The sequence below is a fragment of the Hesperophylax consimilis genome, chromosome 22 (assembly GCF_061612785.1).
Source record: "Hesperophylax consimilis isolate HC1 chromosome 22, BYU_Hcon_1.0, whole genome shotgun sequence".
Classification (NCBI taxonomy): Eukaryota; Metazoa; Arthropoda; class Insecta; order Trichoptera; family Limnephilidae; genus Hesperophylax; species Hesperophylax consimilis.
Genome location: NC_142857.1, coordinates 16,338,285 through 16,482,463, shown reverse-complemented (window position 1 = coordinate 16,482,463; position 144,179 = coordinate 16,338,285). Strand labels below are relative to the sequence as shown.

Sequence of the window (144,179 nt, the reverse complement as noted above, 5' to 3'; positions counted from 1 at the left end):
ATTTTGGCTTCCCTGCGTAGAACCAAAAGTAGTACCTACCTAACTTCGATTAAAAAAAAATTAAGTCATCAGTATTAGATTACTTACACTATTTAAAACGTTGACGATCCACCCTAGTGTGCCTAAATTAAACAAATTCTAATATGGCGAACAAAATACTATAATCGAATGTTTATCTTATGATTATAATTACTATTGTTTGTTCTAGGTGAATTAACTAAACCGATTTCACCAACCATTCATTAAGTTAATCGTTCCTCTCAAAGTAAGCAACGTTATTAGTTATTATTTAAAGTCGTCATGGTTTGTGACTTTGGATTTATAAGATTTTATTGACGGTCATGGATGTAATTTAAATCAACAATATAAATATTACTGTAAGCCCAAAGAAAATTATTTTTTTCAATTTGTAGCCCACCGCACAAATTGGAGTCAATTTGTAGCCCACCGCAAAAACTGGAGTCAATTTGTAGCCCACCGCAAAAACTGGAGTCAATTTGTAGCCCACCGCAAAAACTGGAGTCAATTTGTAACCCAACGAACAAACTGGAGTCAATTTGTAGCCCAGCGCAAAAACTGGAGTCAATTTGTAACCCATCGCACAAACTGGAGTCAATTTGTAGCCCACCGCACAAACTGGAGTCAAATCAAATAGAAATATTTCTGCTGAATATTGAATGAAGAGGTATTTCTCTGATTGTTCGTTCCGATTAACTAGATCTGACATAAGTGGGGCAAGGGGTAAAGCGTAAGGCGAAGAGGAAGTTTGGGAAATATGTGGCCACTCAGATCTGTTCACTAAACTTAGCTAAAGCCATTAAGTCGTCTCACGCCAAAATGAAGCCTACTGAGAATTTCTTCCATTCTGCGACAGAGTGGTATGCAATCTAACACCGGTCAGTAGCTGACATCATGACAGCTTGACAGTAGGTGACATCGCGTTTGGGTCCCACCCAGGTGTATTGTGTTCAATTCCTCAGCTGGCTAAGTACTCCATCACAACAAAAGTAACATTTTGCCGCTTACCGTGGTGGTAGTACGAGATTTTCAAATATTGTCAGCTTATTCGTAACCCAGGAATATTTGTATTTCTTTAAAAAAAATAATAATTAATTAATTTCAAGTATACATCATATTATTTTGTATGCAATATTGTAATATCCTAGATATTAGTATATTAACTCACTCATAGTGTTGCTGTAATTTCTTTTTATTTTATGTTACTCTTAAGTTTTATTAATATTGCTTCCTATTTAGTTTTTTTATTATTTTTTCTTGATATTTTCTCATCATACTTGTAATCACAATTGTGTATTTTGTACCTACTTTACAATGGATTACATCTATTTACTGTCAGTATCTCCTGTATAATACAGATATTCTTCTATGTACACTGCATCATGTATCACTATTATGTAAAAGCCTTTTAGGCGTATATATAAAAATATAAATAAATAGATGACAGTAGTGCTAGACTAATCTAGATTACTCTATTAGGTTACCCATAGACGGAGTTAGCTGTCGAGTAATATAGATACCTAGGGGATAATAAATAAGGAAGTAACCTCAAGGTCGGGATCCTGATTATTCCACCCGCCTGCTAATTAACATCCGAGTGTTTTATTGAATAAGAAAGTTGTGATTTAACTTCGGAGACACAACAATTAATAAAGAATGTTGTTTTTCAGGCTAGTATTTCACCTATGTTGTATGGGACATTTTTCAAGAGGTCAATTAAAGATTGATTACTGTGGAAAAATTACAATTTTAAAAAGTTATTTTAGGATATTTTAGGAAAGATAATAGTGGACTAATGGTTAGATTACACGTAGCCAGTAGCGACGATGTTCGTTACGTTTTATGATGTCAGGGATTCCTGAGATCATACGGTAAGGTTTGTCTAGGTCTGTGCGTCGGAGAGACTGGCTGACTCCTGGACACACTGACCCCCTAAATTCCTACCCACCCCTCATTCCTTTCAGAATTTCCTCTCCTTCATTTCCTGAAAATACTCTCCGGGGAAAAGTAATTCCTCCGTAACTTCAGTAATTACAGAGCCTCCTGTGTGGAGCCAATGTAAAAATAGTACAGTGATAAGTGATCAACTAAATCACTGTCCCGAGAAAAGTGATAAGTGTAAATGCCGTCCACACAGCCAATTATTTAAGTGATTTGTATATAAACACTTATTTTTTTAACATTAAACCCACACAGTAGTTAATAATTTCCCTCGGGGCCTATGTCATCTTCTGGGATGCTGTGTGGAGGGTATTTTTCAAGGAAATGGAGGAGAGGAAGTTCTGAGAAAGTAAATGGTATGTAGCTTGGTTAGGAATCTAGTGTGTCCAGAAGTGACGGAAATATGAATATTTTTGAAGTGAAACTTCTTTACGCGCGTCATGCAATTTCGAGGACCGGAGTAAAACCGACTCATGACCGAAACGAAAATGCGGGTACCCCCACCACCGATTAAAGTTCATTTGATCTAGTCAAAGTTTTGAAGTAACATATAAATGCTTCTTAGCTCATCCCGACAACTGGCGTTGGTGGTGTAATGGTCAGCATAGTTGCCTTCCAAGCAGTTGATCCGAGTTCGATTCTCGGCCATCGCACATTATTTTTTTGTTTTTAACGCCTTTTTCATTCAATATCTTATTTTTTAGTAGGTCAGAACATTTTTTAAAAGAAAATAATATTGCAAAATAATAAAAACACTTATCTCACTGTGATAAAACATTACTCCGCTAGAGCGCGCTTTGCGTTATTGTGTTGGATTAAAATTATTATCTAATCCGTATATTATGATAATTGTATTACATTTATTTAATTAATTTATTTATTTTGATAATATGTAATAATTTACAGAAAAAAAAATTAAAACTATCTCCCTCTGATAAAATATCCGTTCGCTAGAGCGCACTACGCGATCTTGTGTGGGATTCTATTTCTGTACATTGTACATTATTTTTAAAAATATATTATATTTTGGGTGTGATGTAGGTAACATTATAAAACATAACAAGCTCTCATATTTTCAGAACCTACATAATATAATCAATTTATGCGGCTTTGCTTACAGTTGGTGCTCAGCGTGGTTGGCTTTCAATCAGTTAAGCGAGGTTCGATTCTCGGCTGTGGCATTTTTGAAGTGAAACCTTGTTGAGGTGGGGGAGCCGCTCACGAACGTTCTCTCTCTCTTCTCTTCTTTCCTCTCTCTCAGACACCAGCGAACTGCGCCACGCCAAGCATCAGCTGAAACTAGAAGTTTCACTTCTGTCTTGCGTAGGCTTGACACACCCACTTTTTTTATTTATTTAACGCCCAGAGGGCTTTTACATGTAAGTGGTACAATTTTAATGACAGTTTTGAAACATAAGAAAGAAATAATAAAAATAAAATTACTTTAAAAAATAATATATTCAAGAAACAAAATTAAAAATAACAAGAACAGATTATTGACTGGTTTACAAAAATATAACTTCCATTTAGGAATAGTGTAGTGAAGTATTGGTTTCCCATAGTGTGAAACCGTTGTATTGGGTATATTTTATTGAATATATCCCTCCCATAGCGGTTTAAGGCGATTGGTCGAGAGATTTATTTATTTATTTATTATTTATTAATTAATTAACGGACTTAATTAATGTACAATGCAAGAGTAAAGGATGGTATATAAAAGCAGAGACAAACAGGGAAAACATAATAAAATAGAAATGAAATAGAAGTGTCAATCCAAGTCAAGACCTTGCTAAAACTAAAGTGATACAAAATATGCTCAATTGCATAGAGAGCGACAAAAAACATTCTGACTTATACCAAAAAAAAACGAAGGTCTTGACGTAAGTTAACCATTCTACATATTCTGGACAATGATGAATTATAAGCATAATTAGTGGAGTGTTGATTGAGGAAGAGCAGTTTTTTTTATTTCTGAGTTTACGCGTAGGTATATTGAATGTGATGAGTTCTAGTAATGTAGGTGAGTCAATCAAATTGTTGATAATTTTAAAGAAACAAATGAGATCAGATTTTTCCGTCGGTCTTCTAAAGGAGAAAGGTTTAGAATTTATTCAATTTCATAATACGAGTAATTGCCTCTTTCTTTAATCTCTCTTTAATCCTAGCCTCCTAGCAATCCCTTTTAGGAACCGATGTTTAACGGACTGAATATGACGAATATGGATAGCATAAAAAGGAGACCAGATAACACAAGCATATTCAAGATGGGGGCGAACCAAGGAGCAGTAAAGAGTTCTAAGGGTTTTTATATTTTTGAAGTCGAGAGATCAGTTGGATCTGGCACAACTTGCAGCTGATGGGTAGGCGCATCCTGAACACATCTCACCCGATGAACGCGGGCACCCCTGCTAAATCACCAAACGAACCACTTGGGGTGTCCTATGGCAGAGGCGTTAGTTATCCAATAAATCGTTCCCTAAACCGGCCTCCCAAATTGTAAATTCAATTGTTATTCTTATATTTGTAGTTAAACATGATTCTATACTACATACTATAAAGCTAACTTCTTAATTAACAAAACAAAAAATACCACTTACCTCACTTATCACTATCCTTGCTATTGGTTACGCGTAGCCGACCCCTAAAAAGAAAAATATAAAAATGAATTTCAACAAAATTACAACGAAATTTTTCAATAGATCGATACATCATTTTTACATAACAAACGTCAGTTATCATAGGTCATGTCTTAAACTTGAACCAGAAATACGAGCAGATTATAAGATAATTATGTCATTTCCAGTTAAACTTGATTTAGAACCTTTATATTACGTTTTAATCAGATGAACACATGAAACAAATGGAATACCGTAGGCAGAAGGTTCCAACTTGTAACTTTATTCAAGAGATGAGACCCTCTCAAGCGTTAAGTTCCGTAATTAGCATAATTGAAAGTTGATGGGAGATAAGCTTTGTTTTGGTTTTAAATAAGAAGAGATTTAACTAGATTTACTTTCAGTAACATTTTAAGACCAAGGTTTGATTGAGATAACTGTACGACAAACTTATAGTCAAAAAAGTTGTTCTTGAATATTTATCTAGACTTTTAAAGAATTCAGTAAGTATCCCATACAAATAAAGATCGGATGTGTTTATCTGAGACACTATCTAGGTTACAAACCAATTCATTAGAACGTTGTGATAATTTCAAAACATAATGCCAAAAAATGAGAAAAATTAGATACAAGATTATATTGTTATTTCTGAATTTGAAACATGAGATCGACAAATGTGACTATTTTTTGAAGTGAAACTTCTTTACGCGCGTCATGCATTTTCGAGGACCGGAGTAAAACCGACTCATGACCGTCACGAAAAACCGTGATCATTTCGCTATAGGAGCCTAGCGAATATTATATACCTAGTTTAGGTCACTCTCCAAACTCAGCTTCGCGGTCTAGAGGCAGAGCGCCCGACTGTCGTCGTGAAGAACCGAGGTTCGATCCCCGCTTTAACTTTTTTTTTCTTTTTGTGATTTTTTTAATACGAGGAAAAGTGATAAAATGCTCTCGTGCTGCGACTTTTAGATATTTTGACTATATGATATTTTGGTCGAAATATAGCTAATAAATCGAGCCGGTAGAGTCGCTCGGTATTTTGATTAATTATTTTTATTTTGAATCATTAAAATTACTAATCAAGGCCGATAACGCGACTAATTACCCTCGCAGACGTGCGTGACAAGTTTTTTTAGTAAAAAACACAGCCGTAAGTGAGTTTTTCAAAATTTAGAAATGTTTTTCAAATTCAGACCCCATACGGGTATGAGACTGTTAAAACACGATAGATCTTTTCCAAAACGGACAAATATACGGAAATATTTTGAAAAACGACAGATATGACTTCACACTGCCGATATATCTTCGATTCGACCCTATATAAAGCGTTAACGAGACGTTACGTGATATTATTCATTTGCCGTGTTTGAAAACGAAAATTTGCGCGTGACATGTCAATTGAGGAGTACACGTTGTATACGCGGTTCTCGTCGCGCGAGATACCTCTCCTCGCGGTCTAGAGGCAGAGCGTTCGACACTCGTTATGCATATCACATGCTATTTATAAATATGTCAATAGACAGAAAAAAAGAGAGAATGAAATGAAAAGAGAGAGAGAAGAATACTAAAAGTTTCACTTTCGTCGTGCGTAGGCTTGCCACACACTGTATTTTTTTAAATAAACTAATGTTTATAAGACAAGGTTTTACGCATAGCATAAAGGATAACAAATAATTATATTGTTGGCGGCATTTATTTTTACTCGGGAGATATTTTCAATATGTATTGATATTTCAGGCGACAAATTATTGCTTATAATTATTTGTTGACAAATGTGACGTTTAATAACTAGGTCCCAATGGTCGCGTGGTTAAGACGCTGTCCCGATAAGACAATAGATCCTGGGTTCAATTCCTTTTTCTTTTTTATAAATTATATCTTATTCTGTTTCATGTTTTGTTTAGATTCATTGGTATTATCGTCTTTTTTCAATTACAAAAAATTTATTATTTTAACTTAATTTATAAAAATCACGTGTCACGGTGTTCGTACACGCTAATTTCCGAAACCGCCCATACGATTTTAATGAAATTTTGTGAATGTGTATGGTTGGTTCGAGTTTAAATATTTATGATATTTTTGGACCCGATTCTATTATTGTTCTTTTTTTGATTCTTACTAATCTTTCTCTGTGATAGTAATTTTTAATTATATTATAATATTTATTAAATTTGTTTCTTTACAGTTATCCGCGCGGGTGAGAGGATAATAATAATAATTGATGTCTTGTGTTACACAACGCAGTTATTAGTCTAAACTAATCTACTATCTATAATAATTATAACATATTGTGGGCATTACGGAACAAGGAAGTTGGCAACTTCCTGCAGGGTGGTTCTAGCAAAACCACATCAAGCCAGGCCAGGACACTGCATCAAGGTCTGGCCTGCTGATTATTTTTTTACGCAGCATCACGCTCATTTGCGAAATTTAAAAAGGCACTTTTATCTTATTAGCTAACGAATGAAATTTGTTTTCTTTTATATGTTGTTATTAAAGAATATCTATAGTTGGGAAAAAAATGTACAACGCCCTTGAGGGGATTTTTGACTTAATAGCGGTATGCAAATCATTTAAATATTGATATTATATTAAATAACGTCCTCCTACAAAAAGTATCTCGAAACTAAAAAAGTACAAACTGGAAACTGGTGAAATTACATCACATAAGGAAATCAAAAAGCATTTAAAAAAATCCATTCTTTTCGGCAACCATAGGGTTAAAAAAGCTTTAGGAATATTCTCTGTGAATTTTAAAATACAGCTGGTATTAACCCCTTAGCAATCATTTTTTTTTCAAACTTGCCTTAAAGATTCAAACTTTCGACTCGATTTACTCGATAAAGAAAGCACAATTAAAAAAAGTTACAACACAAAATCGACACCAAATATGTCGTAGATTTACCAGTATCCGGTTCTCCGGTGGATATAGATACTTTTTTCAATCAAAATTTCTCTTCAGCAGTTCATCGTTAATTAATTAATTAAATTGAATAGTATAAAACAAAGTAGATATTAGCGTCTGTCTGTTTGGGCTCTTAGTTCTTCTAAACTACGCAACAGATTTTGATAGGGTTTTCACTATCAATTAGAGAATTTCTCCCGAAAGATTTGTAGATATAATAAACGCATATTATATTTATAGAAAGTAGAGAAAAGTCGTTGTTTTGTAAACAAGTATAAAATTATTGTTCGTGCGCTTGCATTGCTAACGCTGGCTAAACCTTAAGAGATACATCAAAATAATGTACTACAGAATTGTACATCTAAAAAAGGCCTACAGAAAAATCCTGAATGGTATATGTCTATCTCATAAGGATAACGCCCAGCAACGCTAGTAAGTTTATAGAAAAATTAAATTAACGAGACTCGTGTCTGATGTTTCAGTTGCTCTATGAAATAAACGTTCGTCAAGTTGCAATGAGGTAGGATTCCTGATAAACTAATCCTACTAATAATATTCCTAGGTATATGAGAAACCTGCCCTATCCCCTCAGTGAGAGATCTGACCATATTGAATAAATTAAATAACACTCAATTAATACAAACGTATGATGGTATAAAAGTGTGGCCCATTTACTCTCCAAAGCGAATCGAGAGATCATACCTTCAAGTCGGTGCTATGGACCGGTTGGTAAATATAATATCCCCACACGAGATGAAATAATGACTTTATGATTAATTAAAGAAACACTTGTTGCGAATTAATTGTATTACCACAAGTTTTTTATGAAATAATTTGCACGTTACAAAACATTCTTGGAACTGTAGCAAAGGTATTTGATCAATTTTTTTATTACATACCTACACATTTTATACATTCTGATATTCATTCATAGGTAAACTAGTAATTTCTTTGGCTTCGGAGCCAGAGGTTACAGGTTTAAAACCAGGCGTGAGAAAAATATTAAATTTGTGCAATATTTATAAATAAATAATTTAAATTATATTAAAGCATTTTCGTTCGTACATTGCGTTTTTTATCTTGTCCCAGGATTTTTTTCATAGTAATTAGAGACTGTTGGAACATTATGTATTTTTGGGAAGCAACTGAATCTTCTCAACATCTGATTACCAAACATGTCTAAAGCAACTTCAATTATAAATGGTGGTCTTTCACGATAAAGAAGCACCTGGATCTTCTCAACATCTGGTCACCAAAAATGTCTAAAGCAACTTCAATTATGAATAGTGGTCTTTCATGACAAAAACTAATATTTCAAAGAATTTAATCTAAATCATATATACGTAATCATCAGAACTTCTGTTTAAATAATTTAAAGTCAGAAAATTAAATTCATTATTTATCTATTTATTTCACGCCTATTAAGGCTTTTACATAAATATATATAAAAAATATTAACGATTTTATACATGAAAATAGTGCAGGCGACTATTTAAAACAATTGCAGAAAAATAACTTATAAAGTCAAAATATCTCTGAACTTGATCTACACAGCATGCAGGCACAAAACATAAAAAATCCAAAATATTTTTTTCTGTTTTAGTTTACAAAATTATTATGTGTTAGTCAAATCAAATTAAATACCTTTATTAAAATATTCCACTACTTGATGAAAAAAACTTCAATAGGGTATGCTTATATATTGAAATTGAAATACTAAATATATCAACAACATCGTAGTATTTGTTTCCTAGCTGTTGAATCCGTCGCATAGGATATACGTGTGATATTGGGACGTTGAAATAGAATTGCTACAATAATATGGTAGGTACTGTCTTGTAACCGACCTGCTTGGAATATAAAAAGAGATTACATATAATAAATCAGGGGTATCAAACATTGAATTAATAATTTTATACAAACAGGTTAAATCGGAAATAATTCTGCGATCAGATAATTTTATTAAATTTAATGAACAAAGTACGTTATCGTAATTTAGGTTTTCTCTAGGAATGCCCATTTTAAAATTTACATATCTTAAAAATTAATTTTGGATTCTTTCAATCGCATGTGAATGAACTTCATAATTTGGGGACCAAACCGTGGAATTGTATTCTAAATGACTCCTTACTAGTGACATATATAATGTTTTGACAGTATTTATTATACTTATTATACTATTATTATACTTATATCATGCAACATTTCAAATTTACAAAGGTAATATTCTAAATAAAATTGCGTCATTTAAAAAAAATTAAAAATCTTAGACAAACGTAATTTCTCCCAACTTCAAAATTGGAGCAAAATTTTGCGAAACTTCAAAAAAAACAATGGAGCAATTTAACTGTATATTTCTTGGAGTAGAAATTTTAAATTCATTAACAGAGGGTTATCAGAAATATAAATAGCAATTAACATTTCACCTTAAAAAACACACTGAAAATATAATTCTTCGACTTATAAAAAAATATAAAAAATTAGGAACAAAGTAACACATCCCCTTACGCACAAGCATAGTGTGATCTTAAAACTTATTATGGTGGTACATCTAATGTATAAAATTATGTAACGAGACTAATACTTTGATAGCTTGAGACATCCCCAGTGAATTTTTACCAGTGCTCTTTCACTTAACAGAAAACAAATGACCCCAAAATCACGGTTTGGTAACGTGGTCACCTATTCTATCCCTGACTTATATTGCTTATCTTCGTGATAGCTTCGCGAGTGCTATTCCGTTGCAATAGTGCAAAATGTTTATTAACCAAGTTTATTCACCGAGGAAACCGCAATCAGTCCAATTTGATTAGAATCGCTATACCATCGAAGTTCCAGAAGCGCAGAAAACAGTAGGATACGTTGAATTCAGGCTAATAATGTATAACAGATGAATGAAGATTGGTATGCCACGTTATAGTTAACCCGTTGTACAAGCAATTAGCCCGTCACGATTATCTGTCAGTTAACAAAGAACCAGGAAAATTACACTAGCGGAAAAGAGATTATCTTGCAATTAAGTTTGGGCTTTGTTACCTGCCGATTGGAAACGATTGTTAGATTTGTTAAATTCTGGATTGGGTGAAATTGATTCTTAATGGCTTTAAACGATACAATTTTCAATTGTATAAAAAATACAAGACTTCTTATCCGTTAGATTATACATTACATGAAATCGATTATTTCTGCTTAAGAGCAATTAAAACTTTTTTAAGAATTTTTCTATTTTCATAAACAAAATCTGCTAGCCGTTGAGAAGGTTCAGTGGTTAAGTGATTACCATCCTTGGCCACGAATCCGCAGTTGGCGGGTTCGTTTCCGGGTGTGCTCTATTATATTTTATTTGATTAATTTGTGTTATTTCATAATTTATTCATTAAAAATAATATGTAGTTTATTTGCGGCACGTTTTAAAGTGAATATACTCTCATTCAGAATAGAAACTTGCTTGAAATGGCTTTAGACGTGTTTTATCACCAGATCTGAATAGTCAAGTACTTTTCCACATTCCTCTTTTACATCTCCTTCCTTCCAACTTATAATGTTGCTTAAATCATGGATTCCATCAAAACTCATAGAGATATAAAAAAACCTTGTTTAGAGGAACGGCTGCGAGGCCTTTTTCATACAATACTTAAATTTAGACAGCCAAACTTTATAATCAATTTTAAAATAATATCAAGTATGGATATATGCTAATTTATATATTTAATTTATAATATATTGTTTATTAAAGAATTCATTTTAAAGGCAATTTTGGTAATTATTTTTGAGTTAATATTAATTGTTTCAAAAAATTGATAGGCGTTAATTCGAATTAGTTTATTGGTAAACAAACAGTTGTACATATTTTATAAAAAAAATGCATTTTAAGCAAATAAATCTTTGAATTATTTAAGTGGTTTTGCATTATTTTTAGAGGTAGCAGAAGTCGGGGACGCCCAAGCAAGACATGGCGCGATCAAGTGAATCAGATACATGAGTCGGGCCATGTCAAGAGTCAGAGTAATAGAAGAGGATGTATGAATGTGAATGAGGCAAGAAGTGTGTGCCAAGACTGAGTTGTTTGACGGTCCATCCTCTCTGCCTTGCGGGGAATTGGCGTGATGGTTAGTTAGATTAATACTATGTAAATAAAATAAAATAAATACTATTAAGAATAGCGCTTCCTAGCAGTTTTTGAACGTGCAAGTTATTTCCTTCTACTATATACCCAGTTTATTGGTCGGTTCATCAAACAAGTTACATACTACTAGACTTGTTCAGTTATTGCCACCGCAGAGTTCCAAGATTGCAGGCATTAGCTTCGCTGCATTGCCTACTGAACCACAAACCATTGCATTTTTTACAAATTAAATACCTGCCACATTGTGGAATTTTTAGCGGTTTTCTGCAATCTTATAACAGAAAAAGGTTAACTTAGGACTCAACACGGAGAAAACTTACTGATATAAAATATTACTTATTTATTAAGAATATCTTCAAATTATTAGTAATCCGGTTAAGAACGAGCCTGCAGGCACATAACGAATGAATTGACAGATTTCCTGTTAAACTTTTAGTAAAAGAGGAATGTGTTATCGCGTTGTCGAAACACGTGTTCATAAAAATATCTTTTTTATATATTATCAAGGCATGGTGCAAGTGCATGAACTCGTGTTCCGATATATTGGGATTACCAATAATTTGAAGAGATTCTCAAAAAATTAGCAATACTCATTTTTTGGGATATAATGCCAAACAAATGGGTCTTGGCATAAATTCATTGCTTCAATCATATTCATACATCTCATTAATTATCTCGTATTATACCGAATTTTGATATAACCCCACACAAGTTTTGGATTCACTCGTTCGTGCCGTGTCTCTCTGGGACGTCCACGACTTCGCTTTTCGTGAACTTAAGTGTCACCTATCTATCACTCCATTTTCCTTCCATCGGCTTTACGTGTTACAATGCTGAAACAACAGTCCGGAAATTGGTCAAATAAGCAGTAACAATAACTCCGCGTTCTTGAGATGTGTATCGAATCTCAACTAATTCTCCATCTGTCTACAACATAAATGTCAAAGCACAATTAACTTTGATGCGATTTGCAAAAATTATGGCACATTCACATTATGACATTACTTTTGCCCTGTCTTGTATTATTGGTAACATTATAAACGTCTTGTATACGTCAAATTCTCAGCTAGGAAATCTTAATAGTAAGTAGGTTTGAGCTATCGCTTAATCAATCGCGTATTCAAATGAGACACCTACCAAACGGTAATAAGCTTCTATCTTAACATTACTGAGAAAATTAATTAGCAAACGTACACCCATCATACCTCTTATATTTATCAAGATAAAGCAGGTATTTGATATGCTTAGAGATGTAAAAGAATTAACGGATTTACATCGCCAAACATTTTTTTACTCAAGCCGCGAAAGATAATGCTAGTAAACAAACTGTTTTTTCGGTAGAAATACATAACATACTTTATTAATACGATCGAAAAACTTAGCTATGCAACTAGGGGGCTCGTAAATATGTTGAAAATACCACTCCGAAAGCCTTTCATCACTGATTGTACAGTCAGTACCTACATAATATATATTTTATTATTATTTTTTATTCATGTTCTCTATAAAACGGTTATACACCAACATACAAGTGTATATAATATACTAGCGCAGACCGTAATAAATTACTGGAAAGAAGAAGAAAATTGTTGTAATCTCCGGGGTTTCTCACAAACTCTCTTATTAAATAAAACTCCGGCTTCAACAAAGCACTTGGACTTTTAGTGTGATTTTCCCTTTCATATGGTCTCACAGAAATAATTCTGTCTCCCTTTGTGTCATGGTAAGTAATATGATCTCAACAGTGTTAGAAAGAGAAAACACCACGCTTTATATATAAATTAACCACATAATAATTCAAATGCACACCTCTATGAAACTCAAAATTATGAATTTGTGTGATTTTTTTGATCATATTTTTTATACGATATGACAAAAAAGTCAGATTAAAATAACGTTTGAAATACATTTGTCTAATAAAATGTACCTATGTGTTTTTTTTTCGCTATCAGTAATTTAAGTGACGTAAGGTGAGCCATTTTTAAAACTTTGTACTTTTTGCGTTAAAAAATATTATTTTTGATAATAAAATTTGAAATCGAATTTATCACCCTTTAAAAACAATTGATGAAATTTTGTAAATATTCCGTATATTTGAATTTTACTTCAATTTTACTTATGTTCGAATATGCCAGAGGCTTGAGGGGTAAACAACTGCTATCACTGATCAATAAACGTTTATGACATACAATATCTCAGTTATTTTCATTAAGGTGTTTTTATGTTTTTTTCTGTAAGTGACATGAATTTTATGTGTAAACTTCACTGGTTAATGCAACAAATAAAATGTAATTATTTAGATAAAATTTTAAACCTGTTTGTTTCCACAATAAACTAAAAAATAAAACAAAATATAGAATAACGCAAGAAGTACCTTTTGGGCGTGTTTCTTAGTCAAAGTATTTGACTAATCTTATGAAATTCAAATGGGAAAGAGATCAAGTGTAAGTGAGACGGAGCGCTGGGCTATTGGGCTAAATGAAATATTTTTTTCCATTCAAATTTGTATGTAAGGCACTTCAAGTGTTATTCTTTATTCTATGGTTTATAATAATAACCAAAACCCCAATCATATTTCTGTGCTCCTGGGATTGTCTTCACGTTTGGACATTTACTTTTTTACATTAAGACCTGTGAAAAATCACGGATAGTTTGAACTGTCGAAAAATCAGTTTCAATTTTGAAAATGGCAAATAGAATAATTTTCTGTTAAAAATACTATTTTACAGGAAGGTACTTTATCGCTTGGCTGAATTCTCCAAATAACCACTTCCATTTTTGAAAATGACGACAATTAAATTCATGAATATATAAGCTTTCTAAAGTTCATTGAACCTGAGTTACGGACAGACAGACGGAGTCACAAACAAAATTAGTATTTAATACTATTACGAGTATAAACGTGGTCTCGAAGCCAGAGCCGTGGATTGGTGTGATAAATAACTTTCTACTTTACACACTGGTGGTCACAGCGAAGTCACTAGTCACTAGCCACTATCCACTATAACTATCTACATTCTGACTCTGACCATCTCTGTACAGTCAACTTGATAATAGGAACACTCTTTCGCAACGTCATCGACTCAACAATAGAATGATACGTTTGGAGTGGTGAACATTGGACAATGAGATTCAAATAATGGAATGAATTCTTCTTCCAGCAAGGGTTTGGTATCCCGCAATCCCGCATCCCGCAATTCCGCGAGATTAAAGAAATATTTAATCCCGCTGATGGAAACAGATAGAGCATGAGATGACTCTCTGTAATCCGTTTTTACGATTTTATGTTCTTATCAAAGTCTTCAATACTTATTACGTTACGTTTTCAATGTATTTTTTTAAATAAAATTACTAGTGCTCAAGATATATTGATCTCAAATGACTTTGGAGAGACCTGTTAGACATGTTTTTTTTATTATATTTTAATCAAAGTTTTCTTAAAATACTTATCATGTTAACTTTTCAATAACTTTTTACAATATTACTAGCATCAAAGATGATTAATACGAAAAGTCCTCTTAAATGGCCTACTGTGTTACCTTTTTTATGTGTTTTCAATAATATACTAGTATGAAAGATAGTTGATGCCAAATAATAAAAAAAATGTTGGCTAATTAAATACCTCTTAGTGCAAATTCCGCGGGATTTCTAAATTCTATCCCGCAATCCCGCGGGATTTAAAAAAGGTGCGGGATTTGCAAACCCTACTTCCAGCGAATGACATAATATGTCAAGAAATTGAATTTTTAATACATTTTTGTGGTTCGCTTATTATTAGGTAATGTTGTTGAAGATCCGACTATTAAACGATCAGCGGTCTCTCTCAGGGGACGTGGACCCAGAACCGGTCCTGTGCAGCTGTAATTGGAGCAGTTCGCCCCGAGAAGACAATAAGGCAAGGCGCTGATAATACCTAACACACTAAAAGATTATATATACCTACTTGAGGTTTGCTGCATGGACCTCATTGAAAAACCGAATCCTGTGCAATCGCAGCCATAGTTCGTCGTGCATAAATAATTCTGAACTGTTTGAATGTGGACATAATCATAGAATAATGTCTCTTTCATCAGTTTTCCGGGGGTTCATCTGTGCTGAACCAAGTGACTCCCGATGCCGTCTACTGGCTGTATAACCTCCATCCACTTTAGCCTCAACTAACTATCCTCCAGCATACGAAGAAGAAGTAGGGAATGTTGGGGGAAACAAATCGTTTTGCCCGTATTCATAATACGCCATCTATGTTCAATCTTTTATCAGATGATTTGAAAAAAAATCCAAATGTTACGAAAATGTTGAAGATATTTCATTTGGAAAATTACTTATTTTGTATTGATTACCGAAAAACCTATACGAAACCTATCGAAGATTAGCTACCATTCTGAAAATCATTTAACTTTCATCTACTAATTTTGTTTTTCTATCTAATTTTTTGAAATTATGTTAATTCTATTTTCATTTAGTTATTACACCTAAGTACTACTCTGATGAAAGCATTTTTGTACGTGACTAGTTGGTTAACTCTCAAATGAAGTTGTGGTGCATAAGGATTGTAAAAATTGTGATATATAAGGATTGCAATAATTGTGGTGTATAATAATTGTAAAAATTGTGGTGTATAATTACAATAAAAAATATGGTGAATAAGAATCGAAAAAGTGTGGTGTATAAATACAGTAAAAATTTTGGTGTATAAGGATTGTAAATATTGTGGTGTATAAAGATTGTAAAAATTGTGGTGTATAATAATTGTAAAAATTGTGGTGTATAAGGATTGTAAAAATTGTGGTGTATAATAATTGTCAAAATTGTGGTGTATACCTAATAATTGTAAAAAAAAAATGTATAAGATTGTAAAAATTGGGATTAAATCATATTTCATATGAATAAATGTTTGAAATAATAGTGAATTACTATTACCATTAGTAACTCTTATGCTATGTTAGCTGATATTTTTAATATGCCTCTTATGAAGTATGAAGTATAAAGCTGTTTTAATTAAATATTTTGGCAGTGCATATTTTAACGAGGTCACTGCATAACAGGTTTTTGTTTTTGTTTCGTCTTCATTTCTTTAACAAACTTAGTGCTAATTACTGTGTATTCTATTTATTATTTTGTCTTGTTTACTTAGGTATATAATTTTTCTTTTATTTTTTCTTCAATATTGTACTATGACTGTCCATAACTATCATGTATGTAAATGGCACTTGTGGCGTAAATTCTAAATAAATAAATGTGTCAAACTATTATTGATCCTCTGCAAAAAGCATAAAAAATGGTAATACGTGTTATCAACAAGCTACCGACAAGATATTCCTGAATTCAACTTTTATCGACTATAATGTATAACACTTTTCTTGTTCAAATAAAATTTTAAAAAATAACTTACTAACTATTATGTTTATATTGTATAATTTACTAACTATTATGTATGTAATGAAATTCTTCAAATTGTAAACTTCACCCGCCATAACACAGGGGCATCCCTTGCATGGCGGTTGAAATAACATTCAAAATGAATAATCCAATGTAAATTTTCTTTGAATAAAACAACAACAAAAAAACTGCCGTTGGTAAAAGTATTCTGCAGACTTTTGGCTTATTGTCTATAGAATAAGTTCCTGAGGTTATATCAAGTTCTAGCACTGTCATGCAACTACAACAATAGGAATATTAAACGGGGGCAGCTCGATGGAAAAAGTGGGTTGTACTGTTCTACTATTGTGCCACTTTAGTTCTAATAGGTTACAATAGGTCAGGAAGAGTAATTTTACACGAAATAAAGCTTTCTCGATTTCAACAAGGTTGAAAAGTGTTCAATCTGTTATTAGTGGGCCACAGAGGTTAATCAGTTTCATTGTAATTTGTCAGCAAAGACTGGTGATTTATTAGTAGAGATCATAAAGTCAATTTTTACATTTTTTTTGTTTGTTATGTTAATGTAATTCTTTCTAATCCACTGTTTTGAACCAATTCCAAACTGTATTCGCATAACTGAGAACATATATTGTAATTTAACGACAACTTCTGTTCTAAATTGGATTCTTTAAGCACCTTGCTTTCGATATGAATCGACAACTAAGCAGAATCGATTTGACAAACTAAGCTGACGATAATTTTATCAACATCGCTAGCACACCCAGCGCTATTTAATATGATACATCAATATTTTTATCAATCTCCCTACGATGGCAACACTGATATATTTCTTAACTTGCTTGTTATTTATTCGCGATAATGTTTGGCAAAATCGCATTATTTTTGTGGAATTTATGGAAAAAACGGTGTTATTGTTCAGCAAATGCGATGGTTTACAAAAAAATTATTTTATGTTAACTTTTCTTTGCAGCAAAAAAAGCTGAACGCTGATTTTTTAAATGTCATAATTGAAAAATGTTACCTCTGACCGCTAGGTGCTAGGCAGGAGTCTGAAAAGTAACTGGTGGTGAACTTTGCTAATGGTTCGTACATTTTTAACAAATACTCAAATATGCGTTATTTGCCCGAAAATTTCAATTTTCGATTTATTCTCGTGAAAATGGCAAAATTCACTTTTTTTAAGTGTCTGGGAATCTTTTTAAACTGGGAATCTTTATATCGAGGATAAAACGCTCTTTATTTCAACTCAAAAACATCAACAAACGTTTTGAGGTCACGTTACAAAGCAGTATCAAAAATTCTCAACATATTGTTGTCTTCCGTCGGATAACTTTTAACCTAGAAGTTTAAACGGTTTGTTTTTACGGTAATCACGCAGCGATATTATTTGGCATTGACATCACAGGTCCATCGACCACATCTCCGTTATAACCAAAATACGTGTTTTGCATAAGAATAATCATCGTTTTACTTCATCTGTGTCATCATTTACTCCCAACTGAGGTCACACATTCTGATGTCGGTCCTCATAACGGTAAAACGGTTATATCATCAAACATAATACTGAATACGCGTAATCTTGTAAATATTATTTTTTCAATTTGAATAGTCATTTTTGAAGGTCAGTGTGGAACGAGGTCAGAAATTTTAACCCGATGGACTCGGTTGTATCATGAACACATGATATTGCATATTTTCATTATTGTCATGAATTATTTACGTAATAGTATGTGTTTTTGAATTCATCATTACACAACCTTTTCTGCTTACAATAATGGTAGCAGGGTGATTTTAAACAATGTCAGATTATTCATAACAAGAGAATATTGTGACCGATTTATATTTTGGAACAATGGGTGAAGTAGGAATTCCTTGGTCAAAATTAGTTAAACTATCGCGTAAGTATTTTAAAATTTGTCATACTTGAAATATTATGTTTAAGTTTATTCAATTTTTTGTTTGCTTTCAAAGCATTGTGCGGAATAACAAAAAAAATACTGTCTAAAACACACATACATACAAGACAGAAATAAAATATTAGACAAAAATAAATCAAAAACCCAAAATTGTTTAATGTGTAAGCATATACATGTATAGCTTACTTCCAAGTGAAATGAACAATGTATATAGATGAAGCATATTTAAAGAAAGATGTAAAAAATATGTACCCATGTAATAAATATTAGATATAAGCAATACGCAAATAAAAATGACTACAGAAAGTGGAACTTTTTTATATTAGACTACAAAAAGTGGATATATTTATCTTAGACTACATAAAGTGGAACTATTTATATTAGACTACATAAAGTGGAACTATTTATATTAGACTACATAAAGTGGAACTATTTATATTAGACTACATAAAGTGGAACTATTTATATTAGACTACATAAAGTGGAACTATTTATATCAGACTACATAAAGTGGAACTATTTATATTAGACTACATAAAGTGGAACTATTTTATGTTAAACTACATAAAGTGGAACCATTTTAAGCTTGCACAGCTGATAAAAAATATTGCTGTTTTATTAAGAATCTCTTCAAATTATACGTATTATATTCCTGTTAAAAACGGGATTGTTTTATTAAAACTTGAAGTAAAATACTAATGTTTTGTCTCGATTTCCGAAGGGTTCATAAAAATCTCAACATTTTTGCATTTCATAATAATAATATTTTTATAGCGCCCTTTTTGTGCAAGATCACCTCAAGGGCACTGTACAAATGTTTAATACATTTTTACAATGATCTATGTTATTAATGTTATTATTAACTAGTCAAACTATTATCAATTTATGGCTATAAGATTGTATCCACCGGTTAGTCGATCACTAACACACAGCTATTGTACAATGCATTTGATTGATAAACTTGATGCCAGAATGTACATGTGTGTTGTTATTGTTATTTATTTATATTTTGTACAGGAAGATAATATACAGTACCATACTTGATATGTTATTAACACGTGTTCCGATATTATTGTAATTATATGATTTTACTCAGCGGCTTGCAGTCCCGTTTTAAACAGGATTACTAATATTTTTTAGAGATTTTTAATAAATCAGAATTACTAATTTTTCTCCGTGTAACAATAAAAATATAATAAAGCATAATTTTTATCCTGTTACAAAAATCTTCATCCGGATAAATTTATATCTACCTATAATTTGAAAAATGTCACGTAAATTTAATGCTTACAAGAAAACTTCCCGCGTTGAAAAGATTAAGATATTTTTAGAAGTAAGATAATAATCTAAATTATATTTTTATTTGCACACCGATCTGGAAGCATATTTTTTGTCATTGGATTTTCTGGGTCAAGAAAAATAATAATGTTAAATGGTTATATTATACAGAACAGATCTGAATCGCAAAGATTTATCACATTTAGGAGAGAAAAAAAATGAATATTATTATCAATATTATCGATTCGTGCGCCCATCCCCGTTATTTGTAATATGCTAAAACCACAAATATATTTTATTGGCACATATGAAAACCAGAGAGTTGTGTACTCGCAGTTGATGGACTATTTACAGCTGTGTAAAACTGTGCTTAAAGAAAAGAAGATGACTATGAAATTCGATAGACTTAACATTTATTGAAATTCGGGATATTGGGTTGTGGAAAGATTTATATCTTCTACTAACTGCAACACTCACATAACAATCTATCTAACATTTTTTCTGGCACCTGTATATTGAGAGATCTGGTTATTTCTGTTACGACTATGGTGCTTTAAATGTCATCTACTAATTGTCAAAAACTGTTTTAACCTGCTTTTAAGGATCACTTGAATTGTTGTTAATATTTATAATAAGTGTTCAATATTTATACACAGAATTTTAAACAATAACATCGACCGAACGGAACTTCTGTCCCTTATTATTAATTTTAACATACCTTTGAGACGTACACGACATACAGTGCTATTCAACACGTTTAATTATAAAACAAATGCAGAATCTAATTCGCAAATTAACCGAGCTCTTCATACTCTAAATAATATTTGTCTAAACTCTAACATTGACATTTTTTCGGATTCACTGCCCAAATTCAAACGTGGCATCATGTCAATAATTTAAACTGTTCAATGCGCACACATACAGATACACACACACACATACATACATTACACATGTCACACACACCTATATACTACACACGTCACCTTTAGCAGACATTACAAGGAAACATATCATAGGTACCCAACATGAAGTATCTTATTCCTGTATATTGTTTCATCTCTGTAAATCATGTACTGTTTGTTTCTATAATATAAAATAAAATAAGAAATAATAAAAAAACTTTATTTCAGATTTACGTCCAAAAGTATTATGGTGATTTATGTTTGGGGTATTATGCCGTGTTGCGCTACTTCCTTCTTTAACCACCGTTACACTTTACACCACCGACAGCATTACAGTGTTCATCATCATGCCAAACATCTTCCCTGATGACGGACACTGTAATGACATGTAAAACATTGGCTAAAGAAGGAGGTAGCGCAGCAAGGCATAATACCCCAAAAATAAATATCTTTAATAAAAAAAACTTGCTTTTAAATCTAACTTTAACTGTCAAAGAGTAACATAAAACGCCATTATTTTTGTTCCATTTTTGTTCTGCGTTTCCGGGCAGTAAAATCTGATAAAAAGGGGCAATTTAATATGTTAAATAAGGTTAAATTAGAATAGTTTCTAATAGTTTCTAAGTAAGCTAATTATTTTAGAGGAATGGTTCTTGATTTGCTTAATAACCAACCAGAAAAACATCTAATTTCAAAGTTCATAGGTAGCTATCCAAATAACGGTTTATTTGCGGCCCCATGATCATAATTAAGGAATATATCACCTTAATGATTCTGTACCATCAACTCGTGTTCCTTCCATACATGTAAATTTATTACAAGAAACATTTATTTAAAAATGGCAAATCATTCGCATTAATTCTGAAATAAAAAAAACTTGACCACAGAATTATTTTCTAACCTGTTTAGCGGTAGAGTTCGAGTTCAAGCCAAAAAAAATGAGAAATTTCTCAAAACGTTCCAATACCACAATTAAACACATCAATTTGCTACTAGAAAAATTTTACTGTTATTATGGCTAGTGACTTTTGGCGTATTCAATGTTAGCATTTACTCATCGGTTTCGCTCACGTTTCGACTCGTTGAACGTTAAAGTTCCCGGCGTTGACCGGGCTTTATTCTGCTTTAAGACTAGAAAATACCCTAAAATATAGCCAGAATCTTAACGACCTAAGTGAATCAGCCGTGCACAAAAATATGTGACGCGCGGCTCTGGTGTATTGGACAAACCTGCGGTTGAATTTTCCCTATCAAATCTATAAAACAAAGTGGGAATCGTAACGACGTAAGTAGTGAAGGGGCGTAAAAACAATATCGGTGCGTGGCTATGTGTAATGGACGCACCTACGGCCGACTTTGCCCTAGCAGGCCTAGAAAATGGGGTTTATTTTAATTATTTTTGATGAACGTATTACTAAAATCTCAAATGTTTCTATGGAGATCCCTCGGGAAGTTATTAATTAATATTATTTTTTAATGATAAACTAATGTTTATAAGACAAGGTTTTATGCATAGCATAAAGGATAACAAATAATTATAAGCAATAGTCGCCTGAAATATCACTACAAAATAAAAATATCTCCAGAATAAAAATAAATGCCACCAACGGCAATCCCGTTGGCGGCCGACCTACATCTTATTTTAAAGTTAAAGTGTGCAAAATTTCATCAATCTCAGAATAAAACTGTAGATTTGTTTTAACAAAACAAACCCACCCACGGATAATTCGTAAGTTAAAGTGTGCAAAATTTCATTAATCTCAGAATAAAACTGTAGATTTGTTTTAACAAAACAAACCCACCCACGGATAATCCTCTTTATGTAAAAGTAGGCCCAGTAGGATTTGAACCTGCGACTTTCGGATTCGTATGCGAGATCCCTACCCCTCGACCGCGGAAGCCGTTGCTTAGTCGTTCGTTATAATATCACAAAAGATAATTCTTATGAGTACCAACCTGCTTTAGATTGTTACAAAAAATGCATAGGTACTCCTTCGTAACATTACTATCGTTGGTAAACCTCCGGAAAATATGTATTATATTTTTTAATCTTTAATTATTGTGATTTCTTGAATATAAGTCGTGACTTTAGGCAACACTATTGCTTTACCCGGCATTAAGGCGTGTAAAGATTTTAATCTGATTATTGCTCATAGAAAATTGGCTTATTATTGCATCAAACGATTTTATCAGAGAGAAAGGATCTGAAAATTACACGATTTTTTCAAATCCAAACGATTTTTTCAATTCAAAAGAGTTGAAAAAAAAATTGATAAACCTTAGTACCTAACTGAAAATAAATAATATTGAGCATTTCAAAATTAAATCTATGACTTTTATATTTACAGCAAATACGAGTTTTTTACAAAGTACAGTACAACCACGCATACAGAGCCTTATTTGGCTCCCCTGGCGATGCAGCGCCTCACAGATGTTCACCGAAGGAAGGGTGCATGGGTTCGCTGCTTTGATGCGCCACAGAATAGCCGGGACGAGTCAGCGCTACCAGAGATTGGACAACACTCTTGTCCAGGCCGTTGCCCAGTGGCAGGGAGCGCCTCTACACCAGAGAAGGAGAATTTCACTCAAGCCTCCATAAAGTAATAATGTGTTCATCAATTTATTCATTTTTTATTTATGTCTATATTGATGTTTTATGTATTAACTTAAATGTAAACTTTTATGGCAGGCAGAGCATTGCACATATTTTATATATTATTTCAAAGGAATTAATCGTAAAATTAAACGAGTTAATCAAATTGTAATTCATGTACTGCGAATGGCGGGATTAGAACCCGCGACCTCCAGCTTGCTAGTCGGAAGATTTACCCCTAGACCACGGAGGCCGTCGAACTCTGGAACTCGTATTTACTGTAAATATATAAGTCATTTTCAAAAAAATTCTGATTTTGTGTAATAAAATAAATAAAATGTGTAAATTGTGAATGTCAAGAATTCAGACTCTCTTGTAAATTTTCACGGGCTTGCGCTAGATGTTTAATAATAATATAACTTGACACGTTTATTTTAAAAATAATTACGATTGTTTAAATATATAAAACATGCTAGAATGAAAATATGATATGAAAAAATGTAATTTAATAAAATACGCACATTTTCTTTATTTTTTAATTTTTTTTTAAATTATTCTTAAATGTATTAGTATTACAAAGATATAGTATATTGTCCTCCACGCTAGGAGTTCACCTGTGTTGAGGAGGACTTTTTCAATTGTATAAATAGTAAACAATAAACAATACAGTGGAGTTGGTTACACAGAGAAACAATAAAAATTAAAATATAAAATCGATTTTTACCTAGTTTTAACAACAACAAATGTGAAATATAACAAAATTAAATATGAAAAGGATTGTAGCCAGTTCCATATCTGTTTTTTGTATTCTGTAAGATAAGATGTGTGGAATCTGAAGTGTTTTTGTCCAAAGGATGTGTTGGTATTAGTTGGTGTGCATATCTTGTTCACATATAACCTCACTAAATGGCCCAACACTGATTTAAACTTCAGTTTTGAGGGGTAGTGTTACAAAAGAAATTTATAAATAATTTTATAATTGGGGTGTGGATGTGTACTATGTAAAAAAATAAAAATTCAAAGATATAGCTGTGTAAAACAAAATACATTTTCTGGAATGGAACACACTTTCGCCCGTAGGAAGTGAGCTTGGATGAGAACGCTTTGATTTCTATACTGATATTTCAACAGAATACGCTTTGAAGATTGTCCTTTTCATTTCTTAGGTAATTAAAAATGGTTAAAGCAAAGCTTAATGCTAAATCACTATTTTCGATTAATCTTTATATCGAATGGGTTTACTTTACGATACCAAAAAATATTCTCTATATAAAATGAAGCTATTCCTATCCTTGAGCAGAATAAAAAAAATATTTACTACTCAATATAAAATATAAAAGTAAACTTCTAAAAAATGTATTTATTCAATAGACGTGTATGAACACATTAATGAAGCAACTTAAATAATACATTATTATGGCTAAGATTATCTGTGACAGTTTAGTTTGACTGTTTTCCTTGATTAAATTTTTGCTTTCTTAAAAAATTGCTTACAAAATAAATGAAAACCCTTTTTGCGCTTGAAACCGAACGTTTCTTGACTCCGTTTGCCAAGCGATTTTAATGCCCATTACCTATATTCGTGACGATATAAGGCATACCAAGAATATACTATACGACCACCATAACACGGGTATGTGCCTAGCATGGTGGTCGAAAAATCCTCAATGCATGTAACAAACAATTTCAATGAATAAAGAAACTTTAAAAATAAAAAAAACACACACATTTTCGGCTTGTAGCTTCCTCTTAAAGTACGAGAACGGTGCGTTTTGAAAAGACGTTAAAATGCTCTACCTGCAGTTTGTACTTGTACTATTGTTTTTAATATTATTTATCTGAAGTCAGTGTACTCTTGCAGTACACTGACTTGCACTTCTTTGCGATACATCTTCTTTGCAATTTGCAATCCTTTGATTTTCGCAACCACTTCATAAAATAAAAAACAACGTACTGCTTTTCACTATCGCCGTCGTGATTATCATAATTGTTACATATCGTTAAAAAAGTGAACGTGTTTCTCGTACGAATAACGCCACCGACCACAGAGTTAAATATCAATAGTTATCCAAGTCGGGATTTACGGTAAAGTAGATAATAAACCATAGATGCTGAAAGTACTAGATACGTGTACGTTAATCAAATTGGCATATAGAAAAAATCTTTTTACACGACTTAACAGTAAAAAAGGTTTACACTAAGCCTCCTTATACTCCTGTAATTGCAACAAATTAAAATTTCCCAAAAATGAACTAGTAAGTAGTAGTAACACGCCAATGAAAGCAACGCAAACAAAAATCTTTGGATATTTTCACTTCCAAAATTATTTTCCTGAATTTTTAGGTTGGTATGCCGTCTTTGGCCAAAAGGCTAAATAAAAAAAACTTTGGATATTTTCACTGCCAAAATTATTTTTTGATTTTTTAGGTTTTTATACCGTGTTTTGCCAACGTTTTAAATAATTACAGAAAAATTCACATAACACATGGCAAATATATGTCTAATGTTAGGATGGGTTGTTTCATAGAATTTGAACAATTCATCAAACTTCAACGTTGTTTTTCGGTTTCCGTGAAAGTTCTATCCAAGTTATGTTATCATTATAGGTCAGTTACTTGACAGAACTGAAATAATTACAGAAAATAACTTTCACAGAACTTGAAAATTAACTTTCAAATTTGAAAAATTCTCTGAAACAACTCGTCCTTAGTGTGTCTTATATGACCATGAAGGTAGAAAAAAACATAAAAATCGCTTGCATGGAGTATAGAAATGGTCGATTTAGCGAAAAAACTTTAGCCATAGTATTTTTAATGGCTTTTTAAAAACGTTATCACAGACAGACTGGGTTACAACAACGTGTGGCGGGGTACAGGTAGTAAATTAATATTCACAAATATGAATATCTTTAATGTCATCGATGTATGACATAATCTAATATCATATTCCTATACGTTCGGCCAAATCTCATTTGTATTTCATTACCTATTTCATATGGTAATTGGTAACAGTGATGGCGAATAAATTCATTAATAAACACGTTTAATGTTTAGAAAACGATTTGTTCAATATATGAAATCAATAATAATCAAGAGATACTTAATCGATGTCCAAGACCGACTCCCGATTTCATTAACGGATATTAAAATTACACAGTGGTAGAATTATAATCCAAATCATAGCACTCTAACAGTTTTAATCAGGGGTTAATCATGTTAAAGAAATTTGTTACGCTCCATTTGGTCATGATTTTTTGTTAATTATGTGTAATTTCATAAAGAATCGTAATGTAACAACAAAGTGCTTTTCGATTATGCAAATGATTTTTAAAATACCTATATCTAATGCTGCTATTTTATAGTAAGTATGCAAAAAAAACATAATTTATCAATTTCTAATTTTAATTTAATAAGTATCTTTTTTACAATATATGTTAGAATTATTTTCACATTTTCCATTAAATAATTTAATAATTTCCGACTTTATGTCCGGGTTAAATCTTTCCCATAGGAAAAACTAAACCCTTCCACACACTTTTGCACAAATGATCATCTAGTCTATCAACATTATGCAAGTGCATTATATAAGCAAAATAAATACAAAACAATACAATAACAACACGTCAACTCACCAGAGATCAAATGGGAAAATAATTCACCGACTCCAGATATTTTCATTTCAGAGGGTTCGGCTCGGTAGAACTTCTAACAGGGCCTATAAATCCTACTGATCCCTCAACATAAATATTTAAAAAATCTTTCGTAATCCTACATGTATTTAAAATGACTGATTTTTGCATTTTATATATAAATTTTGTGATAGATCTAATACGCCTAAATTTTGAATGAGAGAGCTAGGTATAATGCCAGTAGCCGAAATAACAAATAGTAATATTTTTATAATAAGTGTATTATTATCTTATATATTTTTAGTAACAAATAGATATAATGATATCCTCATTGGGATCTCCCGTGCTGAGGATTAACATTTTGTAGTACGGATGATATAAAGTAATTGAAAATATATTCAGTGGTGTTTTTTTCTGAAATAATTTTAAATATATTACATGGTGGTTTTTTTTTGTTCAGTTGAGTGGTTTCAGTTTCAGTCTGTATTTGGTGTTAGTATATTATCTATTTCTGTTCTCCCTAAATTTTGTATCCAACTTATTATTTGAAATTTAAATGTTAAAATATTGTTGTGAGTTTTGAATGAGAGTGGGATTTGGTTGTCGAGTTTAGTACCATAATATGGGAAGTTTTTATGTTCAAATGTAGTATGTTGTACAGGGTTTTCCAATAAGACGTGTTATTTTGATGTTCAATCGAAAAAAATCAATAGTTTCGTTGCTTGTGTGGCACGTAGCGCCGTCTTGTTGAAAGTAAACGTTGTCTAGATTAATACCATCCAATTCCGGAAATAAAAAATCATTAATCATCTCTGGATAACGCAATCCATTCACCGTAACTCTTGCTCCAGCCTCATTTTCGAAAAAGTAAGGTCCAATGACTCCGCCGGACCAACCGCACCAAACAGTCACACGTTGAGAATAGAGAGGCTTTTCAACAATAACTCTTGGGTTTTCCGAGCCCCAGATGCGACAATTTTGCATGTTGACGAAGCCACCGAGGTGGAAATGGGCCTCATCACTCAAGATGATTTGCATTTGATTCACTCAAGTGAATTTTAATAATTTTAATGCGTTGTAGAAGCGTGTATTGTTCTATTTTTATTAATGGCGTAGTTTTTACTTGTCAAATGTCAAAAATGACAGCTTCAAAAGTACCATCTATCTAAATAGCGGGCTATTCAAAATAACACCTCTTATTGGAAAACCCTGTTTGTTGTAGTTGCTTGTTGGATATGTTTTTGACCTTGAGATCTAGTGTTTCTAACAAAGATATTAGAAGAACGAGATGTGCTATGCGCAGTTCGTACTGAGTGGAATTGTTTTGCCCAGTGTCGCCGGTTTTCTTCACCAATACTACTGCACACCTTCGCTTGCACTAAGGTATCCGCACTAATACATAGAACAGATTTCTGTGCGTACACGTCCCGATACCGTTCAAAGTACCCTAATTAGGTAGTACTCCGGCTACGGTCCGGCGGCCAACATAGCATATCTCGTTCTTCTAATATCTTTGGTTTCTAATATATAAGTGTTAGTTGTTATTTCTTTTGTATTTATGAATATTGTTATTAATAATAACAAGCAAATTAATAAGAAAAACGCACGATTAAAAATAAAAGATTTTTAAAGAAATAATAAAAATGAAAAACATTTATTTTATTTATTTTTTGGTAATTTTTCAATTTAAGCTGAATAATTGAATTTTCGATAATTTTTAGATATAGAAAGGTTATTAAAATAATGTTATTCCTGAATAACGGTAGATATTTTGAATATGTCTAGCGTTCAGTTTTGGGATTTTAATGTTATTTTGAATCTTGCTGATATATATTGTAAAGTTAGTAACGGTTTTTCTTTAATAATTTTTCTGAATATTTGTAACGCTCATACTTATTATTATTTTACTTTGAAGTAAAGTATTGGATCGCAATACCGCTGCAAACCTTGTGGAATAAATAATGATATTGATTATTACTATTGGTCCTATGGAAAGTTCTAAGCCCGAGAGAAGTAATTCCTAATTGCAGTAGTAACTTGGAGACATTGGAGCAACTATTACGTAGGTGATGTATATGACCTATCATCATTTCGTAAACAGCAATAGTAGATACTCTCAGTATTGCCCTAGCAAAGTTTGGCCATTTTAGTCAACGCGTAACTTTTGTGGTTTGCTGTTATGACATCAGCCGCGATTAACGACCAGATCTCAGAAATTTTTCAACATTGATCCACCACGTCTTCTTCCTCTTTTCCCCCCAGTCTCACAGCGGGATGATTTATTCCCACTGTATTCGGGAATTTGGGACTATGTTGTAGTATTCGCATCAAATGGGGATACAAATGACCAGATCTGAATAGGCCAGTACGTCTCTATCTCTTTTCCATCCGATTATCCATCCATCTCACAACATCGAGGAATAATCTCAGTGACTTTGTAAATTTCGGACACTCTTGCGAAAATCTTATAAAAAACACCTGATTAGTGGGTACTTACTTACTTTACCGATGTAAGACACGCGTGTTTTTATCAATTAACCGTTGTGTAATTAATGTTATCCATCCATCTCACAACATCGAGGATTCCATAATCTAGTGGCTTTGCAAATTTCGGACACTCGTGCTAATATTTCTTTAAAAAAATACCTTATTAGTGGGTACTTTCTTACTTTACCGATGTAATAAGACACGCGTGTTTTTATCGATTAACCGTTGTGTAATTAATGTTATGCATCCATCTCACAACATCGAGGATTCCATAATCTAGTGGCTTTGCAAATTTCGGACACTCGTGCGAATATTTCTTAAAAAAATACCTTATTAGTGGGTACTTTCTTACTTTACCGATGTAAGACACACGTGTTTTAACCAAGTAATTAATGTTGTTCATCCATCTCACAACATCAAGGATTCCATAATCTCAGTGGCTTTGTAAATTTTGGACACTCATGCGAAAATCTCATAAAAACACCTGATTAGTGGGTACTTACGTACTTTACCGATGTAATACACACGTGTTTTTATCAAGTAACCATTTTGTAATCTATAAAGGTATACATTTTGAAACCATTGTTATGGTTTAAAACTTTACATAACGTAAAGGCACCTACCTAAATGCTTAAATTTTATTTTTAAAACAATTATTTCCGGATTATTGCCTCCGATTCGGGCTGTATCCGTTTCAACGCATTTCCGGAAAATGCTTCCGATTTCAAAATTCAAATTAGCGCTCGAAATTCTCAATTCAAAACATTACAAACATACTCTATCCATCGGTGTTTATTTGTTCACTTTTAAATATTAATTTATTATTCTGTGAACACACAACTTTGTTAAGAAATTAAGAGTGTATTTAAAACATTTAAAAGCGTTTTTTTGAATTAATTAAATTGTTATTTCAGTACAGTTCACGCATGTTGCTATTTAGGGCATTTTTAAAGTTGAGAATAATTGGAACAGTTGTGTATTAGTAATTCTAATTCAGAAAATAATTGTCGAAAACGAAAGGAGAGTAGTTTGTTTTAAGTTTAGATGTGGCTTGATATATGTGAACAATTGTTAAAGTTTAAAGGTTTTTTACACTGTCGTTTGTTTTTTGTATCTATTTGAATTTCAGTTTTGATTTCGGTAACGAATTAATGCAAATCTTGGAAGCGGAAATCAACCCACTTCCCGACATACGATCGAGCTGTAACTCGGCAGGTAAGCTTGTCGTCGATAATAATGCATTTTACGACGGTATTTTAGTCGGGTATTAATCACGTACACACACGTGGACTTTTACGCATGTCTCTGAATTCAGATGACTTTACAGCTGTTCAATCCTCAGCCAAGCAAAATTATTATTTTTTTAAACTATCAAAGACAGCTGACGTAGTGAGAAGAAATGATAATAGTAAAGGTGTATATGTATGAATAATTTGTAAGTGGGAAGAAATGATAATAATAAATGTGTATATGTATAAATACTTTGTGAGTGGGAAGACATGATAATATTAAAGGTGTATATGTATGAATACGTTGTGAGTGGGAAGAGATGATAATAATAAAGGTGTATATGTATGAATAATTTGTGAGTGGGAGGAAATGATAACAATAAAGGTGTATATGTATAAATACTTTGTGAGTGGGAAGACATGATAATAATAAAGGTGTATATGTAAGAATACGTTGTGAGTGGGAAGACATGATAATAATAAAGGTGTATCTGTATGAATACTTTGTAAATGGGAAGAAATGATAATAATAAAGGTGTATATGTATGAATACTTTGTGAGTGGGAAGACATGATAATAATAATGGTGTATATGCATGAATACTTTGTAAGTGGGAAGAAATGATAATAATAAAGGTGTATATTTATGAATAATTTGTGAGTGGGAAGACATGATCGTAATAATGGTGTATATGTATGAATACTTTGTAAGTGGGAAGAAGTGATAATAATATATTTATTTATTTATTTATTTATTGGATAATTTGTATAGCGCCGCTTTTGTGAGATATCACCTCAGGGGCGCTTTACAGTTGATGCAGGTATTACAAAAAATATAAATATTACAAAAATAGAGTGAAGTTAAGTTAAGTAAAATGAAGTATAGTAACAGGTGACACGAAGATAGAAGATGGAGACTCTGCAGCAAGAATCCTAGGTTGTGAAGAAACTGGTCCAGCTGCTGCAGCAAAAGAGTCCACCGCGTCCACCAACAGTGCCAGCATGAGGTTCGTCATCCGTTCAGGCATGTGTCTGATGCTAATAAAGCGCTGACACACTATCCTCTCACAGATACCAGACCTTGGCAGCACCGCTGTGACGTTCTACGAAGATAAAAGATGGAGACTGCAGCAAGAATCCCAGGTGGTGAAGGAACTGGACCAGCTGCTGCAGCAAGAGAGTCCACCGCGTTCAACAACAGCGTCCAGGTATGTATCTGCTGCTAATAATAAAGCGCTGACACCTCACATGGATAAGAGACCCTGGCAGCACTGCTGTGACGTTCGGCGAGTCCATCATTTATCTCCATGTAATCCTGTTCCTGGTAATTGTTGAAGTGGTGCATTCTGCCCGCAATAAAAATCGACAGTTAATAAATTACCCTGGGCTTAGAAAAAAAACTTGCCACGGTCCAAACTTCCCCAGTTTCCGAGAATTACGTTGAAAAATCTGGAGTGCATTTACCGATAGCCGTTCGTTTCGAATGTCCAATATTTTTGAGCAAATGTCCGATTATTCACTTTTAAAACACTGCACTCAAATCACATATTATAAAGTTCTAATAATTATAAAGTTTATTTTTATTTAAGTTCAAATGTTGATTGATTGATTTTACAAATAATTTCAAAGGGATGTTGCCTCATTTCCCTTGAAAATACTAAAAAAATACAAAGCGGTTGTAGGACGCGTTAGGACGCGTCCTGCTGCCACGAAGGGCGCTATAAAGGTAAAATATGTATGAATACTTTGTAAGTGGGAAGAAATGATAATAGTAAAGGTGTATATGTATGAATACTTTGTAAGCCGAACAAAAAAAAAGAAATATATCAAAACTTTTTATTTGTTCACCAATGAAAAATAAACGTTTAAATATTTTAAGTTTTTCAACCAAGTTTCTCGGTATGTACTTATTAAAAAAAGATTCTGTAAGTGAATTTATTTTAATACAAATCTATAGTTTTAGATTGATGAAATTTTGCACACTTGATCTTCGAAACAGAGGAAGGTCACTGTCTAATAAGATGTAGAAAAACCACCCCCATCCCTCTTTCCCACCCCTTAAGCATTATTTTAATACTTCTTGATGAAATATTGCACACCTGACATTCATAATAAGAAGAAAAATCTATATTTGACTTTAAAAAAAACTCATGTAGATCGCTAGCCAATTAGCTAGAGTAAAATAAAACGGCATACGTGGATAGAAAAACGAAAGTATATATTTATTTTTCGGAATAACTTTATTGAGTAAAACCTCAAATTGTAATATTTAAATAGTGAAGACAATATTAGTGATTTCTAAACGAAAATCTGAAACAGAAAAATCAGAAAAGGAAACGGTCACATCTGGGACTCGTTAAAAAAGTTATAAGTTAAAAAAGTCACCGAGGGGAATAGGGTCCCATTAGCTCAGTCGGTAGAGCACTGTCCCGGAAAGACAAGGGTCCTGGGTTCGAGTCCCAGATGTGACCGTTTCCTTTTCTGATTTTTCTGTTTCAGATTTTCGTTTAGAAATCACTAATATTGTCTTCAATATTTGAAAGTATATATATTTAGTATATCCAACTAGTGGACCCCGCTATGCTTTGCTATTGGTAATGTCTTTCTCGGGCGTTTCCGACTTCCACCATTCACTACTAAACACTCCTGTTACTTTTTTTTTTTTTTTTTTAATAAGACATCTGCCCTGATGATGGACACTGCAATGCTGTCCGAAACGTTGGCTAAAGAAGGAGTTAGCGCAACACGGCATAATACCCCAAAAACAAATAACAAAAATACTTTTGGCCGTGAAAATCTTAAATCATACTCCTGTTACTTATAAAAACAATCTTAGAACTTTTCAGCGATATCGGTCAACTACTTTTCGAGATTTGCGAGCGCAAACATACGCCAGCTGAATTTGTATGTCTTAAAATTGATAGGAACAAGTAACTCACATACAAGTTAATCAATATAATCAGAAAATAATCATTTACATCGACCACTTTCCACGCACGTCTAACTCGTTCTCATTGATATCTCAGATACACCAAATAGCACCCGAATTTATCCATTTGGCAGGCGAGAAAGTGACGATAGCAGGTTTTTTCAGCCAGGTGAAAATATTGTAAAGAATGATTCCGATGTGAAAGGTTAAAACATAGTAATTGAGCGCCGTGCGATATAAAAAAGGATTTAAATATATCTTGTATGGTTAATTGATCAGCGTCAGGTATAATTATGGTCTGGACTGATAAAAAGTGATGCACGATTCATGCTCAATTTTTTTTTAATAAAAGATTTCTCGTAAAATCAATGTAAAAGGAATCAGTTTTATGTACAGTCAAATTGCAATTGGAGCATGTTGAATATTTGTGAATTTAAGAAAAAAAAAAATAAAACGTTATTTTAATTTTAATGCTCCAAACAGCAGGCCCTGAGAGACTTTTTTTCCCTAAGCCCTATGTCATCTTCGTGGAAGATGTTTACAGATGAAATCTATGCATTCGCTGTCATTGGCACAGTTTTTTCTCCATCTAGATTTGTGCTTTTTTCTGCGTTGCATTTTACGAGAAGCGCTGGCCCCAAAAATACAGTTAGTCCCGTACGTGAATTTGATTGATTAAAAAATTGATCTGTAAAAATGAATGTCGTTTTTTATATTTCTGCATAATTTCCTCAAATTAAGGTTCATATATTACGACATGTATAGGTATTATATTATATGATTTTTCAAAAGAAAAATCAGTTAACATATTATTTTGTAGGTAGATACTTTATCGCTTGACTGAATTTATCCAAATAAACAGTTCCAATTTTGAAAATGACTCTTAAATTCAAAGCAAATCTAGAGTTCATTCGAAGTTACAGATACACAACCGATATTAGTATAAAAATACTAATATCGGTCAGAGAATAAAATATTGACAGAAGTTGAAGACACAGAAAATAAGATATTGTCAGAAGTTGAGGACACAGAGAGGTTGATATAGCCAGAAGTCAAGGACACAGAAAATAAAATATTGTCAGAAGTTGAGGACACAGAGAATAAAATATTGCCAGAAGTTGAGGACACAGAAATAAAATATTGTCAGAAGTTAAGGACACATATAATAAAATATTGTCCGAAGTTGAGGACATATAGAGTAAAATATTGCCAAAAGTTGAGGACACACAGAGTAAAATATTGTCAGAAGTTGAGGACACAGAAAATAAAATATTGTCAGAAGTTGAGGACACAGTGAATAAAATATTCCAAGAAGGTTAGGACACGGAAAATAAAATATTGTCAGAAGTTGAGGACACATAGAGTAAAATATTGCCAAAAGTTGAGGACACACATAGTAAAATATTGTCAGAAGTTGAGGAAACGGAGAATAAAATATTGGCAGAAGTTAAGGACACGGAGAATAAAATGACTTTAGTAATATAATGATTTAAATTAGCATTTTGTCTCTCCGGATTTTAGGCAGCGGTTGGGTTGGCAAAACACAATTATGTATATTTTTTAAACTATACGGCTTTGCCCGTATTTGAACAGTCTTTTTTGGATTTAATTATTGCACAATTGTGTTGGTTTTGATACCTTTGACAGCCAAATGGTTAAATAGCTCTGCAGCCTAAGAAATAAATAAAGTTATGAGTTGAGCATATTATACAAATTTTGTGACACCAGAGCTCACAAGCATGATCTGATATGCATGCCATGTTAGATAATTCACAAATTAGAAGTCTCAAAATCAATAGAAGAATTGATTAGTGAAGTAGAATTTGATGTGACTGGGTCGAGTAACCGACCTTCTCAAAGGGCAATAACGAATTTATTGTTCGTGCTTCATACAATTCTCGCTTGGATAATAATGTACGCATAGCTGTAATTCCTTTCAATGTAGATTTGTCCATTAATATGTAATCAACTAGTGTAGGCAATAATCAAAAATTAAATACACCAAACGAAAAATACCAGGGTTTAGAAAAATTTATGCGGAACTCAAAACTATAATTAAGATTTATCTTATTTTTAAATTTATTTTTATGTTAGGAATAATTGTGGAATGAATTCTGAGATTTGGCGAAGGTAATTTCAGTATAAGGTAACACGGTCTCCGTGGCCGAGAGGTAAGGCTCACGACTAGCAATCCTAAGTCCATATCCCGGCGTGCGCAAGTAAATTTTATTTCCTGAATTCGTGTTTTGTCACGATTCATTAGAAGATACTCTCAGTATCGCCCTGGTGTAAGACCACCATTCAGAAATGAAACGTTGCTTGAAATGGCTTTAGCCATGTTTGGTGACCAGATCTGAATAGTCAGGTACTTCCCCACCTTTTTCTTCCCCATCTCCTTCTCCTCCCCACTACTTCCACAGCCTCACAACTTACAGAAAATAAGATATTGTCAGAAGTTGAAGACACAGAGAGTGTGATATAGCCAGGAGTTGAGGACACAGATAATAAAGTATTGCCAGAAGTTGAGGACATTGGAGATGGCTCTACACGGTTGGGAGCAGTTGGGACTCTTGTGCGGAATTCACATTAAAAGTAAATAAATATTAAAAATCTACATTTGCAATTAAGCTGGTAAGGGCTAAGATTGATATATGTTATATTATAGATTGATTTAAAGTCAGAGATCCATGTAAAACTTGCTCAAAGTAGTGTGTAGGTATTTCCATCTCCTTCCACTACCTCCAACCTCAGAACATACCTTGGATGGGGATGCCATAGTCTCACTGGCTCCAGACGGTTGGGAGAAATTGGGACTCTTGACTCTGAGCGAAATTATTTTTCTTAGGCCGATGTCATCTTTGGGGATGCTGTGTGGAAGGTTTTTTCGATGAGTGGAAACAGTGAACACGAGACTTGAAGAGACCCATGTTGTAGGAGGGAGGAAACACAGAGGCCGGCAAATTGTTCCACAGCTGAGCTGTACTCAAGAACGAATCGTATTAATGGTTAAAAAATACACACAATGTTTACACACCCGTGTGTAATGGTTAAAAAAAATTGGAATTAACCTAACGAAAAATATTTTCAAAAGTTCAGGACAAAGATAACAAAATATTGTCAGAATTTGAGGACACAGAGAACAAAATATTGTCAGAATTTGAGAACACAGAGAACAAAATATTGTCAGAAGTTTAGGACACAGAAAATAAAATACTGTCAAGTGTTGAGGACACAGAGAGAAAAATATTTCCAGAAGTTGACGACTCAGAGAATAAAGTAACTAAAAACAATATTGTCAGAATTTGCGTACACAGAATAAAATAACCAAAAACAATATTGTCAGAAGTTAAGGACACAGTGAATAAAATAACCAAATACAATACTGACAGCAAATTTTGTATGCTTGGACCCCCTTTCTCTACTCCAATAATATACTTGCATTGAAAGTGCATTCAATATTTGTTGATGAAATACATTCAGTAATTAATTATAATGCAAGCGTTATTATGTAAACGTAGAAATAATATCTTATTGCACCAATCCTCCTGCAACGGTCTCGTTAAAGTCACATTAGGTCATAAACATACAGTTTGTTTATAAAAACTGAGTTTGTTTATAACAATAACGGTTGTTGTTAAATCCACTACGGCCAATACGGTTCACAACAATGTCAGTAATTGAATTAATAATCATTTGCGCAGGAAATTTGCACTCGAAATCATTTGGAGTCGAAAGATGACCGTTCGTATTACACTTTTTGCCACCTTCGGGTACCGTAGGTTGGTAATACAGAAAACCTGTTGTAATCTTCAAATAAAGTTTACGTAACGGTCATTTTTGTAACACCGCTTTTTACGTTCAGTGTGATTTATGAGAAGTCAGAACGAAACTGACCCACATAATTAAGTCGGTATTTTTGTAAATAATTAACATTCAAATGTTTTATTGTTATTTTTTGTATGAATACCGGAGAAAAGATCTAACTTCCTGGAGTCATTGGGGTTTACTTTTTAATTTGGGGTAAATTAAGGCTAAAGGGAGTGGGATGGGGAAGGAAATGAGGAAGAGGGAGGTTGGTTGAGGTTGAATTAACTTGCGATCATACATAAAGATAGTTGCCAATAAAAAATGTGCGGTGAAAAAATTAAGACAATGTTGGTAGTTCTTATTCGAAGTATGATACAGTTAAATGTGACCGAAGGGGATAGGGTCCCATTAGCTCAGTGGTAGAGCGGTGCTCCGGCAAAGCAACGGTCCTTGGTTCGAGTCCTAGATTTGACCGTATCCTTTTCTGATTTTTCTGTTTCAGTTTCGTTTAGAAATAACTAATATTATCTTCAATAATTGAATTAACTTGTTATTCAAATCTGATTACCAAAGCCATTTCAATTGAGATTTCTATTCTAAATGGTGGTGGTAATTTGGAGTGGGAGATATTCTTGTTTCTGGATATCGAGCATATCAAATTTCTAGCCAACATCCAATATGTTTTCTTCTGTATATTTCCCATTTTTTAGCGTCATAAAAATCCCCTTCAATGGTGTCAGACAAAAAAATCATTGAGCCAAAAAGTTTCCCAAATAATTGTTCATTTAAATTTTTTTAAATCAGGTCACGTCACGAAAGCTTACCAGTATATTATTATAACTAACAACTTCATCACCTTTCCAGTAGCACCCTTTATATTCCTTATAAAGTGCCAATTTGGATTGGAGCAATATAATTTAACGAGAAATACAAGATAAAAGAAACGAACGAAAAATAATTAATGCCTCTGGCAAAGCAATTCGCCTAATTTTTTTACAGGTAAATTCGGCTTCGTCGGCAAGTTCTCGCAGGTGAGTAGTTTACGTTGTTACGTTTCCCTTGTTATATTGAACTGTCCATTAACCTAGATGGTACAAGTTTTACTAGAAATCAATCTATAATATAACATATGTAAGATAGAGCGAATGAGCGAAAAAAGGAGAATATATGATGCGAATGCGAATGGTAGCAGAAGTCGGGGACGCCCGAGGATGACATGGCACTATCAAGATCAGATACTCGAGTCGGGCCATGCCAAGAGTCAGAGTAATAGAAGAGCATGAGACAATGTATGAATGTGAATGAGGCAAGAAGTGTCTGACAAGACCGAGTTATTTGGCGGTCCGTCCTCTCTGCCTACCCCTGCAAAACGGCGTGATGATTAGTTAGTTAGTTAGTTAAGCCGTCACCAGTTTAATTGCAAATACAATAGATTTTTTTTAAATTTTTTGTTGTTCTGAATTCTGCACAAGAGTCTCAACTGACTCCAACCGTGTATACATATATTAATGAAAATTAAAACTGAGGTTTAAACTTGCTGAAGACCCCGGCGTTGCCCGGGTTTTACGCAGGTTTTTTATAAATCAGATGTAAACAGTAATTTTATTTTAAACGGTGACCGGGTATGTCATACTTTTAAGGCGATGCCATACGTCGTGTAATATTTTGAATCGAGCCGCCATCAATAACACTCCTTACGTAGATGGCGATAAGGCTTAAATTCCCGCTTAACACCATCCAGCTGTTTTGATTTAGGCAAGAAAAAAACATGGCCAAAAAGTACCTTTTATTTTATTTTGTGGATGTTCAGGCATAAATATTTAAATGTTTTCCGATCATTTTATAAAAAACTTAATTTGCCACATTATACAATAAAACCATAACCGAAAATGGGTTCGTAAGTAGGATATTTTGAACTTTAAAACAGTTTTCATAGGCCTTATAAATTATTTTTTCTGGGCTTATAAAAAGACTTACATAAAAAAATACTCGATTTTTTCAAAGGCCAAGATGTATTCTACTCGCAGTATTTATTTAAAGCATCTGAAACATTTCTAGGCGAACAAATTTTCAAACCAAAAACACATTATTTTGCATTACTACGTATGGCATCGCCTTAATGACTCTGTATCACTTTTTAAAGGTGTGTTGAATTTTCATTTTGATAAAATATCACGGAACCATTTTACACATTTACCTATATCATCAAAAAGTAGATATTTATTATAATAATGATTGCACAATTTGTACAGCGCCGTTTTTGTGAAAAATCACTGGAGCCAGAGAGACTGTGGTTTCCCCAATTGGGATTCCACACTGCAGGGAAATGGAAAGAGCAGAAGATGGCTATTCAGATCTGGTCACCAAAGATAGCTAAAGCCATTTCAAGCAACATTTCGATTCCGAATGATGCTCTTCCACCAAAATCACATTAATGATTATACTTATACCTACTAATATTTACTAATTAGACTTGTTACGAATAAGGAAAAATTAGTTCGAAATACCGTAATAATTTTTCAACATATTTTTAATAATTTTAATATTAACCTTTAACTGTGTCAATATACATACGTCTCATTAGTGAGCATTGTGCCCCGTCATGTCTTCTAACCATTGAGCTTATTAAAAAAAAATTCAGCACAGACGCAAAAGGTTAAATCATTATTTATAATCAAATCAATTTCATTGAAAAAACTAACCTTAATTGACTTGAAATAGATCATGAGTTGCAGATATAAAGATTCGTTTTTCATTTGTTTTCTCTGTATATTGGTTATTATTTTAAAATCTCTTTAAAATATTGACTTTTAAGCAGGTTGTACAAATTTCGCCCATTTTAAATACGTCGTTTCGATTTTGTTTTCTTAATTGAATGTGTGAATGAATAATGAATTCTTGGAAGTGAAGACATCTGATGAAGATATCTGATTGAGATATATAGATTGAAGACATCTGATTGAGCTTATACTCAAAAATACAGTCGTTAAAAAAATCAACCAGTAAAAAATAAAGTTTTTTTACTATAATATATCTATTTTTATTGACTGCGCAAAATTCCGATTGGGTGTGATTGACTGCTGTAATGTCATCCAATTTCAGAGAAATCCGTGTATGTCCAAGTGTGTATCTGTGATTGCAACACAACGAGTCTATCTGCTGAGTTTCGGCTCGATCTGATGTTGGGGGGTGGGATGATTTCCTCTTCCAAGATTTGGATTGATTAATTCACAAAAAACAAAATTAAAATTTGAATAGATATATATTTAAAAAGGTAACCTAACAATGATCCCGCAAACATTAAAACCATTTCTCCTTACTTATAAGAGCAGTGTTAATATTACGCAGCGCGTAAATTCAGAATAGTCATGGTATGCTAAAAACTTTATGCATAACTACGGATTAGGTGTAGTTACAACGATCGTAAAGCAGGATAGCTAGAAACCAAAAAGCAGTGGATCGTCGGCAATCGGATTTATTTTTATTTTGCCATGCTCGAGCAATTCCTCGAACCTCCATTTCTTCATGATGGTGATCTTGACACTGTAACCTCTAAACAGGATGGAGCACCGTGCCATCATTAATAGCGATTATCTCAACATCCGATTTTCCGGCCATGGTTTGACCTTGGTTTGAAAGGCTGTAAAAGATATAACATCGTAAGATTTTTTTGCTTATTTTTATTTACTTCTAGATTTTATCGTATCTCAAGCTCATTTCCGCTTACTATTGTTGTAGTAAGAGATTTTCAAATATTGTCAGGTTATTTGTAACCCGAGAATGTTTTCACACTTACGATAAATCGTATTGATGATAAATGTTACTTATTTTACGATTTGTGACAATTTTAAATTCATTATTTTGAATTTTAGTTCAGTTTACAGTTAGATTATGTTAGGTTAGGTTGATGTTTTCAAGTGAGAATATAAATTCTTAATATAAATATTGCGGGATCAATTGTCCGAGGGATGAACCGGCGGTGGGATCAATTGTCGGGGGATCAACTGTACGGGGGGATTTACTGTCGGGTCAAGGAATCATATTGGGGTTACATACGAGTCAGGTTTAAGCCATCGGTTGTAATTTTATTTTATGTTATTTCAGTAAATAAAACAGGCATGATGACCAAAAATTTACATAAAACGATGTTTTGAAACAAAATAATAACAAAAGAATTAGCTAAATATGAAAAAGTAATAATGACAAACTAGAATGAAAATGAGTGAAGAAAAGAACAAAAATGTACAATACAAATATGCCCATGAACAATTTATTACCGTCGCCTGTACTGCTTTGTAAAAGTTATTAATATTTAACATCAAAACGATTTAACGTAGGTACGAAAACACATTTATGTTTTTTTTTAAATAAATACAAACATTCCCGGGTTACAAATAACCTGTAATATTATACAATATTTAAAAAATTTCCTATTACCACCACAGTAAGCAGAAAATGTTGCTTGTGTTGTGATGGAGGACTTAGCCAGCCGAGGAATTAAACACACTACGCCTGCAAACTAAACTCAGCCCCATGTGTGTAAAATATGTAATGTATGTATTTATTTATTTATTGTTTCTTTACATTATATCTTTTTTACGTTAGAATTTTTAACCTCACTAGGACAAGCCTGTGTTGTATATCAGTGGTGTTCATGAATTTTAAGTTAGCTTTAGTGGTAAGATTGAAAAATAATACAACATTAATGTTGTTTTAGCTGAACATGTTTTTTTATTTCAAAATATCAAACTGTGCAAAGAAAGCTTGCTAATTTATTAAAAATTAGGTCTATTTTGTTTATTTCTGTTACAAATGGGACAGCAGGCCTTTAACGAATGAATTTTCCTAAAAAAACTGTCGGTAAAACACGAATATTTTATTAGGATGTCGGAACACGTGTTCATAAAAATTCTATTATTGTAACATTTCGTCAATATATTTATCAAGAAAAGGCCACCTGGTTGAACACGTGTCCCGATATATTCTGAATAGACTAATATTTTATTAGGAAATGGATTGCAATCACGTTAACAGGATTTCCAAAAATACACCTTGCTCGTTTTTTGTCGTGTGATAATCATCACAAACAATTTGTTTTGAAAAAATATATTTGTAATTAAGTATATATGTATGTTGAGCTACAACAACATCGTAATTTTAGACTAGAGCAACACTTTTATAAATTATAAATAATTATAAGCAATAATTAGTCGCCTGAAATATCAAAACAAATTGAAAATATCTCCCGAGTAAAAATAAATGCCGCCAACGGGAATTGAACCCGTGCCTTCTGATGTCCGGTCAGGTGCTCTGAACCGCTGAGCTATGTCGGCTTCCAACCCGCCAAATAATTCAATATGTACTAGTACCTCAATCAACAATTTATGTTTTCAATTTGTATTGATATTTCAAGCGACTAATTATTGCTTATAATCATTTGTTATCCTTTATGCTATGCATAAAAACCTTGTCTTATAAACATCATTATCATTAAAAAAATAAATTGTAAATACATTTAAGAAACTTTGGGAAATCAATTGTCCGAGGGATCAATTGTCGGGGGGTCAACTGTCGGGTGATCAGATTTTTGAGATAGATTACCTACATGTGTTCAAATTTTTTTTTCTATAATCACAGTATGCCATCGTCAAAACAATGCAACCACGTCCTTTCGTACAATTATACTAAAAGAATATTTTCCACCTAAAACTGTACTAATACTATAAACAACTCTACCACCCAACTCTCGATAGTTAAATAAATTATCAATTCTTTTCATAGCAAAAATTACGATAATTGCAGCATCGGTTCATTCAACGCAGAACTTCCCTCGTTGATTTCTGTTGTTATAACTACATACTTACTTATATATAGGAAAACAGGTATCAAATCGTAGGCCATTATAGAAACTGGAACGATGCTGTGGTCCATATTAATAGAAGTACCACATTCGCAGTACATTGCCTTTTGATCTTATTGTAAACAGTCGGAGAAACTGTTTACTATTTCTAGAAGTTTCGTTAAATAATTGTCCCAAATATTAACAGTCTTCCTTATAAAGATTGTTGGTATAGCTATACGGTGAAGAGGGGCGTATACTGATCGGGTTAGAATTAGTAATAATAATAATATGTTTTTACACTGGCACCACATTGTTCCAATCCTCAGAACACGGTCATTTTCGAATTTTGCGTTTAGTAACTAACTTCACGTATATTCAGGTGACATTTGCGATTTCATTGACCTGGTCTGTTTTGAATTGTTCCGAAATCGAAATCGTTCCGTATTTACTTTGGTAAATAGTTATATCGATTTAGAATATTCCTCTGATAGTGCTGCAAATAGATTTTATTGCTTTTAACATTGCGCGACCGATTGATCTTTGTCAAATCATTCAGATTGTTGACAAAGTCCGCGAGCTCCATTTTAATACGATCTGGGGTTCGGGCGGTTTAAAAATCTGTCAACTTCTAATACTGTCCTATTATGGCCGGTATACGCAGTATGCATGCTCGTGATTATGAGTAACGTTTTCTACTAACCCGTTCGTATCCCCCGTATTATCTATTATGTGTAAGACGATATGAGTTGGTGGGCAATTCAAATATAATAATCGAAAAGAGCAGTATAAAAATACAATTTCCATGTTTGTACAGGAAAAGAGGTTTTTTATAAAATTTCACCGCTTACTTCTAAATACACCCAAATGCAATAATAACACTTCATTTCAACTAAATTAACTATTACTAAAGTATATATACTAAAATGTAAAACGTGAACAAAATAGGTTATTAGGTTATTAGTTTGGGTAATTTAACTGTTTAGCAAAACAACCACATCATGCAACAAATTACTGCAAAACTTTTGCCACAAAATGAACGATCTTTTTTGGTTTCGTGTACGTTTTTAGAAGCTTGTTCAACAAGTTTATATCAAGTTGTAAGGCTTTCAGGCTTGCTAACGGTCGATAAAATTAGCAAATTACAGCATGGGATTTGAGCGATAACTTTGTGCTCTATTATATGTGCATTTAAATCTTACTTAGCTAGGCATTGGAATTCGATGGCGACTTTTTAAGTGATGTTATATTGTGAGGGCTAATATTGTTATTATGTATCAATGGGTATAAGTCTTAATGAATTTTGTTTGTCACTAAGCAAGTGAATAAACATTTTATTTGTTGTGACTTAGTGAGGTCTTCACTCGAATTGTCACTTCTATTTTCTTATGATTATTCCTGTATTTCATCTTTGCTTAATCTATTTACTCATAATTTACAATTTTCTTCTAATTTCGTTTTACTTATTTTGTTAATTGGACGTGTAGTGTTTAATGCTATTTCAAAGTTTTTATTAAGAAATGCGCAATCCGATGCAAAATATTGATCAAGACGAATGCACACCTAATGAGTATGCAATAGTGAAGTGTTTTACTATTTTTACAATGCGCTGGAAGCGTAATAGTATTTACCCATCTAACTTGCTAATCTCAATCAATTGGTCGAGCTTCAACATTGGATAATTGCCGGCAGAAATAATGCGTTTAATAAACATTATAAACAACCCAACATTCCCGGAACGCCGCCTCCGTTCCGGTACGCGGTTCCGGTGTGTTACGGTCCATTTCCACCACTGAATTTCAAGAGAGAGAAAGATAGTCACCGCCTTTATAATAAATTCATGTCTACTGGCCAATGGCTATATGCATATTGTTTTAATGAGTAGAATGACGTCATTTCTGCAGTAGAAATGTAGTTTTTTATATTAACTGATAACAAAGAATTTCTAATGGAGTTGTTGCAAAGTTATTGATCGGACAATTTCTTTTTTGTTTTAACCTTTCGCTACTTTAGATTGAGCGTAAGCAGTTAGATGGTCGAGCAGTTCAAAGCGTCGGGTTCCCGACCAGGCGTTGCGGGTCCAGTTGCTAAGTTTTTTAAATGTTTTTTTTTTGTTGAACTATTTTAAATTTTATTCATTTACGTAAATTTATTTGCCTGCACGACCGTGCACCTAGTCTGAAATGAAATAATTATTACCATACCGTTTTGTAAATATTGTTGAATATAGTTCTTCTACAGAGTTTTCCAATAAAAGGTGTTATTTTGATATTCAAAGAAACTTTTCCCGTAAAAGATAAATGGTTTCGTTGCTTGTGTGGCACGTAGCGCCGTTTTGTTGAAAATTAACGTTGTCCAAATCAATACCATTCAATTTCGGCCATAAAAAATCATTAATCATCTCTCAATAGCAATCTATTCACCGTAACTGTTGCTCCAGCCTCATTTTCGAAAAAGTAAAGTCCAATGACTCCGCCGGACCATAAACCGCACCAAACAGTCAGACGTTGAAAATAGAGAGGCTTTTCAACAATAACTCTTGGGTTTTCCGAGCCCCAGATGCGACAATTTTGCTTGTTGTCGAAGCCACCGAGGTGGAAATGGGCCTCATCACTCAAGATGATTTGCATTTGATTCACTCAAGTGAATTTTAATAATTTCAATGCGTTGTTGAAGCGTGTATCGTTCCATTTTTATTAATGGCGTAGTTTCTACTTGTGAAATGTCAAAAATTGACAGGTTCAAAAGTAACATCTACCGAAATAGCGGGCTATTCAAAATAACACCTCTTATTGGAAAACCCTGTATAAGCCTGTGACAAACTTGGCGTGGCTTGGCCTATTTCATCGTATCGCTCGTCATACATTCCCATTGGTAATAAATGAAATAGGCTCTGCCATGATGTGTATAGCGTAAAGCGTCGCCTACCTTATTCTTTATTAGCTGACGTAAACCCGGCGTTGCACGAAGACTTAAAAGGTTTGGGGTAAAGTTTTGAGTTTGTGAATTCTAGTGTACCTGACAACTGTGTGCATTTTTTGAGGTAAAAATAATATTATTGTACTGTAATAAATATTTGTTTCACTTGATCGTGCCATATATTATCTTTCTCGGGCGTCCTTAACTTATTCAACCAATCACTTTCGAGACTACATACACCTTTGACTTAAGACGAAGCTTAATGCCAAATCACTATTTTGATTAATCTTTACAACGAATTGGTGTATATTATGAATACCAAAAATATGCTTTAGATAAATAGAAGGTTTTCCTATCGCTTCGCTTGAGTACAATACAAATAAAAAAATAAATTACTCAATAAAAAATATAAATGCAAATTACTAAAAAAAATTTTTTTTTCAATAGAAATGTATGAACGCATAAAGGAAACCACTTAAAAATTCAGTATTATAACTAAGATTATCTGTGACAGTTTCACTTGATAAACTTTTTTGCTTTCTTATAAAATTATTTACAAAATAAATGAAAACTAGTTTTTTGCTTGAACTCGAACGTTTCTAGACTCCGTTCGTCAAGCAATTTTAATGCCTATTACCTACCATATAAGGTATACCAAGAATATACACATTTTTGGCTTGTAGCTTCCTCTTAATCTGAAAACTACATTACGACTCCATATCTAATTCCAGTGAAGAGATAATGCGTTTAGTCTTCCTCTGAAGTACCCGACTATTTCTAACATTTATTTCTGTACACCGAATACTTACTTTTAAAAAACTATATTAAATTAACTTTCATTCGACTACGCATCTCATTCCATTACAGACAATGCGTTAAGTTTTCCTCGGGTGTCCCCAATTTTTTCTACCATTGAAATCACTATCTAAACACTCCTGGCATTAATAAGAACAAACTTTGAATGTTTCATTGCAGTCGGATGAATGGTATAGGAAAGCGTACGTGACAAACAAAGAAACATTCAATAAAATAAAATACTTTTTTGTTTTAAAACCACGATATTTATTAATTTAAGAACCGACCGGTTTCGCTTTACTTAAGCATCATCAGGGTACAAATTAATACTAAACAAGAAGTACATAATGTGTGTATATATATAACAAAATATAGAGGGAGACAACATGATACAAATATAAGGAACACAAAGACGGTCATAAAATACATTAACATAAGTGCACAAGTAATGGAAAAACCGCTAGATAATTATGTAGACTAATGGGTTATATCAATAAATCGGGAGAAACAAAGCATCAACTGGCATGGTGGTAAGGAGGTAAGGAGAACTGGGATTTTTTTATGGGTTTATTGGAAACAGACCTAATATTGGACTACTTGATATGTCTAATTGATTATTAAGTATCTGACTTTTGGTTTTTACAGCTTTTTTAATTTCTAGTGCCTCTAAGTTCGACCGTTTTATATTTATGGATATATTAAAAACTATAAAATAACAAGAGAATTTCTAATGCAGTCGTTGAAGGCTTATTGACAGGTTGAACACTAACCAGACATGTTCTTTCCTATGAAAAAAATCGACATAATTTTTCTTGACCTAGACTTTTAGTTAATATTTGTAATATTGTAATCCTTTTTATTTTATGGTAGGCTATGGGTAATAGAGTAAAACGTACCACGTGGATTCTAAACTCACGTGGAATCTAAACCCACGTGAATTCTAAACCCACGTGACTTCAGTGACAGTTTTTTTAATGTGAATACCGCATGAGATTCTGCTCCCAATCGTTTATAGCTAGTAGGATTATGGCATACCCAATTGGGATATGTTTTAGTACTGAAGTCGGGGGGGAAAAGCGAAACGGCAATTCAGATTTTGGTTGTTCTGTTCAGAGTTGTTTTCTGTGCAGAAACGTGCAATCTTCAGAGCAAAAGTTGGTCAGGTGGGAATACTGTCCTAGTTCTACACGGAGAAAAATGATCCAGTTTGGAAGTTGGAAGTTGGTATGACAGCATGCCAATTTGATAACATAACGCCAATTGGGGATGCTACAGTCTCACTGGCTCCAGACGGTTGGGAGCAGTTGGGACTCTTGTGCGATATTTACATAGAAAATGATAAGGTACAAGTATTTTCTCAGACTCGCATTATCCTCCCCCATTAAGCCCTTTGGCCTGTCAATCGTGCAAACATTTTATCCAAACCCTCTCTATTATTGTTTTTGCAAAGGGTTTTGACCTGTTTTAGGGGACCGAATTTGTTAAAGTGATAACGTAAGAAAAAAGTATCCTATCCCACATTTTCTGCCAACATTTAATACATTGGTGTCTTAAGAAAGTAATTTATAACAACAAATGAATATCTCGTAAAACGCTTTTCTTGAAAATGTTGTTATTTATTTTCTTTGGTTTCTGAATTTTTTTGTAGCTACCTTTTTTACATTAAAAAGGAAAACAAAAACAAAAAGTGTTTCAAAAACAAAATTTCCCTTTCATAATAAAAACAACATAAAATTGCACTAACCTTATTCTTGATTATTCCACAAATTCCACGAATTTTCTTTCCACAGAACAATATTTCCACTACTTCACTTTAAAAAGTTCACCACAACATTAAAAAACAGTAATAAAAAATATACATAGTCGGTTTCGTTCGAATTTAAAAAATTAAAATAAAAAAAAACAATACGAAATTCAAATCAACAAAATTTCGTTCGAAAGTTTGAAACAAAAGAATTGAAAACCGCACTTGAACCTGAATTGACACTTGTTCGTATTTTGAAAATGGAACGTTTTGAAAACAACGCGCGTGAAGTCGACCAATGGGGCTTGGTTGTGGATAGGCACTAGTGTAGGCTTGGAAATGTCGGTTTGGTCAGCAGCGCTGCGGGAAAGGAGGGAAGCTCCGCGCAATTTCACATTTCGTTTAACGGTAACTCACTGTTGGTTGTAGAGTTGTGATATGTGCGAAGATTGCGGATTACAGGAGTTTGGCGGTGAAGTTAGGAGCTTCCGAAGAGATAGATATTTAAAAAAAAATTATACTTGCTAAGGAGAGACCATCACTGAATTCGCAGCGTTGCTTGAAATGGCTGATTTTAATCTTCATCTGTCCATTCCTTCTCCCCCCTCGCACCATTCTACATAATGATAATAATGATTGGATTATTTCTAAATTGCCATTTTTGAGGGAAAAATACCTCAAAGGCACTTACTACTAAGTTATTTAACCCATTACTAATTCCTTAGGCTTATGACTATAACGTGCAGCTAAGACTTATTACTACTCACTGACTATTTTGTAAATAATTATCGTCAACATAAATTTTCAACATTTTATTTATTAATATTGGCATTGATTTGGTAGAAATTGGCATATTTATATATGTTTATGCTACTCATTTAAATGCTCTGTTTCCTGTATTCTGTTAACTGTTAGATAACTGGTAAGATAACATACGTAGCCATAAAAGTTGTAAAGCCCTCTGGGTATCGATTCTCGCAATCGCCGTCGAAAATACATACATTAGTCGACTATCTTATCCGTCAAACGTCAAAAGTCATTACACCTGAACAACGAGTGGGCCGAACCACTCGTTGTTCGAGTGTAATGAATGACTTCGTCAAGAATCGAGGCTCTGGAAGTTTAAAATTAAAATATCTCATAACCGTAAAAAGTATTTTACTCAACCATCTCGTCAAACTCGGGAAGTCTCTCAAGATGGCGGATTTCCCGCTCATTTCTCGCGGACGGTGGCCATTTCTTCTTCCACGCGTGGACATACCTTCTCCATCTCCCGCTGTACACCATTCCCACTGGCCCACCGTGCAAATACCTCCACACCACTTACCGCCGGGTCTAGCAGCACTTGCCAGATGTCAGATCGTCAGATAACCATTTTGTTTTTGTTTTTTTTCGGGTTCCATGATATCTCGCCAAATGACAATTCAACACACCTTTAAAGCCTTAGATACATTACGCTATATTGCATGGCATGTAGTATTATACGTTGGGCTGACACAATACGCTACAATCTTCCTTTGAAGAGGGTTCAATTCAACTGGGGGACTGCAGCGGAATATCATTTATTTTTATGGTATCTATCACTTTGACAGATGACTACTTCTCCTGCCATAGTTTTCAAATATAGCCTGGCTAACAGATCACAGCGCATATCGTCGCCACGTCCACACTTATAACAACACATCATCTTTTTAGGTGTGACAGGTCTGTATGGGATTGTATGGCGAGCAATATGAAGTTTTATAAAATGATTTAAACTTATAGTGCAATCTGTCACCCTCTTAAAGAGTGATTTAAAGCAAATAACCTATAATATTAATACTACCTTCAACTTCTGTCATTTCCCATACATTCTGATGGCAACATACTACGCTAACGTTTCCTAGCAGCGTTAGTTATGTGCCTTGATTTTCTTTTGTACATTTCAATGAATTTTATTTGAAAAATATTCTTTATTTTAAATTAACTTTAACTCTCTCTTTAATGGTTCAGAAAGGTAATAAAATACTAATATAATATATAATACGGCCAACTCGTTGTTCGAGTGTAATGACTTTTGACGTTTGGCGGATAAGATAGTCGACTAATGTATGTATTTTTACCTAAAACTACTATCAAAGTCCATATCTTACTCTTATTATTATTTCCTTCAAATCTTGAAACTGTATTATTGATAAATCTTGCCTATTTCTTACTTATCCCTTTGGTTTTGAAAAAATATTATTATCTTACTTACATGATTCCATATACCTAATTGAGCTAGGATTCACTCACCAAACACAAGAGCCTCGTCTCTTTATGGTGAGGAAAAGCTATTATTATTCACTTTTATAACACTGTATAATATGTATAAATTGTATATTTATTGTAAAAAACATACAAATATTAAATAAATAAAAAAAAAATAAAAATTGTAAAATAAATTTATTTAATAAATATAAATAAATTACATATCGATATTAAACATCTATTCTTTAGCACATTTGGATTAAGAAATGTTATGGGCACTTTGCTGTCGGGTGAAATTTTTTTTTTAATAAAAAATATTAATCATATTTTCACCACATGTCACCAATGTTTTATCCTTTGTCAAAGTTTGAAAACCCACCTGGCAATATTTTATTCGAGTTTCGTTCAATAATGTACTCGTACGTACGTACCTACATTAGCGCGCTTTTACAATCACAACGAAATGGCATAGCACCATTCGTCTCATTTTTTAACTATAATAATATTTAGTGTGTATAAAAACAACTGTTGAACACGAGAAACAATGCCAATTACAGTGACGGAGTGTGGATTTTTTTTTGATTTAATTTAAAAAAAAAAAATTTACTCCAAATGTGCTAAGGAATAGCTGGTTTAATTTTGTCAGGGACGTGTGGATACACCCTGTATAATATATTCAATAATTCAAAACATCGACATTGACGATGATTTATAAGTTCAACGTGAACAGAATTCCATATGGAACTAACACATCTTTTCTAAATTAATATCTTTTCTAAAATTTTATTAATTATATTTTTCGCTGTCCAAAGTTTTTTAGCATTCTGAAAACGACTTTTTTGTTGTTTATAATTATTACATCAGTAATCTGCACATTTTGTGACATTTTAATTCTTTTTGTGACATTTAAGGATATTTTTAAAATCAATATTGATCAAAATACAAATTAGAGAGCGCAAAACACCGCCACTAAGTACAAAATAAAATCATTTTTCTGCCATCAAAAGGAATCAACGTCAACATACTACACTAGCGCCTCTAGCGGCCAGAGTTGTTGATATTGCCAATCTTTTACTGGAGTTGGACGAATTATTAATATTACGGGCTATTTGTGTAAAGTGATGAAAAAAAACTTCTGTAAACCGAACCTACTTAACCTATTTCACCTAGATTTTGTTTCATCACTTTTCATGACTTTGCATCACTTTTTAAAGGTGTTTTCAAATGTCATTTTGATGAGTTCTTTGGTCACCATTTAAAAAAAATATATTTTCGAAATACCAAATAATCGTAGTATTTTTCAATCTCCGTCACTTTATTATTTGATGACGGTCAAAATGCCGATCACCGCCATTTTGAATTTTTAATTCTCGTTTCCAATTTTGGTTAACTTTTGATCAGTTGATAAGCGAACCAGCATGATCATTATGCTTGGCAGCTATTCACTATTTGATCAAAAGCTGAAACTGACCAAGAACCGTGACAGTTAAAAATTATTATGTTATCATAATATATGTGCTGGAGAGGCAACATGCGTTTTTTATCCGTAAAAACCGAAATAAATTAATTTGGTACGGTGCGTTTCAAACAAAATAAATAGGGCAAGATAAATATTACAAAAGAAGAGAAAAAAAGCAACTGTCAAAAAGTCACTCGAACAAATGCCGAAATTGCAGACCACACTGCAATAATTACCAGTGTTGCAAACTCGATTTTCAAAATAAAGCCAGCTGGCTCCCGAAAAGGAGCTGAAAAAGAGCTAAAACCTTATAATTTTTTTTTTTTAAATTTATCTAATTTTTTTCTGAATTACCCACAATTTTATTTCGATATTAATAAAACATCGTCTATTGTCAAGAACATTCTTTTTCATTTCATTTCATTGGCCTTTCATGAGGAAGAAAAAAGTTCCCTAGATTCTAAGTAACTATCGCTATATTATCACTTTAAAAAATAAAAGTTGAACAACTCAACATTTTAAACATTTTCTATCGCAGAACAATTTGCTCCTGACGCCTATAACTTTGGACGAATATCCTTTGAGATACAAATAAGTTAAAAAATTTGTTAGTGAAAAAGATGGCCAGTAACACTTTTTCTGTAATCATGACCAAGTATAAACTTAAAACTCTTCTGTAACCGTGACCTAAGTATTAATTTAAAATTCTTCTGTAACCGTGATCTAAGTATATATTGAAAATTCTTTTGTAACCGTGACCTAAGTATAAATTTAAAATTCTTCTGTAACCATGACCTAAGCATAAATTTAAAACTCTTATGTAACCGTGTCCTAAGTAAACAAAATCAACTTTTCTATTCACTAAAAATGACCGAATGATGAAAGATGAGAAATGAAGTATAAATTTTTAGCTTTCCATAATCGTTACCTTAATATAAATTTTTAACTTTTCCATAATTGTGACCTAAATAAAAATTTTTAACTTTTACATAATCGTGACCTAAATATAAATTTTTAACTTTTCCATAATCGTGACCTAAATATAAAATTTTAACTTTTCCATAATCGTGACCGAAATATAAATTTTTAACTTTTACATAATCGTGACCTTAATATAAATTTTTAACTTTTCCATAATCGTGACCTAAATATAAATTTTTATCTTTTACATAATCGTCACCTTAATATAAATTTTTAACTTTTCCATAATCGTGACCTAAGTTTAAATTTTTAACTTTTACATAATCGCGACCTTAATATAAATATTTAACTTTTCCATAATCGTGACCTAAGTATAAATTTTTAACTTTTACATAATCGCGACCTAAATATAAATTTTTAACTTTTCCATAATCGTGACCTAAGTATAAATTTTTAACTTTTACATAATCGCCACCTAAATATAAATTTTTAACTTTTCCATAATCGTGACCTAAGTATAAATTTAAGAAACCGATTTTTTTCTCTATTTTCCTTTAGGCAAGAACAAATGATATAATGATTTAAAATGGGCAAAATTTCGTCCCCACCACTTTTTTTGTGAAAAACCGCCCAAGAGTCCCAACTACTCACATCCGTCTGGAGCCGATGATACTATGGCATCTCCAAATTGGGGTTTAGTTGAGAGGCTGAAGGTAGTGGGGAGGGGAAGGAGATGGAGAAGAGGAAGGTGGGGAAGTACCTGGCTATTCAGATCTGGTCACCAAACCCGGCCAACGTCAATTCAAGCACTGTTTAAACACCAGGGCCATACTGAGCGTATTTTACACTGTAAAATATGCTACAAAAATGATATATTTTATTTTAAATAAACACAAATTAATCAAATACAATTTACTTATTTGTTCACGCCGGGATTTGAGCCCACGACCTCCACCTTGCTAGTCGAGAGGCATTGGCATACTTCTTCCTTTAAAACTTGATTTGTTCAGATACTATAAAAAACAAAAAACACTTGTCTATCATTCCACTTCCCTCATTGAAAAGAGCAGATAAAATAACTGGGTTAAGATGGTTTGAAAGGAAGATTTGCAAATACGAATGTTAGAAGGAGCGCGCTAATATCAAAAAACTATAATAATTAAGCGAAAATGGTGAAAATATTTAATAAAACATGACTCGTTTTAAATAGAGATAAAATCTATGGACAAATGCTTTAGTTGCATTTAAAGATACACTGAAAATTTTCATGCCTATAACATATTAAATAACATAACAGAAGTGGTTTTAATAATTTTCCGTGCTTACTTTGCGATTTTTTTCTATCGAGAGAATTTCATATAATTAACGTTTCGGCATAACAAATGTTATTGGGAATATATTGGGAATCAGTATAAATTATATTGGGAATAGTAGTTATATATTGGGAATCAGTATAAATTATATTGGGAATAGTAGTTATATATTGGGAATCAGTATAAATTGGGTATGCGGGGGCTTAAGTATCCAAACGGACCGGGAGAGAAGAGAGGTGTAGAGGAAGGTTGCGCCGGTCATCATTACCTATACCGTTGATCATTACGATTATTAACAGTAATTTTTCTCCCAACTAGGAAAATATTACGCCGTGTGTAATTACCAGTGAGTAATAGGTAATTTTGTAATTGCGAGAGACATGCGATACGGTGTTATTTTTTCGATCCTTATATCCGATAGTTACTGGCATATTTTATATAAACTGATTTGAAAGATAACTGATGTCGCTAATTTATACATGGTGTGGGAAACTCGTAGTACAAGTGGGAAACTGGTAAATCTACATCAAATAGAAAACCCAAAAAAAAGCTTTTTATTTCGATCTGAGCACAGTCTACTACTATAGTCCACAAATTAAACGAAATAAAAAAAATAATTAAAGAGCTAAATCAACTATTTTTAATCTGAATCATTTTTTTTGTTTGTTAAATATCTTAAATCTCCGTAGTTATTCACCGATTGCTGACATTTTGACACAATGTTGCTTTTGAATACGCGTGTGTTTTTATACAACTATATTGTGTAGATTTCACTTTGGAACGGTAAAAACTCTTCGTTTTTTAAATCTGTTGAACTTAAATAAACACGCGCTATCATACGATCATATTTTGTGTTTGGTAGAAATAAGCAAGATAAAGACAAGGAATAAATATATACAATTCCAAACGTTCTTTATTTAAAACCACTTTATTAGATTTATACAAGTCGAACGGTTTAGGTTGCTTTCAACTTTCATCAGGATAATAAACATATAAACTAAATTACAGTACAGAGGAAGATTATAAGGTAAACAAAAGAAAAAGATGAATAATACAATAGAGGGAGAGAGCATCAGGCTAGTAGAGTGGTAGGAGGTTTATGGGAAGGCAGGGGGCTACATAGGGAAAAACAACTTTAAAATCGGACTAACTGATTAATATTTTGACTTGTATAAATCAAATAAATTGGTTATAAACAAAAAACCTTTATCATTTGTATAATATCAAGCCGCAAAGTGTTTGCTTTCTTTAATAATTGTAAACAATATTGTTATTTTAGTATTAGGAGGAAAAAGTATATTAAAACAGTAAACATGTTCACTGTTCCTAAATTATCAGGAGGAAAAAAAACACTTTTTTAAAAGCTATTTTTTATGCCTTTATTTAAATTATTTCGTTTAAAACATTAAGCTTATTGATTGTTTTTTCTGTGACTTTTCATAAGCATTATTATTAACAAATTGAACAATTATGGTTCATGACTTTCACAATGTAAGTTCGGGCAAGGAAAAAACTTAGGCGTCTACAAAAGGTCTCAAAGTTCCCCAGCAAAAAACAAAATTGGTTGTATCGGATTAACCCATATTATCTGTGTTAACATGTTCACCATGACCGTACATTCTTGATATAATTGCATAAGTGGCGAGTTTTTTTTTATGTAAACGTCTGTTGGTAGAATTTGTTAGTTCATTTTTTGTTAGTAATGTACAGTCGGTATACCTAAGTACCATCTTCATTTAAGGTAGGGGAGAGTGCCAATGAAATGGACATTTTTTTTCTGTAATCATTCGTATTTCATTAATCATTTGAAACAGATAACTTTATGGTGAAACATATATATAAATTTTGTCCTCGTGAAGCGTATATATTGAAAAGGACACCGTGGGTTTTGAAAATGACACACATCAATAAAACAAGAATTGGTAGAAGGGTAACTGTTTGATTTGAGTATTTGAAACACCCGATGCTTTCTTTTTATCAAGAACAAGAATTATTTTCTAGAACAGTGAAATAAGTTGAAAACAAAAATTCCGCATTCTTAAATTATGCGAATTAAAAAAATATGTAAAGTCCATCGAGGCGTTGATGGTTAACAAATCAGAAAATAAAAATAACACAAACCCTATAAATAAAATAACACACACAAGTTTAGTTCAGTTATGGGTGTACATCATAGACCAAATACGATAATTACATCAATGGTGTACATCGATGATATATCAAAAAAGTCATAAAAAAATCGTAAAACCATAATCGTGTGAGAAATGTGGAGTTCCGTAAAGAATGCAAGATGTAATGAGTAAGATTGAGAAGGGGATGCTTAGATGGTTTGGGAATGTAGACCGAATGAACGTAGAAAAGAGTGCAAGAAGAATATATGAATTAATATAAATGAATATGTGAATGGTGGCAGAAGTCGGTGACGATCGAGGAAGACATGGCGCGATCAAGTGAATCAGGTTTGGGCCATGTCAAAAGTCAGAATAAAGAAGATTATGTTTGTTACGATGTATGAATGTGAATGAGGCAAGGAGTGTGTGGCATGTCCGAGTTGCTTGGCGGTTCGTCATCTCTGCCTACCCCCGTAACGAAACGGCGTGTCTGTTAGTTAATTAGTTTAAAAGTATATATGTTTTATGTTTATTCCAAAAATAATGTTACAAAATTTACAGAAATTACAGAAATAATTTCACATAATTGTATACACACGATGTACCACCATATTAAGGCTAGGCTTGTGTGTATGGAGGATGTATTATTTTCGTATTTATATGTCAAATTATTCAGTTTATAATTTCAGTGTACTTCTTTATTTAAGATTTTTTAAATATATTAAAATTTTTGATACTTCATTGATAAATGTAAAAAATTTACTACAAGATTTTCAAGTTTAATTGCCTCATTGTTTTTTTTCAATTTTGCAGTTGCAGACTTGACGCATGTCTGATTTTTGTATTATATTACCGTAGTAAATTTATAATTTTGCATGGTAGAAATATAACGCATTTAGTTTTATTTAGAATATTATCTAAGTTAATTTGTAATGTTGCATGGTAGAAATATAATGAATTTAGTTTTATTTAGAATTTTATCTTAGTAAATTTGTATTGTTGCATGGTAGAAGTATTATGCATTTTGTTTTATTTAGAATTTTTTTCTAAGTAAATTTGTAAAGTTGCATGGTAGATGTATAATGCATTTAGTTTTATTTGGAATTTTATCTTAGTATATTTGTGATGTTGCATGGTAGAAGTGTAATGCATTTAGTTTTATTTAGAATTTTATCTTACTAAATTTTGTAATGTTGCATGGTAGAAGTATAATGCATTTATTTTTATTTAGAATTTTATCTTTGTAATTTTGTAATGTTGCATGGTAGAAGTATAATGCATTTAGTTTTATTTATAATTTTATCTTAATAAATTTGTAATGTTGCACTGTAGAAATATAATGCATTTAGTTTAATTTACAATTTTATCTTAGTTAATTTGTAATGTTGCATGGTAGAAGTGTAATACATTTAGTTTTATTTAGAATTTTATCTTAGTAAATTTTGTAATGTTGCATGGTAGAAGTATAATGCATTTATTTTTATTTAGAATTTTATCTTTGTAATTTTGTAATGTTGCATGGTAGAAGTATAATGCATTTAGTTTTATTTAGAATTTTATCTTTGTAATTTTGTAATGTTGCATGGTAGAAGTATAATGCATTTAGTTTTATTTAGAATTTTATCTTTGTAATTTTGTAATGTTGCATGGTAGAAGTATAATGCATTTAGTTTTATTTAGAATTTTATCTTTGTAATTTGTAATGTTGCATGGTAGAAGTGTAATACATTTAGTTTTATTTAGAATTTTATCTTAGTAAATTTGTAATGTTGCATGGTAGAAGTTAAATGCATTTAGTTTTTTTTTTTATCTTAGTAAATTTGTAATGTTGCATGGTAAAAGTATAATGTATTTAGTTTTATTTAGAATTAAATCTTCGTAAATTTGTAATATTGCATGGCGGAAGTGTAATGCATTTAGTTTTATTTAGAATTTTATCTTTGTAAATTTATGATGTTGCATGGTAGAAATATAATACATTTAGTTTTATTAAGAATTTTATCTTAGTTAATTTGTAATGTTGCAAGTTAAAAGTATAATGCATTGAGTTTTATTTAGAATTTTATCTTATTAACTTTTTAATGTTGCATGGTAGAAATATAAATAGAATTATAAATTCTTCCCATAACAATATACAATAAAACTTATGTATTCAAAATAGGCGTTTATGGACCTATGTATAAATATGTATTTTTTTAAGCCATAATATTTTTCACTAGAGTTCCTTATGAGACAAAATTAATGTAATATTAATCCTGGGATAAATTCTTAGATTACATATACAGTCGAACATGGTTATAACGATCTCGGATATAGCGAATTAAAGGCTATAATAATCAATTTAAAAGCGATATTTTAGTTCAGCCTTATCTTCATGTAATTGTTGACTGTTATAACGAGTTCGATTCACTGATATAACGAGCGAATAATTTTGTCAACACAATTTCTGTATACATGAATGGGAATTATTCAAGAATCTCCTATCCCTTTATGGACGGATACATATTTTTATGACACTACCTGTTTAAGATTGTCGGCTGCGAGCCTTTCTAGGGCCTCAGGCGTCGCCATGTGAACCTCATCAATCCCGCCGGGGAATGAATGGAGCAGGCATGGGGTGCAATATGAAATTGTCATAAAATCTGCGAAAGTCATGGGAAATTCGAGCTTCGCAGATTTTTTCCCTTTGTACGTATTCCTTTGTATTAAACTCTTCGTCTATTTTGTTTTATAATTAAAAAATAAAATATTATAAAAAACAATATCGGTGGTGTTTCTCTGTGAGCTCCGGAAAAAAGTTATTTTGATAATTTGATTTGAATGTGTGAATGATTTAGGTAAGCGATAAAGTAGGTATCAAAATGAATATTCAATTATTCTATATTTGAAACGTTCATTTCCTTTGTTTAAATTTTTGAGAGATTTTCAAGTTTGAGATAAATATTTTTTTATGAATACATTCAGCTTCACAAATCCTACAATTATTATAATAACTCGGTTTTACACGTGTCTGTGCTAGTATTCAATAATGACTGTAATAAAACCGAATTATTACTGAAAATTGTGGGAATTATTGAAAATTAATATGTACCGTTTTTAGGTCAGAATTATTGATATCGTCTGCCTTGCTGAACTTTTGTGAAACAAATAAAGGTTTTTACATAAATTTCATATTACCTAAATTACTGACTTATTGTTAAAATTAATGTTGATTTGTCGAGTGCGAACCAATGACAAAAGATATTATATGAAATAATTGGTACAAAAACCATTGAATAAATAATTTCGTTCGACTTTCGAATAACAGACCGAGTTTGAAATTCATGATTATGGTTTTAAAACGTACGGATGTAGGTACAGATCGCGCAATTAAATTGAGGCAAACAACACAAACTTACGATTGTGTGTATTGCTGCATATATATATATACACGCTTTTGACAGTGATATCCTTGCCGAACGTCATGCGTCACTGAGAAACAGTCTCTGTTCTTTTTTACACTTACTTAAAATCCTTTCTTATTAGTTTTAGCTTTTTAATGTGGGTCATGAGATAGATCAAAAAGTGCATACGATCAAATTGAATATTCAAAAGTTTTTACAGTGTGTCATTATTATTTTTTAAATTAATTACTTTTCATCGCCACTGTAATTTTCTTTTCCGAAGTAGAACAACAAGTTTTAAATATGCTTTACTAAAGCAATGCATCTGTGTAATTACTGTGGTTGACTTAACTCTGATTGCGTACCTATACACATTATACAGGATGTCCGGGGGTAGGTGCTAACTTCGGGTGATGATTCTACATGATCTTTTTTAACCTAAAACTACCTTAAAACGTTGAATTTCTTGAGAGATTTTTTATCTTTTTGCTTGTAAGTAGTAAGTAGTAGCAAGTGTAGAATCACCGCCCGAAGTTCCTGCACTTTACCCCCGGACATTTTGTAAGTAGTAGCAAGTGTAGAATCACCGCCCGAAGATACTGCACTTTACCCCCAGACATTTTGTAAGTAGTAGCAAGTGTAGAATCACCGCCCGAAGATACTGCACTTTACCCCCGGACATCTTGTAATTATGAGGAAGCCTTCGGAATGACATTGATGTTTTTCTGTTCTGGGACGTATTAGCAAAGATAACCTAAAGAATGTTCAGAACATAGGGAGACAGATAAGAGAAAAGTATTTATAACGCTAAGTAGCCGATGTTGTCAAAAGCGTCGGGCTCCCACCCAGGCGTTACTTGTGCAATGCTCTGCCAGCTATATCCTTCATTATTGCACAGCTAGCATTTTCTGCTTATTAGTTAACTCTCTGGTAGATTCTCTCGGTATCCCCCTAGTGAAACGTCACAATTTATTTATTTTTTATTATTTATTAATTTTTAAAAAACATTACATATTACATACTACAGTGATCTTTGGCTGTCCAACTAGGAGATTAACCTGTTTTAAGACAGTCAGAAATAGGCAGATTTATTAAATGCGATTCTTGTTTTGTCTAGTGTATTGACTTTTACTTAATTATTGCACTTTATAAATAATTTGAAAGGTTTTCTTGGTTGATATAAGAAGTTGCTAACTATATATTTTAAATAATACAAACGTAGAGAATAGACTAAAAGAATATTCAAATATGATAATTCAAAAATAGCAATATAGTAAAAAATTATTGACATGTGAGTTTATCAAATTGAAATTTTACTTTTTATTTAGATGAAATTAATAAGCTAGAGAATCAAAAATAGATGAAAGAAAGAAAGGAGATTAAAAGAAAATAGAGAATAAAAATAAGCAAAAAAAATAAAAATAGGGAATTAAAAAATATGCAAAAAAGAAAAAAGTACCTATATGTATATATAAATATAAAAAAATAGAAACATGTAAGCTTTTCAACCATTCAGTGAAATCTTACTTTTGATTTGGTGAAATTAATGCGCCAGAGAATCAAAAATATATGAAAAAGAAAAGAAATTGAAAGAAAGTGTAGAAATAGATAGAAGATTAAATAATAAATTAATCTTAAAAAACATGTCTGCTTTTTCTCCATTCCATGAAATTTTGTTTTGATTTTGTTGAATTAATGCTCTAGAGAATCAATATATATAAAAATAAAAATTTAAAAGAGAGTTGAGAAACTAAAACAAAGAAAAATAAAATAAAAAGATGTAAAGAAAGGTTATAAGCAGATTTTGAATTTACAATGGTAAACAAATAAATTTACTGTAAAACATATATAAAATAAAATACAGGGTAGTTCGAAAACGAAATTTAAGAAAAACAAGTTTAATGACTGTTAATTAGCATATTTTCGCATTCAGCTCTCCTCAAGATCAGAAGCCAATTATTTACCATATTTCGGAGAATGTTAGCACTTTATGATTTCCATGCATCGGGAATAAGATTACCTAAGCAATTTAGGGCCTAAGTACGAGAATTAGTTAGTCACATGTTAGTTATAAGTCTATACATGTGTAAATATATAAATCATTAAGACATTGGTAATAGGCCTTAGTCGTAAGTCACTAGAAATAAGTCTTAGATAAGTAAGTAACTACACTAGTTAATATGAATTCTAGTTAGAAGCCAACTGTATTTATTATTTAATAAATATATTCGTAAAGCGCCCTAGAGGTAATTTTTTACAAAAAACGGTCCTGCGTAAATTAGCCAAATATTATTATTATTATTATTGATTCTTAATTAATTAGTGAATTAATAATGGGTAGTGACCCATTAGCGCGATTTCAGCGAACTTCCAATACATATACAGACCTTTTCGATATATTTTAAGTCTCTCCATCCTACATCAAAGCAAAAATAATTAGTTGTTTCTGTATTATGTTTGCAAAATGACAACTATTTATTGTACCGATTTGATATTTCTGTATGACGTTTGGTAAATTTTTCGTTTTATATAACGAAATTTTTATAAAACGATAAATTTACAAAACAGTACATTTATAGCCATGGAGAGAGGTTGTAGATATAAATCAAATCATAATAGAGACATAAACATTATTCACAAACCATCAGAGAAATATTCTTTTATGGACCTCTTGTATTTGGTATCTTCCCAAATTTTGTTTTGTTTAAAATTTTCAATTCATATTCCTTTCTCACAAATTTAAATAACTTATTCCATATTATGCTGTCTCAGTTAAAGTCAAAAGGAGGAAATCCATAATTGGTTTTATTTTACTATATGATACTTATGTATAAACTGATTAAAAGTAAACTGTCGATTTCCCGAAAATGAATAAATAAATAATAAATAAACCAAACGTTGCTTCAAATGACTTCAGCTGTCTTTTGTGATTAGATACAATCTCTCTTCGTTACTACCCTCCCATCTCCTCCCAGTCTCACAACATACAACAATTGGGGATGCTATAGTCTCATTATTCTGTGTACTTATTTTTTTTTCTTAAATAATGAGAGCCAACACTCAAACTTCATAATAAATGTGTTTCAAATTATGCACAACTTATCAACAGCCATTAATGCAGACTAACTAGCTCTTTATCAATTTATTACTTTATTCACGTCTTGGGGAATCTCGTGCAAGATAATACAAGATTGCTATATAAAATTACATTCAAACAATACAAAAATCTATGACTAAGCTTTTGGTAAGCAAAAGTATTTATGCCCAAAGAAGAGATATTAAATTATTATATTAGTCAGTTAAGAGGAATGTACAAGCCAAAAATGTGTATATTATTGATATTCCTTATATCGTAGGTAATAGTCATTAAAATCGCTTGACAAACGGAGTCTAGAATCGTTCGATTTCAAACACAGAACTGGTTTTTATTTATTTTGTAAATAATTTTATAAGAAAGCAAAAAAGTTGATCAAGTGAAACTGTCACAGATAATTTTAGCTATAATAAAGTTTTTTTAAAAGTCGTTTACTTTATGCGTTCAAACATTTCTGTTGAAAAAATATTTTTTTTAATAGTTTTCATTTATATTTTTTATTGAGTAATGTATTTTTTATTTGTATTCTACTCGAACGAAACGATAGGAAAACTTTCAATTTATCTAAAGCATATTTTTTGGTATACATAATGTACACCAATTCGTTATTAAGATTAATCAAAATTGTGATTTGGCATTAAGCTTCGCCTTAATATGTTAACTGTTCGAGGGATATTATGGTTTAAAATTGTTTGCCAAAATCAATTGTCGGATTCCACTTATAAACAAAGGGTGGATCACACTTACAACACAAGATTTAGTCAAAATAAAGGTATTTTCATTCCAAAAATTACTAATAAATACGGCCAACGGACATTTACTTATCTTGTGCCATCTATATTTAATAAGATGTCAATGGATGTAAAAAGCGAGTCAACCTGCACAACTGAACTAAAAAAAAAGCTAAAACAGTGGTAAATGGGTCAAGATTTTCCATATTGATAGTGTTTACAATTACACCAGCATCAATTGTATGCATGTAATTGTATAAATATGCCAATGAGAGTGTTTTGAGTACCTATGCTGTGTGCCTTTGAGTGTGTGTATGCTTATGAGTATGTGAATGTCTTATATCTATTTGTCTAGGTATTGTGTGTCTTTCTATTGAAGTCCCTAAAATTGTTATTCTTCTGTATCTATTTGATTTTGTCTTCTCGTTATGTTTCTCCTTATATAATTAATATTGTGAACATTACCTGCTGACAAACTGCTTTGACAGTTTATCGGGTGTTTTTATATTGAAGAATTTAAAAAAAAAACGCAGTTTTAGGCGCTTTTACATAGTAAAAATTATATATTAATACAGTACATAATTATTATACACAATTAAACTGCCTCAGTAACAATCTTTTGTGTTTGTTAAGTGATAAATTAAAGATGTCCACTGTGTAACATTTAAAAAGCAAGGGTTAAATATTTATTTTATTACAATTATTGGTAGTAAAAAATGTTTTTCAGAACTTTTAAATTATTATAATCCGTTCGCATTTTTCTTATTTTGCGTATTTACTAGATTGCTCAAGCGACATCTATCGGATGTTTGTCTCATTAAAACAACGCTTTCGTTGGAAGTTCAGCAGTAGACAAATTTTAGTTGGAATCTCGGTTGTAGTAGACAGGTTTCATTTTCTGATTGTTGAAAAGTTCCATCAAAAATCATTGCGTCTTTACTTTGATCGGATAATATATGTATATTTAAATTCTACTGCCGACTTCTTACAACGTCCTGCACCAGAAGTTTTTCTTTATATGTTGAATATATGTACATTATGTATGTGTACATATATTCATTTATGTGTATCATGTTTATTGAATTACGAATAATTACCTTCAGACTAGGGGGCTGATTTCAATGAGTAGGATTTTTTTCTTAGTGTTAAAATTCTTACATTAATATCTGTTTTATAATAACAATAATATTTACAATAAAATAATCTTTGGATCTCCAGTCGTCTAAATTATTTCTACCTCGTAAATAAAAACCTTTTTTGAAACTATCCCAAAATCCCATTCGGAAGAAAATAGAAAACTTCCGTTAGTTAGATCGCATCCTAGAATCCAAAGGAAATCTTGAGTGGAAAACATCAAATCATAAAAACCATTGTCCATCTTGTGTGGTCGTTTAGCTGACCCCTCCGACAGGCAACCTTGGTTCTTACTGAGTTCTGGTTCTCCATCAATGGTAATCATGTAGTGAACTTACCTTGCATTATTTCAAACTATCTATTCGCATTGAACAATTGTTTTGATTTGACCAACGTATCTTGCAGAAGAACCACGCACATATTTGTACTTGTTGGCTAATAACTAATAACGTTCCGAGTATCAAATCGTAACACGAGACTTCCGGAGTTGTTCTTTGTTCATTCATCTAAAAACAAGCTATTTCATTCATTCTCCCAGTCCAGAGGCTATATAGGCTTATAAATAAATTAGTTCCCTTGATATTTTCTTAAATTAGAAAAATTGTTTCACCAATAAAAGTATAACATAATCTGTAAGTCACTTTTTTTAATGAATAAATGAATTAATGAATGAATGAATGTTTATTTTTTGGAATAACTTTATTGAGTAAACCCTCTAATTGTAATATTTAATTATTGAATTAATGAATTAACTAATGAATGAATGTATTAATGAATGAATGAAGTGAAATCTTTGAAGTGGAAATTAACCCACTTCCCGACATTCGATCGAGTTGAAATACTACAGATTAGTACAGACTCGTTGTCGACGACAGTACATTCTATCAAATTTAAATTCAAAAATATTTAGTGCACAAAAATACAGAGTACAAAGGGTATAGCTTATATGTAGGTTACATCCTATTTCTCCAGCTAACCCAACAAATACAAATTATATTACATAACCAAACAATTACATGTTAACAAATTTCTGTAAATAATAAATAAAAAAAACAGAGGTATTTAATTTATGTAAGGTATTCATTTAAAGTGTAGTGACATTTGTAAGAAATGTTTTTAGTGATGATTTAAACTTAAGTATGTCGGTTATATGTTTGATGCTACGTGGAAGGTTGTTATATACTTTAATGGCCACGTAATGTGGTCCTTTTTGAAATATAGTTTTGTTTGCTTTTGGGATTAATAAGTTTTCTGTGAACCTTGTAGCGTGTTTATGTGTTGAGTTTTTTTGTGGGAACTTTTCTGGAGATGATCGAACTAACAGGCATAACTCCATTATAAATATGTCCGTCACTGTCAGAAGTGAGATTTTTAAAAATTGGTCTACATGAATCCCGGTGATCGATTTAATTCCTTTTCATCTAATCTCCACTTTATTAATCTTTGATGATTTAATTCCTTGTCGTCTTCTTCTTCTTTATGTACCGTATCAGGTCCCCCCAACGTTGGCGATCACTCTAGAAAATGTCTCTTTGTCTTGCGCTGCCTGGAATAGCTCCTCCACACTTCTAATGCCGGTCCACTCTTGTATATTTCGCAGCCAAGACATTTGTCTCCTACCATGCCCTCTGCGACCCTCTATCTTGCCTTTCAATATTAACTGGAGCAAGTGATACTTCTCCCCTCGAAGTACATGACCCAGATATGAAAGTTTCCTGATTTTTATTAATCTAAGCAGTTCTCTCTCTGCTCTAGTCCGCCTGAGAATTTCTGTGTTGGTGATCATGTCGGTCCATGGGACTTTGAGTATTCTCCGGTGAAGCCACATTTCAAAAGCCTCTAACCTGTTCACGGTATCACCTTGTCGTCTAATCTCCACTTTATTAATTTTTGGTGATTTAATTTCTTGTCGTCTAATTTCCACTTTATTAATCTATGGTCATTTCTTTCTTTGGTGTATTTTTTCTCCTGCTGAAATGAATAAGGTGATGTTTGTAAAAGAAAGGAACTTTAATAAAATTAAACTTTATTGTGAATATTAATAAAATCAAGTTTACATATTCAAGATACATTTATCCAAATAAAGATTAACAATGACAAATTATCATTTACAAAATACCTTTTTTACAAAAATTCGATATTTTTCTTCATTATTTACATCCATAACTATTTTAAAGGTATTAAAGTTTCAATGCATAAAGAAAGTGGTTTGAATTACTGTTAGGTTGAAATCATAATAAAAAACGTATTTACACAATAATTATATAAATACCTACATATTTATGGACAATAGTCACTCTTCTTTTAGCTGATTTATATTGTCAACACGACCAAATCATTTTATGTGATTTAAAGACATGTTAATAAAAAAATCGTGTTGAAACATTTATTAATCGTTAATTGTAATGGTGTTTTGACAGAAATATTATTTGAGCTCACTTGCACTTATTAATGACATATTGTCACTTAAATTTGTGCACGCAAGATGTGGCCATATTTCTGATACAATTGATTATAAAATGGCTAATATTTTAATGTTTCTACATGAGTAACTAGCTGACGTGTTCCTGGCGTTGAGAATGATTAGGAAAAAAAATTTAAGTTTGTGAATTCTAGGATAAACATCGACTTTTCACTACTTTTTATAAATATAATATGCATGTATTATATATGTATAAACCTTCCCGAAGAAATTTTCTAAATGATAGTGAAAACCCTATCAAAATGCGTTGCGTAGTTTAGATGAACTAAGCTTACAAACAGATAGCGACTTTATTTTACACTATTTTGAGAAACTGAAATTAATCAATAGTATAAAAGAACAGGTAATTTTTTTGATTATTACGAATACTGTGAAATTTATATATCTCTAAATAGTATAAAACAAAGTATTTTTGTCCACTTAGTTCTTCTAAGCTACGCAACGGATTTTGATAGGGTTTTCATTATCATTCAGAGAACTTCCTCCGGAAGGTTTATATATACAATACGTGCATTTTACATTTATAGAAAGTAGTGAAAAGTCGATATCTGATAACATTGCTAACGCTGGCTAAACCTTATGTGATACATCAGAATAATGTAAAAAGGCCTCGTAAATTCAAAACTTTACCCCGAACCATTTATAAGTTCCGAAGTAACGCCGGGTATACGTCAAATAGTTATTAATAAATTAGTGTGTATATTTCAAGCTTGTTTTTCTGATCCTGATTGTAAAAATAAACAATGGAATTTGTGAATTTTTATCAGTAGATAATTATTGATTTAAAAAAAACCTAAAACCGCAGATTCCTGAACGTTTCGTATTTGGCTGATGGTATTATGACATTTACTTGGACCACTAATAACTACAGCCCCGACCCGGGACTGCGTAAAAACGTTGGCGGGCGTGACGTCATTAAATTTGAAATTATCATCAACATTTATAAAATGATAATTTCACTGTTATCATATTTATTTCAATTATAAAATATATCCGTAAATAGCTATACCCAATTACTTTCTGTGTCTATTGATGAAAAGATAACATTCTTAGGTCTTGCGATAGAGTTTTGAGTTCTGGAGCTACTGTACTTAAATGATAAAATACCCAATATATAAGATAACATCTATTATAATGCCTACCTTTCAACGCTTAATAATACTATAACTACAAAATATAATATGTACTTGTATAATTTAACTTTACGTATACAAGTATTTTTATATAATAATATTGTTTATAATAAATGGCACGAGCAGCCTTTCACAATAAAACACTTCTACATACAATTAACCTAAAATGTTTATTAACACTAAGAAAATGGATTTATTTTATATATTTGTGAAAATGGTATTATTTTTTTCAGATAACTGTGAATTATTTTATAATGAAATGAATTTCAGAAATTTTTTAGAAACCATCAAATAATGACTTGGAACCATAAAAATATAATTTTGACAGAATCATAAAATTCATAAAAATTTGTTTTTAAAAACACTTAACATCTTGGTACCTAATTTAAAGTGTTTTATACAAAACATTATGCTGCGTATACACGTACAAACCAAAGTGCGAGCCGAGCCCTGAATTATATGAAAGGAACTAAGCAACTGTAAGCGCTGTTTCACGTCGTTTGTCCATTGCTTCATTCTTTTCCCATAATTCGTGGCTCGATCGCGCTTTGGTTCCAACGTGTATACGCAGCCTTATAGGTAATAGGTATCTAATAATATGAACATGGTTGTATGAGCAAGGTTTTCCATGATATTTTTTACAACAAATTAAAGTAGCATATTTAGAACTAATTGTTTTAAAACTATTCGATAAAATAATTTTCCATGGCCACAACAGTGTGATTAAAAAGTACATTTGTTATGGTATATCTAAATAACTTACTACGATAAAGCTTTTTACAGCATTATACTCCTTTATGTACACTTTTTATAAAAATCATGATTAGAACCTGTCAGTATGGGTGAGACATGAAAACCTGAATTTTAATACATACATGAAAAACAACTTTTTTTTAAATATATTTGTACACAAAACATACACTTTAAAACATGCATGCTTCAAAATTAATACACAAATTAAAAAAAAAATAATATAGGAAAACAAATACATAGCAATCTTTTACATTGATGGCATTCAATTGTGGGTAGGAAAGGCGAAATGGCTATCAACAGGAAAATTTAAGGAGATAATCTACCTTTTTCACACAATCCATAAAAAGTGTGCAAAATTTGTTTTTTTTAAGAGAAAATTTTAATTCCTTTTATATCATTATCAGAGGAAAATGTTTCTAGACCAAATGTGGAGGACTTAGCTACGACAACTTGGGTGAAAACCCGAGGCACTTATCCACTCGGCTACTAACTGGTCGGATTAGATCGTCTAAATGTGTAGGATTCTATGGTAAACAGATGTATAACGGTGGAATTGAATTTATATCCATTAATTAACATGCTAAAGACATAACGTTTCGAAGACAATAGAATTATTTTTTGGACACAATGAAATCAAGATTAATATTTATTCATTTTTGTAGAATATCAAAAGTGTATCTCTCTAGTGCAAATACACATTTTGAAAACAATTCTAAAAAATATACCCATCATTCTGTTTGTCAATAGCATTTAAACGTTGTATCTATTTGTTTGTTTCTATTGCAATTTTCACCAATGGAACCTCGCAATTATAATATGCAAAACTTCCATTCAATGCATTTATTGAAGCATGAATCTATTCACGGAATAAATCAAGTTTCTGCTGGAAACAATCAAGAATTGTATTGCAAATTATTGTAGCAGGTCTTTCTGAGACAATACGTGTATTCCAATTTTCATTATTGGCATGAATTATGCACGTAATGGTGAATATAAAATTTTAGACGGTTGAATGTTAGAATTCGTCCAACAAGGCATAGGATAATTTTGAATATGGAAAAAAATACGTAGATAACATACATTGCGTATCAGGACGTAGCCGACCATACCTTAAGAGGATCGGCTGTGTGGACTTCTTCGTACACAACTTAAATTTGGATTTGAGGACAAAATACTTGACCAAACTAAATGATTATTTTTTTTATCAAAAGCTATAGCAAGTATCTAGAAAGGATGTGTGCTGTTTTATTTATTTGTGTTTTGAATTAGAAAACACACGCAATTAAAGAATTTGATTTATCACGATTTTATAAGCAAATTTGACAATTGTTTGTGAGTTAATGGTAATTATTTTAAAAATGATCTTTTGTAATAAATGTAATATTTATCTAAATACAATGCATTATAAATTTTAAAAAATAACAATTTTTATCGTTGTGCATTTAAATTACCTGTCCAATTCTATGAGAATGGACAATAAAGTTGTATGAAATCATTTGTGACTTTGTTAATATATATTCAATCCTTTCCATTGTTCGCACTTGTCTAGCTTCATTCGCCACACGCCTTTGATAAATAATTTCGTACTTCTAAAAGGACCAATGCCATTTTTTCAAATGTTAAGAGGTATTTTTTTAGCATGTTTTAACTTTAAGAAAAGTGATTTTCTAGTGTAAAATTGGCCACTGAAAATGAAAAAAATACTTTCTCTAAACGGAAAGATTCTTTTGAAATTCGGAAGACAAACCAATTTTGCCCAAGCAACAAGCAAGCTACAGAATTGATGATTCAACAGTAAAGATATTTATCAGGTTGCCAGGAATTGTAATCAAGACATCTTACATAAAAGAAAAACAATACCCGATAACTTTTTTTGTTTTAATTTCGTTGTATGTTCGAAAATGGCTTTTCTTAGTACCTTACTTTCCAGTGACAGTAATTATTCACTGCTTCTATCAATAAAATCAATTATTCAATCCGCCTCACATTCTCTAAGCTTGAATGAGAAGCTGAATATGGTTTTGTAGTGTCAGCTGCCATCTATGGGTTGGGTAACATACTTTCATGTGCCAGAATGATGAAGCAGAATGCAAATCAAATATAACGAAGTGGAACACTAATTTCTATTACAAATTTTGATGCCTAAGCTTTGAAATTAATTCGATCTGTAATAATTATAATATTCTTGACTGTTACAAATTGAAATAAAGGGAAGTTGAAAATTTATCACAAACGATATTGAAATAAAAATTGATATGAAGGACTATACAAATCGAAATTGGTTATGAAACAAGGAGTGGAATGTGCAAGGGGTGTAGAGTTGATGATATTTTAGTCCTTGAGAAGCATCCATCAGTGGACAGGTGTTTACAGTGTGGAGTTGTTCTAGTTTATGAGTCCGGGAGAGAAATTTAGTTCTAGATACTCTTGGAAACATTATAGTAATGAGATATTTAATTCTTTATTTCTAGGGATGACATGTTAAAATATTAACTCAAAATTTTGCTTAATATTTTTTGAAAAAAGCATTCACCATTTTAATCAAGTCCAATGCCGAAAATTTCATGTGAATAAGTAAAAAAAATATTTTAATGTTGAGAAGTGTGACCATTAATTGATAATGCATTTAGATCATTACGATCCAACAAGCCATTATTATATTTTTCCATAATCAAATTATGACTATTTGAAAACTATATTGAACAATATCGTTTCTTTACTGTGAGTAATGGGTATTCCAATGATTGCACTAATAATGGGAAATGTTTCGTTTCTGCAAGAGAACTGTGCAATCTTCACGTAGTGCACATTGTAATGTATTGTGTTTATAGATGGAGAAGATATTTCAGTTAAAACGAAATGGCTAAATATCCAAATTTCTAATTTAGAAAAAAATCTTTCCTTATGGACGTGTGAATCTTTTTTTCCATTAACACGAGAAAATTAAGATAGTAGCTAGTATTTATATGCTTGCTATAAAACAAATAATTGTATTAAAATAATATCTAATTATTTTACGAAGGCCTCATTTGTTGTGAAGAATTCAGGTTGTGTCTTTCATATCAGGTCCCAGATCGCTGCCTTGGGGGACACCAGATCATCTGAAAAAGATAATTATATAAATATTAATTTAGTGACTACAAATCAACTATAAAAAACAAACTATTTTATTTCGGTTTTAAGTGCCAGTAAAATACATTTTATATTGACTTTCATCAATATTAGAACTAAAAACCTAGATAAGTACAATATTAAAAGAATCGTGAGTAGGTACACAAAAGTCTACTATCTGGAAGTTAATGCCAGTATACTTTGCTTTAATAATTTATTTATGTTTTTACGATAGCCGTGGAGTTATATTTGAAAGATCTTCTTATTTTGTAAAACTTTGACCTGTCCAGCTGGACTCACACGACTCAACGCGATTCGCCTTGCAAAGGTATTGGAAGGTATGGATTTATACGTCCGTCACCCCTGGATGGGTACCCTGACCCCAGATTCTTACCCATTCCTAAAGCCTTTTTCCTTCCCAGAACTTCTTCTCCTTCCTTTCCTTAGAAAGATCCTCCCCACATCATCCCCAAAGATGACATAGGCCTTGAGGGAAATTTTTTTCCCCAGGGCTTTCTCTGTGGAGTTAATGTAAAAAAAAGGTACATCGAACTTTAAAATCTTCGCAATATCTAACCAATTAAACGGAAAACCATAAATTAATATAGGTACTTTTGTGCTGGGCGGTAATTGAAGTCGTAACCTCCTTTTTCATAGCTTATGAGTAAATCGCTATACTATGGGAACAACTGGTGTACTTCACTATCCCTCAGCTTTCAGAAAAATAGCGAACCATAACATAAATGGTCCTGGTATAGATCCTTGTGGAACCCCATTGAATGTATAATGTTTTCGGTTGCAGAAAGAATATAAAGCTGTTAAATTAGATTTTTAAAAAAACACGCTATGTAGTAACCAACTGTCACTTATCCGATAATGCATGCAATATAACTTGCCGTTAGTATTTTTTTATTGTACTATCGAACGGAGAGTTAGGTATTGCTTAGTATAACTTATCTATTATTAAACGACTCTTATTAATAATAATAACAAAAAAAATCATTTTATTTATCCTATACTCTTTCAATTTATTAATAATTTCGATGTTCTAGGTTAGGTTTTTCTAAAAAACTTGAAGGTAGGTGCAAAACTAATAGTAAAAGTGTTTATCGAACATAACAATGTCAGACTGCAACTAGTTGATTTAACCGCTAATTATCAGAATATTTTGCATGTTAATTAAGTTTTAGCATAATGGCTCACGAAACGAAAAAGGTATGTTTTAATATTCAAAATATCTCTTAATTTATGCAGTAAAACAGCTGCATTTGAAAGAAAGTGGTAATTTGTTTGTAAACTTTATCCAGTATTAATTTGAATAGGTAATACAGTTGTTTTTGCCATGTCTGTGTATATTTAAATGATTATTATTTAGAATGAAACAAAAGTAAAAACACCACATTGTCGTGGATGAAGTTGAACGTTTTTTGTTAGATACAGTACAAAAAAAGGTTCAAGCCTTAGACACACTACGCTATATTATGCGCGCATAAATTGGGCATGGCATGTATGTATCATACATATCATATATACTACGCTATAATCTTTCTCAGAAGAGGGGGTCAGATCAATTGGAGAACTGCAGCGAAATATCATTTCTTTGTGTGGGAGCTGTCACTTTGACAGATGACAGCCGCATAATTAAGGCACTACGTAAATTGTTCTGACCCCTTCTCCTGCCGTAGGTAGTAGAGCGGGTCGCATAATTTACAATTATATCCTGGCTAACAGATCACAGCACATATCGTTGCCACGCCCACACTTATAGCACATCATCTTTTTAGGTGTGACAGGTTTGTATGGGATTGACGCTTTGAACTTAGCGTAACTGTCACCTCATTAACCCTTTATGAATACTGTAGCTAACTTCCAACAAAATAATGGTCATAAGTGGGTTAATCGAAGCTACCTTATGATAATCCTAGAGATGAAAATATATAAAGGCATCTTGGTCGTAAGTAAAATGGTACCTGTGAAATGTTAAACTCCAAATGAAAATAACACTGCCTAAAGGCAGGAGACTTATATCGCCAGCTGGTTGGACTAAGTTTTGAGATGGGTTAGGGTTTGAAAGTGGGATATGAAGATGTCAAGATTAATTGAAGCAGGAAAGACGAATGGCTATAACATGTTTCACTTGCGTACCGTTTTACAAACACTGGATGTGGACATTTTTTAAATAAAACACAATATAAGACTTAGCTCAAAAATTTTTTTTTTGTAGAATCCTCGACACTAGTTTCAAAATAAATTCCAACACAGTTGCAGTATGTGAGATAAGAGGATACATAAATTACTGAAATCAACAAGGGTTTTTGCACACGTCAATTTATTATAACTAGCATATTAACATGAATACCTTGCAGATAATTTTTTGTTTCGTCCAATTAATCAATGGTTTCCTCAGTTATCGCATTATTTACCTGCCTATATAAGCCGCTGGTAAATTTATAACTTCCATCATAAGATATTATTTTGTTCCTCGGGTAACAACAGTGAAAGCAAATAATACAAGTTTAAATCATCAGTCAAAATGAAGATAGTAATCTTTTTTGTGGTTGTGACGGCAATATTCTACCAAGGTTTGAAATTTTTTTTTATATTTACGTGTCTGTAAGGAACTATCCCTTATTTAGTTTTGACGAATAATATTGTTTCAAAAATATTTGTCAAAGTATAAATACCTCTATTAGTTATAATTTATTCATTTTCAGATTCCGGTTTTCATTTTCGATTTTCAGCGCCCTTGAGGTGATTTCTCACGAAAACGGCGCTATATAAATTAGCCAAATATTATTATTATTATTCAGGTTGTAGGCCGCGTCGCGTTTCTTCCCTGTTAATCTAGAGAGGTTTTATGGTGTAGGTATCTATTCAAAGATTTGGTGGCTCCTTGTCTTAAGACGGCGGTGACAGTCTCGTTCACCTACATAATCTATTGTTACAGTTAAAAACAATGTTTTTATGCCTTGTTTTGTAAATGTTTCTCCTGGTTTTATTTTATCTTTTTCGTTGATTTGGGGGCCACAATAAGGTATCAATTTGGCATCAAATCCTCCACCGACAAAATCCTAAGCGAGGAATTAGTTGACCCTCTAACACACGTCAAGTGACATTCGCTGGAGTTACTTTTCGTAAATTCACCGTTTTCGACATTTCTCTTCATAGAATTTGCGCTGGCACATCGTTTGAGAAGATCTCCCCAAACCGCACCAGCAGCCCCCGCCGCTCCTGCACCGCCCGCTGCCCCTGCTGCACCCGCTGCACCTCCTCCTCCAGCTGCCCCAGACGCACCAGCTGCCCCAGATGCACCTGCCGCACCCGATGCGCCAGCTAACCCTGATGCACCAGCTGCACCAGGTGCACCAGCTGCTCCAGACGCACCAGCTGCCCCAGATGCACCAGCCGCCCCAGACGCACCTGCCGCACCCGATGCGCCAGCTAACCCTGATGCTCCAGCTGCTCCAGGTGCACCAGCTGCTCCAGATGCACCAGCAGCTCCAGACGCACCAGCTGCTCCAGACGCACCAGCTGCTCCAGACGCACCAGCTGCTCCAGACGCACCTGCCGCACCCGATGCTCCAGCTAACCCTGATGCACCAGCTGCTCCAGACGCCCCAGCTGCTCCAGACGCACCAGCTGCCCCAGACGCACCTGCCGCTCCCGATGCGCCAGCCGCACCTGATGCGCCTGCTGCACCTGATGCGCCAGCCGGTCCAGATGCACCAGCTGCTCCAGATGCACCAGCCGCTCCTGACGCACCAGCTGCTCCAGACGCACCCGCCGCTCCCGATGCTCCAGCCGCCCCTGACGCGCCTGCCGCCCCCGATGCGCCAGCGGCACCTGATGCGCCTGCTGCACCTGATGCGCCTGCTGCACCTGATGGACCAGCCGCTCCAGATGCACCAGCTGCTCCAGATGCACCAGCCGCCCCCGATGCGCCTGCCAACCCCGACGCGCCAGCCGCTCCAGATGCACCAGCTAACCCTGATGCACCAGCCGCACCTGATGCGCCCGCTCAAGGTGGTGGCAACTAATTCACTTCTTCCAACCAAGAAACTTCTTGCCCAAACAAACGATTTGACTGACCGACAAGGCATGGCATTACAGAACCTTATACGGTATTCTTCTTTCTACCTTATAATATATTATATTCCTTAACTATTACAATAATATTTTTTTCTGACTCTGTTTTTAATGTTAAAACCTTTTGTGAGCCTAAATTATTTTTCTTTCGACTTGTATAGTGATGTTTGGATAAAAATATATTTGAAAGGAATTTTTCTTCCGATGAAATTCTTGCAAGTTTTTACCTGCTAAGTTAGAGGTGCTATAAAAAAGATTTTCTCCTTAAGTGTTATTATAATGAATATTGGGAAATGAAAATATTATTTCTATTGACTAATAAATAGTTTGCATTATGAAAAGTCTAATACAACCGTTTCTCTTTGTCTACATAGCATAGCAATCTATCACGTTTCACCAGATTCTCTTTCCAGTAGCTCAGTCCCTTTGAAAAAGCTCACCGGAGTTGTCACTATGTGTTTGGCGATAGCTATTCAATAATACGTGGTTCAAGGCATACGAGGACAAACCAGGACTTTAATATCATAGTTTCTTCGTTCTCATTTTCTACAGTTATTGTTTATTTTCACTCCCAACCATGCGTCTCCTGAGGTGTCGTTGTCCTGATGTAGTAACTCTTTTTTAGTGGATTTCTATCAAAATTTATGTCGCCATGTTCATTTGGGATTTTGAACGTCATTGCAATCAATAGATATAATATTACGTTTTGTTATCAAAACGCCAAAAACTAACTGCTGTGGCAGAATTTTAGGGGAATAACCTGTGGACCTGATTTGGAATACATTCGATCAAATGTTACTAACCTGGGCAGGCGGTACATTCCTGGTGGCACTTCTCTCCTTCCTTCCCCATCGTCCAGGCCAAGTCCCGCTACCATCTGCAGGATCTCTCGTTCTTTCTTCAGTTCCTCTCTCCCACTTTCAACCTGGAATAGACAACGTTGTTTGTTAAATTATTATAAATTTATTAAAATCCAATGTAAGAAACAGGACAGGCTAGGATTTATTGTAAACCATCATTGTCAATGGTAGAAGAACAATGCCATGTTCACAGCACTGAAATACAGAAAACTGACAGGAAGGTGCGTTGTTGTAGAAAAAATCAAGAAAATGAAACACTTCTAGATCCCTGAAGGGTAATGTGGCCTTGCCATCTACGACTACAATTCAAATGAGGTGATTTGAGAAGAATGCAAGGCCGGTGAAAAATAATAACAAAGGAACGCCCTAAATGGTTTGAATGTGTGGCGAAAGGACGAGGAAAGAAGCGTCAGGATAATATACGACACGCGTGTAAATATTAGAAGAAGTCGAGGACGCTCTAGAAAAACGTGGCACGTGAATCAATTACTCAATTTGATGATATCAGAATGGTAGATATCTACTGTTCAGATTCTTAATACTTTGGTGAAAGACCACCATTCAGAATGCAATGGCTTTAACCACGTTTAGTGACAAGATCTGAATATCCATACTTCCCGACCTTCCTCTATCCCATCTTCTACACCTCTTCATTCTCTTCAGCCTCACAATATACCACAATTCGAGATGTAGTCCCGTTTCCTGTGGACAGTTCGGAACAAAATCGGAAAATAAGTCGGTTAGTTTTCACAGAGGTTTCAAATTAAATTAAACTGATCTCGTAGATTCTACCAAACACAATATCGCCGCTCGTTAAAATTCAAAGCGGCCAAATTATTCTCAATTCGGATTCGCCGGTTGGCATTGATATCGAAAGTAGTCGCAAGTCGACAACTATTCAGTTAATGGAATGCTTGGAATGCGGGTCAGTAGAAGAATTACTGAACATAAACAAGGTAGGTCCTCGAATAATTACAAATGAATATTTTATTGATTGACACACCCACGGAATTTGGACTTTCAATATATATGGGAAAACCATTCTGAGACTTAAAAACTGTCAGTTTTCAAACAGCAAATTCTGGATGTAAATGAATCTGCTAAAACTACATGGCCCCTTCATCTGTGCTGAACCAAATGACTTCCTATGCCGTCGACAGGCTGAATAACCTCAGAATTCCGCTGTGACCTCCATCAACTCTCTACCGAATCCACATTTACTTATTACACAAATCATTAGGGAATTAATCAGTTTGTATTGCAATACCTTACCAAATATTTTATAACAAATTGGACAATACACCATCAAATATGTACTGACAAATCATTATTTCGATTTCTAGTTAATTTCAGCTTTGAATTATTTGGACAGAAGATGGACAACTTGCAAACAAACGGTTTTTGGTGTTTACTGGTGATAATCATTGCCTATATTGTCAGTGAGGACTAATTTGTATGCCGAAATCGACCCCTCAACCTTAACTGATGTGATTGGACTGGATATTATTTGAACATTTAATAGCTAACAGACGTACGGTAAAACACTACTATATTCATTTAAGTGGGTGGCGATGTATTCAAAGTATTTGTTAGTTCTGTTCGATGCAATTCCTTTTATCATTTTTTCTGCCACTAGTTCTGCATGTTGCACAGATTTTGCATAAGAACACCTGGAGTTAACAATATCATATTGATTTGCATATAGTGCATATAGTCCAGTCAAGTTAAACATGAAAAGGGGGTTGTGCTTGCAAAAGGTCCAGTCATTCTGAATTTTTTATATGTTGTTAGGACCTAAACCAGTATTAAAAAAAAAAATGCAACTTCGAAAGTGCTGTGCGAGCGGCGGTGGACCTAAAAAACCAGGAAATTTTCGGATTTTTTTTCAGTTTTTGCTCAATATCTCAGTAAAGGAAGGGTCTGACCGGTGTAGTCGGTATACGTACTTTTAAAGTAAACTAAATTTTCTATAATTTGAGATCAAAGCAAGCTATATAAAACCATTGGTTTTCAAGATACAGTTCTTCAAAAATAGGCAATTTTTTTCCAAAAAGTTAATTTTTTCGAAATGGTCAATTATTTTGTAAAATAATTTCTAAAATACGCATCCCACGTCAAATATTATAGGAAATAAAGTTGTTGTAAATTTAATTAGCTTTCATTTGAAACTAGATTAATATCTGTAGACTTAACGGTTCTCTCAAAAATGGCAGATAACCAAAAACAGTCATAAGTGGATTTTGGGTGAAATGCAAATAAACTGTTCTCACGTCTTTTTATGGTTTTATTTATCAAACAATTAACAGATTTTTGATGAAAAAAAGAAAAGGTATTACATCTATCGGGAATTACGTCATCTTCAAACATTGTTTTATATACCTACATACCAAAATGCTTGTACAAACATCATGGTACCTACTATAAGGACAAATTACATGTACACAAAAAATAAAACTAATATAAATCATGTAGGTATTGTGTCTTGGTTGCCAAATCATGTCTTTCTTTTTATCTTAGCTGGGAGAGGCGCCCAGTCTGTAGTCGGGTCATCTTCATCGTCCGAGCATTTCAGCTCCACATCCGGGACGTTAATGCAAAATTTGCCACCGCATGACTGACAGAGGACTGAGCAGTGGAGCCCAGCCTGTCTACACGAGCAGCTCCCAGAGCATCCTTTCTTGCATTTACATGAAATTTTTCGCAAAAGGGCAGGAGGTGCGGGATCTATCGTGGTGGGGATGGGGGTGAGTCCTTGAGAAGACAGCTTCCACCCCCATTCAGTGGGATTCAAGTTGACTCCACGCCACTTCTGCACTTGGAGGTAGCACCTTGCTGCATGGTGGCCTGCAGCATCTTCCGTCGGTGGCAAACGGGCGAGGTTTATGTTTGTTGAAGTGACAAACGTCTTATACCTCAGGAAATCCAAAGTATCCCTCGCGATGTCACCCCCATATAGAGCCACGAAGCACTTGATGCCTGCTTCACTCACGGCTTGTGGGGTAGAGTCTGGCCGAAGGAAGACCTCCACTTGCTCAGCAAGTGGTTCACTCTTGCTCAGAAGTGTGCTGGTTTTGGTCTTTCCTTGGCCAAACGGTGCTGAGGTGGTATCGCACCCGGTAAACGCGTGGGTAAATAGTACCGTTCCTGGTAATTGTCAGGAGTCCTGGTTGTTGTAGGAGGTCGTAGAGTAGTGACGGCAACCAGCTTCACTCTTCGTGCTCTTCTGAAGATAGACGTTTGTCTCTTCAGCGCCTAAACCATTGAGAAGAACGAGCAGGTTGACATCTTCTCCCACTATGTCGACCCGATAGGCATCTGCTCTTTTTGATAACGCCATCATGACGATCTCTCGATCAGCATCTTCTTCGGCAACAGCCACTTCAACTCCCTCCTTCTGAAAGGCGTCACAGAGAAGAGTTATAAGGCGTCTCTTATTGTTTTCATTTCCCAAAACATGCTCTTGAGCAATTTGAATTACTGTGGATTCATCGAAAGTCAATTCGTAGCTGGAATGAGCTGCGTAGCGCCGGAGTCGTTCCGCTGTTTTGGTGTTTTTTTTTGGTAGCATCTTCGGGGTAGCCGTCAAAAACGATGGAGACTTTCTTCCCAAAGTGGTTTCGGACGTAGGTGGTATAACGCGCCAAAAGTGCTCGAACCGTGCTTTTCCGTTGCCACACGACCTTGTGCAAGAGGTAGCCAACATCCAAAATGACGTGAGTGCTGGCATCTATCGGCGTGTGGCTGGAAAGAGGAGTAAAGGCAGAGTACAGAGTAGATTTTTTGCCCTTGCACATCCCTTGTGCATTGAACAGAGACATCGGGAACGGGGCCAACTCATACTTGAAGTCATCCTGTAAATCCTGTTCAGATTTCTTTGCAATACACACTCGCTGAAAAATTGTGAGCGGATCCACAGCCACTCTTCTGTTTTTGTCCGGCAGTTTAACGGTTGAGGTGATCGATGCCAGCGTGGTAACTTTATTTTTCCGTTTTATTACTACCTTGTCGTACATTTTCCCCACAATTTTCATTACTCCTTCCGTTCCAACTCTCTGGGCTGTGTGGCAATTAATTTCAGGACCTGCCAGTAAACCACTACTGATAGATATTAAACTGTCAGTTTTGGGAAATGGAGGGTGGAGAGCAAACCAGTTTTTTAGTTTTTCCACATCACTATTATCTCGGATGATTCGAGAAGGTCTCATGTCTACATGCTGCTCTCCAGTATGACATGATAAGCTGCAAAAACTTTCCAGTTCTTCACAAATGTTCAACATAAACACCATTCCTGCTGTCCACCTTGCCAGAACACTTTGGGAGATTCCTCTTCATTGGGTCAACCCACCGTAGGTTTTCATGGATCGCATCAGCTTCTGCTCAATTGTTAGGTCTGACCACAACCCAGACCAAAACTTGTCAGACCGGCAAATGGTGAAGGATCCTTTTGTGATTCATGTGATACATGTCGTATTCACTTTTATCCATCCGATCTTATAGAGCCATCATATCCTGAAGATAGAGGTGCGCGCTCTTAGCATACAAAAAATGTCCAGCTGTGTGGAAAAAAGGGAGCATCTTGTGGACAGTGTACAAATGAAGGTTCCAATCACCAGCACGCTCTGCCTGGATGAATAGTTTTATCAAAGTGGTCATACGAAAGTATTGGACCCACAACTGTGATGTTGGACCATTCGCTTTAATTTTCTCCAAGGCACTTTTAAATTTTGCCTTTAGTATTTGGTAGGTACCTTTCAGTGTCTCGCAGCAATTTTTCAGTCTCGTCTCGCTCCTCAGGAGTTATGTCAACCTCATAAAAAACAATGCTGGCCAGTGTGAGGTTTGCCAAAATGTGGGCTCGAACAGCTCGTGAATATGCGTGCCCATTCATATGGGTACCCATGGGTATAGGTACTAATGGGTACTTGAAATTTGAAATAGTCGTAATTATATTATAACCCTAGGATAAACCCATGATGATTAATGGATTTACTTCACAGCACAATAAAACCATAAAAAGACGCGAGAACAGTTTATTTGCATTTCACCCAAAACCCACTTATGACTGTTTTTGGTTATCTGCCATTTTTGAGAGAACCGTTTAGTTTACAAATATCAATCTAGTCTCATATAAAAGCTTATTAAATTTACAACAACTTTATTACATACAATATTTGACGTGAGATGCGTATTTTAGAAATTATTTTACAAAATAAGTGACCATTTCGAAAAAATTTTTACTTTTTGGAAAAAATTGCCTATTTTTGAAGAACTGTATCTTGAAAACCAATGGCTTTATATAGCTTGCTTTTGTCTCAAATTATAGCAAATTTAGTCTACTTTAAAAGTATGTATACCTTTTGCAAGCACGGATGTACATCTTGACTGGACTAATATGCACATATTCATTTATGCTACAGTCGTTCCATACTCATAAGGTAGATTGGTCCACCTCTAAAAAACGTATACTAAAATGGGTATTAATAATAATAAAACCAATCATTTTGTGATTAAAACATAACATTTATAACAAGCCAGCTGCAGCGGATGAGGCTTCAAAATAATTAATGGCGTAACTCCACGGAATTGTGAATTTCATGGTGGATTCAAAAGACATTATTCAATGAACTTGGCTCAAACAAATAACGACCATCAATTAAAAACTAAGTTCACGGCCATTCGAACAAAAACAAATACATAATGAACTTCATAGTGAGAATTTTTTATCCTTTCCTTTGGTCTTCACCAAACTTATTTTTAGATTTTACGATTTTGCGACCATCAAAAGAGGCACATGCCTGTATCATTATACTATTAGGTTGAGTCATGTTTGACGATGCATAGTTGAATCTTCGAATCATGTATATTCAACATGCAAATGGACTAATCTCATCTTATACGAGTATCATTTTAATCCCAATTTAGGAAACAGATAAAATGATATTTAGGTGGGTATTCGAAGTTAAAATATCAAAATCGGAAATCGAATGTTCAAAAATGAATATACATCGTTGCACATTTTATTTATAGTATAAAGAGGTAAATTGAACAAAATTATTAAAATGTTATGCAATGATTTGGAATAAAAACATCCAAGTTTAAAAATACAGGGTGAGCTGGGGGTAAACTGCGCTAACTTCGGTGGATAATTATACATGATTTTAGAAGTAAATAAGATGAATAACTTTTTTCAAAATTCCAATGTTTTAAGGTAATTTTTAGGTAAAGATAGTTGAATTGTTTGTATGGGGAAATAAACATTGGAATTTCAAAAAAAGTTATCTCTTTTACTTCTACCATCGTTACTTCTACTTTTTTACGCTAGACACCCTGTATATATAACATGTAGTGGAATTTGACGTTCAATGATTGAACTAAAAAAGGAAAAATGAAACCTTGTACAAGTCTTGACGTAGAAAAACGCATTTCAAATATTATCTTGATTTATTTACGACAACGTTTCAGACAGCGTTACAGTGTCCATCATCATGGCGTCTGTCCAAAAACAATACTCAAAAAATAAACCAACAACAATTTTGGAGGTGGAAATTTCAAATCATATCTGGCCTTCAAAACATCGAAAGGCCATTTCCATCAAACCTTCGTTTTGACACTTCTATAAGAACATGTAAGTGCTTGGACTTGAAGTAAATGGTAAGTAGGAACCATAGAATAAAGAAGAACACAAGAAATGGCTTGTGGACGTTTTTCGTGATCCAAAAAAGGTCAAATAGGATGGAGATATACTTTGGCGATTGTAAATGAGACAGAGCGCTATGTTGATGGTTAAATTAACATTTGTATCCATTAAAAATTTCATGAAAGGCACTTCTAGTTCTCTTCTTTATTCTATGTTAAGTACCTGCAGGGTTGCTACTAAATTGTGCACATTTAACTTTTGGAAGCACAGACTGTGACGAATGAATTTAAAAAATGTTAAAAATATGAATGTAACATGATGTTATTCCTTCCTTTCCAAGTAAATACAATACATACGTACAGGAACTTTTAGACCTAATGCCAATATCCAATCATCTACGCCCAAAGCGACACCCAGCTGGGGATTTCGTTGAACGTGTCCACGTAACTTCACTAAACTCCTCCAGGAATCACGTTCACTAAGTCTCGTTTATAAGTTTCCTACAAGCACGAAACCTCAAGAGAATGAAATTTTTTTTTATGAAATTTGTTTATTAAATCGTATGACCATCCCTGAAAAATCATCATTATCTTTCGAGTAGGTTTTATCTTACAAGTCGCGATACTCTTCCGACCAGTGGCGCGTCTCGGGTTGTCGACCCCCTGTCCACTGATCCGTAATATCTACCACCGTACATTGAGCATGAAGATATGAGACATCGCTTTTTCCCACGGGCGTGTGAAGTTTCTGGGAGAGTGGGGCCGAGGTATCTTCCATCAGGGCTTCCTCAAGGCTCAGCTTTGATTCCCCCATTAGTGCAAGAATTATTATTATGGTGCAACTTAGTAAAAGGTATCTGTACTTGAATTAAATGTGCTGTATACATTTCATTAATGATATAAAAAGTGTTGATGGATGGGCACAGTGGAAGACACAATGCGATTTATGAAATATAAAGTAAGTTTGTTCGACGTATTAACAGTAGAAATAGACAATAGACAAAGCATTTGTAACGATAAAGAGAAAAGCTGATCTAGGAGTGTTTTCTTTTTATTCTGGTGCCTTGGTATTTATAAAGGAAATAATATTTACCCTGCAGTTTCTATTGAGGGACGAATCAGCGGAACTCCTACGAGTCACAAAAGATCCGAAGCTACGAAGTGCGGAGACTTTTACATATCATTTTGTGTTCGTGAGTTTTCCATTTTTTTTTATCATTCAATCTCTATTCTAGCACACACAAAAAATTTTCCTCCAAATTAAAGCCTTGTTTCTTGCGTTTTAATACTTGTGATATCTAATTCGTCCGCATATTTCAATAAAAAATCATTATTTAATTTGTTGTATTTATGGCAAAGCTTTATTTATAATTAAATGAAATTGTCTCTCTTAATTACTTAACGGTTTACTTTATCAGTACTTCGTATGAAGTCTTCATCGTGTAACAAACTATTTTTTTTACTATCTTCCACAAACTGTGAACTTTGGCGTATGAAATGTGGGATGGTGTTGAATACTTTAGTATGTGGGCCGCAAACCTTCCTTGAACATACACTACTCTTGATGAATACTAACTGTTTTGAATTACGAAAGAAATTACTTTTTTATCATCTTTTCCTTGAAACTCTGTAAAACTGACTTTAAATTGAAATTCTGGGTTCGAAACCCCGTTGGTTTTAGTAGTCTTGTGAAGTAATTGAGTTCAATGAACAATGCTATAAATAACATGGAAATCTTTTTCATTGTGTTAAAAATTAATAGCTCCGTTATTATTCAAATTTCACATGGTTTTAAAGAAAAAATTAATATGAAAAAGAGATACCTAATAAATATGTAAAATTTCTATGAACTGCTTTGAATGTAAACATCTTTTATAAAACTAGGGGGAATGTAACTAATTTCCTAATGGAGGTACAGTAATACGATGATAGTATTATTGTTTTCCTTATTTTGTAATAGAGAAGGTCAAGGTTGAAATAGTGGTCATCATAAAGATAATTTAATACAATTATAATTAAAAAAATTAACAATTAATTAACAATTATAATTATCGGTGACATCACGAAGGTCGTACTTACGACAAATATAAAAAAAATAAAGCTTTACTAAACATATTCGATTTAGGACTTACAGATAGACAATTCAGATACAATATAACTATTTTCAAAGAATTGTTAAGTTCGAATCGATAAAATTAAATACATATATAGGAAAATAACATATTTTTACAACAATAACTTCGAGTTCCTCTTTTATTTTATTAATATTTAAATTTTGGTGACTTTCTCAACTGCTCACGCCCGTATTATGGATTCATGTAACAATAATAAAACATAACGGAAAAGGAAATTGTCATGGTAAAACAAAAACTAAAAAAATGACATTGTCTTTATTTTTCTCACCACACATTTTGATTAGCTGATATATTTATGTATGATCGCAAGATTCAACTCGAACTAAATGCAATGTCTTAGATAAATATATCTTATTTTAATTTTATTGTGCGACATCTAGGTTGAGTCCTAGATGTGACCTTATCTTATTTGAAATATTCGTTTAGGAAATGCTAATATTGTCTTCAATAATTAAATATTACGATTTGAGGTATTAATCATTAAGTTATTACAAAAAATAAAAATAAAATAATTTTTAAAAAAGCGAAGATTATTTTTTGAATTTGAATTTCTAATTCACACTTTTTAAATATTATGATAGATTATATTTTAAATATTATACCTACCTGAAGAATGTTTGTAAAAAATAATTGTCATTGAGATAGTGACGTTTCTTTGGACAAATTTTAAAATTACTTATTTGAAATTTTGAAAAAAATGTTACATAAAATATTAGTAGGTATTTTTACCCACTTACAAATCTTTTTGATTTTGAAAGAAAATTTTGATTTTGGCTTTTAGGTGTACAAAAACAGTAGTTTTACTAGTTTCCCTTCTCTCATAACAATGTTGTTTATGGTACCTGAATTTTAATTTGATACTCATTTTATTTCTTTTAAGATATCGTTGAAATATTTCGAAGTAAGACATTAAAAATGAATAAGCCAGGTTATTAAAAACAGCATTTGAGGCGGTCGCCACGTAATCTGAACCCAGCGAATGCATCCCAGTCAAGCAGAAGTAGGTATAACAATGGCTAATGTCGAGTTTCAATGAATTGCTTTCCCAGAAATTGTCTGGTCGGCTGAGAAGCATGGAAGAAAATAGGCAGAAACACCAGCAGAAAATCGGAAGTTGCTTGTCGGTATTGTTGTAACAAACCCACTCTAGTCATTCGTATTTCAAAAATTTGCTTCTTCACGAAAAAAAATGTATTGCTAATTTATTGTCTCCTTAGTAAGCGTTCAAAGATGGTTTGAAAGGGAGATATGTAAATACGAATGTTAGAGGGAGCGCGCTAATATTAAGCCCCCGCACACCTAATTTCTACAGATTTATAACAAGTTTCTCGTCAACTCTTTATGTTTTTAAGTTCCAAAATTAATATATGTTATTTTTGGAGATAATATCTATAAATTTGTTATGCCGAAACGTTAATTATATGAATTTACCTCGATAGAAAAAAATCGCAAAGTAAGCTCCGAAAATTATTTAAAACACGTATTGTTCTGTTATTGAATGTGTTAAAGGCATGAAAAAAATCACAGTGTATCTTTAAATGCAACTAAAGCATTTATCAAGAGATTTTTCGCTTTATTTCAAACAAGACGTGTTTTATTAAATATTTTCACCATTTTCTCATAATTATTATCATTTTTTTACGGGGCTTTAGGCGAAAATATTGATTAAAAACACGACGTTTTAAATAGAGCAAACATCTCTCGACAAATGCTTCAGTTGCATTTAAAGATACACTGTAATTTTTTTCATATCTATATCATATTAAATAACAGAACAAATCGTGTTTTTAATAATATTCCATCAATAAAATAACCAATGAAGGGTTCAAGTGCAAGATTCTTACAATGGTGTGCCTAAAACTTATTTGATCTAACTAAGAAAACCGGCGTGCGCAAGTAAATATTATTTGATTAATTTGTTTTGTTACAATTTTTTCATTTCAAATAATATATAATACTACATTTGGGGCACGTTCCCGTATCGCCCTAGTATAAGACCACCATTCAGAATTGAAATGTTGATTGAAATGGCTTTGGCCGTGTTTGGTGACCAGATCTGAATAGCCATGTACTTTCCTACCTTCCTCTTCCCCATCTCCTCCCCCTCCCCATTACCTTCAGCCTCACTACATACCCCAATTGAGGATGCCATAGTCCCACTGGTTCCAGACGGCTTGGAGCAGTTGGGACACTTGTGCGGTTTCACATTAAAAAATTAAAAATAATAATTCATCTGACCGCCATTTCAACCCATCACTGCTGCCCATTTGCCCTAATGACCACCACCGCCCCCTGGATTTTAGCAACGCCCCCAGGGGGGGCGGTGCCGTCCGCGTTGGAAATCACTGGTTTATTTTCTGATTAGTCAGGTACATCCAAACCTTCCTACTCCCCTTCTCACTCACTCGCTTAACTTATTCGAGACTCGCAAAATTTTTACAAAACGAGGATGCAATTATTTCTCGCCCCTAGTTAAGAATTAAGTAGGGAATCAGGTCCGATTGCTTCTTTACTGTTACCTTCCCAACCGACGTCAGAACAAAGTATGATATTTTACCGATGAAAAAATGAGAACATATTTTCTCATCTAGTCAAATGGACATCAAGTTATAGTGGGGAATTCAGTAATCAAGAAAACAATCAATCATGAGTATTAAGTACGCAAAAATTGCAACACAGAAAATAAGTAAATAATTACTCTGAAATAGATTGCTACGTTTTGGTAAACGTATTCCCATTATGTAAAACACAACCAATTGAACTAAAAGTAGATATCTTGTATCTGTACGTTGTGATTGAATTTTAATTCGTGACGCAAAGGAATCGCTGTTTGATTGATTATTGAGTAGAATCAATCATTTCTACCAGTACCTCAAATAGAGGTGCTCTGTGATGACCTAATAATATCATCATGTTTCATCATCGTAACATCATCGTATTTGTAAACACTACGGGATTGCCAATTTATTGAGATATTAATATGTACTAACTAGTAGTTATGTGGACCGTATACCTAGAGTCGAAAAAAATTATGTTTCTAATTGTCTCTCAATTCTTCCGATTTATTTGTAAATCAAAACCAAAATTTACTCAGAAATCATTAGATTTGTAAGACAGAATTCAGTGGTAAACTTATAACTCATCTTTTTAGACGATCATACCTAAATCTGTTGATAAATGCAAAATCGTGTCATTTTTTCAGGTCATGAGGCCAGTTATACTATCTTGACAAATGATTCAAAAGATATATGATAAGATATATGATATAAATGATAAAAATAGATAGTTGCTGAAAGAATAGGTAGTTGCTGTAAGAATAGATAGTGGCTGTAAGAATATATAGTTGCTGTAAGAATAGGTAGTTGCTGTAAGAATAGATAGTGGCTGTAAGAATATATAGTTGCTGTAAGAATAGATAGTTGCTGTAAGAATAGATAGTGGCTGTAAGATTAGATAGTTGCTGTAAGAATAGATAGTTACTGTAAGAATAGATAGTTGCTGTAAGAATAGATAGTTGCTGTATGAATAGATAGTTACTGTAAGAATAGATAGTTGCTGTAGGAATAGATAGTTACTGTAAGAATAGATAGTTGCTGTAAGAATAGATAGTTACTGTAAGAATAGATAGTTGCTGTAAGAATAGATAGTTACTGTAAGAATAGATAGTTGCTGTAAGAATAGATAGTTACTGAAGAATAGATAGTTGCTGTAAGAATAGATAGTTACTGTAAGAATAGATAGTTACTGTAAGAATAGATAGTTGCTGTAAGAATAGATAGTTACTGTAAGAATAGATAGTTGCTGTAAGAATAGATTCTTACTGTAAGAATAGATAGTTACTGTAAGAATAGATAGTTACTGTAAGAATAGATTCTTACTGTAAGAATAGATAGTTACTGTAAGAATAGATAGTTACTGTAAGAATAGATAGTTACTGTAAGAATAGATAGTTGCTGTAAAAATAGATAGTTACTGTAAGAATAGATAGTTGCTGTAAGAATAGATAGTTACTGTAAGAATAGATAGTTGCTGTAAGAATAGATAGTTACTGTAAGAATAGAAAGTTGCTGTAAGAATATATAGTTACTGTAAGAATAGATAGTTGCTGTAAGAATAGATAGTTGCTGTATGAATAGATAGTTACTGTAAGAATAGATAGTTGCTGTAGGAATAGATAGTTACTGTAAGAATAGATAGTTGCTGTAAGAATAGATAGTTACTGTAAGAATAGATAGTTGCTGTAAGAATAGATAGTTACTGTAAGAATAGATAGTTGCTGTAAGAATAGATAGTTACTGAAGAATAGATAGTTGCTGTAAGAATAGATAGTTACTGTAAGAATAGATAGTTACTGTAAGAATAGATAGTTGCTGTAAGAATAGATAGTTACTGTAAGAATAGATAGTTGCTGTAAGAATAGATTCTTACTGTAAGAATAGATAGTTACTGTAAGAATAGATAGTTACTGTAAGAATAGATAGTTACTGTAAGAATAGATAGTTGCTGTAAAAATAGATAGTTACTGTAAGAATAGATAGTTGCTGTAAGAATAGATAGTTACTGTAAGAATAGATAGTTGCTGTAAGAATAGATAGTTACTGTAAGAATAGAAAGTTGCTGTAAGAATAGATAGTTACTGTAAGAATAGATAGTTGGTGTAAGAATAGATAGTTACTGTAAGAATAGATAGATGCTGTAAGAATAGATAGTTGGTGTAAGAATAGATAGTTGCTGTAAGAATAGATAGTTACTGTAAGAATAGATAGTTACTGTAAGAATAGATAGTTGCTGCAAGAATAGATAGTTACTGTAAGAATAGATAGTTGCTGTAAGAATAGATAGTTGCTGTAAGAATAGATAGTTGCTGTAAATACAATATAATAGTCTGTAAGTGACGTTGAAAATGTCGATGGTCAATGCAGAATCGTTAAGCGGTTGAGTCGCTCTGTAGATTGGCGAGTTCTGATAAGCAGAAGTCCTCACTATCGGAGTATAAAAAAGTCCATGGGATCTCCCACGAGTACACTTTTTAGGCACATACAAGTTAACCTCTTTCAATGTTACTAGATTTGTATAGTTCCAGAGATTAGTTTAAAAAAATGTCTGCTTGAAAACATTTCCCCGCTCGCTTCTAGGGTGTTAAAATCGGGCATTCCTGTTAAGAACAAGGATGGATACAGAATCATATAAATCATATATAGAAAACGCATAAACCTATTCTTCACTTTTTTTATTTTTTCAGAAGGGGCCTAAATAATGGAGCTATGTTACAGAATGGAAAACATACGTCTTCATTAAATAATTAGACATTTAATATTGTGCATTATATAAAACATTTGTCGTTTATTTATCTTAGTGTCATCTGATCTACCGGAAAACTAACTACAATAGTGAGTACACGATCTAGATAAAGCAATTAATTATGTATTTTTTTCGTATTACGTTTTGAGTGTGGTAACGAGCGAATTTGTCGGCTTACATATTGATGCGGTGAATAAATGCATATATTTTAATACTAAAATAAAATTACCGTATACATTACCTCATTGAGTGTCCCGAATCTGAGGCGAATACAGAAGCAGATAATTGTAAAAGCATTGCGTAAAAATTTACAAATTTGTATCTAATTCTGATTTGCATCGGTGCGGTCAGAATTCATAATATTTTTTTGAAAGATGCAGATTCGAGAAGCTAAAATAATTATTTATATATTTAAATTTTTCTTTATTCTTGTAACGATCAGAAAAATATGTATCCGTCCTACGCAAATGTATTTTATACATAATCAAAACTTAAAAAATGGCTTTAGTAACGATTTACCATGTGTTCATTAATTTTAAAAAGGCCGAGTTAATTTCCTACGTATTATAAAGCTACAAATTAAAAGTATTTGAACCTTCCTAAGGACAAATTAATATTTAATTTCCTTTACAGTGCGCTCCTGACCCTGCATTTTTTATTAGCGAGTAGGTACTAAATGATTCAGAGTTTCCATACAAACGAGGTCGCTCGACCAGTACCTACGTAAGACAATATTTTGGGCGTGATGTTGGCAACCTTGATTTACGCTAAATTTCACGATGTCTGCCTGAAAGGAACTTACAATATATTTCCTTGCGATAAATAATTTACAGACCAGTTCGGATAGTACAGTCATGCGGTCTGAAAGGCATAATATTCGATTGTTGTTTTCCGGAAAGTAACGACGTCATCAGTTTAATAATGTTGTCAACCAACAATTTTTAAATTAATGGCAATGTTGTGTTCATGAATTTACTGGGTAAATATTTATGTATTTTCAAAAATTATAAGAAACGGAGTAAAGCGTATATTTTTTTCAATGCTTCTGGATTTTACTCTTCATCTCGGCTATCATTTCAAATTGATATAATCCATTACATTATTTGTCTGAATTAATTTTGATTTTTTTTATAGTATATGGAATGTATTGCATTGAACTACCCCTGCGCACATTCTGGAATAAATTCTTATTATTTGACTGATTTATTTTTGTTATTTTAAAATATGGAATGTATTTCATTGAACTACCCCTGCATACATTCTGGAATAAACTTTTTTTATTTGTCTGATTTATTTTTGTTATTTTAAAATATGGAATGTATTTCATTGAACTACCCCTGCAAAAATTCTGGAATAAACTCTTTTTATTTGTCTGATTTATTTTTGTTATTTTAAAATATGGAATGTATTTCATTGAACTACCCCTGCATACATTCTGGAATAAACTCTTTTTATTTGTCTGATTTATTTTTGCTATTTTAAAATATGGAATGTATTTCATTGAACTACCCCTGCATACATTCTGGAACAAACTCTTATTATTTGTCTGATTTATTTTTTTTATTTTAAAATATGGAATGTATTACATTGAACTACCCCTGCACACATTCTGGAATCAACTCTTATCATTTGTCTGATTTCTTTTAAAATGTGGAATGCATTGCATTGAACTACCCCCAGCATTCATTCAGGAATAAACTATTATTATTTTTTGTCAGATTTCTTTTAAAATATGGAATTATTGCATTGAACTACCCCTGCATACATTCTGGAATAAAACTCTTATTATGATGGACACTGTAATGCTGTTCGTCGGCTTAGGTAGCGCAACACGGCATAATACCTTAAAAATAAACAATTATACTTTTGACCGTGAAAATCTCAAATCATATCACACACGAAAGACTTATATTATTTTGAATATTATTCGGTAACTTTTACAGAGAGTTATAACGACTCCAATAATGTTATATTTTCCATTATTTCAGCAACGTAAAAAACCGGTTTAAAAGATGCTAATGAACCCTGATCGTGGGCAGAAATAAATGTATTTTTTCTTTTCTTTATAAAAATATCAGAATTTACATATAACTTATAACAATATCATTTCTGCTATCAACCAAATTTGGTTATTAATTAAAAATACACTTGCTTTGATTCAGAACCGTTGTAGCAAAAAACCATCAATGATGACATTGAGTTATTTGCAACGGTGGGAATATTTAGTCAGTGACCTAAGTCGATGATGACTCTATGAAATCATTCGGTAAAGTCATCCAAGTGCTTATAAATAAGTATTGTTTCTGTGTAACCCTGAACTGTTAATGTTCATCATTGTGACGACCTCTGTGGTCGAGCGGTAAGATCCTTGGTCGTGAGTTAAAAATCAAACGAAGCGAATATAAAAATGTAGTTACTTTGACCCTTCGAGTCTCAACTAAATAATATCATGTCATCAAAAATTCAATTTCAAATAGACTCGCCGTTTTTGAACGTATTTCATACATATAAAATACATTTCGAAATATGCAAATAAAAATGTTGCGAATTTGAACGCAAACGTAGTTAAAGTTTTTAAAGTCAATTACCGATGTTTTTTTATTGTGTAAACTGTAATTACAACTTTACAGTAAATGGTAATTACAACTTGACAGTAAATTGGAATTATAACTTTGCAGTAAATTGGGATTACAACTTTACAGTAAATTGTAATTACTACTTTACAGTAAACTTTAATTACAACTTTACAGTAAACTGTAAGTACAACATCACATTAAACTGTAATTACAACTTTACAGTTCGATATAAAAAACATATTTATTTATAAAAAGGTATTATAAAAGTTTTTGTCACTTTTTTTCTGTTTGCATAAAAATATTTGCAAGCTTCGATATATATTTTTTTTAATGTTTAATGTTGTTTCATGGAATTTTTTTAATTTTCAAGAATGTCTATAAAGCGTGGTGTTCTCTCTATCCAACACTGTTTTCACTTTCACCCTTCAAGAGTGTTCTAAAATCATCATTTCAAATTATGGAGAGAGGGAAGGTGAATTGGTAAATTAATTTTGTTAAAATTGGCATATTTCAAAAGTATATGGAAGAATGTAGTCGAATTCAGACTTAGAAGAGATGAGATGTTGAATGGAGGGGAGGCAATTTTAGATAAAGCTTGATAAAAGAGATGATATTTGTTTAGAGAGGGACAGCTAAAAAATATGTTATCTAAAGTTCCTACTTCCAGACCACGGAAGGTACAATCTGGATAGTCAAGCACGTGAATTTTAGAAAGGTGAGAAGGAACGGAACAATGCCCAGTCCTCATTCTAATAAGTGAGGAAATTTGTTTTTTTGGAGAAATGGGAGAGTTGTTAAAACCACGGTTTTGATGAGATAGTCCTTTGTATTGAGGCATAGCAGGCTAACACTCTTAAAATAATATATCTGACCGTGATAAAAAAATGAGATAGCATGACTTTTATAAGTCCGTGTCAGGCTGGGAAAAAGACTCTAGGGTTTAATGTGTTTTGTCTAAAGTAATGAAAAAAACGCTTTCCAACTTTATCCAATGGATAACAAGTACATCCTGGAATATACTCCTTGTTTCATCCACTTTCACACAGCAAGAAGTGAGTTAGTCAGAGCTTCACAGATGCACTCATAGAGGGCAGTGCAAGCTTGCTTGGAAATCCGTAAGATGGCAGCTAGTGGCCAGTAGTCGCCAGGGCCAGTGAAAATGCTCCCAGACAAACTGACTGTTCCCAGATCCCATTTATCCAGCTTCTAGTTAGGTCGACTATCGAGTCACCATTGTAATACGCGAAGTATTAATAAATCCCTGATTTATCACAAAGAACCAATTATTTATAATCTCCTTCCACGACGAGTTGGAGAACTGTTTGTGGGAACACAACAATAGGTACTAGTGTAACTATGTACTCCCCAATTTAAGAAATATTAAGATGAGGCTGAAGAAAGTCGGGGAGTAGATGAGAAGAGGAACAAAATGTTGGGTTAGGTTAGGTTAGCACATAGTAAACTCTGAATGCTGATTAATAAACATAACTGAAGCCATGTCAAACAGCTCTTCCATTCCGAATTGTGATCTCTCACCTTTATTATGAAATCAAATAAGTAACCAACAGGTTTACCTACCTTCAGGAGCAAATTATTCATTATTAATGAATTCTAAAAATGTTGTATAAATCATAAAAAAACAAGAATTTCACAAAAATTGACGCCGACATTACAAAGTATAATACTTTGTTACTTTATAATGCCTTCAGTTTTTTCCCATGGCAATTATTTTTAATTGATATGGACTCCGAGATCTTTAACGTTATTTACGGCACGCCATGGTAATCATAGGTCATCGTGTTAGAAAAACTGTTTATAGTATTAAAAATATTGTTTGAACTAGCACACCGTTGATATATTTTCTTCGGTTTGTGGAAACTTAAGATTATGATTTATTTATTCAAAAAACAGTTTGTAACATAAAAAAATACTCTTCACATCTCACTAGGGCATTCCTGTATCAAGATGTGCAGCTTTAAAATTACACCATTTAAAAAAATACATATATGTAAACTTAATATAATAATAAAATTAAATATAAACCCAAAAAAGAAAAATTTATGACACGGTTGTGTCGAGACTGGTAGACAAAAATAAACTAAATTTTAGTAACAAATGTACGAAAAATAAAACAAAAATGTCAACAAAAGAAGCATTGGGCAGTACGTTTATAGTAAGTTGGCAACAATAATGTTCTTCTGTTAACTAAAGAACAAGGTACCTGTGCTGGTATCAGACATGATATTTGCAAGGGATTATCTTTATGTATCTATCTATTTAACCATCAAACCATGTGGCCCTTTTTAAATACATGTACCTATTTGAATTGCGATTTTGTTTTCGTGAAATAATTTATGCATATCTTAGAAGTGGAAATTAACCCTATTCACGATATCCGTTCGAGCTGAAACTCGTCAGAAAGACTCGTTGTCGATGACCATGCATTCTTACAACTTATGGTGGTAATCAAAGACCTGAACATATACTCTTTTCTCTTAAATTGGATGAAATTACGGCAGTTAATATAGGAAATAAATGTCAGTCCCAATCGGGTTTATGCTCAGTTGTTAGCGCTGTTCCCTAGAGAGGACGGTTCGATCCTCAATCACATCAAAAAAGTAAAGTTATATATTTTTAAATGCGTTTATTTATAAAAATAGATGTATTTCTGTAAGGGTTGATTTTTTCGTTATTAATTCCTCGACTACCATAATACGGGCGTGTGTCTAGTGTGGTAGTCGAAAAGCATGTAAAAACTGTACACATTAATATTTCATGAATAAAGAAAAAAAAAAAAAAAAAAAAAAAAAAAAAAAAAAAAAAAAAAAAAAAAAAAAATTGTACATAGTTAAAGAAATATGTGGCTTTCTAATTAAATACATAATTCAAAGTCTGTTTGTGCGCTTAGTTCTTCTAAGCCACGCAGCGGATTTTTAATTTTATAGATTTTTATTTTTATATTTTTTTATCATTTAGAGAATATATCCCGGCAGGTTTATATGTATAATATATTCATATTATATTTATATTGAAAGTAGAGAAAAGTCGATGTTTTACAATCAAGTCATTTGAAAAAAAAAAAAAAATATATATATATATATATATATATATTTGTGCGCTGACATTGCTAATGCTGGCTAAACCTTATGACAAATCAGATTAATGAAGTACACAATTGAAACCTACAGAAAAGTCCGCGATGGTATAAGTCTATATCCTAAGGATACCTCCCAGCAACGCCAGGACATGTCAGCTAGTACTACATAATATCTTATCTTAACACATTCTTTGCGGGAAACGAGAAAACTCGTCATACGCCTTTTTACAGTAAGACGCGGGAGACGAGTTTACTCGTTTTGTTGCGCAAAGCGGTAAGGAGCGGGAAACTTGTAAAACATGGGTTCTAAATGGGTGCGGGGTCATGTGTTTTCTATTGTCGGCGGTACCCGATCTATCTACCTGTCAATACAATGAGTTTGAAACACAAAAAATCGTTGTCGCGTATGTTCCGCTCACAAACTACGCAGTGAAACGCGGTACATGTGTAAGTTTTGCAATGTGCCCCTGCATAAAGAAAAGTGTTTCGAACGCCATCACACATTGAAGCACTCTTAGGTTAAAGTTTATTTTTTATATGTACCTATTGAAAATTTCTAAATAATCTTGTAATTTTGTATGAATAAATTTCGATATGTTATTTCGATTGTGAAATACTGTGTTTTCTATGATTCCCTAGAAAGTAGAAAGTTTTTGATCATAAAAAAGGAATAACACATACATTGCTATAATAGAGACATCTTTTTAAAGTAAGACACTGAAAGTTTCATCGAAAAATATCAAATAGATCATAAGATATGAATATTTTGCGGAAAGTCTAATTTTGGCGCTAAAACTAAAAAAAACACCCGCGCTTCGCCCCCAATTTGGCGGTAAAATTCCCGACCGAGTGTTAAATTATTCTACATTATAATTTTGTTCACTTATCATTAAAAGTTATATTTAAAAATTTATTTATTAGATTCTCTATTTTCAGGCTATCGGGAAGGAAGTTGTACATGTTTATACCATCATCATTCTTTTACCACTTTCAGTCTTTTGTACAATTTATTATATTGTCTTGTATTATGTTCGTGTCCTCATCAGAGTGAATTGAAACCTGTCAGTTTCCTTCAATTGATCGTAATTAAAATAAGAAGACGTTAATTCCATAATTAATTCGTCACAGAAATGGTAAAAAAAAAACAATGAACTTGCTACATTCCAATTTCGCGTGAAACTGGTAATGAATGAACTTGAATGTTTTTTGCCAATTCGAGTTTGTCCCCGAATTTATCTTTTTTTATCCGGTGTTCATCTTGCACAATCATCGTTAGGTAAGATTATCAGGTGAATTACACTTTATAATCTTGCTAAAATTTTGAATGTGAATTTTTAGACATTTGTTTGCAATACGCTAAGAATTTATATAAGAATATGTATCTATCTGTAAATATAGTTAATAGTTAGTAATCTACGTTGGTTTTCAAAATGAAAATTAAAAAATCACACATCTCAATTTTTAATGGTAACGGAAGCATATTGTTTTTTTTTACATTAACCCCAAACAGAAGGCCTTGAGGAAAATAATTTTGTATTGAAAATAAGTTAGGAGGCTGATTTGATGCAACTATAAATACTATAGTGTTTCGATAACAATATTAATTGTGATGATTTTCCATCAGTCAGGATTCGCAATTACGTACATCAACACGCCACGGAAGCTGAAAGTAGTAAATGATAGCGGAGAAGTCGGGTTTTCCACTAAGAGGTGTTATTTTGATATTCAATCGTAAAAGATCAATGGTTTCGTTGCTTGTGTGGCAAGTAGCGCCGTCTTGTTGAAAGTAAACGTTGTCCAGATCAATACCATCCAATTCCGGCCATAAAAAATCATTAGTCATCTCTCGATAACGCAATCCATTCACCGTAACTGTTGCTCCAGCCTCATTCGAAAAGGTAAGGTCCAATGACTACGCCGGACCATAAACCGCACCAAACAGTCACACGTTGAGGATAGAGAGGCTTTTCAACAATAACTCTTGGGTTTTCCGAGCCCCAGATGCGACAATTTTGCTTTTTGACGAAGCCACCGAGGTGGAAATGGGCCTCATCACTCAAGATAATTTGCATTTGATTTACTCAAGCGAATTTTAATAACTTCAATGCGTTGTTTAAGCATGTATCGTTCCATTTTTATCAATGGCGTAGTTTCTACTTGTCAAATGTCAAAAATGACAGCTTCAAAAGTAACACCTACCGAAATAGCGGACTATTCAAAATAACACCTCTTACTGGAAAACCCTTTAATTTGCGAGAATTGAGGAGATTTTTTTTAATCGATTCAAGAAGAAAAATATGTGACTCCTCATCTATCTGAACATTTTAAGACATAGGAACTATCTCGCCATCGGGTAGCGTTGTGAGGTGTGTAAAAGTGGCTGTAGAAAGGAATTTAATGATGCGGGTCTTAAAGAGGCCATGATTAAATGAAAGAGGAAAAACAAATGAAGCGGTATCTTGTTCCACATACAATCGATAAGGATACAGAAAAATATTATGGTGGACCTATCTCGACAAGAAACAAAATAATACCTCTAGGTATACTTTTTTTTTAATTCCAGTTTAATAAATGACATTACATTGATGATCTATAGTACCTGCCTCACAAGGAAACCCTGTCTTAAGAGCAGTCACGTTTATAACACAACCAGTTTACAATAAAAATAAAAAAGTAAAAAATCAACCATTTAAAACACATTTTTTTTTTAACTTTAATACATCTATTTTTATTAGTAGATGTATTTAAAAATAAATAAATAAAATTTGGTTTGACTGAGGATCGTACCATCCTGCCTTCGACTGGCTCTTAACTGCTATGATAAAAATAAATGGGTTTGACTGGGGATTGAACCTTCCTCCCCGGGAACTGGAGTAAACAACGCTAACACCTAAGTCAAATTCTAATTGGATAGTAATAGTGGAAAATTTTTAAATTAGAATTTAATTTAATAAAGATGGCTGAAATGCTGGATACTTTTGAAGAACTGTATTGGCATATGGATGTGAGGCGCTGACACTGACGGTAAAGATGGCTGAAATGCTGGATACTTTTGAAGAACTGTATTGGCATATGGATGTGAGGCGCTGACACTGACGGTAAAGATGGCTGAAATGCTGGATACTTTTGAAAGAAAGGTGCTGAGAAGAATATGTGGACCCGTGAAAGAGGGCGAACAGTGGCGTATCCGGCACAATATAGAATTGTACGATATATATAAGGCCCCTAGCATCTCTGCACACATGAGACTCCTCAGGCTGAGATGGGCTGGGCATGTACAGAGAATGCCGGATACACGCGTCCCAAAAAGAATTCTGACTGGTCACCCAGGTGGAAAGAGAAAAGTGGGAGGACCCAGACTGAGGTGGGAAGATGAGGTAAGAGGGGATGCAGCACAGCTTCTCCAGGTGACAAACTGGAAGTCAGCCGCTGAGGACAGGAGGAGTTGGAGGCGACTGTTGCAGGAGGCCAAAGCTCGATATGGGCTGTAGCGCCATCGAAGAAGAAGAAGAAGAGTGCCACCAATTGTTGACAATTTGCATTGTGATCGACAACGAGTCTATCTCTCGATTTCAGCTCAATCGCATGTCGATAAATGGGATAATTTCCACTTTAAAGATTCATTTTCATTCAATCAAGAAAACAAAATCAAATTCAAATACATTGTAAATTTATTTTTTGTTTACAAAAATTATGATTTTTAAAATAATAAGGAACATAAAAAATAAAAGACAATCAACTTCGTACCATTGGTATTACATACTTATAGATCTGTCTTGGCTGATGATCCACGACTCGGGGACTTGCTTTATATTTAGAATAATTTGTGTATTGTCTAATGGCCAGTGAAAGGGCATTGAATAACTTTCTGGCAAAGTATAATAAGTTGCTTTAGCGAAAGGGATTATGCCCTTTGGTTCTAATCTAACGAGCATTTTGAACGTTATCAAAAATATTTCTTTAAGAGGTATGCTGAGCAGTTTTTAATAAATCTACAGTTTTATACTGATATTGATGAAATTTTGCACACATGACCTTCAAAGCGGGAGGAAGATAACTGTTTCTATGAGATTTCGAATAATCACCCCACCCTTTTCCCACCCCAAAAGCAGAATTTCAATTCTTCCTGATGAAATTATTCACACTGTACATTTCAAATAAAAGAAGAATTTTAATGTTCACATTTGATTTATAAAACCTCTGCGTGAAGCCCGGACAACGCCGGGGACTTCATTAAGAGAAAGCTACAAGATAAACATGTGTATATTCTAGGCATACCTTATATTGTAGGTAATAGGCATTAACATCGCTTGACAAACGGAGTCTAGAAAAGTTCGATTTCAAGCACAAAACTGGTTTTTATTTATTTTGTAAATAATTTTATATGAAAGCAAAAAAGTTAATCAAGTGAAACTGTCACAGATAATCTTAGCTATAATACTTTATTTTTTAAAGTTGTTTACTTTACTCGTTCATACATTTCTTTTGAAAAAATATTTTGTAGTAGTTTATATTTATATTTTTTATTGAGTAATATATTTTTTTTATTTGTATTCTACCGAAGCAAAACGATAAGAAAACCTTCAATTTATCTGAAGCATATTTTTTTGTATTAATAATGTGCACAAATTCGTTAGAAAAATTAATCAAAATAGCGATTTAGCATTAAGCTTCGCCACAATAAAAAAAAAAATTATTTCAAAAAATTATGTTAACTTTCCGTGCATGACAGTACGTGCGTGTACCTACATAACATTATAATGCGATGTTATTATTACTTTCTGTGGTCAAGGAAAGCGATACAATCTTACAATAATTTTAGCAGCAATTTAATCAGAATCCCATAAAGAAAGCGTACTAGGCCGTAGTCTGCAGCGACGGCAACTTTAGCCGGGGGATTATTTTTGAAAACTTTCTTTGCCGAAACCCGTTTACACGAAATGCGGCATCTTTGTGGTATCGCTGTGTACATGAATCAATAAAAAATGGACTAATTAATTAGCATATCAACATTGAAAGTTGTCTCACGTAGGATGACAAAAAAATTATATTAATTTCCTTTCGTAGCGGATGTATTCTAGAAATAACTAAACATCACGCCATTTCTATGAACGGGTAGGGACAGAGAAAGGACGACACATCTCTATCATGGTATACATTTCTCGCTTCATTCACATTCATACATCGTATCATACATAGATACTCCTATATTGTGGCGATAAAGCAACCTGACCGTGTATTTAATTTATATTATTACAATAATACCGTACACAGTGGGCGAGAAAGACTATGCAATAAGAACAAAAAACGAGCGAAGAAAAGCACAGAAGAGTCAAGGTGAGTTGAGAAGAACTAAGAAGATACAAGAAGAGCCTAAAAACGACAAAAAAGACCCAAAAAAAAAAAGATGAGCCAAGAAGCGCCAAGAAGAACCAGGAAAAGACAAGAAGAGCCAAAAAGAGTCAACAAGCATCAAGAAGAATCAGAAAAAGACAAGAAGAACCAAAAAGAGACAAGAAGTAGCAAGAAGATCCAAAGAGAAACAAAAAAGAGCCAAAAAGAATAGCCAAATAGAAAAAGAAGAGACAATAAAAGACAGTAAGAGACAAGAAGTAGGAAGAAGAGCCATCAAGAGACAAGAGTCAAGAAGAGCCAAAAAGAATCAGGAAGAGACAAGAAGTAGCGAGAAGAGCCACGACCAGACAATAAGATCCAAGAAGAGGCGGGAGAGCCAAAAATAGACAAGAAGAGTTAAGAAGAGGGAAGACAAAAATAAAGAAAAGAAAAATAACGCTCAATCAATTATTTTACTCTTGCCGAACCTAAATTCCAATACGGGTTATAGAATAAATAAGAACGCAAAATATACGATATGTACGTGTTTCGTGTTCCAAAAGTCTGACCATTAATTGCTCAAATTTTAAATACAAAAATTACCTTAATCATGATTATGAAATTTTCATCTCGATCAAATGTAATGGAGAAACACAATATCAAAAGGTACCGAGTCAGTGGCGACATCGGATTCCATTAAAATCTACGTGGAAGGCATTTCTAGTGTTTATTATATATTCAGTGTAAACAATAATACCTACTTAAAGTAGGTACATATTAATTAAGTCGATCAACGTATGTAATCGTGTCAATGTGAAAATTAACATATGTGTCAACTTTTCTATCTAAAATATTCAGTGGTACAATACATCAGTAAGTACAGAAAATATATAATAGTAATACAAAAAACAAACAATGCAAACTACATTCACAAATAGAGCTCGTCGACGAGTGTTGTTTTTTTGGGAAACGAAACGAAATATATTTAGAATAATACATAAATTTACATGAAAATATGTTCCATAATCGTTCGACAAATTGCCAGGTGTGAATAATTCTATAGATTTTTCGATAAATTATGGCGTCACTAGAGAAAAATCTGTGTTTTATGACTATGACGGGACAAACTAATTAATCTTCCTACCATGGTTAGGCAGAGAAATTGGGTTAACTGCAAGAAATAGGACGTACGTACCTGTAAGCTACACCCTTAGTATTTTATATTTTTTTGTAAAATGAATTTTTATTTTTTTGCTCTATTTTAGTTGAAAATTATATTAAATTAAAACCAATTGTTATTTTTAAAATTAAGATATAATTTTTTACATTCCTTTGCTTAACTATGTAGGCGAGAAATTGGCGAGTTTACTTCATAATTTTTTTTGTGAACGGTGACATGGGAATGGGTACTTATGTCTAATTTATCTAGTTGGTACTCTTGTACTGACTAGACTCCGGAGTTCGCAACAGACGAGCTCCGAACCAATTGTGACTCTTACGCGGTATTCATATAATAAAACGAAAAAATCGCACGTCCTCTTAATTCATTCATATTCTCCCGTTATTCGATTTTTTTGCATGAATTTATGTACCTTCAGAGAGCATTCCGGACTAATTTTATCATCCATTTATTTGTTATATATTCTCCAAGCACTTCTTTCAACTACCATATTTTCTAGACATTCAAGAGATTTCTCGTGCGTCCTTTTCTCAACCATGTTTATACTGCAGGCTTTGTATTCCCATAAAAATGTACAATTGAATCCTGCTCTGGGTTAGTGCTTACTACCACTCTCAAGGTATCTAACATGGTCGATCGATAAAACCCTATATCTATGGTCAGTTGGCGATATTTGCGAGTACGGTCAGCATTGTATGATTCAGACAGTAGCTCGTAAAATTGAATCCGTTCGAGATTTACTAACTAACTTACTCCCTTTTTAGTGTCGAAAATACACGCGTACTACCAATGTACTCATAGTGATTCAATTGAACATTGTCAATTTATTCGTATTTTTACTTAGCGGTTTGACCTTTGGGAATGTCGATCCACAGACAGATACTCCAGTGTTACCTTCGGAAAACGATTTCATATTTATTTCGTGTCAATATCGGTTTAGCTATCGGCAGCGCAACCGTGCTCTGTTATCGTTAAGCGCATCGATCGGATATTATCTATATTAAGTTATCGATTTTACCCCCAGATCACGTATATTCTATGATCTGAGGTACAACTCTACAGGGTGTAATAATCCGACAATACTATTACCACTTCGGATAGATTTGACCAAATCTAAAAGTTTCTCCTTTGCTCGCATGAGCATTTACTTTTTTAATATCCAATTTTGGCTAAATATACTATCTAATCGATTTGTCAATATTTAATTCGGCCAAATCAATAACAATTTGATCTTAATACCACATCTAGAGCTTGTAAAAAGATAAAATCAAACCACATTCAATTTACAATATGAATCTAAATTATACTTAACGATTTTCTTAATATTACTAAGATTCCAGCCTTATGATTTTACGTGTTTCGAGATGCAAAGATATTATTAATCTGTATAATTTGTGTTCATGCGTGCGGAAAATACAGCACAGAACTAAAAATAGAGGCAGTTTTTGCTTTCACATAGAGTTTATTTGCATTAATATATAAATAAAAATGGGATATTAGTGACCAAATCTAAATAACCAAACATTTTTCAACCTTCATCTTACCCATCTATTTTACTTCCAAATTCAGAACAGCTCGCAAACATACAGGGTTTTCCAATGAGAGGTGTTATTTTGATATTCAATCGTAAAATATCAATGGTTTCGTTGCTTGTGTGGCACGTACCGCCGTCTTGTTGAAAGTAAACGTTGTCCAGGTCAATACCATCCAATTCCGGCCGTAAAAAATCATTAATCATCTCTCGACAGCGCAATCCATTCACCGTAACTGTTGCTCCAGCCTCATTTTCTAAAAAGTAAGGTCCAATGACTCCGCCGGACCATAAACCGCACCAAACAGTCACACGTTGAGGATAGAGAGGCTTTTCAACAATAATTCTTGGGTTTTCCGAGCCCCAAATGCGACAATTTTGCTTGTTGACGAAGCCACCGAGGTGGAAATGGGCCTCATCACTCAAGATGATTCGCATCTGATTCACTCAAGTGAATTTTAATAATTTCAATGCGTTGTTGAAGCGTGTATCGTTCCATTTTTATTAATGGCATAGTTTCTACTTGTCAAATGTAAACAAATGACAGCTTCAAAAGTAACAACTACCGAAATAGCGGTCTATTCAAAATAACACCTCTTATTGGAAAACCCTGTACATCAATAGGGTATTTTCAATGTGTTTTTAGTGTCGAAAAAATGAAGAAAAAAAATATGGAAATTTATAAGTTTTACACGACAGTTTACGTGGTTGACGTCACGTCGGCAGCGTCGGTGACAAGGAGCGTTTGCAAGGAAATACTCCATTGTGGATGCTAAAGTTCCTCAGGCTCCAGGCAGTTAGTCAGGACTCTCACTTGCTCCAAGAACTCAGTTATACTACTCAAAGTTATCGTATCCTCTCTTTCGATAACAATGACGATCATCACCCAATCTCCCTCCATACAAACTCCTTCCATCCGAAACGAGAAACAGCAAATGTTCCATACAATTAGAAATAGGTACAACAGGCATCATCAGCATACAACAGACAATATACTTTCAGATTCACAAACAAATACCGAAAGTATATTGTAGCTTATCAATGCCATTAGGGCAATCTTCGCGAAGCGTAGTGAAAGTATCAATGTTTTTTTCTGCGGTGCGTTGATGTCTTTATAATATCGGTCAACTGTTTATAGTGGTTTATGATTTTTTTATTATCAGGCACCTTTCAAATTTAATGTAATCACCTGTTTTCTTTGCTTAGTAGGTGTATTATGTTACTTGAACGGTTATTAGTGTAATTTATTTGACTAGGAAGGGATAGAAATACCGTATTGTTACCTCAGTTCCATAGGAAAAACACTAAAAATACCACATTTTTTGAAAAATAGATTTGAAAATATATTACATAAATAATAGACTCAACAGTCCTGTTATTGTTACCACTATTAAATTCCATGTGCCGACTAGGAATACATGACAAAATATAACATTCTTCTGCAACACATACACAACCAAATATCAGACACACTCACTAACCAATACGATGCATGATCTGGGCAACAAGTTTGGGGGTACTATTGATTTATATTTATTGACTCCATTTATAGAATTAAGCGTAATCTATACCAGCACTTTGTTGAATACTACAAATTAGAGTAGCGTTCGTAATGTAGTTTTAGTGATTTGTCTTACATAAATGTACTATTATTCTAGTTTCTATGTTACTATTACATTTGATGTTACTATTACATGTTTTACTAATATTGTTTGATATTCAGTTTACTGTTTTTTTGTATAATTTTCGATAGATAAGCCCGGCTGTGCGTAAATACAAATAAATTAAAATTTTAGTAATTTAGCAACCTATCAACCTGACACTTTCATACAGATTTTTTTCTAAATTAATCAATAAATAATTATGCTCCTACTTATTTCTACCCAAAATTATAAAATCCATTGAAAATCTCACTTTTATAGGGAAACGAGTTTATAGTATCATAGTTTCCCAAGAGAATGATGTTTTTTTGTGGACAGTGAAGCATTAAATTGGTAGAGGAAGAAAAAGGTTTAGCCAGCTCTTTTATAGACTTTTCTCTACTTTCTATAAATAGTAATGCATGTATTATACATATATTCCTTTCGGAAGAAATTCTCTAAATGATAGTGAAAACCGTATCAAAATACTTTGCGTAGTTTAGAAGAACTAAGCGCACAAACAGACAGACGGGATAGCGACTTTATTTTATACTATTTACAGATAATGATTAGGTAGGTAATTGTCCTAGTCGATATACTGACAATACTTACCTACTGACTACCTGACTAATTTAAAAGTAAAATACCAGTAATACATATATAATACATACAATATTATACTTCATGAAATAGATAAAGAAGTTATGACGTTGAACAAAAACCGAAGCCTTAAAAACAATTTCAACTCAATGAATTTCATATTCTTGCCGGAGTAAAAAAAGAAAAATCTATGCGACATCAATCGTTATCATTTGAATTGAAAACTAGAATATTGGAAAGTTTGCTGAAGATAAATTATAATAATATTATGACGTATATTGCAACGGCACAAAGGCGCAATATTGTCAGTTTTATGCGACAAACGAATGAGTCAGGTCGTAAATAAACCTTTTAATGCACGTGTACATAAACATGTCTAGATAATGTTGGTACAGTGTCTCTATACTCTATACCGGTATTCTTTATTTATTTTATGCCTTAGCGAAAACAACAACACAGCTGGATTTGGTTTGGTAATGCTTTTGGTCTTTCTTTAAAAACACCCTCTCACACATACATTAGGACCCAAATAACGACATACAATGCTATTTCACACGCTAAATTATAAAACAAATGCAGCATCTAATTCAACAATTAACCGAGCTCTTCATACTCTAAATAATATTTGTCTTAACTCTAACATTGACATTTTTTCGGATTCACTGCCCAAATTCAAACGTGGCATCATGTCAATAATTTAAACTATTCAATGCGCATACATACAGACACACACACACACAAACACTCACACATACATTACACACGTCACACACACACATCTATAAACTACACAAGTCATCTGGTAATTAAGGAATAAATATATCACTTAGCAGACATTACAAGGAAACATATCATAGGCACACAACCTGAATATCTTACAATATAAAGTTGTTTCATCTCTGTAAATCATGTACTGTTTGTTTCTACAGTATAAAATAAAATAAAAATAATAAAAATAAATGCAACGGAACGATCAGAATCATGCAACCATCAATATTTTTTTGAATACTGCACAAGAGTCCCTACTGTTCCCAATCTTTCCCAGATAGTGAGACTATTGCATCCCCAATTTGGTTATGTTGTGAGGCTGATAGTCGCGGGGATGGGAAGGATATAGGGGAAGGTGGGGAAAAAACCTGGCTATTAACAAACACGGAATGGAAGAAGGCACCTGGAATGAGACAATCCAAAGTACTCATAAAAGGACCAGACCCTAGACGAACCAAGAAACTACTCGATATGGACAGCTACTCGCTGAGGGAACTGGTAGGACTACTAACGGGAAATTGCCTTCTCCGGAGACACATGCAGTTGTTGGGAGTGGAAAACACCAATAGATGCAGGAAATGTGAAGAGGATGAAGAGACTCCAATTCACCTATGGTGCCAATGTCCTGCCCTGGCGGGAACTAGGCTCAGATACCTGGGGAGACATACAGTAGAACCAGAAGACATAGCCACATACCCAATAACAACCCTGGTGAACTTTATTAAAGGGACTGGGTTGTTGTTAAAGGATTGAAGTAAAATGGGAGATAGCACAATGGGCCTATGGCCTAAGTTCTCACGGGAACTACGTGTAAACCGTCTCTACTTTTAAAAAAAACACGGCTAAAGCTATTTCAAGCAACATTTCAATTCTGAATGGTGGTCTTAAATCAGGGCAATATTGAGAGTATATGCCATTCTGGAACGTGCCACAAGTACACTATTTATTATTTTAAATGATTGAATTGTGAAATATAACAAATTCATCAAATAAAAATTTTCTTCGGATATCTAGTCGAGAGCCTTTGACTCGACGATTATTTAAAAAATATTAATATAGTAGCCTTCATTATAATGGAGCTAAAACTTATAAACCAAGTTAATTTGCCATTATCTCAAAGTCAAGCTTTACATACAAACCCTGGTATTGCAGTATTTTTATTTATTTATTGTGTAAAACAGTCAATCCAATTACATTTCACAAAATGTGCAATTAATAACATTACATTAATTACATCAGTCGAGACGCAGCCTTACTAAATATTTGCAATAAAAAATATTTATTGCAAATATTTAGTCACTGAAGTTTTATGTGTAAACTGTCTACCTCAGAAGGTAGTTTAAGAGAGTGTGATCCCCAAAGGCATGATCATTGATAGGTTGGTCCTGCCTCTTAGAAAAATAAAAAGCGATAAAAATAATAGTGTTCCAGAATAAACTCTCTGTGTTCCAGAATATCAGGATTGCAAATATGCCTAATATGTATTTCCTATATATATATATATATATATATTGCTCGGGTTAAAATCGTTACTTATAATAATATTCTTGCAAGATTTTTTTTTTACACTTGCACCACTTTGTTCCAAACCTCAAAAACACGGTCACTTTCCCATTTCACGTTTTGTTGCTAAGTTCACGTTTGTTCAGATGACATTGTGATGTTATTGATCCGATCTGTTTTGAATTGCTTTGAAATCTGGCCAAATCGATTATGGGTTCCGTATTTGCTTTGGTAAATCGATATTTCGATTTAAAATATTTCTCCGATAGTGCCGCAAATGGGTATTACGCACATACATATGAATATTAATAGACTAGAAGTTAAAGATGAGGGGTAAAATCAACCGTTGAAGAACGCGGAGGGTAAAGCTGACTGTGATTCGTCAATAAATAAATCTGACAGTATATAGGCATCTCGCATTATAATATCACCATTTAGTTCTTAAAAGTAAAATCTGCTTTTGAATGAATAGACATTTTTACATGGGAGCGCAAATTACTCGCCACGTTATGAACAAATTTGCGAAGTCCAAATTCGGCAAAAAAAAATTCTTCTATTTTCAGAGTCGAATATTTTGTTTACGTATTTAGTTAAGACACTTTTATAAATGTTCATAATTTAGTTCCCAGTAACCAACGATGCGCACACTTGAGAATCGCTATATTCGACCAATGTTGAAGCGCTGATTCTTATGCAAACGGCTTTGTAATTTGCGTACAGATATATCTCGATGTGATCGTATATGTTTCTACAAACTGATCCATATTATACGATGTGAATACGCTTAAAATAATGCTTACATATGGAATGTTATACGACAATTGGGTTTATTCTCTTTTTCACATCTATTTTTACAAGTTTTCATAGCACAAGCTACCATTTTGCTGTGTTATTTTGTAAAATGAGCCGATGATGCCTCGATGCTAGTTCGCACAAGAATGATGACGTCACGTTTTCAAGATTCACGGGAGGCCATACGCGAGCCCAGCCGGCTCCAATGGAACCGGTATGGGGAGTGGGGAATAATACGCTTTTAATCACTTAGGGCAGGTCTACTAATATTCATATGTCTATGGTATTACGGCTTTTTTACATTTGCATTGCGCGACCGATTGATATTTGTCAAATCAATCAGATTGTTAACAAAGTCCGCGATCTCTGTCTTACTATGATGGTAATACATTACTATACCTGGGTTCGGGCGGTTTAAGCATCTGTCAACTGCTAAATTACTGTCTTATTACGGCCGGTATACGCAGTAAGCACGCTCGTGATTATGAGTAACGTCTTCGACTAATCAGTTCTTATCCCCCCGTATTATTTATAATTAAATCTAAGGGATACAATAGAGGATAGTACCCAAACTATTGAAACATTACTTGAAATGCCAGATACATCCCAACCTTTCTCTTCCCCGTCTACTACAACATACCCCAATTGAAAATTCCATAATCCCACTGTATCTGGACAGTTGGGTGCAATTGGGACTTCCCAATTGGGTATTTCAATATTCGTGTAATCGAATGAGAATTGGATCTTTCTCAGTTGGTCTTGACCCCTCCGAATTGGTTTCAGATAATACATTATATTTTTGCAATATCATTTGATTGGTGGTATCAATGTTCATAAACCAATGTACATCACACCTGCCTACATATTGACATACATTAAATACATTTGATTGATTATGGTGTGAATATTTTTTAAGTTAACATAGGTCAGGTGCTAGGCCAATAATTAGCATCTCCCATTGTTCCATGGTCGTAAGATCGGGGACAAAAAATATTTTCTGAACCGAACTGAACAGAACTTGAATCGAACCTTCACACAACTTTAAAATCAACAAAAAACCACATGCATAAATTAAGATTACTCGTTATTTACATTAACTTAAAAGTGCTGAACTAAAAAGGCTTTGAATGTGTTAAAATTTATCGAAAATATCAGCGACATCTATTAGTTCATTGCCCTGTCTATATAGTCTCTCCATTAGTAGAATTGAACACGAAGTTATTGTTGTGAAATAATATTTTGAAATAAAATTCATAGAGTCAGGGCAGTCACATCTTGAAATAAAAAATTTATACAATAAGAGGAGATCAAATATTTTTCGCCTTTCAGATAATTTCGATAATTTGAGTTAACTTCCTAAATAATGATTGACAAATAGATTTTACCAATTTAAATAACGAAAATGCGCAAGCAGTAACCAAAAACAGGTTATTGTTAATTACAAAAACGTGAACAGGTTTTTGCAAAATTACGTTCGACCCTTTTTTTGTTCTGTTGCATTCCAGAAACAAACAACATTGGTTTCTCGCTAGCGCAACATAATAATAGTATTTTGGTAACGAACGTAAACCGTGGTTTGTAGACATTAAGAATTTGTTGCAAATTATATGCATACATAATGCAACAGGTATTCAACTTCTTCCAAATTAATCATTTAAATCACAAAAAATAATTCCGTCAGCAAGATCAATTTCACAACAGACAAATTTTATCTTAGCGGTTGCTCATCTTTTTGGTGAAATAGTGTCGGTATTTTTACCGGTTGCCAATTTTGCAGTGTTCGCACACTGTGGATTATTTGAATTTGCGTGTTAACATTTCACACGATACGGTACCACCGTACAACAAAACAGCTGACTTAACAACAACAAAAAATGGCTTGGCACAACTGCTGTGAATGCAACCAATAAACAATTCAAGCAACAACGACATATAGCTACTTTCAGACTATAAGAGCCGTATGACGTATGATTAAGGCGAGTGCGAACACATACCAAATATGTAATTGTAGTAACAATTGATTTTATACACTTCATTTTGCCGTTATGTCTGCAAAAAAAATGTTGTTTGGAAACTGCTTCAAACGCCAACCGCGCGGGGTGTGTGGACGAGGGTAATGAAGAAAAGGCACTAACTCGCCTCTCTCGCATAGGGAAAACACTCTCAAAATGTTTCCACGAGACCACTCATTGCTTTTCAGCCAAGGTTTGCTATCCCACAATCCTGCGGGATTTCAGCAATAAATGATCCCGCGGATTTGCAGGAATTTCATGTGCAGGATTTACGGGATTGCGGGATTTCAAAAAGTACTAAATTTACATCAAAAATATGCTGTGATGACAGTTACACCAACTAGTATGAAAGCAGAGACACCAAAGTAACAAATATGTTTTTTTTTAAATCAAAGTCTACATTATTACAATAACACATAACCTTTTTTGTATCTTTTATGACATTGATACGATCAATCCTTTTAAAATAAGAAATATTGATATTTTTCAATTTAATACCCCGTTATAAAAATCTCTCAATCCCGCGGGATATAAAAAATGTGCGGGATTCGCAAAACCTATCAGCAGCAAGCATAATAATTTATTTTACTTTTTATCGAAAAACCCAATCGATTATCAAAAATACTTCTTAGAATAACCGTCGCCAATGCTTTTCGGCATGTAATAAATTCAAATTGCGAAATTAACTATTTTTCTCCACGTATTTAATCACATATTAAACTCCCACCTGGCTGGGTTCAGTTTCAACGCACGGCCATTTTTTTAATTGACTACAATAAACCGGTGCCGGAACGAGTTTGGATCGAACCCGGGGCCATTGGACCACCGACAAGTGCTCAAACCACTCCTCCACGACATGGTTGTAGAATACTAAGAAATGTATAGTACCTACTGAGAACACAAAAAAACTTAAGAGGCGTTCTGTCACATGTCACAAGTCACCACAAGTGGTTCGCTACGTTTGGTGAGGGAATTGTTAATACTAGGGTTTTGATGGGATAGTCCTTTGTATTGAGGCATAGCAGGCTCCCTTGGATTGACTAGAAATGTGCCAATTTTCTGTACAAACATTGCGGGATCTATCTTTGAGGACTGAAAATGTTTGGATGTTGATGGGTGGAATTAATTGGGAAGCAGGAGAAGATTGGGTTAGGTGGTTACTTGGGCTAGATCTGACAATGTTTGTGAATAGCCGTCTCTCAACAGGGTGATACAGACGGCCGCTTTCACCAAACAAACCAAAAGACCACTAAGTTGAAATAATACTCGAGTGCATAATCCGAGTGCCGCCAACACGGGTGAGTGTATTTGTTGTAACGAGTTCAACATTGAGTTAAAGACCCACATCGCAAGCGATCAAATTATTGTAAAAGTATAACAATATAACAGTCTATCTATCTATTTATAAAAATAAGGTTTTCTGTGGCCGCCGGCGGGCACAGACACAGGGCGGGCGGCGTTTATTTGATTTTTATACAAATTTACAGTTTTATTCGAAGACTAGGGAAAATCGGTTACAATTTAATAAAATAATTTTCTGTATAAATATTATATCATAGGTAGGTAGGTATTTTATCGCTTGTTTGAATTTTTTCAAACAATCAGTTCCAATTTTGAAAACGACACTTAAGTTCAAAGCAAATTTGAGTTCATTGAACTTTCACGCAGGAATAACTAACTCACATTACAGACAACCGATATTTGTTTGTTTGGTATTTAAACAATACATTAAACACCATATTTTTTGTAAGTAGGCGTTTGTATTTCTAAAGCAAGTTAGCTAGTACCTACCTACCCGATGTTTACAAGTTTTGATCGGGAGATATAGATGTTAGATCGTTTGTGATAAAAGTCGGCTTTTATACGGTCAAACGGGTTATGATTAGAAGATAAGTGGCTCGTAAACTATCAATATCTACTATATAACACATAGAATCAACTCTGTTGGACGATGATATAATCTAATCTACCCTACTCTCTACTAGCGATGAGAAGTTCATGATCGAGCCGCACAAATGAGCGAGCCGCACAAATGAGCTAGCTCTTCTTGAGGAGCCGTATTCGTACGACTCCCGATAAACCGTAAAAACGGCTCAATTGAACGGTTACTTTTTTATCAGGAGATATATTAGAAAAATAGCGCCATTAAAATTATCCAAGTATTAATTGTTATTACGTACTCAGAGACTTGAACGGCGTCTGACAGTCTGACATCTAGACATATAATAATAATAATGTTTATTTCAGCTGGACAGAGCGGTGTGTGCAATACTCTGCCTGCCATAAAAGTTATGAACCTACACCTACTAGCTACCTATTATCTTATTTTTCTCGTGGTACGAGGCGGCGTACCGGTACTAAAATGGCCGTTGTTCCCAATCCTACTGATCAACTGTTGAAACAAAATTTTGGCTCAACATTCCTCAAATGCACAAATAGGCTCTTCCCAAAGCAACTCTCTTATCAAGCTAGAAGACCCAAACAGCTGGATTAACCTCTGGCTCAGTAAAGGGGTTAGTTATAAAAAGTGTCAACAGAGTGAAAAATGACAGCGAAATATCAAAAGTAATTTGGTTCACGCATTCTATTTCGTATTGCTTGTTTATTTTGTTTGTATTGTCTTGTTTCTACTCCTAATTTTTTTTAATATATGTTTGACAAATAATGTAAATTTCAATATTAAAATGTTTTCCGTATTGAATATACTTCTGTGGGGTAAATTATAGGGAGCTTGCATCTCCCGAAAATAACAACAATATTATTTTTACCCACATTGTTGTGAGGCTGGTATCATTGTAAACCTGCGCGCGATATATAATAATATTATTCTGTCTTCAGCAGTCTTGCCGTGCGTCGGGTTGAACCTAAACCTCCTCTAGCGTACGCAATTTATCTGTTCGTAAAATTATTATAAGTGAATTTTGTTAAAATAAAAAACTAAATTAGAATTATCCAAATTCTCGTTATTTCACACTAAAAATAATCACGCAACATGGATTCTGCGGATTTAGGCAACAATCCATTTAAACTGGCAATGATAACCAATCCTCCAAACTTCCCACTTGAGAGTCAACTTATCAATTTGATCCAAGAATCTATGCAATTATAATATTGTGTATTTACATTTAAGGTTCTCCTGATTCGCAATATGTTCGTGCACGGTTTTACCATAGACCCAATACGACAAAAAGATTATGGAATTCAACACAAACTCATATGACGCAGTAAGTACAAAATATAGAATAACATTCGACGGTAAAGTATACCTTAACTAGTAGTTTATCCAACCGAAGAACAGTTTAGTCAATGCGAGTAGTTAATTTGTAACAGACCGTCGTTATGTTAGGTACACAGAACAGCTAGTTTTCAATATGCCACGCACGACATAACAGAAAGTCCAGTTCCTCTCCCAAAAAATGGAATACCAGTTGTTACCACCCATTGTCAGGTCTGCCTTTGCATCTGGTCTGATAATACACCTATTGTGGCTCTGTTACTACGGCGCTTATTTGCGGTCGTTGAGAAAAAAACAGTCACTGAAAGTTTTTATAAGCGTTTCACGAAAACTAGGTACCTGCAAAATCATTTCTATAAATTGAAGAGAAACCAACGTTTTATGTAGGCTAACAGTACTGCCTTGAGATACCAGTGAGGAGATTTAGTGTCCTAGAAGATGTATATTTATGACGTTTTTGATAACAACAAAACAGTCACTGAGAGCGTTTTTTTCAAAAACAATTACCTACGAAATCATCTATATAAATTGAAGAGAAACAAGTGTTATTTGAAGGTTAACAGTACTGCCTTGGGATACTTGTGAGGAGATCTAATATCCCAGAAGATATCTATGATATTTTTGGTAACAACAAATCAGTCACTGAGAGTTTTTCTACTCTTAACATCATTTCACTAAAGTAAAGAGAAACCAATGTTTTGCTTGCAAACACAGCTGCCTTGAGAAACTTGTGAAGAGGTTTCTGTCTGTATGTGGTGTTTTTAACGCCATCTTGATAAAATAAAATCTCACTAATAATAAGTTATACGCTTAAATTAAAAGCATTGGTGTTTGAGCACGTGCAACCAATGAATTGATAAGTAAATAGAGAGTATTGGGAAAAAATATGTTGTAAATATTCGAGGTATGATCAAAGGGAAGTCGATCGCACTTGGAGGTATCCAGAATGAGTCCATAGGCGTTATTCAGGTAATATTATGCTGATATCTTTAGCATTTCCTAAAAGAAATCATCGCACCTTACTATCAAATCACACTTCATAGGTATATAATTTAGATTCGAGTGGACTTTACGTACAATCTACTCCGCACGTTCCTTGTCTGCTCAATGAAGCTTTTGTGGAAATAGGAAGAAGTTTAAACGAATTGAATCAGATCCATTCAACTTAATTCCATGTGTATCCTATATTATGTCATAGACAGAATTGGTGTAATAATTTAAAGCTCAGAAACTAAATAAATATAAAGATTATTCTAACACTACGGACCACCAGCAGTTCGAATGAAATCTTTAGAAGTTTTGGAATGTAGGCAACTTTAACCCAAAAACACAATTTGCTACGTGCATACCGGCGAGCCGAACTGCCGAACTGAACCTCAACTTATGGGAAAGAAACGAAGCAACCGCAAATGGCATGAAACGACTCTTACAGTTGATTCGTTCCTTTCCCGTAATTCGTAGTACGGCTTGCGTTTCGGTTCGCAAATGTATACGTACCATTAAAATACCCCTTAACACAGAACTCTATTTGACAATGTCCAAACAGCTTGTGATACTAGATCCAAAGGGCATAATCTCTTACCTATCCCTTTTGCTAAAATAACGTTTGGCCAAAAAAGTTTTGCGAAAAAGCTATGCAATATACTTCCACTGGGCACTAGACAGAACACAAATTACGCTAAATATAAACCTAAGGATGGGTTGTTTCTGAGAATTTGAACAATTCATCAAATTTCAATGTTCATTTTTGGGTTCTGTGAACGTCCTATTCCAGTTCTGTTATTATATTATTATAGGCTTGTTGCTTAATAGAACTAAAATAAAAACAAAACATGAAAAAATCATTCATAGAACTTGAAAATTAACTTTGAAATTTGAAAAATTGTTCAAATTCTCCGAAACAACCCGTCCTTAGTCTCGGAACATCTGTCAAGACAGATCAAACATCAACGATTGTTTTAAACCTGTTTATACGTATCTATTACCAATGGTACGACGTGGACTGACTTTTATTTTGATTGTTTACTGTGATTGGATTGTAAACTTAATTTACTTTTATTTTTGTTGTAAACTGCCCCTGATCTCAACACAGGATTTCCAAGCGGGACTGGTACAGGACATCACCTATTACACTAATGCAATTTATAAAGTTGAAAATAAAATTAAAATGGAGATGACGATCTAAGACTCGACCATGTAATGTGGTAGACTTTTTAAGTTGATTTTATTATAAAACGTTAAGAAGTTGTATCCTCTGAAAGAGATCAAACTTTTTTTTCATTAAAATTGTTTGAAATCAAAAAAACAACATTTTCCGCCATTGAAATATATTCCTACAAAATCTGCTTGTTTTATGCTCGCTATTAAATCTAGTCTAACTTCTGTTCCTACCAGCTTAAAGTTCCGTTTCTAATCATTTCATTTCCTTTCCCTATTGCATTATTTCCCCACTTGAAGGCATTTTATGCTTTGAACATTGAATAAACGGTATAAAATATACAGGGTTTTCCAATAAGAGGTGTTATTTTGAATAGCCCGCTATTTCGGTAGATGTTACATTTGAACCTGTTATCTTTTGACATTTGGCAAGTAGAAACTACGCCATTAATAAAAATGGAACGATACACGCTTCAACAACGCATTGAAATTATTAAAATTCACTTGAGTGAATCAAATGCAAATCATCTTGAGTGATGAGGCCCATTTCCACCTCGGTGGCTTCGTCAACAAGCAAAATTGTCGCATCTGGGGCTCGTAAAACCCAAGAATTATTGTTGAAAAGCCTCTCTATCCTCAACGTGTGACTGTCTGGTGCGGTTTATGGTCCGGTGGAGTCATTGGACCTTACTTCTTCGAAAATGAGGCTGGAGCAACAGTTACGGTGAATGGATTGCGCTATCGAGAGATGATTAATGATTTTTTATGGCCGGAATTGGATGGTATTGATCTGGACAACGTTTACTTACAACAAGACGGCGCTACGTGCCACACAAGCATTGATCTTTTACGATTGAATATAAAAATAACACCTCTTATTGGAAAACCCTGTACTTAGTTATATTCCCACTGAAAAATTTAGTCGATAGGAATCAATAGGCAGCAGGCTAAATGCAAACCTCTGTAAATAATTTTGTATTAAAGAGTGTTAAATAAATAAATTGGCATCAACAAATATGACTTGTGACATTCCCACTAAGAACAATAATTACTATTTTGAAAATACATCTGTATTACAAATTATTATAAGCCCTACAAAACCCTATAAACACTATTATTATTAGTCGTATAAACACCCCTACAAAATGAAAAAATCTCCCGAGAAAGATTAAATGCACCCAATTTTCAGACGAAATTGAAAAAAAAATATTTTGAAAAACTGACTTTGGAACTTTTAGAAGCAAAGCAAACAACAGAATTATGCAAACATATGTTTATTGCGCATTTCAAAGCTGGTATAATTAATCTGTATTCAATATGGTGTTGGATCATGTCAATTGTATTTTTAATGCGCACCTGTATTAGAGGTCGTTTATCTGACCCCACACTTAAAGACGATTGCATCGGTGACGCAATTTATCGAATGGCCCCAGTGTGCGTCCCGGAAAACACTGGTCTGAGGCAGTCAACTCTTGGATCAGCAACATCATCAGCTGTAGGCAGACTGATGGAACCTAAGCGCAAGCCAAATACTAAGTTTGGTGATCGCGCTTTCGGAGCATCTGGGCCGAAGGCTCGGAATAAACTCCATCCGGAACGAAGATCCATAACAAGTCCAACAGAATTCTAAACTAAAAACTTGCGTTTTTATGCTGTCGTACCCTTAAATTAAATATACCATTCCCGAGAGAAATTCCAATTATATCAAATTGTTTTAAATCCTCTCTCTAAATTTCGCTAATAAACAATTAGTTGATGTTAAATAAGTGTTAATCTTAAGCGACCTACCAGGTAAGTATTGTACTGTATATCATCTCTATATTTTTAGTTAGTAATAACATAGATCATTGTAGAAATGTATTATATATTTTTACAGCGCCTTTGAGGTGATTTTGCACAAAAACGGCGCTACACAAATCATCCAAATATCATTATTATTACAGAAACTAATTAAATAACAACTGGTTAGAGATCTACCGACTTTAGCAATTTCACAACACCATAATAATAAAAATTTAAATATTGAAGACAATATTAGTGATTTCTAAACAAAAATCTGAAACAGAAAAATCAGAAAAGGAAACGGTCACATCTGGGACTCGAACCCAGGACCCTTGTCTTTCCGGGACAGTGCTCTACCAACTGAGCTAATGGGACCCTATTCCCCTCGGTCACTTTTAACTTTATCATACTTCGAATAAGAACTACTAACATTGTCTTCATTTTTCCACCGCACATTTTTATTGGCATTAAATCTGAGAGAGAAAATAAGTGCTTTCTTGGCAAATTTCTGAAAAGAAAATACATCGAGACTCTCCTTCGCAGATCCATGCCAATTCATAACTTCTGAATGTTTAAAAAGATGACATTCGCTATAACTAAATTCTTCCAAATACTAGCTAGTTATTTTAATATAAACTTAAGCCTAAACCAAGGCCCAATAATAATAATTTGATTGATTTTTATGGCGCGGTTTTTGTGAAAAACCACCCCATTTCATCAAAATGATAATTCATCACATCTTTAAAAAGTTATATAAAGTCATGGAAAGTGATGAAACAAAACCTTTATTAACTGGGTTAAGTAAGTTAGGTTAGGTTTGAATTATTTTTTTTAGGTTTAAATTATAAGAAGTGTTAGCTCCAAGTGACGAGCACCTCGCTGATGTTTTTATTGGTGTTGAATTTTAACTGAGGTTCAATTTCTTGCACTAATAATGATGTCGTTTCTTTACTGAGATGAAATCTTCTTTGAAACTTCTTGGCACTGAGTGTTTCAAATAAATTTGTTCTTGTGTTTACTTCTCTGACTATATTATAATTTATTTAAGTTATTTATAATTTCCATATAATTTCTTCATGATCGTCAGAATACAAATACCAAATGTTCATTGTGAATACAAATTAAAATGAGATAGATTTTAACCACAATCAGAAATCGAAGGGATCACCTAAAAATTTTTTGACATTACTGCTTTATGAGTAGGGCTAAACACGTTTAACTCGGTTAAACAGCCGCTTTTGGGTATTTAACTTTGACAGTTCTTTAAACGCATTTAACGACTTAAATTTTGTGGTGCAAGACGCCAAGTCGACTTAAATCAAATAATGTGTTTAAAATGATATTTAAACCAAATTTAACTTATGGTGCAAGCCGCCCTTAGTATTTAGTTACCCATTATTTATCATCAGTAGGTACCTTATATGCACCACAAATCCCACAATCAAATTAGGAATGCCGTGTTTTTTTTTGTTTCATCTGTCATCGACGTAAGGCGCCTTCCGGAAGAACTGGCATAATTCATCCCCTCCACACCGTTGCAAAGTTTATAAAATATCACAGGCTTTTGTGTTTCTTCCCTTCAATAATATTAAACCTTTTCTCCCTCCAGAAAATAGCCTACCACGCAAAGACAGACGATGAAGGAATTCTTAACGCCTTCTAAGTGGCGTTCATACCAACGGTTATCACCCAACAAGTGACCTATTTTCCACAATCAATCTGAGCCGATTGCATCCCAAATGTGTATAGATTTTCAATATTCAGAATTCAGTACCTAAGCTTTTAAATATTACAATCGCTGACCAAAATAGAGCAAGTTGAAATAAAACATTTTGTTCAATGATTTGTACCACCAGTTCTCTAGTAATATCTTAACACCTGTAACTTGTAAAATCGAGAGTCCATTCTCATTACGAGATGAATACATTCGTTCCGATTAGCTACATTTCATCGTCACGAGTGTCAGTCACACGCGAGGTGACACGCCGTCCCGTCTGTCTCGACTACGTAACGTAGGTAACCAGTAACCACTGGACGCATATCGTTATTGCGATTATAATTACGTGTACGTAATCGCAATCGGTAACGTGAAACGAATCAACGAACAGTCCCATTGCATCATTCTTTAAGAAACACTTGCGGTGGAGTTTTTGTGATGATGCATAAAAATGCATATAGACTTTAATAAGGTAGAGGGTATGTTCCGTGGCAATTTCAATATCACGCTACATAACATTCTCCATTGGAAAATCGTTTTCAATAATCAAACTGAGCTTTTTATGGTATTACAGACAGCCCTGATTTATTAAATCTAATTACCTTCCATATACCTGCAAGAACTAGTCGATCCAAAATTCTTTACAATTGCAACAACAATATCAGGACTGAGTCATTTAGATAGGTACTCCCTTATACCTGGATTGCATGCAGATGGCAATTTTTTCGCAGAAGTAGTAGATGAAATCAACTGCACGGAATATAGTTATGAGAAGGCTATAATAACATATCTCAATCACAATAATCATAATGTTAGGAATGTCCTGTATCATATTTTACTAAATCTTAACTATTTACTCCAGATATCTTGTAGTGTTAGCTACCATATGTATTATTTTATTAAAAAATATTATCTCGTATCCAAAAGTGTCATTAAATCGCTGACAGCCCTGAATTGTTAAAGCCAAATTGCGATACCTACTCATATTATACTCCAAGCAGAATTAATTTTAAAGGATTATACAGGATTTTCCAATAAGAGGTGTTATTTTGATATTCAATCGTAAAAGATCAATGGTTTCATTGTTTGTGTGGCAAGTAGCGCCGTTTTGTTGAAAACAAACGTTTGTCCAGATCAATACCATCCAATTCCGGCCATAAAAAATCATTAATCATCTCTCGATAGTGCAATCCATTCACCGTAACTGTTGCTCCAGCCTCATTTTCGAAAAAGTAAGGCCCAATAAAACAGTCACACGTTGAGGATAGAGAGGCTTTTCAACAATAACTCTTGTGTTTTCCGAGCCCCAGATGCGACAATTTTGCTTGTTGACGAAGCCACCGAGGTGGAAATAGGCCTCATCACTCAAGATGATTTGCATTTGAATCACTCAAGTGAATTTTAATAATTTCAATGCGTTGTTGAAGCGTGTATTGTTCCATTTTTATTAATGGCGTAGTCTCTACTTGTCAAATGTTAAAAAATGACAGCTTCAAATGTAACATCTACCGAATACCGGGCTATTCAAAATAACACCTCTTTTTGGAAAACCCTATACATGTTATCAAGTCACTTTTTTTTATGCATATTAATATTCTGTTCAAATGAAATATTCGCTGTAATTATAACATTCTATACCTCAATAGTATTTATTTTATATAAATTACTTTATATTATCATGAACACCTCATACCTCGATTTATATCAGGTCTTCAAACCTAGTATTCATTCAACTATTATTTCAGTAGTAGATATTTCTTTTAATTATGTATTGTCTCACTGCACTTCTATTAACAACTGTATCACTTGCAATAATATTTTTGTGTACACATTGCTTGTTCTGTAATTTATTACAAATATTCTCCTGTGAACCACTGTATGCTTATAATCCGATGTATCATTATATTGAAAAAGCCATTTTATGGCGTTTAAATAAATAAATAAAATTTGTTTATGTACCTACATACATCTTTTGCGCGTTGGTCACACTGATAACAATAAAAATCACGACTTCATTTTTCAAATAAAACAAGTAAACAAAATTATCGTTCGATGCATTTCGAGATTATAAAAATAATACGCGTACGAGTTTCGTTATTCTAAAACTGTTCAAATTGAACTATTTACACATGGTTTGCAGCTAATATGCTAACTATATTAGACACGGTAAAGCCATACGAAAGCATCATGCCAGTTAGTCTACATCAGAGGTTCCCAAACTTTTTTGCCCCTTAGACCACTTGCCAAATACATTTTTTTCGTAGACCCCCTGCCTGCCGAATATTGAATTTTCCTAAAACTATTAACGTCCCATGTGATAATCATTTCTCTTTTTCGTAAGAAGATTCCCTTCCCTTGCCTGTCCAACAACCGGGTGGCGGTATAGTTCCTCTGTCTTTACATTGTGCATACAGGGGCGCCCTTGTGAGGTATTACACCAAATGAAAATGGAGCAGGAAAATGAAGCAACGGGAATTTCTTTCTGTAGCTGGCCCTTAAGGCGATGCACTACGTAGTGCAATATTTTAAATCGAGCCGCTATCAATAACACCCCTTACGTAGATGGCGATAAGGTTTAAATTCCCGCTAACACCATCCGCCTGTTTTGATTTATGCATGAAAAAAACATGGCCAAAAAGTGCCTTTTATTTTATTTTGTGGATGTTCAGGCATAAATATTATTTTTTTTCAGATCATTTTATAAATAACTTAATTTTCCACATTATACAATAAAGTCATAACCGAAAATAGGTTCTTAAGTAGGAGATTTTGAACTTTAAAGCAATTTTTATAGACCTTAAACATTCTTTTTTTCTGGGCTTGTAAAAAGACTCATCTAAAAAAAGCTCAATTATTTTAAAGGCCAAGATGTATTCTACTCGCAGTATCTAATTGAAGCATCTGAAACATTTCTAGGCAACCAAATTTTCAAACCAAAAACACATGATTTTGAATTACTACGTAGTGCATCGCCTTAAGTTCTTTGTTAGCGCTTATTCCGAACAGTTAGTTATTCTTGTTATATGATATCCGATTCTTCGACATTTCACTTCCACATTTCACTTCCACAGTCAAAATGTCCTCAAACTTAGTTTTGAAGTCTGTGTGAAGTACGAGTACATTTAAATGTTGAACGTTATTATTACCCTGGACGTTTTTCAAAAACAAGTTGGGAATCTAGGAAAATTCGCGGCTTCCGATGTGCAATATTTTGCTTCAATTTGTTAATACTAACGAGAAAAGAAACGTATAATTTTATTTATTTACCTCAATAAACAACTTTAAGAAATATAAAAATACAAATATCAATAAGTAATTTCTCAGTCTATTATTAGTATTACGTAAACTGTGTTATTTGTGTTAGGTAAATTGTGTCATCTACGGAACTCCTAAATGTTGACTTAAGATAAATGGGGGTCCGCTCGTATGTAACCCCATTTCAATCTCGTGGACCCCCAAATTTTATTCTCGCTGACATATCGACCCCTGAGGGTCTATATAGACCACTTTGGGAACCTCTGCACTATATGATGAGAACTGTAGGTGTAAGATATCATTTACATCAACCCTCATGGCGTATGGTGTTTCCGTAACGAATCCGTGACTAACTGTGCTGCGTAAAGAACAACGAACTAGTAAGCACACGATATGACGTATTCTATTTACTCGTATCTTGGGCATGACGTAGTGGTTTTTCAGGAATTTGTAAATGGGCAACACTTTAATTTGAAATTCAGATAAGTTTCAGAGAAATTTTATAAGAATTGAACAATTTTGACAAGCGTTAAGGTAAAAAAAAATATTGCGATTGGCGTAACCATGATTTTAATGGGGTTGAAGTAAAGCCATTAATACACGTGCTAGCAACTCGCTCAAAAGCATGCTAGTAACTCGCATATTAGTGGCTTGAATGCCATTTAATCGCACGTCGTTTCTTATTTCTTCCGGGACCTCATCTTAGCCAGCTCACGAATTTTGGGATGTGAATAACTAGTATGCCTTTTCACCGGCATGTACATCTGGGGTCTTAATCAAAGTTGGCTTTCCTAATTTGGCTAAAATATTTCCAATATTATACTTATTCGGTTAAAAAATGAAAATGATTGATTTGGCGTCGCCTTGCTTTGTTAGAGTGTCTGCAATTTTATTTTCCGAGACGCAGATTTGGTCAGAGATACAGATAAATTTTACGAATTTCTCTAAGGAATGGGGGCAATTAATACTCGAATATTTATTGACAATAGTTTTCAAATATGTACTTGAACATAACCTTACACTTCTCCTCTTCTTTCTCGACCGTATTTTCTTCAGCTTTGTCATATACCTACGAGTGTACCACAAATTAAGGATATCGGAGTACCATCGGCTCTGGACGGTTGGGAATATTGTGCGATAATCACATTAAAAAAAAGTAAGTAAGGCAGTGGAAGATGCTCTCATTATCGTCCTGGTGCAAGACCACAATTCATAATTGAAGGTTTTGGCCGTGTTTGGTGTCCAGATACTTCCCCTTCTTCCTCCTCTCCTCACATTACCTTCAGCCAGACAACTCACTCCAATTGGGGATTCCATAGTCTCACTAGCTCCAGACTGTTGTGAACAGTTGTCTTGTGCGATTTCATAATAAAAAAAATATTTTATAGATAACAATATTCCATAGAATTAAGGATACATTTAAGGCTAAGGTCATTTAAAATCTTGAATTGTATCTCGTTGTTCTATGACATCTCAATATAAAAAAATTACCTGCAAAAAATTATTAAATTTTAATGTTTAATTATTGAAGACAATATTAGCGATTCCTAAGCAAATATTTGAAACAGAAAAAGATAGTCATATCTAGGACTCAAACACAGGATCCTTGCCTTGCCGGGGAACAGCTCTATCAACTGAGCTAATGGAACCCTTTCTCCTTTGGTCATATTTAACTGTATAATACTTCGATTAACAACTACTGACATTGCCTTCATTTTTCTCACCGTACATTTTTATTGGCTGCTATCTTTATGTATGATCGCAAGATTCAACTCGAACTAAATGCAATCTAGACAGTGTCTTAGATAAATATATGTTATTTTTATTTGAATGCGCGACATCTATTGACATTATCCGCAAGTCTAGGATGAATATTTTATTTTTTTGAATAACTCAGTGAGTTAACCCTCAAATAGTAATATTTAATTATTGAAGACAATATATTAAGCTATTCCTAAGCAAATATTTGAAACAGAAAAAGATACGGTCACATCTAGGAGTCGAACTCAGGACCCTTGCCTTGCCGGGGAACAAAATATTTCGAAGTTGATTCAAAGTAGGTATGTCTGAAAAATATTTACTTTTATTTCTCAACAGCTCTTTTTCAGATTAATAATATAATATTTATGTTTTTAGCTTTTCGTTATGCAAATTATAATACAGCTGACAAAACTACTAAGCATTGTCATATAATTTTTTTAGGAGTCAGTTTCGTAAGATTCGAAGAAAAACGTCGGAGTGTGTTGACTGCAGATTTTCGTGATGTGTATCAGATTTCGTAAGCGTTTTGTCTCCAACACGTTGCTATTTCACGATTGAAGACGCTTACATCATTTTACGAGAGCATAATTTAAACGATTCATGAATTTGATGAACCAAAGAAGTTTGATTCCCTGCTGTAATAATAATAGAAAAAACAACTAGGCTAATCTTTATGGCCAATTTTTGTGAAATGTATGAGGGGAAGTACATTTTTGTACAAAGCTAAAATACAACTTAACCATTCAGGCCTCTGGCTTATTAATCGTTATATTTCTTAAAGATGCTGTCAAAAAGTCTTAGAATTAGTGTGTATTTACTTTTCTCAATATAATCCAAATAAATGGAATATTTCTGAAAGTATCCAAAAACCAAAAACTGTTTTTGAAACGTAATAAAATATTTTTTTCGAATTTTATTATTAGAAATAAACATGTAATTTTTTAAAATTTTCAGTTTTGAAATCTAACATAAAAATGTTTCAAAAAATACTGATAACAAAATAAAAAACATTTTTTTTAGAAAAATGTTTTATAAACATTATGTAAACCTAATTTTTTAATCATTTCATATAATAATAATTAATAAAAATTCATAAAGTTTCATATTTTTTACTCAAATTGCGTTCGGAACCTTTGGATTCATAGAAGTGCGCATTTTAATTATTCTATGGTTAACTTCTATATTTGAATATAAAGCTTGGTGTTTTCTCTTTCTAACTCTATTTAGTTCATTATTTTAACTGTGATGGTAAAGGAGACACAACAATTACTATGATACTTTATGAGCTGTTCCGAAAAGCGAACAAAATCGCTTTTCGGAACAAATGACTACGGTACAACTGTTTGTAAAACCGAACAAATTAGCCTGAGCAAATAAAATCAAAAATAGAATCGTAGAGAAAGATATTAAAGGACGTTCTTGTAAAGGAGTAGTCTTAAAAACGAACAAATTTGATTGATTTGCGTACCTATATGTAGGTATTCATGTTCCTTCATGCATGCTCTATTTAAATGAAGAAAAAAAACATTCGCCCTTCAGGTACAGTAAAGAAACGGAAGATAATCCAAGAGAGGGCGCTGTTTTTTTTTTAAAAAACATGTTGTTTCCTGTCACAGGCGACAACTACATAATAAGGTATTTAATATTTATTTAACAAAAACTCTAACAACAAATAAACCATGTAAAAGATACCTTTATGTTCTAATCTTTATCATTATGTGTATATATGTACCTACCTAGTACTTTTAAATTAGAATGCTACCCAAGCAGCAGTTAATCTTATGTTTAATTGTATATTTTATTTTATTCTATTTCTTCTCTTTGTTATTCATATTTATACAAAATATGTTAGTAGGCTTAGGCTCCAGTTAAAAGTACATATACCTATTATTTCATTATTATTTTAATACTATACTTATCAAACAACTTATCAAAATGTTAATACTCATCCTAATTTGACTGCCCTAAAACGGGAATCCTCCTAGTTGGGCAATCAAAACATTTCATAAATTTTTAATCTTTTACTAAATAAAAAAAATAAAAATATATATAAAAAAAATAAAGATAAATATTTTGCACGCATATTTGAACGCAATGTTATGTCGAAATTGTAAAACAATCGGTGATTCTTACAAAAAAAACTAGTATAAAGCTGTCGTGAGTAGCATTATCAAAAACATGTTTACAATCTCACGTCAAAACTCAAAACATCAATAAGGTGTTTTCATTGTTTTTTTTATTCTCGATAAAAATTGTGACATTGAAGGTACTTTTCTGTTGACGAATAAATTTACTGCAACGATTTAAAATGGATTCGTCGCCAAAACGATATGTTCGTTTCATTCGTGAATTCGGCGGCGTTCAAGTCACGCTGGCGACGTTGCCCCCACATTCCCAATTTCTACCGATTTATAACAAGTTTATCGATATCTCTTTAAGTATTTAAGTTTTTTTTTTAATTTTATTTTTGTGGACAATATCTATACATCTGTTATGCCGAGACGTTAATTATATGAAATTCCCTCGATAGAAAAAAATCGCAAAGTAAGCTCCGAAAATTATTAACCATGTTTCTTCTGTTATTTAATATGGATATAATAGGCATGAAACAAATCACAATGTACTAGTCGTGTACACTAGTCGTGTTTTATTAAATATTTTCACCATTTTCGCTTAATTATTATCGTTTTTTTAATATAGGGTTTTCCAATAAGAGGTGTTATTTATAATAGCCCGCTATTTCAGTAGATGTTACTTTTGAAACTGTTATTTTTTAACATTTGACAATTAAAAACTACGCCATTGATAAAAATGGAACGATACACGCTTCAACAACGCATTAAAATTATTAAAATTCACTTGAGTGAATCAAATGCAAATCATCTTGAGTGATGAGGCCCATTTCCACCTCGGTAGCTTCGTCAACAAGCAAAATTGTCGCATCTGGGGCTCGGAAAACCAAGAGTTATTATTGAAAAGCCTCTTTATCCTCAACGTGTGACTGTTTGGTGCGGTTTATAGTCCGGCGGAGTCATTGGACCTTACTTTTTCGAAAATGAGGCTGGAGCAACAGTTACGGTGAATGGATTGCGCTATCGAGAGATGATTAATGATTTTTTTATGGCCAGAATTGGATAGTATTGATCTGGACAACGTTTATTTCAAACAAGACGGCGCTACGTGCCACAAAAGCAACGAAACCATTGATCTTTTACGATTGAATATCAAAATAACACCTCTTGTTGGAAAACCCTGTATAAGCCCGATCCCTCAAACTTTCCTATTTACATATCTCCCTTTCAAACCATATTTGAACGCTTACTAGGGGCTCTAACAGACATTAGCATTATCTATTTCATAAGGACGTTGTAGCCAATTGGAACCGTCTCGGAACATCATTTTAAATCGTTTTTAAAATCAATAATTATGAAAGAAAATATAAAAATTACACATTTTTGTACAGTGATCCGATGAAATTTTTAGATTTCAACAACATGACCATCATCGTAAATTCATTACGTCGCGTCGTTCGAAACGATTAAAATATAAAGATGTATCTATGTACCTAAGATAATGTTGACTGCAGACAGAGCGAGCAGAAATCAAAATATACTCTAGAGGTCAACCAGTATTATTATTTGTCAAGGCTAAATTTATAATATTATCTCTCTTATATTTATTTCAGGAATGCAATACGTAGGTACCCATTATGCTTTTGAATTTAGAATGTATTGATCGATGGGACTTGTCTAGACTGACGAGATACTATCGCAGATCCTTTGTATCAAATCAAACATACTAATTAAGGTTGTCTATGCCGTGCGTTAGTCCTGCGTGAAATCTGGTTTCATGAACTCAAATTTGCTTTGAATTTAAGTCTCATTTTCAAAATAGACTGTGTAAAGAATTCGTACATGCGATAAAGTACCTACCTAGCTAAAATTGGAACTGATTTGCTGAAATTTTTTTACTATTTCATTTTAATATTTTTTTATGTGAATATAATTTTTTTATGAGTTACAACTACTCTTAACCGTCTGAAGCCAGTGGGATTATGGCATCCTTATTTGGGGTATGTTATAAGGCTGAAGGTAAAAGGGAGGAGAAATATATGTAAAAAAAGGAAGGTGTGAAATTACCTATCTATGCAGATCTAGTCACCAAACACGGCTAAATCCATTTCAAGCAACAATTTTGAATTGTCAACTTTCACCAGGGTGATACTGAGAGTATTTTTCACTGTGGAACAAGCCGCAAATATGCTACTTAGCAAAAATATTCAAGCTTTAACGATGTATGTTCGGATTATCAGTATTCAGATAATCGAAATTCGGATAATCGAAGTTCGAATAATCCAAGTTCACCTAGTTAAAATTCGGATAATTTGACGTTGGAATTGTTAAAGATTGAGTAATGCAAGTCCATACTTAATGCTTAGGTTATCATTGGTCGTATTGATTAAGCAATTATATAACTAGAACTGGTTTTTTAAATATTAATCGGTACGCAAATGTCAAATATTTTGTCAAAGATTTTAACTAATGAAAATCTACACATTTCAATTCCGAATAAAATGTCTGTAAAAAGAACTATGATCTAATTTAGTTATTTAAATAGACCAAGTTAAGTATTGGGCTGTTTCACTGAATTTGAATAATTCATCAAATTTCAAAGTTAATTTCCAAGTTCTGTTATTATTTCTATTTTGTAAAACAACTTGCCAATAATTATGTATTTAACATAACTCAAAAAGAACCTTCGCAGAACTTGAAAATCAACTCAAGAAATTTGACGAATTGTTCAAACTCTGTGACATATCTTGTCGTTAGTTTATTTTTAAAAGCCTTCAAGTTTGAAATTATCCTATGAATTACTTAAAATCTTTTTATCAGTAAATTATTTAATATCTGATATCCGTTGATTTTAATAAGTTTGTGATTTAACTATGTAAATCCTCGCCTTTTAACGACTGTATAAAATTACGTTCACTAAATTCCATCTCTGACTCTGACAGATATCAAAAATATTACCAGTCGTCAGCCATGTTAGAAAATAATAAATGGTTACTTCATACTAAGTAGGTACTTGGGGTCAGGTTTCAGGTTTGGGTTGCGATATTGCCTACGCGTTGAGGTTTCACGGAACCCCTATTCGTACATAAAGCTTTCGTGAGCTTTTCAAAAGTCAATAGAAATTAAATGCTTTCTTCTAAGGTAAGCAAATAACTAATTTTCAACTTTCTTTTCCCGCGTGAGTAACGTACAAGATATGTAGGTGGGTACCTCATTAATACATCGGAATGTAGGCAGGTAGGCACTTATTACACTCGTACGTACATAAACGATGTAGTGCCTACCAGTATAACCGACATAGGTATTATTTTTCGATGAAAGTGGGATTGATGGTTTGGAAAATTGGCAACAATGCTAAAACTACAATCATAATAATATAAACGTTTCATTTTACATACATGAACACATTGTTAATATAAAAATAGTACTGACAGTAGACAAAATGATACTTTACATTGGAATTACGACTACCAACGTCTTTAGGGAAGAATTTATCGGCTTTCATGCTAGAAACAAACTCATGCTCTAACCCGATTCAAATAATTATTGAAAAAACGTTAGTATTAAAATTATTATAATGACATTGGTAGGTAGGTTTGTCTTTTATCGTGTATTTTAGCACTAGGGCCGCAGGAATAATATGGAATAAGTTTACTTACGTCTGGTGGAGGTGCAAATTTAAGACTGGCCAAACTGGCGTGTGAGCGAGCACGGTGCTCCTGTCTGATGCTATAGCTGAAAGCTCTCTCGTTCAGGTGTCCCCTACGCCCTGCCGAGCCTCCCAAGTGAGGCCCATCCAGGGCTGCTAGAGATCTGGCGGCCCTCAAGGGTCTGGGCTCAACTGTGGCGTATTGAGGTCTCAATCTCGGAGGCGGAAGAGTGGCTGCGTAGGCTACTCCAGGACCCATCTGTTGCCAAGCCCCTCTTGGAGGTGGCCCTAACGTGCGTGTATCGTGGTGCATCATTCCGTTCATACCGTTCTGCTGTCTTCTATGTTGTTGTTGTTGCTGCTGCTGATTCTTTTTAGGCTTCTTGTTTGTGTTGGTTTGAATCACTGGCGGAGGAGGCGGTGGCGGTACTGGAGCGGGTCTGGTCACTTGTCTAGGACGTGGAGTCTTTCCTCTGCTGCCAGTCCCGTAAAGATCGTACGGGCCTTCATCCAATCGTTCAGTGGACCCAGCCCAGACTTTGTGGTTCTCGTCTCCATCGTATATATCTTCTTCTTCTTCCTCTTCTGTGGCGCCTTTGGTCGAATCCTTGACACTCCCGTTAGCGCCCCCGGCTGCTCTCGCATACGAGCTGTCCGCGTACGCGTGGAAGCAACACCTCACGAGGGCGTTCGCTGCCATCTCCTTCTTGCAGATGAACGCGTGACATTCTAAGACTTTGATCCCTGACGTCCTACGGAGTATGGCAGCGAACAGAGGGGGGTGGGCGGGAGAAGGCGCCCTGGCAAACGGAGAATCTAACGGGAGGAATCTTGGAACACCGTTTCCTCCAGCTCCTACGTGTCTCACAGCGGCGCAGTAGTGGAGAGACTCTATAGGAAAGAACCTTGTGACTTTTTTGTGGTTTTCGTCCACGTTCTCCAGCAAGATCCCGTTAGACCAGACGGAGAGCCAGGAGTCTATACCTCTCGCATGGCACGCCTGTCTCGGTGCTTTAGAAGGGTACAGTTCCCGTAACGGTTCCTGTATTCCCTGGAGCCCGTCCTTGGTCTGCTGGGGCACGGCACTGCCCAGCCAGAGCACTCGGCACCGACAAATAGGTGTCGCCTCCATGTTAACTATCAATAATAATATAAACCCACGGTAAATTCACTGTTGGCACTGCACAGATCACAACCACTCCCTGCGCGCGCGACGGCCGCGGAATTTCCACTATGTGTGTCGCGTTGAGAGCAAGATGGCGCCCGCCCCCTCCTCGGCAGCGGCGGTCGGTAAAGCAGCGCAATCTGTTTACCGACCCGACCCGCCAAAACACCTTGCTCCCTGGGCAGGTAATGATCCTAACAGGTGAAAGAGTGAGGTAGAACGCCCTGGTTAATTATGCCACTTAGCCAAAAGGTAAGTAAATATCGACTTTCTCCGCGTGGATTGGTTCGCTTTTCTTACTGAAGACCGCAAATCTGCACTTTTAACCTGAAGCAATTATGTTCAAAGTACAGACACGTACGGTCAGTTTTCAATTCTTCCGAACCTATCTAGGAACCAGGTAAAAGGGTATCGGGTATTTGTTTGATTTGTATTGTTGACTAGAGATCATTTACTAAGCTGACTATTTTGCTAACCGTTTCACTGAATTTCATATCCTTTTGAATCCCAACAGGTATAAAAACCGGTCTGCCAAGCGAAAATAGTCTCTCCTACCATGAAATTTACACCGGTATTTGAAGGAAATCAAATGTCGATAAAACAGATTTCCGCTTATCGACGCCCCGGAGGCCTTTGACCACGATACGTGTTTGACATTCCAAAGCGATATGCTGAACTAAAAAGGCTTTAAAACCGCCCGTCGCTAAAGGCGAGAATGGCGTGCGCCGTGTTCCAGTTAAATTAACGGGCGCGCTTGGAATTCCGTTGCCGGTACCTGCCAAATTGACCCGTATAGCAGTCGGTATAGGCCTCGTATTTGGGTGTTTTGATATTTCGTATTGCTGCAACCGGCGTTGTATGCGTTTTGGGTGGGATATAGATACAGAAATTAACAGGCTGATTCCTAAACCATTCTCGAATCGATCATCAATACAACTTCGTAAAAAATGGTAAATATACAGGAAATAGTTACATGAATAAAAACAATTTTTATCAATAACAATGTAATATATTTTTAATTTGAATGAAATAACTACTAAAATGGATTATTTCCGGAAACTGAAATACTTACTACTCATTATTATCAAACTGATTTAGAGTGGTTATTTTTTAAATACAGTGCGTATAAAGGGTGTTCCTATTTTATGAACATTTACTAAAAAAAATAACGTTTTTTTTCACTGTACCTACATATTTTTGGGTTGGAGTAAGGTTTTGATGTTGTAAATTCTATTATTAAATAATACATTAAATCGTCTTCTTCGGTCGTACCCAACTTTTTCCACCATATAAACCACTCTCCAAACACTCCTGGCACTAATAAGAACAAACTTTGACATTGTCAGCGTAGTCTGTAGGGCACTAACAAATAATTTGTATATATATTAAAGATAAAGTAATTAATTACTAAACTACAATATTAATGACTCGCTACTGACTAATAAATTAAATTAAAAAAATTATCCCATCTAATCATCATCATTGAACTTATTCTTAAGGCGATGCACTACGTCGTGTAATATTTTAAATTGACCCGCTATCAATAACAACCCTTACGTAGATGGCGATAAGGTTTAAATTCCCGCTTAACACCATCCGCCTGTTTTGATTTATGCAAGAAAAAAACATGGCCAAAAAGTGCCTTTTATTTTATTTTGTGGATGTTCAGGCATAAATATTTTTTTTTTACGATCATTTTATAAATAACTAAATATGCCACACTATACAATAAAATTATAAACAAAATTGGGTTCGTAAGTAGTAGATTTTGAACATTAAAGTAGTTTTTATAGGCCTTATACAAATTTTTTTTCTAGGCTTATAAAAAGACTTATCTAAAAAAAACTCGATTATTTCAAATGCCAAGATGTATTCTAGTCGCAGTATTTAATTAAAGCATCTAAAACATTTCTAGGCGACCAAATTTTCAAACCAAAAACACATGATTTTGCATTACTACGTATGGCATCGCCTTAAGATTATCTTTTTCTTATTTTCTGTGAAGTTAATAAGCGTATTTTTTCTACTGTCATAACATATGATATATATTTTTTTGAATTATGCATTCAACTTGCCATTTTTGTGTCAGTTTGTGCTTCCTGGGTACACCTAGTTCACAAGAAATGAATTTAAATTTTGAAACAAGTTATGTAAATATACAATTTCGAAAAATTGTTACAAAGTTGAACTTTTTTTAAGACTATCGACTAGCAATCCGGAGGTCACATATTCAAATTGAAAAATAATTTTTATTTTATTGTTTTTTTTTTATCATTTATAAATAATAAATGAACTTAGAGTAAAAAATAGTCTCAGCTTCGCCATGGTGTGAGACCATCATTCAATATTGAAACGTTGCTTGAAATGGCTTAAGCCATGTTTGGTGACCAGATCTGAATAGCCAGGTACTTCCCCACCTACCTCACATCTTCTTCCCTTCCCCACTAGCTTCAGCCTCACAACATACCTTAATTAAGATGACCTAGCCACACTGGCTCCAGACGGTTGGGTTAGGCTAGGTTAGGTTAAGTTAGGTTAGGTTAGGTTAGGTTGGGTTAGTTTAGGTTGTGAACTCTTTTGCGGTAATTACATAATTTAAAAAAATCCAGACGGTTGGGTTAGGCTAGGTTAGGTTAAGTTAGGTTAGGTTGGGTTAGGTTAGGTTAGGTTAGGTTAGGCTGTGAACTCTTTTGCGGTATTTACATATTTTTTTTAAAATCTACACGGTTGGGTTAGGCTAGGTTAGGTTAAGTTAGGTTAGGTTAGGTTAGGTTGGGTTAGGTTAGGTTAGGTCAGGTTTGTACTCTTTTGTGGTATTTACAAAATTTAAAAAAAAATCTAGGCGGTTACGTTAGGCTAGGTTAGGTTAAGTTAGGTAAGGTTAGGTTGGGTTAGGTTAGTTTAGGTTGTGAACTCTTGTGCGTATTTAAATAATTTTTAAAAAAGCTTCAGATTAGCCTAAATATAATCACCCATTCCAACTGCCGCCCCAGCCTAGGATTATGCGTCTGCAGCGTTGGAATGCGCTTTCGTTGGCCATACAGCCTTCCGCGTCCCCCCTTCCCCCTACCACCCACTAGACCCCCCCCCCACCCCGGCAAGCCCACTAGGCAATCTGGACTCGAGACGGTAGGTAGAACTACTGTGGAGACAGACACTGCTGTGTTTATAATACATAATTTCCAGATAAACACTATTGTGTTCACAACATAACAGAAAGAGATTAAAACTTAGTCAGCGAAAGGAATATATTATTTTTCCTTCTTATGACGTAGCAACTTGTTACATTATATGCGTGTTTCATATTTTTGCTTTATTTATTTATTTTAACCCTTACTGTCCGGCTGACTATATTTGCAGTCCCGTGAAATAATAACTACATTGAAGTGCACTGCAGTGTGCAGTGTGCAGTGTGCAGAGATGGGTTTAACAAATTTTTAACTTATTTCGTTATTTTCCATGAAAAATCAAAAGTAAAAAAGTTGATATCGTAGAAGTGTGTCTATAATTTCAAATACTAATTTCATTCGTCTTATAGGGGTTAAACGCCCAACCAATATGAATAAGTAACATAAAAACATATAATCTCCAAAATACCTTAAAAATATAGGTAGTAACATAAAATATGAATAAGTAACATAAAAATATAATTATAATCTGCTAATATCTTCCAAAATATCCATAGGTAACATAAAGTATGAATAAGTAACTTAAAAAATATATAATCTGCCAATATCCTTCAAAATATTTGTAGTAACATAAGGTATGAATAAGTTACATAAAAATATATAATCTGCTAATATCTTCCAAAATATACGTAGGTAACATAAAGTATGAATAAGTAACACTAAAATATATAATCTGCCAATATTCTTCAAAATATAAGTAGTAACATAAGGTATGAATAAGTAACATAAATTATATATAATCTACTAATATCTTTCAAAATATACGTAGGTAACATAAAGTATGAATAAGTGACATAAAAATATATAATCTCCTAATATCTTCCAAAATATATGTAGGTATCATAAAGTATGAATAAGTGACATAAATATATAATCTGCCAATATCCTTTGAAATATATATAGTAACATAAGGTATGAATAAGAAGCATAAAAATATTACCTTAGTAAGTTTTTCAAGTTGAAATTATTGTCAAATACATCCATATCGTGAAAATATTTGTTACCGAGACCACGTAAACGTTGTATATGAATGCAAACTGTAGATGGAATGAGATGTATATATGTTAAATGTTATTGTTTGACTAGTTGTTCGTATAGATACATGTAGATTTATTAAATATAAAAGTTCACAACAGTCGAGTGTAAATTTATTAAATGCAAGAGTTCACAACAAACGAGTGTAGATTTATTAAATGGAGGAGTTCACAACAATTGAGTGTAGATTAATTAAATGCAGGAGTTCACAACAATCGAGTTCAGAGTTTTTACAATTAACAATTTTAATTAAAAGGTTACATCGTTTAATTTTCATCTGTTTTCTAAAGTAAGAATATTTAAAATACTTTTCAACGACAGGTTATTTACGTGCTCTAAAAGGTTTTCATTTTAAAATTCACGAAGCGTAGAAAATTTCTTTAAATTCTTTTGATAAAAATATCAAAATATTTTGATGTTTTAAAATTTTGAATGCAAACGTAAAAAGTTTTAAATATGGCTCACCTTCCGTATTTTCGTTTAAAAACTGAACTAAAGTTAATAATTACAAAAAAAAAATCAAATTTATTGTTAAAATTACTGTCATCGCACTTTTTTTATCATTTCAAATAAAAATAAAATTCATAAAATATCATAAATTTTGGGACCTTTGGTTTAAATTTGGGGTGGGGTATCTTTTGGGGTGTAAATTTAAATTACGTTGTGGTTAACTTTCAGATTTTAATAAAAAAACATGTTTTTTTTTTCTTTCTAACATCGTAGAAATTATATTACTAACCATGACGATTATGAAGTTACAACTATTTCTATGAGATCATATGAATCTTTCGTTAACTTGGCATCACTTAAAATTCATTGTTTCTCTATTTTAACATACAGGGCCTTACTAATACCACTATTAGTGTTTTATAGTAAATGGTTACCTATCAATTGTGTAAAATATAAAACACGTTTATTATACATAGCGAGGGGATTATTATTTTATGTTTACATATTGTTGTACACCGTTATTGAACATTTGGTATTGATTTAATCTTTGTATGTTTTTTGCTTAACAGTACCTGTGTGTACATTATTAAACTGAAATCAAAAAATAAATTAATAAAAAAACTATGTCAGTTATTACTGATGTTTCTAGTTTTTTTTATTTGAAATATTAGTCCTGCATACATTAACTCTAAAGAAATTTGTTCGTGGGTGTTCCTGGAACATTTTAAATTAGTTCCAGGTACAAATTCTTCGAAAACCTGCTTTCATAAAAGGTGATTATAAGCCATAGCTGATACAGGTATCTGGATCATGTGAACGGTTTTGCACAATAGCCTTTTTCCATTCATCCCCTATTTCGTACTTTTTTTTATTTTCCGATAGATAATGGAAGGGATCTAGGAATGAATACGTAGGCCTGGTATATCGGTTGATTTAAAGCTCGGCTCTGTTGGAATGTGGAGCTTAGCGCGGCTTAGAACATAATCCGCATATAGGTCGGAAGCCTAGATATCAGCAATATTACACTATTGTCTATGATTTTATTCCAGGAAAGTACTTGATTTTCTATGTTGCACATGAGGGATATACCTATGCTCCTACATCATCGGGAGACCGCGAGCTTTCAAAATGTTAAATGTTTTAGGCGGGCTAATTTACGAGTTGATTTTTTGATAAATTATCCTACTTCAATCAGCATGATGCTATACGCGAGGATCTAATTTTAAATAGTATTTATTTTGCAGTATTCGTGAAATTATGACAAACACACCGCTGAAAACACTGTTTTTTTGTTGAAAAATTTCTTACCAGAAAAAACTTCTTACCAGACTATTTATCTATTTTAGATTCATTATCTCTTAATAACATCAAAATTCCCCATCTCTCGATGAATGTAATAGTCCATTCTATATATTTCGCTGAGATTGGAGTACGCAAATACTTACATACACGTCATATTTGACATTTGTTACTACTAGTACCTCGGTGTCTAAAGACTATTCTGCGGCTTACCAAGGCTTAAGCAGCCGATTTAGCCCCTATTAAAATTGCGCGAGGAATATCGGAAATAGCGAGGATACCGACCGACTGAAATACCGGGACTTAGCTATGCAGATTATGTAAGTGACAAAAATAGAAAAGACCTTCAATTTTACACGTGCATAGTTAACTATGGGCGTTTTCATGGATTCGTGATGAAAAAATAACATGCTTTTGTTCTTGTACCGAATTTCGCACAGTTTTAAGATGGCGGATATTATTTGATATTTGTCTTCTATCATTGTTTTACGAAACTATATTATTTGGAAATATTGCATGTTTATTGTGGAATTCGGTAATAGACGTTTTGATCGTAAACAAATGATCGTTAGCAAAAATGTCGTAAACAAAAAGGTCGTATGTAAATAAATCGTATTCATAATTTCATCATAAGCGAATTTGATCGTATATGATTGTAAACTACCATTTAATCGTAAATTTAAAAATGATCGTCATTACTTTAATCAAACTGTTAATTTCAGGAGCAAAGAAGTATTATAATATGTACATTGTTCAGTACGTAGGTAATGTACATTATCTCAAAATAAATAATTACATGTAAATTATATCAAATCTTTTTACTTTAGCGTGACACACAAACACTATTATTTGCTAACAATCATATGCTTATTATTTGCTTGCAATCATCTGGAAGTTACGAACATTATATTATGATCATTTGATTGCGATCATTTGATTACGATCATTTGATTACGATCATTTGATTACTATCATTTGATTACGATCATTTGATTACGATCATTTGATTACGATCATTTGATTACGATCATTTGATTTATTTATTTATTAATCTTAAGTTAGCTCACATCTTCGTGTGTGCTAATAGTTTTATAAACATATAAACATGTACATTGTTTGGCAAACATAATCTTTCTTTAAATATTTCAATAAAGTCACAAATAAGAAACATTAATAATTGAGATAGACATATTTTCTTAATTCATTTTTGAACTTATTAATATTTTCTATCACAGCAATTTCCTTCGGGATTTTGTTATAGAGTTGAACGGCCTGGTACATCAGAGATTTTTGGGTGCTTGTTTTTTTTCTTGTTGGCAATCTAATTTGCTTAGAATTTCTCGTCCCGTGTCCGTGTATCTCGTTATTGTAATTTTTTTTTTTTTTTTCAGTTCCTTAGACATCATCCCTAAGTTAATTTTATGTATAAAAATAAGTACATTCAAATACACAGTTTGCTTCACCGTCAAAATATTCAGCTCCTTTAACATGTCTCTTATCCGTGTGTATATGTTATGATTACGATCATTTGATTACGATTATTTGATTACGGTCATTGGATTACGATCATTTGATTAAGATCATTTGATAACGATCATTTGATTTCGATCATTTGATTAAGATCATTTGATTACGATCATTTGATTACGATCATTTAATCATGATAATTTAATCATGATAATTTTTTTTACGACCATTTTACCTGTAACCGTAGAATCCTCGACTATTTTGATAAGATTGTCATAGAAATCAAGATTCATACATGAATTTCTAAGGTCATGGAAATAATGTATTTGTTAATGCTAATGTCAAAACTCTACTTTAATAAGACAATTACATTCCATGGAAACATTCCGAAGAAAACTACATGCACGATTTGACATTTAGTTAAATTATAATGAAAGTAAAATCAGAACTGACTCATTCAGATATTCGTTTATACGTAAATTGCATGACATGGGTACCTAATATATTCTCGGAGATGGCGTATGTACTTATTTATACGTACAAGAAGGCTATTATAAATAGCATATCTTTGGAATGAATAGTAATACAATTAAATCTTCATCCACATCCTACTACTGCTGGTTGTTAACCCAAATAATTTGTATTTTCTCACTGTTCACTCCTTCCTTTCCTCAAAAAGACCCTCCACATAGCATCCCCACAGATGAAATAGGCCTGGAGGGAAATTGGTTTCTTTACGAGCTCCTGAATTAATTAAATGAGAAGTTGGAACTCTTGCGCGGTATTCACTTTTCTTTTTAAATCATCTATCCCGTTCCTATTTTTAATCTCTTTTATAATACAATTGATTGAATGAAGCATGACTATTTGAAACATGAAACTACATGAAATATTTCTAGTTTTATGATTTCTAATACCTACCATTGATTTGTACACAACATGCAGAAATAAACAGTTATTGACACATCGCAAATTGGGCCTATTGATCTGTCCTTGTTTCGGCATTGTAATTACGGAGTTTATTTCAGTAAATCCCACTCATTTCTCGTGAAATGCGGTCAAATAAAAGCAATGCAATTACTTTGAAAATTGTCTCACTTTAGGAGAGGTAATATTGGTAAGTTAACCTCACAACCCGTTTTGACTGCGATTATCCCAGAGTACAATTACACGTGAGAACATAGGTACTTTGAGCTATTTTGTCCCTCTTTACAGTGACATAGGTACACATCTTTTCATTACAGCTAAGAAGAAACTGTGACGAAAATACCCAAATAAAACGTTAAAGCGAAGTTTAATGCTATATCTCTTATCAATATTTTCGATTAATCTTTTACATTATGAATAAAAAAAATATACTTCAGATAAATTGAAGGTTTTCCTATCGTTTCCCTTGAGTAGAATACTAAAATAAAAATTAGTCAATAAAAAATATTAATGCATACTACTAAAATAAAAAAAAACATTCAACAGAAATGTATTGACGTATAAAAGAAACAACCTTAAAAAAATAAAATACTATAGTTAAGATTATCTGTGACAGTTTCCCTTGATTAACTTTTTTGCTTTCTTATAAAAATGTTTACAAAAAAAATAAAAACCACTTTTGTGCTTGAAATCGAGCGTTTCTAGGCTCCGTTTGTCAAGCGATTTTAATGCCTATTACCTATATTTGTGACGATATAAGGCATACCAAGAATGTTTACATTGTTGGTTTGTAGCTTCATCTTTAAAAAAAAAAATTCTTTGAACGTTTAGGCTCAATATTTTTATATTCTTAACCGTTTGAGCGATTGGTGTCATAATATGATTATGAAATTACTGATATATACATTTACCATATTATTTAATAAGTACCATTCCTCAAAATATTAATAAGGAAACATATAAAACTGTTTACTACGATTTAAAGCCAATGAATTTACCTAGATTTCACGGCTTATACCATATTTTTAGGTTCTATAAATTTCGTACATTATGGGAAGCGATCACCCGAAACGTTTTTTGCAAACTTGGCATAATATGTCAATAATCAATCGATCAATCCTTATGTTCAAAGTTATCTGCCCATCCTTGTGGGGGTTCGACGTGACGGTGTGTACATGCTCAAATAATATGTTTACCTAACCAGAAGAATGTACGGTTTCACAAGATTTTTTATTTTATAACCGGTTGTACGAGATTTTACAAAATACTCAGGCTAGGCTTGCAAAACAGGCCATGGTGATAGTAATACCTAATTGCTTACGTTTAATTTTTATTAACACTAAAATATATTCTTAGCGGTGGATCTATGTTATTAGCTGCTAACGTTCAGGAAATTAAATAATCCATCTCGGGTCTGCTTCCCAAAAAATGCATTAATAATTATGTTCATCACAGGAAGTTTGCGTGAGAAGCAAAATTGACTAACATATAAATAGCTTCGGTTTCTCGCTCAAGATAGCAACATAATATCGTCATCTTAGTTGGACAAAGTTCTAACTGACATTTTGTCAAAAGTGACCAATGAATGCAAAACTATTTATGTTTCTCATCTCTATAACCAAAATATTTTTAGAGTCATCAGTGCTGTATTTCCGTAGATACTTGTATGACGAAGTTCTAACATCACTATGAACAGCAAAATACGCTACACAAGCTAACAAAGTACATTACAATTATTATTACACAAGATAGCAAAATATATTACACAAGATAACAAAATACATTACACAAGATAACAAAATAAATTACACGAGATAACAAAATACATTACAAAAGATAACAAAATACATTACACAAGATAACAAAATACATTACACAGGCTAACAAAATATATTAAACTACACGAGAATAGTACAACATTACACAAGAACCTCCAAATCTGAAAACGAAATAGATAATGAGAAATCGTCTTTGCAAACTTTGACAACTCATATTTTAAAACAAGGTAAAAAGTTAGAACCCTGTCCAACCAAAGTTACGATATTATATGGTAGGTT

At 33.3% G+C, this 144,179-nt stretch overlaps 1 protein-coding gene across 1 annotated transcript; it reads right to left on the bottom strand.

Moving 5' to 3' along the window:
* Positions 1 to 67,448: 67,448 nt before the first annotated feature.
* Positions 67,449 to 133,817, bottom strand: LOC149413138 (uncharacterized). The gene is made up of 3 exons (XM_089645146.1): positions 132,602 to 133,817; positions 77,802 to 77,923; positions 67,449 to 72,902 (listed from the first exon to the last, which is right to left on the bottom strand). Exons 1-3 carry the CDS (start codon positions 133,721 to 133,723, stop codon positions 72,899 to 72,901), a joined length of 1,248 nt encoding a protein of 415 aa, XP_089501272.1. The 5' UTR covers positions 133,724 to 133,817; the 3' UTR covers positions 67,449 to 72,898.
* Between the last annotated feature and the right edge of the window lie 10,362 nt (positions 133,818 to 144,179).

Excerpts from the sequence above, each read along its gene's own strand:
- LOC149413138 (XM_089645146.1), bottom strand. The coding sequence starts at position 133,723 with ATGGAGGCGACACCTATTTGTCGGTGCCGAGTGCTCTGGCTGGGCAGT. Across the intron at positions 77,924-132,601 it reads AATTTGCACCTCCACCAGAC|GTTGAAAGTGGGAGAGAGGA; the intron begins GTAAGTAAACTT and ends TGTCTATTCCAG.